The 144,179-nt window shown below is 38.0% G+C and overlaps 3 protein-coding genes across 11 annotated transcripts; 1 reads left to right on the top strand and 2 right to left on the bottom strand.

Annotated features, from left to right (window-relative positions):
- Positions 1 to 56,565: 56,565 nt before the first annotated feature.
- Positions 56,566 to 85,468, bottom strand: LOC124158139. 2 transcript variants are annotated; one of them, XM_046533334.1, is made up of 14 exons: positions 85,266 to 85,468; positions 84,767 to 84,952; positions 84,528 to 84,673; positions 81,175 to 81,511; positions 79,965 to 80,320; positions 77,628 to 78,076; positions 72,505 to 72,619; positions 71,664 to 71,847; positions 66,469 to 66,604; positions 66,176 to 66,296; positions 65,824 to 66,076; positions 61,336 to 61,491; positions 58,966 to 59,447; positions 56,566 to 58,197 (listed from the first exon to the last, which is right to left on the bottom strand). In XM_046533334.1, exons 1-14 carry the CDS (start codon positions 85,318 to 85,320, stop codon positions 57,487 to 57,489), a joined length of 3,687 nt encoding a protein of 1,228 aa, XP_046389290.1. In that variant the 5' UTR covers positions 85,321 to 85,468; the 3' UTR covers positions 56,566 to 57,486. The 2 variants fall into 2 exon arrangements, with proteins under 2 accessions (XP_046389290.1, XP_046389282.1); XM_046533326.1 differs by having other exon boundaries at positions 84,528 to 84,952.
- Positions 85,469 to 85,562: 94 nt separating this feature from the next.
- On the top strand, positions 85,563 to 104,246 carry LOC124158099 (solute carrier family 52, riboflavin transporter, member 3-A-like). 7 transcript variants are annotated; one of them, XM_046533296.1, is made up of 5 exons: positions 85,563 to 85,766; positions 87,268 to 87,297; positions 90,172 to 90,996; positions 92,331 to 92,739; positions 103,617 to 104,246. In XM_046533296.1, exons 3-5 carry the CDS (start codon positions 90,224 to 90,226, stop codon positions 103,845 to 103,847), a joined length of 1,413 nt encoding a protein of 470 aa, XP_046389252.1. In that variant the 5' UTR covers positions 85,563 to 85,766; positions 87,268 to 87,297; positions 90,172 to 90,223; the 3' UTR covers positions 103,848 to 104,246. The 7 variants fall into 7 exon arrangements, with proteins under 7 accessions (XP_046389252.1, XP_046389248.1, XP_046389268.1 ...); XM_046533318.1 differs by lacking the exon at positions 85,563 to 85,766 and adding an exon at positions 86,257 to 86,462 and having other exon boundaries at positions 92,331 to 92,725; XM_046533283.1 differs by lacking the exon at positions 85,563 to 85,766 and adding an exon at positions 86,257 to 86,462.
- Positions 104,247 to 105,652: 1,406 nt separating this feature from the next.
- On the bottom strand, positions 105,653 to 143,384 carry LOC124158085 (putative phosphoenolpyruvate synthase). 2 transcript variants are annotated; one of them, XM_046533275.1, is made up of 29 exons: positions 143,312 to 143,384; positions 141,357 to 141,538; positions 138,924 to 139,084; positions 135,959 to 136,103; positions 134,458 to 134,608; positions 134,301 to 134,369; positions 134,095 to 134,205; positions 130,635 to 130,880; positions 129,076 to 129,200; positions 128,830 to 128,986; positions 127,253 to 127,472; positions 125,898 to 126,046; positions 125,269 to 125,535; positions 124,782 to 124,932; positions 122,277 to 122,394; positions 122,028 to 122,182; positions 121,807 to 121,934; positions 118,151 to 118,313; positions 117,018 to 117,185; positions 116,771 to 116,905; positions 114,102 to 114,186; positions 113,882 to 113,970; positions 113,641 to 113,796; positions 113,379 to 113,545; positions 112,491 to 112,727; positions 110,156 to 110,246; positions 107,943 to 108,156; positions 107,621 to 107,695; positions 105,653 to 105,774 (listed from the first exon to the last, which is right to left on the bottom strand). In XM_046533275.1, the coding sequence occupies exons 2-29, from the start codon at positions 141,514 to 141,516 to the stop codon at positions 105,716 to 105,718; spliced, it is 4,152 nt and encodes a 1,383-aa protein (XP_046389231.1). In that variant the 5' UTR covers positions 141,517 to 141,538; positions 143,312 to 143,384; the 3' UTR covers positions 105,653 to 105,715. The 2 variants fall into 2 exon arrangements, with proteins under 2 accessions (XP_046389231.1, XP_046389226.1); XM_046533270.1 differs by lacking the exon at positions 143,312 to 143,384 and adding an exon at positions 142,704 to 143,267.
- Positions 143,385 to 144,179: the final 795 nt, after the last annotated feature.

Below are 144,179 nucleotides of genomic sequence, written 5' to 3'. Positions count from 1 at the left end.
CTGTAAAGGGCGTCTCGTGCGTGATCATAGAATTGAAACCCTGTAACAAGTTTCGGGAGGGATAGCGAGCGAGCTCATTTTACGAGCGGATAGAGATGTTTTTGCAACAGCAGAGAGAAAAACAAATAAAAAGACATAATTCAAGGCTATTTGATCCATTTTATCAAATGCAGAGGCATATTATAAAATTAAACTATTAATAATGACACATATAAATTGAGAATTAATTGAGAAACGATAGAACCCGCCCAATATCAATAAATGGACCTCAAGCTTGACATAATGGCACATCACAAATTAAATACCTCATAGCATTACCGAAATATGAGTTTAAATATGTTGAGTATACCGTTCAAACTGTTCATAGGGAGAATTTCTTCGAGTCACAATTGCATAATGGTATAGATGTATATGGGTTTAATATTTTCATTTTATATGGGTGAACTTATGTAGAGTATGAAAACGATTATTACAAAAAAAATCACTGCGTAGTAGTCTTAATAGTATTGAAAAACCGATATGAGTCATAGAAGAAATACAAAAAACAGCTGGAATTTTCTAAAAACACCGGTCAAATCATAATTATTATGCTTCAAGGTTATTAATTATTATGCTATTAGTTCATACTGCGTGTGTGGCGTATATTAGAAAGGCTAAGAGGATCTAATGGAACATCAGATATCATGTCGGAGACACAGGAAAAGGCGAAGAAGTGGTTTCAGAAACGATCTCCTATGAACGGTCTCCTGTAGTGGTACAGTTAACTCAAGAGAATAAGTTACAGCTTGAAGAGTATGGATTGTACTAAAAAGACCAACTAACATGGAGGATGTAATGCCACAGGGAGAAAGGAAATGAAATTAGAACACTTCATTGATGGAGCATCATCTTGGTAGTCCCTCTCCATATGGCATTCAATCAGCATCGAGAGTGTACTTACTGATGCGACCCGAAAGTTGATATCGATAGGTGAGGGTAGAGCTCATCCCATACTAAGCACATGCACAGGCACATTCTCACATTTAAAGTAGGAGGGCCAGCACCTTTCCATGTGCTCTTTCACCTCGAGGATTTTGACTTATGAGCGACTGAAGAATTCACCCGGGATTAGAATCCTAGGCCCTTCAGTTGACTTTCAAGCATTGTGCCCACAAGACTAACGCTATCAATTTTTAAAAATGTTTCACAATATCAACACACAAATCCGTATGCTCATTACTTCCAAAAACTTCTCCAAAAACAATATATCTTTTTTTCCCTGAGCTTTGGTAGAGGATTTCATAAAGCCAGCGTCATCGAAAATAATAAAAGCCAAAATGATTGTGACTTCCCACTGAAAGTTAACATTATTTCCATTATAAGATTTTAGAGTCTCCGAAAAAATCCCTGCATGGAAAATTTATAAAACGAAGAGCATGTTCCTCTTATTCTTTTAGACTGGTCTTCAGTGCCAAAGTCTCCAAAGAGTAACCACATGATGAGCAAGAATTCTAAAACAAAGACCGCGTTTCATTTATTCCCATTAAGTGTTAACAGACCAACTGTCGTATAGAATACCGAGCATGGTAATGAATCCTCACTTTTAATGCATTGAATGTAACATATCAAATCCTGTGGTGCGAAACACAATGCATTGAATCGATTCTAATTACCACAGTTGGCTAAAAAACGAAAGAACGACCCTATGTCTCAATTTCGGGGTAATTTGTTCCCCTTGGTGTTCTCACTAATCCTGTACACAACGAAATATATTCATGGAAACTCTTGAAGGACACAGCACAGCGGAAGTCGGAAAGACACATAGGTACCACCTGCCTTGCTGCGAGAAGGAGTAAGGGGAATGAAAAAAAAAATTATCCCTCCCCCCTCGCCCGACTCCATTTAACAACCTCCCGAGCCGCAAATGGAGAAACAAGGATCCCATTTCCCGAAACAACAAGGACAACATCTACAAAACTAACGCAGAGTGAGAGAAATGGGAGGGGGTGAAGCCGAATGGAAAAAAAATCGGACGCAGCAGAGGGACGCCGCCCTTTTTCAAATGTCCCGAACAACAAGCGCCCCTCGGTCCTACCGCCGCCGACAATCCCCCACTGCCAGTCGCGTTGTTCGCGGGAAGCGCGCAAAAGGCTCGCCCGCCAGTCTCTACCATCGAGCAGTTGTAATATTCGTAGGAAGGCGCGGATCTTGAACAAAAGCCCCTACATGGGCACCAATGGTCACTCCACGAGAATTCAACAAGCAACACAACCAGAGCCTCTCCCTTTTTCTTTCAGATTTTTGCTAATTTAGGTACCCTTACATTTATTGAAACTTGCAGAGTATCTGCACTATTGCATTCCATTTTTCGGGTGTACGTCTGCGTGCTTAGTATTTAATTCGACGTTTCGTTCCTCCCGCTGAGAACGTCGTCAGGAGACTCCGTCGTGTTAAATATTAAGCACGCAGACGTACACCCAAAAAATGGAATGTAATAGTACACCAAATCGCTGCGGAAACCTTAAAACCAAAATTTGCATGGTACCTCTTCCCTGGATTCAGCCGCTACTATGGAGAACACGTGAGCGATAAGAAAGTTACGGGACGCCAAAGTCAAAAACTTGAGGGAAAATTGAGCACTCTACCTCATGATTAATCACCATAACTGTATTTTCAATATAGATACAGCATTTTAACATATATATATATATATAAATGTATATTTGAAAAATGATCAAGTAGGGGTATACATTTTCATGCAACGTGGTCTGTTTGTATGAAATTTCAAATCAATGGTCACTGACTTTTAAGTTTGACAGGGAATATCTCAAATTCCATCAACTTTGTCAGTATTTTTGGGAAATAGTGTCTCCATCATATTGCTATTAGCACTGAAAATATGAGTAAAGCAAATCAGTGGCACCACGATCAAAATAATTAACACCTATATTTCAGCACCGTCGAAATTCGTGAAGCAGAACCAGCATTTACTGACGTTCTGTTGAGGACAGTTGAAGAACGAGAGGATGTGGTTGCTTGACAAATATTTATGCTTCTGTCTTACGTGTCTTCACGTCTACTCTCGAGCTGGTAAGTGTGTAACATGTTGATGGATTCAATCTATTCAATAAAAACGTAACTTTAACCTAGTACAGGTCAAAGTAGGGTTTTCATCATAGATACAGTGTTTTATAAAAATCTTGCATATTTTTTTAGGGTCTGGGGGGGCGTGCCCCCGTTTGATTTTCCGAAAATTGCAGAGCCATTGCCAGCATAAGCCGAAACCAACTTCACTCCACGCGATCACGTAGTGTAATGAGGAATATTTTGTAAGTTGGTCGGATCGGGTGGATTGTTTTGGACGTCTGTGGAGCTGACCCCGACAGCGATGGTTCGGTTGACAGAGTTCGGTCGTGTCGGATGATCGGGTCGGAACGTGTGTAGCACCTTTTACTCAAATTTACCCTGTGGTTGCTTTATGTGTTGCTACGTGACGGCTGGAAGGCTGGCTATAAACACTAGGAGTGGCTCACATCAATGTTCCCATCGTGCAGCAAGTGCTGTTGAGAAACACAAGCGACATTAATGAGATATACTGACATTTTATTATTCATAAATTAAAATCTGTTCAAGGGCGTACCCAGGATCAAAACTAGGTGGGGCAAGCTATGGTTGTTCAGGTTTTAGGTAAGATTTAAGCATGGAAAAGGTAAATGAAATCAACATTTTAAGGAAACTGTAACAGCTTTTATTAGTTTTTCAAATTATTTGCTTGAAAAAGTATTATTTTCCTTAAAGACATTTGCGATTTTTGCCTCTAGGGGGGGGGGGCAGCTGCCCCCTCCTGTCCCTCGCTGGGTACGCCCATGAATCTGTGCCTTCAATAAATCTCGTAGTAACTATAGAATATGCCGGATCCATAATTAGGACAAGGAGGGTCTAGGAAGGGGCTAAGGGGTAACTTCCCGGTAGTAATGGGATTTAAAACAAAATTACCATTGTATCTAGTGTAAATTGGATCTCACTCTCTGGACCATCACTGACTATAGAGAACATGTGAGCATTAACACTACGTATGTGTTTCGTTTTTCACAACACCATTTGTGGCATTAAGAGTTGTCTTCACTTTGCCGCCAATCAACAAAGAAATAACATGATGATATTGTACCTAGAGCAGCGAAAGCCATCAGAATCTATATATTTCTGTTTTTTTCTTGCCATCACGAGACAAAATGCACTGTTGTGTTGGTCTCGTTTTAGATGGTGTAATTCTCCCACTACTGATATTAGAATTATTAGATTCTACAACTTGATGGCCTCCACTTCAATGTCCAGACGGCGCGGGTATTCATCCCTCACGAGTCCTCCGTCTCTTATTGTGACTCCCGCCGTCCGAATTCACATCCAAACAGCTAGAGCGACACCCTCCTCACCGGTGGCAGCCAAAGGTGACAAAAACAAGTGACGCACGCGTCCGTCCTCCCCGCGGATTCCCCAGCTTCGAAACCCCGCTGAGTTGCCCCCCTTTCGCTCCACCCCTCTACACTGAAAAACCACCCCGATTCAGTCAACTAGGCCCGAACTCACACCATGGACACCAACACCCACCCACCGCCGCCGACACAACACACACTCACTCGCCCCAAACACATGAACAATGAACTTTCTCGGCCGATTCCCCTCGTGGACACATACTTCTCCCCACCTACACCCATCCCTCCGCAGCCGACGCCGCGGCGCGCCGCTGTGGGGTGCGGCCGAGTGCCGACGAATCGTGGCCAAGGGATGAATTTGAATGCAGGCGCCGGAGCGTGGATCGGTGCGCGGGAGGAGAGAATGTTGGCGGCGGGGGTGGGGGAGAGAATTAACTAACGCACGGCGAATATGCGGGAGCTGGTGGGTGGGCCCAGCCATTCTCCACCTGCTGCGTACCCAAACTGATTGATGTCCAAAACCTCTCCTCTCGGAAAACCTATGAATCACATTCGCTCCATTAAAAGAAACATCATGCGGATCCGCCAAAATACGATGAATACCGAAACTGTTGGCAGCAGGAAGAGGCATGTCGAACGGTGTTAAAATTGGAGAACATCACTACCAATTTCCCCAAAGATATTACAAGTTACATTTATCAGGGTCGAAGAGAAGCATTCGGATCGTATAAAGTCAAGACTTGATCATAAATGACGATTGTTATTAACGACTATCCAAATTGATTAACTGATAATAATGGCACCATAACGTCAATCGGACACCAATGGTAAGTACTCAGAAAATCTATTTCTTCATTCGATGCAGAAACATTGCATAAATCATTGTTTTTATCAACGTATTTAACTGCCTTGATAAGAAATTTTGCTGGAAGGAAAATACATATGAGTATTATTTGAAAAAATGTAAGTTTAACTTGCCAGTCAACTACAGCCATGTCCACCCCGTTGAAGGCATGTAAGTCACACATCCTCAGCACATTACGTCGCAGGAGATATTTATCCATAAAGCAAAATTTAAGCACAAAGCAAAAAGTATCGGTACTTTCTTCTTTAGGCATTCCTGGCCGTCCGGAGTTACTTCGATCAGCAGCCACGTACAAAATGAGTAGTGAAGAATAATTCCGCCCCAGTATTAAGAATCGCTGAGACATCGTAGCACAGTACGAACCGCGGTCTGAGTCTAGTTTCCTTCGGCCGCTTTCTTGAATCTTGGCGTTGGTTGAATTCAGCGTGGTTGAATGCCCAATAGAAGTATTCCTGCTGATTATCGCTTCGTATTGACAGTAGGAATAGGAATTTTAACATGAAAAGTCGTTTCTCGTGAATGTAGATACTTATCCATTTACAATTTTTCCTTATGTCGGATAAGTCCGCGGTTGCTATTGATGTGGTCTCGGGTTCGAGTCCCCCTTCCCTGGGTCTTTCACCGTTCAAGGAATCGTGGCATGAGTTATAATGTTTTGGTCCCATGAAAATCTGATCACAGGATACACAAATTGGGTTTCTACGGGCAACAGAGGCATGCGAAAGTAGCCAACAGAATCATCCCGAAAGCAAAAAACCATATTGCAATTATGCATTAATATCGGCAAAAATCAGCACAGCTTCTACAGATGAAACGGAGCACTCAGATATATGAATAATGTAGGTGCTAAGGGGGATTTTTTTCATTCGACTGATTACATATATTCCTCATTCTTCATTCCCATTTTTGGAGAACCTAGGTTCACCGAATAGTAGTGGATTTAGAAGCAATATTACTTCATAATATAATGGAAATAAGCTAAACAGCAAAAGAAGATAAAGGTGATGACCAAAAATTAAGATTCTAAATCAACCCCAGGCGAAACTCTCGCCTTGACACGACTAAGTGAGCGCGTGTACCAGGTGGCACGCCTTCTCATCCCTGCTGGTCACTCGCCGACAGGAAAGCCTTGGAAAAGTTATACAGACGTATTATCCCGTGCTCTTTCAGGCATAGTAGTGACACACGCCCGTACCTATTGTCACCAGGTGTTGGAAGTACACGGCAGTTTGGAATTGGATGCCACTTACATAAAAGTAGAGATAGGTCCATTTCCCGCGAACATTGGCCGTATTTAGCATACCTGTTCAAACTCTCACTTCCACTTCCTTTAAGCGCCTATTCCTCTTCCTTGTCTGACACTCTCTTCCTCCTTCACATCCGTGGCCAGACCCTCCTCCACTGCCATTGGCGCTGAGACAATTTGTCTTGTATACACAAGGCCTCACTCTCCACCTGCACCTCCACATCCCCCCTAATTTAAATCTCATTCCTTAACACTCCAACCCTCCACTCGCCCACTACTCCTTTTTTCACAGCTCACCGTCCCACCTATCCTCAAGTCTTTCACACCTTCCCGTCCGATGTTTAAACTGTTCCCACTATTGCGTTCACTAGGAAAAAATGATAGCGTGAACTTCATAAAATGCAATATGCATGAAACTTTTAACATAATAACTACAGTGCCAAATTTTTTTAGCTCTGGCAGGTTATTTCCTTATGCGTGGTTAAAATTTTTTGGATTATTCACCTGACGATGTAGAATGATTGAATTTACATTCGAAGTTACTCGCCGCTATTTGGTCGCAGGATCTGTGAACTACCCTGAGAGATAATGATTAGGAAATGTCACACTCCATACGATTTATTCGTTAAAGGGACAATTATTACATAAAGTAATCAAAAGTAGACCAGATAATAATAATCAATAGTCAGCCTCAACCATATGATTTTCTTTTACGTTAAAAGAGACCGTCAGAAGTGTACTTGGTCAGGTTAGCGGCTTAATGACGTAAAAATCCAATGATTATAAATACCATAAAGCGTCAAATTTAGTTTTCCTACCCTTAAACTAAGACAGCGTTAAACCGGAATTAAGAACTTTGGGAAGTCCCATACCTCCGGATAAGAGTATACGCTTACGCCCCCTAACCACCAACATGTGAGGTAGTGAATCATTTCAAGTACCTAAACCAGCGCTTAAAAAGAAGTTTCACTGCACCATCACAGCTATTCATTCACGCATTTAGAAATAAAATTAATGTTCTCTTCTATGAAATTAAAAATAAAATATAATGCTGAGTTATTTTAATAATGACTCAATTTTAATTATTATAATATATGGAATAATATCCCAATGGAATATTCTCAACTGCCGAGAGTGAAATCATTTCTTTATCACTGGAAATTTTTCTCTTTATTTTCCACACTCCTGGCTCCCATTGCATTTCGTCCAACCACCTAATCCAGTTTCCTTTTTTTCCTCTTCTCGCAAGTAAACCTCCTTCCCCTCTTTCCCAACCCATTAGCTATCTTCCCCTCGCACATCCGGCCCACCTTCGTAAATCCCTTCATTCCTTTCGTATCTCCATTTGTCTTCACTCCCCTAAGTGTTGCAGCTGTTCTCCGAAATCCATTCAAATTACTATTCAAAGCAAAATGTCTACATTTTCTTACGATAAGAGAAAATATGATGTATTTACTAAAACCAGGTTTCAGCGCCCTGGAAGTCCTTACCTTGATGGTATCCATTTTAACTCAATTTGAAGACAGTTAAAACAAAATTAAAATAAGCTATCGCACTATTTTCCCAACCATATAAAAATACATGAGGTGTCCCACATCGTAATTCGGGTGGAATATGTTCATAATTGAATTGAAAACCTTTAGTAAAAGGTTAAAAACAGGAAATTTGATACAGTAAGATTTCCTAATGACATTTCCAAAGACAGAAACTGAGTATTGCATTGCTCGCAACGCCCTTTGCAAACACTTTCCATCGAATACTTTGGATACCACAGTTGCTAACGTCACATCACCTAACTCAATTTCTATAATCAATATCAAATTCCAATTAATGTCCTCCGGGTTGGCAGTTCGATCATATTGCATTTGGTGAACAATGAAATTTATGTAAAGTAAGGTAAAATCAAAACGGGGACATTAAGCGTTATTTTCATTTATTTTTTTCACTTCTTAAAATCGATCCCATCGTATCATATGAACGAGGGCGAAACCAGTCAGGATCCTATAAAACATATTTTACATAGATTTTTAGCAAAAATATGAATTTTGTAAAATCCGAATGATGGCAACATATTCGAACGAGAAATTTACTTAAGTGACTTAATATCCCCATGAAAACCTTTTTAAAAATCTAAAAAATAACCAATAGAAAGCATAAATTATAAAAACTTATGGGAAAGTGCGAACCTGAAGGGCAATATTAATCTCAAGCAATAATAAGCAATGTCTCCAAAGTTAATTACATCGGTAAAATGGTATACCATTTAGCACAAGTGTTAAGGAACTCAAGGTTTCCTTAATGAATGAGAAATAAAATTGATAGGGTACCAAATATTTACTTAAAAATGGCAATTAAACATTTCTTACCATTCATATTTTTCAAAGAAAATATAGAAGGAAGATTCGACGTTTGAATAATTAGAAATATTTTCTCACAAAAATCTTCACTTTTATACCCTTCAGTGAAATATTGCTACTAATTCCTCAACCGCTCCACTCCTCTTAACCTTCCTGATCCCCTTCTTCCGACTCTACCATAACCTAAACCCCCGCTAATTACTTTCCCTTGATCGCAAGGACAAGTTATATTAGTGCATTCCGTCACTCCTTCCATCGACGGATTTTTTTAATTCTCCTGAAACAGCAACATGCACAGCAACATTGACGATTGTTCAAAACTATTTTTCGTTAACTCATATTGCGAATTTACAATTGTGATTGATATCCTGTAACAAATTGGCTAAATCTGAGAAGCAGCTTATTCAAAGGAGATGACACAAATAGTTTTGAGTCAACAACGAAAGAAAATATCAAGACTTCACGAGCGAAAATATTATGGGACCGGGAATCGAATGACCTATCGATTTTTTCCCAAAGAATCCGCAGACCACTGCGATATCTGCATTTTTAATGGTAATTTGTGAATATTCAAATTAAAATTTGCCACTGTAACGACAATTCCAAATTTTGGATAGCGCACATTAGTCCCTAAAGCCTAGGTTTCATGGATCCATTTTCGGTCTTGGTAAACTTTTTCTCTTGGCAACGCATGCGATTGAAAGTCTGAATAGATTTGTCTCTCATTTCCTCACTGATCAGCAATACTAAGACTGGTTTGACGCAGCTCTCCACACAATTTTCCCATCAGCTGATCTTTTCACACCTACGTATTTCGTCTTTTTCACATCTTTCTTTACCTGTTCCCGGTCGTTTTTCGAGGTTTTCCTTTTCCGTTTTTGCCATCTTCTCGACCCTCGACGATTGTCTTCATCAGACCATCATGTCTCTAGACAAGGCCGATTCGGTTTTTCCTTCTTCTTATGAATATTTTTTAGAGTTTTCTCTACTGGTATGGTATGCTATGGTATTTTGAGGAGGCGACCGACAGCTAAGATCATTTGCGCAATTAGGGAGGAGTAATGAAGAAGGGGAAAGCAGTCAAACTAGCTCCGCAGTAATCAAAAGTTATTATTCAATTTATTGGCAATAAAATCGCAAATTTAAATGAAGTACATGGTATAATACGACATCATCGGAACCACCCAATCACACTCATCAAATGATCTCAGATTTTCCCATTCGATGATACATCATCGATCAATCAACGCTCAGAAGCCGTTAATCGCTCTTTCCAATGATGACTCGGAGCTCAAGTCTCGAGATACCTATCGAAATAAAACGTTGGCCACCTCGATATCCCCGTTCCTGTAGGAACTAATGACCCCTACTTCACCCCTATCCCGACTGTTCATCCCCTAAAAAGGTCACGCGCTTTGGAATTGATGATTTTCTTACCCGAATCCCGAGTGGCCACGCTAATTCTCCGTTCAAAATTTCTTCGGCCGCTCCTTTACACCTCACGTTTATCTCGAAATCCTCCTTACTCCAACGTTCGCACCCTCCCCCGCTCACACCTCCTCCTTCCCCCCTTCTATTCCGTTCCCCCTCACTCTCCTCTCCCAAACTTCCTACTGTCGTCTAAAACCTTCATGTTTATTCACGAGGTGGACGGCGGAACCACAACGGTGGTTAGCGTGTGAATGTATCGTGAAAAACTGCCTCCCCCTCCCTCCCTTTACGCCCCAACACCCTCCCCCCCACCTCCCCAATCACTCTCTCCCGTCGCCAGCCCCCCCTTCTCTCTCCAACACCCACCATTGTACCGTTCTGGAATTAGCATCTCATTCCCACGAACAATTGAAGTGGGTGACTTGAATGATCGACAAAAAAAAACACTCCAGAAAATTAAGTCCTTCTCCCCCCCACCCCCACACACCCCCAACTCACACTCGCTGGAACTCACTCTATTTTCATTTCTCACCCTGTACACGCCGATAGGAACACAGGAAAAACTTTGCCCAATTAAAAATAAGAGTAATGTACCTGATGTTTTGTTGCACAGTAAAAAGGTATCCTTAAAAGCGTCGCTGTTATTTGTTCATCTGGTCAGGGAGATGATGAGATATCCAACCCGCTACTTTTGCTTAGCTCGTTCTTGACAAGGTCACTCTTTTTAGCACCTACATTGACTTCATTCAAGTTTCCCTCCACATTCTTCATCACAAGCTTACATTGCACTACAACATATATTGGGACCGTGGCGGTCTTGTGATAAGGAGCATGTTTGAGCGAAAGAAACTTCATTTTTATTTATTTCCATCTTCCCCGTAAACAGCTTTACAACGGATGATTATCAAAGGACGTCACAAACATCCATGCCCTGTGCAATGACCACCTACCCAGGCGGGAATCGAACCCACGACCTTCGGTTTGGCAGGCGAGAATTTTTACCCCACCGCCACCGAGGTCGGATACCGTGCTCAAGCCCTCGGTGAAGCTATTTTTCCTCTTCGAAGAATATTTCCCATTTAAAAAAACTGGGCTATCTAACTTGATTGCATAAAATTCACGCATCTGTGGCTAATTTTGTGATGAGCTGTACCCTCATTAATGTAGGCCAACCTGACAACATTGGGCTTTGCAAGGGAGCTTTATGACACATGGAACTCATCAATGGTCGGAACTTTCCAGATTACTATTATGAATGGTTTGATCCCAATGCCCGTAGTCCCTAAATACCTTCACAATTCCCTTCACATGCCCGTGTTCGATCCCCACTCCATCCCTTCCTATTCTACCACCATCTCCTTCCCCCCTTTTCCCTGTGAATTCAAATATTTCATTAAAAAAATAATTGGATACATTTAGTCGTAATGACCATGATGAGAATGGTGTAAACCCTATCGAAAACGGTTGACATCAAAATTATTGCGTAGAAAATTGACAAACTTTTCTTGTTTAACATCAGAATTCCACCCGGTTATCCCAAACATAACTCTTCACCAATCACGGAGCCGAAGCAGTTAGAATGTGAGTGAATAAGAGCAATTGAATTCGTGAATTCCAAAACAACACGAGTCCATATAGATAAATTTCGAAACAAAGCACTCATCCTGCTTAATTATAAAGCTACCGAAGCCTTAACTTTGACAACTCCCGATGAATATACGTGTTACACCGTTAAATATCCATTTGTTGAGAAAAAAAATCGAGGCAGCAGCAATATTATCCCTAGATAACAAAATAAAAACTGTCCATCCAAAATTCCTGAGTTGCAGCTTGTGCGGTTATGGAATACGTACCTTCAATTCTAACAGTATCTTGTATTATTACCATTTACTCGTGTCTCCAACTCTCCTAATCCTCACCCTCTCATTCGGCAATCGGTGTACAGTGGACACACGGCGCAGCGGTGCTAAAGCGAAGATCCTTCCCGCCCAGCTCCCCCACTCTCCCTCTCAACGCCAGCCTCGCGTGAAGGAAATAGAGAAGTACGCTCCAGCAAATGAAAATAGGAAAGCGGGGCTCCGAGATGACAAAAAAATTCCAGCAGGCTTATTTACATTTTAATGCCATTTTGATTGCCTTGAAAAAAACAACGAGCAAGGTGGCAGAGGGACGCGCACAATTTCGAGCCCTATTCCGAAAAGCACAAACGGTTGAAACGGCATATGCTCTGTCCGTTGAAAAGTATGAACTTCTTCATTGTTAAAAGTGCAGCGGAACGAAAGGGCACAATCGCTTAATATTTTAAGGGAGAGACTCGTAATAATAATTGGCCACTCTCTATTTTGCCAAATACTACTCTTATCTCCTAAAAAAAGTTCTAGTAATTTTCAAGAACCACAACTTTTTATTCCCATAGAAACTAATAGCTCACAAAGGGGAAAATATGATTACCTTACTAACACATAATCTCCATGTAAAATTGAGCGCTGATAATAAGTAAATCTGGAAGCTTAATTATTAAAGCTACACAGAGTGAATCCCAAAACGATAAAGGAAAAGAGAGGCGCTATCAAACCATTAAGAAGAAACCTATAAATTCGTCATGTCATGTCAGATGATAGTCTGATCAACGCAATCGTAGATAGATGATAAGACGGCAAAATGGGAAAAATAAGGACTAAAATGAAATTAGCTTTGCAGATGATTAAGGACGTGGTAGGGAAAAGTAAAGTGTAAAAGTATTAGCTAATAAAAGAATGGAATGGAAATCAGCATCAAAACAATCTTGCGAGTGCTGATGGAGACTTAAAACTGCAGTATCTCATGAACACCTATTCGTCTAAACACGTACTAGAAGATGTCTGTTAGTTCTTCTCATTCTTCGAGTGGAAGGCTTGTCTCCATTCTTGAGAGGTAATATTTTATTTGCCCACTCAATGTGTTATATTATTCAAACAAGCTGAGAGAAACAATGTCATTAATTGCAATTTACTACAAATTAATATGAAATTTAAACTTATTTCCAAGAATTTTGAAAAGAAAAATGTTAAGGACTGCTTATCTTCTTACAGTTATTAATACCATAATTATTGATAAATTATATTTTTAAACTATGAATTAAGACATGTGTAAGAAATATGGCTACTTCTAACAATTACTATCTTTTGTGCCCTCCGAGTAGGACAAAAAAATCTTAGGTGTATTCGTGTTGTATTATAGGTAACACTGGTTTTTGCCACCCCGAATTTTTTCCCCAAGAGGTTAAAACTTTCAATTAATAAGAAAATAATGAGAAAAAATGACAAGTTATGTTTCTATTATCAATGAATATAAAAAATAATAAGGGATTCATTTTCACAAATTGACTAAAAGTCAATATAGTATGAAATCTATCGAAACGTTGTCGCAACGTTGCACATTAACCAAAACCTGGGGTGAAAGTAACTTCATAATTTTTCCGATATTTTGAAGTAAAATCAGATAAGTCGGTAGCTAAAATGCATGAAGTAATAGTTTTTTAAGCTTACCACGTATTATCAAACTGAATACCAATGAAAGTATTATAGAAATATTTATTCCAGATAAAAAATATCGCTAAATGAAACAAAATTACTATCGACGGAATCAGCGGATGATCACTCTTCCCAGTCACGGAAAGGTTAGAGTGGGAGTTAAATCACGTGGCTTTGGAGTTTTACAATTTTAGCCGCGTGTTCAGATGTCAATAATCACTCTCCTCTTCCTCTTCTAGAGGTTCGTAAATTAAATGCTCTCTCAAATTATTCCAACGTTCGAGATCTTTCCTGAAGTTCACGAAAACTAAACGACACCACACACTAAAGCTCAACAGCTAGAGAGAGAAAAAATCAATACCTGGTGTTGTGGTTAATTATTATAAACTTTTCAAAATATTGTGACAATTTTCTAGCAGTGTTAACTCCGGAGAGAAAGAAAAATTGTCATTGTCACAAAACAATATTTTTTCCTATTTTTGAATCAAAGCATTGTTAAAATTCTGAAAATTAGCTTTGAACAAATTTAACGAAAATATAAATACACAATGTTTAAATATGAATAACGTGGCAAGATTATATACCGATTTTTCTATTTTCTACAATATAAAAAAATATATATCATTTAAAAATGTCACATCTATAATTAATAGAAACATCTCTGAGATTCTTGTTAAATTCTCGATTTATAAATGCAGCTCTTTTTATGCAAGGATAATTTTCTTCCATACAATTATTCCACAATTTTTCTTTAACATAACTCGAAAGCTCTAAAATAACTATCACGCAATATCCAATGACTGAATTAAGGCCTTCAAAAAATCGTCACATGGAGAGTAATTAAACTGCCAAAACAAAAAACATCGGAGAAAGTTGTGAAAACTCCAGACTACGAAAAAGAAAATGAGAACAAAGGAATTCAATGAAAATTCTTTTCATACCGAAAAAATCAATTATCTCATGAATGCTTGCAGTAAGATCTTGATGCCGAAGTAGCACCGCGTACCCCATTAAAAAAAACAGATACAAAGGAACGGAAAGAGTGCGGGCCTAATTGAAGAAAGAGCGAACATTGCCCGCAAAAATGGGATTCACGAGAGGAATCATTGGCGAAGAGGTGAAAATGTATGCAGAGCTGCGGAGAGGGAAAAACGAGGGCGAGAATGATCTTGCAGCTCGCGGCTCCCCAATTACGAAGACGGGAGACTGCCGTGCGCTTTTTATTCGCGAAAGACTGAAAACCCTTGAAATTTCCATCTGAAAGGAGGGAAGAAGAGGTCCCTGGTCTCCAAATGGGGAAATGAGGGAAGAGGTGCGAGGGAAGGAGAGTGTGGGCAAGGATTTAAATTGTAAACAAAACTTTAATGTCCGACGAGTCCGGGAGCTTGTTAAAGGCTCAACTCCGTTAATTCCCCATTGTTTCCTTTCTCGTCCACCGGTGGCGTGGGGATGCTCCCATTTTAACGGTCAAGAGATGTTCCGTCCGAGTGCCTAACCTCTCAAACACGGGGCGAGACACCGAAGCTCACCACGATTCCCTGACGAGAAATGCAATCCGGATTTACTCAACAGGAGAATGAGCCGAAATTTTTAATTTGCGAGGAAAGCAGATTCAGGGAAGAGGTAAGCATACATTATTCATTTCCAATTATAAATTTGGGTAAAAATGCTGAGAATGGTTTTTCTGGGCTTTAAAATTGTTAGTTTCTTAGCGTGAACTCATATTCCCGCACTGGTTATAGCGCAAATAAATAATGAGACTTCAACTCAGATCAATTGACACTTCATTTAAAGAACATCACATAAGAAGGTATTGTAACCGAGACTACATAAATAAATTTGCTTGGTCGCCAACCTACAAGGACAAAATATCAGCGATAAAGAAGTAAACATAGAACAAAACTGAAAATAAAATTAACAACAGAAATTGACACAGTTAACGACAGTTCGCGAGGTGAATGACGTACATGATGTGGAGAATAGATGGCGGTGTGGTTATATCATCATAGTCAAGTCCTTTCATCAATTTACACGGAAATTATAAATCCTTTTCTCCAAACACGGCGTACCGCGACTACTTTTGACGTATGATTGAAAATTGGCCATAATCTCATAGTCGTCAAGTGTTCTTCCAATCTAAACACAGTGATCTCTCACCCTTATTTTACAATGAGTAACACATTATTCTTCACGCAAACAATTCCATAAAATCAATGGTTCCATCGGAATCTCTCATTCACAAAACCTGCATCCCTACTTGGCCTTGCCATATTTGAAACTTAATCATTTTGAATGAAAACTCTATAAAAAATGAAATAAATATTTTCCATTTTTAAATTATCAAAAGCATGAAAATAGAATTTGAGAGTTCCTCGGAATTCTTTATCATGTAAGGCATCCAAAAAATGTCGCAGCAGTAAGGAAACCGTCAACACTTTTCGATATTAAACATTTTAGCTGTCCTTTTACGGCCTAAAAGATAAGCAATAACACAAGGGAAAGTTATTTGGTAAATTGAAAACGAAATTTAACAGGTTCACAAGTCCAAGTTGCAAAAATTAGCCAGAATTCCTAAGCATTAAGCATTTTACCCTGACGGATTTTCCCATAATGCATAGAGTAGGGTTGCTCGCGGCATTACTCCTCCGACATAGATAATCCAACTCCTCAATAAATCGATTAAGAGATGGTAATCAGTGGTGGGTTGAATGAGAAAAGTTTATTTTAGTGTATTTCATATGGTAAGATGTTTTCACGGTTGCATTTTCCAACTGATTCTGTAGTATTCATACATTCCCAAAAAAATACTCGTCCTCTCTAAAATCTGCCCTCAGCTCGCTCTCCATCGAAGGTCTCTTTTCAAATCGTCAACTTTAATTCTACTGCACGCGAAGAGTCAATTCATTTTTACTTACCTAGGAATTTTATTCCTTTCTCAATCCTTTTACCAACTTCACTCCATATTTATCATTTTCCCCTTGTTAATGCATCGGAGGCGGATCCAAGATTCTTTTCTGGGGGGTGGGGTGTCACGGGTATGACAGGCCTTCTCATATTTGAGATTAAAAACAAAGTACAACAATTACTGTAAAAACTATTCTCTTTATTTTGATATGAAAGTTATTAATATCAAATTAAAAGATTGAGGCTCCGCAATACATAAACGAACGTAATGATAACCGTATTAAAAATATTGTCTATTTTTTAAGCGTCTGGGGGGGGGGAGCACGTACCCCCGTCTCCCCCAAAATCCGCCTATGAATGCTTTCCTAGAGTGAAAAATATACGATAGGTGTGGTAAAAAAGAAAAACATTCACTCAGGTATTCTAAGGGGCCTGTTTTCAGTAATTCAGCTAGGATGAAGAAAAAGTACTTTAGCTTCCTTACTTATTTGGTGTGATGATCCTTTATTTCGCAATATTTGAGCATTCTATCAATACAGCTCAGATAATTGCGTAGCTTTAGTGAGCCATTTACGAGACATACTTCAATCTGTTTGAATTTATATTGTACATTAGGTTAGAATTAACTCTTTAAAATCAACAGATTTTCTCAGTATCTGAATGGCTGACATGATTTAACAGCTGAGAAAATATGAACTAAGCCTTTTTTGCTACCATTACATTTTTTCCGAGGAATTGAAATGCTTTTTTAAATTAACGGAATGAGGGAAGCTTTCCATCTCCCCTTTTGCTTAAATATCCATGTGCTAACCTATCCTTAAATTCTTTACATCATTACAATGGCAAGAGAATTTTAGTCAAGATTTCGTGTTGCACTTCATGATTTTACTATGCTTTTAGACTTCAAACAACACGAAGGTCATTTTCGCACTGAATAACTCGTTTTTCATCAAAGTTGTTTGCTTACCGTTGTCATACCTTTTCATCGAGAACAAGACTCCGGACAATTCATAACATTTCCCTTAGTTCCATCGTCCTTTCAAGTGATTCCGATTCCGGGGAAAAGTAATTACTCCGGTAAAAGAGCTGAGTACTTAAGTGAAGAAGGTATCTGTTAAAAAAAACACGAGAGAGGAGCTTAAAAGTGTTCTAGTATTCTTTTAGCACTAATATCTCTTAAAATTGCTGCTATACTTATTTGTACGTCTAATAATATTAAAAACTTCTTCCAAAAAATCTATTATATTCAATTTAATGTGTTCCGTTACCATCCTTCGCTTGTGCAGAAAACAAAGAAAACTAACGCCAAAGAAATTCTCCTTTTAATAAAAAAAAAATTGAGGCTAAGGATACTTGCAGTACAATAACTTTTTTTTAAACTTCTTTTTTTGGGTAAATTTCTACGCATTATTATCACTTTTACCAACGTTTTTTCATTCGTGCTAGAGGCTTAAATATTCTAACCCAGGGAAAATGACAAGAATATTATTGCTTTTTAATCGTCCGGAAATTACTAAAATGCTGTATGATAGCGTTTACCGATCATAAACGACTTCCCACTTATTATTTACTCTGGAGTGACAATAAACGAGAAATCACACAAATCAAGAAAAGCTGAATGATGTGCAATCTATTATATCCGCAAATGCGGATATAAAATCCGTTATGCCGCAACACCTCTCAATCTCCTATGTATTTCTCAATCAATGTAATAATAAACACCTTGCATAGAGTTCTTTCCAAAGATTTAGTTAAATGCGGACCTCTGGCTCTCTCTTTTCAATGACAATTACTTTTATTTTCTATATTTCAATTATAATTCTCCGTATTTCCCCCTTGAGTGGTCACTTTACTTTCTTAGACATCTAATTATCAGCATTTTATCTCTGTGTATATAAAATCATCTTTGTATTAGACCACAGGATGTAACAACTGTCGGTAGTAAACAACACTCAATTAGCAGGTGAAATCTGAAGGGACTACATATAAAATAACGAAAACATTATTTCACACTCGTAAACTGTTCGGGATCCTCACATCATGTTCTAACCAAGCCAATTTTAAAAAAATTCATCGAATCCTATTTCATCAAACGATACTCTAAATATGAGCTAATCTCCCTGACTTGGTAGATATCTATGTGGAGACACCAAACAAGTATTTGAGAGAAGGGAGAAAAACCAGGCTGCGGATTTTGCCGGGAATTTAGACCGTAAAGGAGTGCACGGCTTAACTTCTCATTCGACGGATAGAGCACTGCAACCGAATTAACTCTCTCGCAGAATGCAAGAAGAGATTTTGATTCCTCTCAAATTTCTCAATTATCTCCTGAGTTGAAGCTCAGGCAAAAGGAATGGGATGCAAACAATCCAGCCTCTCCACCAAACCGATACTCCACGCATTTTTCTCTCAGCCCTATCTCATGAAAAAATCAAAGACTTCCACACTTTTTAACCTTATAAACATGTAAGCTAACGAATTAAGCTTCCCTTTTCCTATTATAAAAGAATTTTGCCGGGCACATGGGGATTGATCAATATGCTGCCAACATATATGCAGCTCCAGTCAACGAATCCCCATGCATGCACTTTCCTCTCCTCTCCGCTCGCCTAAATGGCGCGCGAGTGCAGGTGGAGCAGCAAGGAGAGAGGAGGAAGATGGAAAGAGGGATGCAGAAAAAGGGCAAAAGGACAATGCAGCGGAGAGAGGAGGGGAGGAGCGGTAACACGGGTGTATGGTGTTTTCCGGCGTGCTTCCATTCGCTGCTGCGTCGGGAATCGTAATGGCCATGTCCGATGAGGCAGCCAATCCCGTGCAATCCTCCTCATCTCCATCGCAATTCCTCTTTCTCCCCGTGTCCCTCCTCCTCCTCCTCCCCCTCCCTCCCACGCCTCCAATCCCCCTCCCCTCCGTCCTTCTCCACTATCCCGAGAACATCCAGCCTTCCCCGCGAATACCCTTACATGAAATCACTTTACCCATTTTCGCTCCCCTCTACCGCTGACGACAAGTATTGGCAATTACCCCGCTCTCAGCACGAAAAGTTCCGCGTACCACCGCCTTCGTTCCTCGCCTAGAGAGAGAATGTCACTCCTTTTGTTTTCCTCCGTCCGACCAGTAAGCTCTTTGCGCTCATCAAGGTCAGCCCTCTCCCCGCGAACGACCGGCTCTGGAATCTCATCACTACTCCCCCACACATGGTCCTTGCCGCCTCGGCTATTCTCTCGTCTGATTCCTATCGCTCCAATAAAACTTATGCAGTCTGCAAACAGAGTTGAGTTATTCTTAGCACGCCTTCTCTGGTATATGCTAAATCAATCCTTCTGTATTTGTATATCCATCATAATGAGGATTCAATTCACATATGTTCACCAAGCTAACTCAATTCAAGCATATGTAAACCAAGGTAGGGCAAAGTTCTTTGGCACTTACACGGGCGATATTCAAAATTTCACCACGATATCCATTCATTAAATTATTTCTTTATTTTCGGCTTCAATCACAACGAAGTATTTCAGCTATTCTAAGCAATTCCAAGTACAAAAAAGCAAATCTGAGAGTAATATAACACGACGCGTGTTCATTACATTTATGATAGATATTACCTCATAGTAAACCATCTTCTACTCCTTTGAACTTCGAAAATTAAATGTAGATATTACATTTTCAATGTAATCTTCATGCACCTCACTATGACACTCATCTATGAAACACAACCTTCAGCCTAATAATTTATTGATAGGTTTCAATGCACTTATTAACCAGTTTATAATGTAATCAAAGATATTGTAATTCGTCACGATTTTGTGGAATATGCAAACCCAAGGGCATATAAGCAAATTTAAAGATCATGGCAAATATTATTAGTCATTAAAATGCATATCTCAAGCGTCAAATTACATGAGATACCTATCAGCAATACAAATTTCACTTGCAAAACATTCATAAATAAGGAGTGTAGTAGTAATATAGAATTAAAGCATTAAATCTGCAACAAAGCCAAATCTGTAAGGCAGGGATCAGTAACCCGCACCTTACTCCCATTATAGTTATATTCCCAGTATTACACATTTATTAATTGGGCATAATTTTATAAATTTAGATAATGGGACCGTTTGTACTCGATATTCATATTCTCGAGCTTACATCCTCGGTATTTATACTCGAGCTTACATCCTCTGTAGGCACAGAATATGGGATAAGAATACGTGGGACAGAAAATGGTAAAGATCGGAGGAATTACTGAGCATATGGTAAGCAGAATAGCCAAAATATCGTCTATGTCCTATAAATGTTTCCAACAAATCGGGATAGGAAATGTTTAATCTCAGAGGGAATACTAATACACGTTTCCATTATTAGCAATTTTGCTCTTCAGAAAGATAATATTAGACTAAATATGAGTAAAACACAGATTATATTCATAAGTAAGAAATATTTGGCCAGCTATTCAAAACCAGTCATTGCCATATCCATCGGAATCTCATCAAATCTGGAAACTATATTCATTTACACTATACAGAAAATCTAATTCATTTTGATTCTCTCACCTGATTGACTTTTAGAAAACCTATTCTGGAGACGATCTGCCATTCAACACTGTGATATTTTTCTACTGTGGTCACCCCTCTCTTTTACGATGGCTATACAAGCGCATGTCGGAGGAACCCAATCCTCGTTCCCTGGATGTCATTTTCATGCATCCGCCATCCCTTTGATTCGCGCGGAGGAGGAAAATGATTGGCTGCTTCCGATCGGCTTCGCAATCGACCGTTTGCATTGCCCAATAGCTAATGAAGACGAACGGCGGAATTTGTCTCCTCCAGCCCGCCCCTTACTCCCTCCTTCCTTCTCCCACCCCCCTGCGGCCCCCATATCCTTTCCCATGGTCATTCATCGCAGCCGTCATTAGGCATTCGTCTCGCCGATTCACGCCCCTCTCCTCCCCTCCGCAATGACTCCCGCACGTACGCCTGACTATCCTCCCCGGAGGGTGGCATTCAGGCGTTGAAGTCTCCACGACAGTCGCCCGCCCCGCCACGCAACGCATGCCTCGGCTCCGTTTCTTGGAACCTCGGGGCCTCCTCATCGGACACGGAGATCGACCCGTCAATACGCCATTGCTTCCTGTCTCCCACGGCGCAGCCTCCACATCCGTCCATCCCCTCACGGCGTCCCACCCAAACGCCCAATGTCGCCTTTCATATTCCGAATCTCCCAAACATATTCCGGCCGCTGAGATATTTTTCCACGGAAATCCTTCTCCTCGAAGAAAGGCAGGGGAACGTAATGAGAATTTGAAAGCAAGGGGAAGGATTCCAAGAGGGCGGTGTGGCGTCCCCTCACGAACGGAGGCAGAATTCATCGAATCCGTATTGGATAACCTCACTCGGGTTTCATATGTCCACGAGAATGGAAAATGCTCACAGTGTATCGGGTGGAGAAAAATGTTGTCAAGAAATTTTTACCCTTCATAGCTGATAACAGTAGGAACCAAAATAACTAATGATTTTTAGGTCGAAAACGCACCATTTTTAAATTAAAGAAACCAAATGCTCCGATTGGCTGCGAGTTTGCCCTGTTTCATCGGCTGCTCAGGTTAACTCACGCCTTCGAATGCTTTGTCTGCATTTGCCTTTGCCTTTGTTCAGAGGATTTGGCAATAAATTTGGGTTCCTCGTGGCATCAACTATCCAGAGTTAAAATTTCGTGTCTAAATTTTTCTACGCCCTGTATATCTACATCTACATAATACCCCGCAAGCCGCCTAAAAGGCGTGTGGCAGGATGTGTTAGGACACCAGCCGTTTACAGCTATTAAAAAAAAAAAAAGAAGTGCTCTAACGAGGTTGGGACAAGCGTTTATTAAAGTCCTTTATTGTTCGGGGGAAAAACGAATTCTTATATCTATCCGTTCGGCTAAAAATCTCTCTTAATTTATCGCTTCTGTCGGACCTGGAAATATAGTGTGGCTCTAAGATTATATTCTCTGTGTCGCTCTTAAATATATCCATTCTTAATTGTTCAAGCAATCTAAGCCTAGCGCGCAGCCTCCGAGCCTCCAACGGCTCCCAGCCTAATTCGCTTAACATCTGGGTAACACTGTCTGTACACCCGTAGCGGTTTTTGACGAAACGCGCAGCCTTCCTTTGTATCTTATTCAGCTCGCGGATTAAGTCTTTCTGCACTGGATCCCATACACTCGCTGCATATTCAAGGTGCGGTCGGACGAGAGCGAAATAGCACCTTTCTTTTACTTTCTCATCCGAAAATCTTCCCACAATACGCTTGACGAATCCTAATTTCTTCAGGGCTATGCCGCAAATATTCTTTATATGAGTTCCCCACGTGAGGTTCGAGGTTATCGTAACTCCCAGGTACTTCACTTCGTCTGTTGCCTTTATGTCAATGCCATCCACTGTATAAACATTGTTAGTGTTGGACGAATTCCGCAAAAAATGTACCGCCATGCATTTGCTCAGATTAAGTTCGAGTCCCCACTCTTGACTCCACAAATGAACGTTGTTTAAGTCCGATGATAGATTTCCATAGTCAGAGTGATCACTAATTTCGCGATAGATGACAGCGTCGTCAGCAAATAAACGTATTTTACTGCTAATGCGGGAGCACAGATCGTTAATGTATATAATGAACAACAGGGGGCCGATTACGCTTCCTTGTGGAACACCTGATGTAACTTTTACAACATCAGAGCTAATTCCGTCAAGAACTACTTTTTGTTTACGATCTCTGAGGAAGTCGCGTATCCAGTTTACAACTGTTTCGTTTAATCCGCATGACTGTAATTTGTATGAAAGTTTGTTGTGAGGTACAGTGTCGAAAGCTTTCTTAAAATCTAGAAATAGTGCGTCAACTTGTCTTTTCGATTCACCAGATTTTATAACGTCGTGAAGAAAGAGCGCGAGCTGTGTTTCGCAGGATCTATTTTTTCGGAATCCGTGCTGACAGTCATGGAGGAAGTTACGTCTGTCCAAGAAAGTCATGATATTACTAACAACGATATGTTCAAGTATCTTGCCTATAATTGATGTTAGGGAAATTGGACGGTAGTTGCCTGGGTCATTTCTGTTTCCGTATATATGCAAGAGCGCAGCACAGTACCAAAGGTGGCAGCACAGTACCAAAAACAGAAGCCATTATTGAAACCCCAGCATCAGTTTTACAATGAAAAATTAAATTCGGCAATTCAAATGATTGAAATTAGATTTGCTCAAATTTTGAATGTTTTCCTTTCTCGAGAGCATTGAATTTAATAAAATTTCAAATCAAAATGAATCGTCATACACTGCCAATCAGGCCCATCACGTAATCCCTGATTTTGCCATTTCATACCATGCGCGGTATCCGAAAATAGCTCTTGTATTCTTTTTTACTCTGAAAGAAAATATAATGTTCCTATGAAAAATTTTCGTAGCAAACAGGAGATAAAACTTCTACGATTTATGACCCAAATCCGCGATAGAGCATAGAATATTCAGAGCACTGAGATACTTTTCAACGGAAGACTTGCTTAAATAGGAAAAGGAGCACAATAGGAATATGAAGTAAAGTAAGGAAGAAAAGGAAAATTTATCACAGCCCGGCTAACCTTCTAGGAAATATAGGTAAAAAAATATATAAAATGCTGACACATGGTCTTCAACTTTAGTTGAATTGTATTGGAGTGCTAAGATTTTTTCGCACATTTCAATGAGAAAACGCAATCCCATTATCTTAAAGAGTAGAAAAGTATTTGAAATGGGGTGGCTCAGAGAGACGGTGAAAATCAGAGGGATGCAAAGAAGAGTTACGGAGAATTGCGACAAATAATGGGAGAAAAGAGAAGTCTGACGAAAGCTTTTAGAGGAAAACGGAGCAACTCTGCCAGCCACATCATAATGACATGAATGTCTAATTAATAATAACTGTGGAAGAAGCGAATGGCAAGAATAGTAATGGAAGTCCTAAGAATCCAATATGTGGAATAGGTTAAGAACAATGTGAAAGACAATACCAAATACATGTAAAGGAAAAGAATAGCTATTACGAGAACTGAGTGGAGAACCTTTTCAAATCATTCACAGGATAGTAGAGTTATTGACCAATAATGATGAGACTACTTGATCGAAGTTCTGTCGCAGTGATAGTTTTTTCATATGAAACGTGCTTAGATATCATGACATCAAGGAGCACTCCCAAAATAAAGGGTATGAGCCAAACCCACCTCCCAAATTTTCTTGCGCGATTGAAAATCTATTTTAGGGCCATTAACATTATTAACTCAAAAATACCGAACGAAAATCATAGACTATAAAAATACTTAAAGTAAATTAATTGATATCACACGATTTACTCAAAATGCGTTTATATGAAAAGTTATAACGCAAGAGAAACCATATTGCCACACGGCCTTACAGTTAATGCTCAAATGACTCCAAAAGCGTACATAGAAATAATTCACAAATGAAAATAACTACATGAATCAAATGAATAAAATAAGATGTGCCAGTGCATGAAAGGTAAAAATTAAGTGAATGGCTTATTTATACCCCTGTTCATAATCGCAGCATTCACTGACCTAATTATTAAAGTTCCAATATTAGGTATTATATTTTGCATTAGTATTTTCGTACCTTTCAAGGCATAAACGTTTTCGTTATTTATATCCAGTGGCGTAACAATTCCATGAATGGGAAATATAGGAGATGATATCCACAAATTAGTAGAAATTTATTTGTGGATAGCATATTTTTACCCCTATTGATAACCGCAGCATTCATTGACCTAATCATAAAATTGCCAATAATAGGTATGTATTATATTTTGCATTAGTACTTTCGTATCATTCAAGGTATGAATTTTTCCGTTGCGTCCATCCATGAATTGGAAATATAGGAGATGATTTCGACAAATGGCAGAGTCATGTATATTTTTAATTTATCCTGAAGTCGAACAAAAGGGCCTGGATAGGCTCTCGGACAATTTTTAATTCGTTTATTAAAACAGAAATTTGTGAACAATTTTTCATCAAAATAGATATCGCAATGAAATCCACATATTTAACTCTAACAATTGCAACTGAGTAATATTTTTAACAGTTCGCAGAAATGGCGGAAATGAAATCACACACAGAAGCTGCCCCCTATTGAGTAATTTATTCACGTTTCGGGTTTCGCTGTAGAGCGGAAACCCACACTCTGGAGTAGGATCAATTTTAAATCCGCATTAAAAGTATCCAAGCCAATATCTACATTTCGAGACAAACTTTGTCAAGGATCTTGCGCACACGCCGTAGCTCATGAAAATGGAGGTAAGGTATCCTGAATTCAAATTCAATGCGCTTTTATAGGGGCATTAGGTTTTAAACGAGAGATTGTTGATTGAAACGTTGCTAAGAATCGTTACTGCTTATCCTGCGCGTGCAAAGTATTATTCAGCTTGGCAGCATCGGCATCCGCGTGCACAACTTCAAGGGCGTTGACGGCCATCGGGTGTCCTTGCATGGAAACCAATGCTAACAGAGTTTCCCCCTACCCTCCCACCGTCCCCGCCAGACCCCCAGTCTGTCTCACAAAGTCCCCTCGCATGGAGCAGAGGGGAGGAATATAAAAAGAAAACGCTTGCCATTTTTCACAAGATAATTTTACTGCCTACCAGTTTTGATACAGTACCAACAGTGTTTGTGGGCTGCTCTCAGGGCACAGTGGAGCCAAAGGCTATGAGTAGGAGCTTAATCTGAATTGATTGACACCGTAAGTTTTTTAGTATTAATTTGGCAGTTATTTCTTTCCATGTGCGCAAATTCCACCAGATCAATCCTGAAACCACTTTCTCTAAGTGGCAGTAGCGGATAAAGAAAAAACTCGTGGGGGACGAACGCAAAAGATACCTTGAGTTACCTTCACTTTTATCCTAATAAAAATAATCAAGTTTGATTTAAATTCTAATTAAATATAATCAAATTTTTAATTAAATTTATTACACACATATACAAGACAATTCCATGTCATCATATAAATGCCATCTTATTTTATAATTGTGGTTCTGAAATGTTCTACAATAGCAGTACGGGCGGGCCCTCAAGGGGGTGCGCGCGCCCCCCATCTGTAAACGCCACTGCTAAGTGGTATACCTGAGCGCCTTTACACCTATGACTAGGCGGCGCCTATCCGCCGACGCCGTGCCTGCCCGAAAGAAGATCACATATATCCCTATATGTGTTTAGTATTCAGATGCATACTACTACTTGATCTTTCTTTTCTACTTCTTTATTCTTCAAGCTCAATTTTTAGTCTCCAGGAGCCTCTATTGGCGCCGTAAAGACCATCGGCAAAAATTACCTCCGCACGCCGCTGCCATCGATTTCTACAGCCGAAGCCTAGGAGAAAAGACTCGTGGCCATTATTAGAGTTAGAGAGAACCAATGACAGGAGAAAGGGGCGGAAAAGAAAGGAAAAGACTAGATAAAGAAGTCGTGGGGTGGAGCAGACCAAACATTAGTAATATTCAGATAGTTCTTCCCTGTGTTCAAACAAAAGAGGGCAGTGATATAACCACAAATCACGTGTTGGCTAAAAATCCGATAGCATTTAAAACATTAGCAATAATGTATTTCCACGTCTGTCAGAAAGTAGAGAGATACTTTGCCGAACGGAGAGATACGAGAATAAGTTTTCCCGCGTACCTGAGAAAAAATTTTACTTTGAAAATGGCCTCATGTGCCGAAACCTGGGTCGGTGGAAATAAATAAGGGTGGAAATAGACAAGTGCATTCATTATGCTCAAGAGAAAAAAACTTGTCTAAAATTACCCTAAAAACAATCAAATCACTAAAATGCACACCTTCCTCTCTTCCACGCTAACGAATGGCGACCTAGCACACCTGGCCACACGCCTACTGGAAGGGCAGTTTGTAGATATAGAAGAGATGGACGGCTGCGACTCGTCCGCGTCAGAATTCGGTGAAGCCATGGATGGCTTTGCCGGGAGCAGAATGACAATCGCCACCTAGAGACAGCGAACACAATCACGCGCTCAAAGAGGAAAGTGCCGATGACGGCACTTGGTCGCCTCAACACTCCTTCCCATCGCCCCACCTCGACCAGATCCCTCGTTGAGACGCGAACTATCTCCAGAGATAATCGAACCAGGCCGTCTTTTTCTCTGACGCCCTCCATCGCTTATGCGCGGACCTCGTGCCTCGATTCTCGGATGGAAGAGATCTCGCAAGCAAGGAGAAGAGGTGGGTATTTTGGGCGATGCTTATACTAAGCTCCACTCAGTATTCGCCTCGAGGATCACCCTCGTCAGGATGAGGGTAAGGTTCTTCTATATTCGATTTGGGAAAGAAAGTGATTCGATGGATCGATACGAAAACAGCACAAATAGAAGTCAGGTGCACATTTGTTCAAAATTTGAGCCTCGCGTTCGTGGAAAGGCAGAGAAAGCTAGTCATTCAGCCCAATTTTTAAACATCGATGACCAATCATTTCAATATAAGAAAGATAAGTAGTCTTTTATTTCCGGGGTACAGGTAAATAAAGATGTGAAAGAGAAGAAATACGTAGGCGTGAAAAGATTAGCTGATGGGACAATTGAGTGGATAGCTGCGTCAAACCAAACTTAGGATTGTTGGCCAGTGGTGATGATGATGATGAAAAAGATAAGCAGATAAGTAGTCTTATTTTTCCGGGGTAGATGGCCATTTATTAAAAGCTTTTACTGTCATCAAACTGATATCATCATCATCATCACTGGTCAACAATCCTGAAATTGGTTTCATGCAGCTTTCCACTCAATTCTCCAATCAGCTAATCAATCAATTTCACGCCTACGTTTTTATTTTCTTTCACATCTTTCTTTGCCTATTCTATATATTTTGTCAGAGGTCTTTTTTGCCGTTCTTGCCATCCACTTGTACCTCGACGATTGTCTTCATCAGACCATCATGTCTCAAGATGTGGCCTATAAGGTTGTTCCGTATTCTTGTTAAGGTTTCCATGAGGCTCCTCTTCTCTCTCCTACTCCTATTAGGACTTCCCCATTACTAACTCGATCGATCCATTTGATCCTCATCATTCTTTTGAGGCACCACATTTCGAAGGGCTCAATCCTTGCTTTCTCCGCTGTTATCATTGTCCATGCCACTCTTCTGAGTAGGAGCATATTCCAAATGTAGTTATAAATTGTTTCTTTACTTCCATATTTATTTTTCCCTCTGTAAACAGGTCTCTCTTTTGGTGGAATGCTATCTTAGCTTTTGTAATTCTGCTGAAAATGTCTTTCTGGCTCCTCCCGTCGCCAGTTATCCTGCTTCCAAAATAACAGAATTAATCCACCTCTACCAGCTTTTGCTTCCCTATTTTAATCTTAGTCTTGACTTCTTTTCTTATGCTCCTTAATAAAATCTTGGTTTTCTTTCTGTTTATTTTTAGCTGATATTTACCCATTATCATACCTATATTAACCAAAATATTTTTCAACTCCTTCTCTGTTTCTACTATGACGGCTATGTCATCGGCAAATCTTAACACGCTAATTTTTTCTCCATTGATATTCACTCCCAATTTCATTAGTGGATTTCTCTATGTATACGTTGAAAATAACGGGTGAAGAAGCACAGTCTTGTCTCACTCCTTTCCTAATTCTTGCTTCTTCACAGCTTGGCCCTGATTTTATCACCGCTACTTGGTTTTTGTAAGAACTATGGATAATTCTTCTTTCAATGTAAAGAACTCAAATTTCTTTTAGGATTCCAAACATTGTGTTCTAATCCACGTTGTCAAATGTCTTCTCCAATACCACGAACGCTATGAACGTAGGCTTCTTCTTTTCCATTCTCATTTCTATAGGCAGCTTAGGATCAGTTTGCAATAAAATCAAGATAACAGATTCATGTAAAAATGAAACCCACAATCGACTATCGGTGAAAAATGTATTAATATTCGAAAATGTCCTTGTGTTTAAGTTTAAAATGAGCTAAAAAATAAATATTTAACTTATTTTAGTACGTTTATAAGTGCACTAATGTTTCAGTAAGAGACTTGTGCACTAATGTATTTCCAAATGTGGAACCCGCCCGGGTCAGAAAACTTCCAATAAGCCAGGGACCGAATGAGGCGTAATAGTGGATGATACTGACTAAAGATACTACGGGAAAAATTCTATCAAATGTATGGAGTAATTTGGCGTAATAAAGATTAATTACCATATTTGAACGCTTCTTTTCTGCAGGAAAAGTGAAAAGCTCATTTTAGTCCCACAGACAGCAACGCAGGACTGAGTTCTAAAATGTCACCTGAACAAAAGTAATTTTAAAAATACAAACGTTAGTCCCCCTAATATATATGGATATGCAAATATGTATGGATAATGCTTTAGGTAAATTACTACAGACTGCCTATCGATGATATTTGTATCAGTTTCCCTCCAATTGACAAAAAGTACAAAATCTAAAAAAAATAAGCATTCATTTTTTTTTCCTATAATAATTTTTCCCAATAATGCCTAAACCAGAATCACAAAAATTTGCTCCAAAACCCCGAAAGGATTCAGCTCTCAATGCATCTTCTTACCAATGAAGTTTTGGAAGCTTTCGAGGTCACGTTGCAATATCCGTAACTACGTACCCGTAAGCACCACAGGCCCTCAGCCAACACAAAACACAAGCCACTAATATACACGCTGGTTGATACCTAGCCTGGATTTCCCTAGCTAAAATGTTTGCGCTTGATACACATTAGCATTCAGTTTAAAGCTTAAGTCGATTGAAGTTATATAGACGGAAATCAGTCAATGGTGTACTCTAATTTCCTCGTTTAAAAAATCTAAACAATTTAATTTCAATAACAGCGCTTCGAAGGATATTTTGCATTTTCACACTGGCCGAATTATTGCTGCAGATATTTTACGAGAGCCTTAAATTCGATGATACTTTTTCAAAATACCTGAATCGATCTACAAATGCTTACTCTGCGAATCTATATTAACGATGGAGTTTTATGAAAATCGAGATGTACAATTCATCGAAATCATCATAAGTAAGTGTAATGTTCTCATCAATCTCTCTCTACTCTTTATGTCTAGTTTACAAATGCGTTGATCATCATATAACAGCCAGTTATTGATGCATGACGCCATATACCAGGAACAAAATAATCGTAAAAGATTATAAGATAAACCAAAGCATACTTTATTCCCTACATAATATTCCCTATTTCTAAATACTTATTAGGAATCGCAAATTCTTCAATTGTGCGAGCGATTCGCTCAACGTTAACAGGAACTCCATGAAAACAGACGCGCCATACGGTGCATAAATTATACGGTAAAAACCAGTAAAATTGATGAGAAGACCGGCCCAACCCCTTTCAACTTTTCGTAACCAAATTGGTGATAATGCGCTCGCTGGCCACCGCCGAAACAGAGAGCGGAAAAGAGCCGTTGGTGGAACAGGAAGAGGAGGAAATGGAAGGAGGGGGCGGGGCCGGGGAAACGCAACGACTCCCGTGTTAATGAAAACGCCGATCAGAGGGACGCGTGCTGGAGACAGGGTGAGGGGGAGAGAGGAGGAATCCGCGGGCGATGGAGGACCCGCCATCCAGCGCCGCTGTGCCCACATACCGCGAGAGAGAGGAGGAGGAAAGGGGGTTGCATGCATTGAAATCGGGGGTGAGGGGATTCGGGGAAGGAAGGGCAGTGCGTCGGGGAGGGCGGGGAGGAAACAAACGACTGTGGCGGCATATGCGCGTATCTGCCGTCCGCATCTGCGGCCCCGGGAGATCTCGACGTCGCGATAGTCTCGCGGGGAGCCCCGTGGACGCAGGAGTGGACTTTTTGAATGCCGTGACAGATGTGCTGCGAGTCCGGACGAGCGAGCGAGCGTTCGTGAGCGACTTCCTGCACGAACGGGCCATCGACGGGCGGGGCCGCCGCTTCTGTCGCGGCTGTCGAGAGGGCGGGAAGCGGGCGGGTGGATTGAGGAGGGCGGGCTCGGGGGAAGACAGGTAATGTGCGGGGGGGGGGGGGGGCCGCGCGCAAAGGAGGGAAAAATCAAAGGGAAATCAAGCGGTAGGAGTAATGACGGTACACTCGGGTTCGCCGCATGGGTCCATGTCCCTGCGCCAAACGGTCACGTGATCTGGCGGTGACTCATTTGTAAGGAAGTATGTACAAGATCGGGACGCCTTTCCTCCATCTCTCTCTCTTTTTCCCTTTCTGCGACCGCCGCCGAACTTCCCTACTCGTTTGCCGGGAGGGACAGGCGGCGTCGCTGCTGAGGCGGGAAGGGGAGCTTTGTTCGAGGAATGCCAGCGTAGACGACGTAATTAATTCGTGGCCGTGAGACGGAAGGGGGAAGGGAGTAAGGACGAGGAGATGATGGAGAGATATCGCGGAGACGAGTCTTTATTCCGTTGCGTAACACCCTGGAGAAGCATTGTCTGCGAGCGTGTCGTAATTCCGGTCGTAATTTGTCGAGCAACTATATATTGTCCCTCGAGACTGAATGCAAGTTTGATGTGCAAAATCGTGGGCATTCTGCGAGCATATATCAAATTATTTTCCGTCGTCTTTGGTCGTGTCTTGAGTGCAGTTAGGCTAAAACGATCAACCCCTAAGGCGAGAATTATTTAAATGTCTAAATTTCTTCATTTAGCCATTTCATTTAAAAAAAGGTGTCCCGATATTCAATTTCCATTAAAGGAAGATATCAGGTCAATTGTTGCTGCGGCTTACATGCCAAAAGTATTGTCGATAATATTCGGTGAATCTATAGAAAGGAATAGAGTGAATACTGTACTCACTCTGTGATGAAATTTATTTGCCCCACACTCACCTACGTGTGAGATTTTTCCAAATAGAAGTCAGGAGCTTCATTATAGTGACCGTAGCATTCCAATACTTATGAAAAAAATATTTTATTCGCAAAATTTAGATTATACTAATTTATCTTTCTAAAAATACAAAAACTGTTTTCTATTTTCGTTCATCCACTCTGGTTCAATTTTTTTCGTAGCGGTGAGGTATCCTCTTGGTTACTCAATCATTCTTGTCCTTGAATAATTATTTAGAGTACTTTACAGCAGAAAAGGACGACAGGTTGACATTAAACCGAATGAAAAATAATATCAAAACCAATTACACAATCGTAGGTGAACCAAAACGCATGTACAATTTTGAGGCATTTTCGTAACTTTTGGAACAACGTTCGTTTGATAATTCATAAAAATTAAATCGATCAAACCAATGAGCATATCTGACTAGCAGAGAAAGTAAAATATTGCTGTATTAACCGAATCTATAGTTCCTTTTAATTTTTCTATACTTCGGAATTCTTGGATGAAAATATTTACGCTTTTACTCCTCTCTCATTTTCTCTCAGTCAACTATTATTAATTCACGATTCACCACCGCATACAAAGAAAAATATGAATTTGAAGGGCAGAATAAATACATTGATGCATAAAAAGATGCATTTTTTATTAGAAATATCTGAATAACAGTGCAACTCTCGCTTAAAATATGAGACGACAGTGCAATAATCTGATTACATTCTTAGCATTCAATTAAAAATAAATTCTTATTTCAATAATTACATTCCTTCACTCACTAGACAGCATGTTGAAAACGGGTCAATAATAATGGTTTCTATTCGTACGAGGTCTCCAATTTTAGCTTCTATAATTCATTGACTCTACTGAATAGCGATGCAATCAAAATGCTCATGGAGAATACGATAGGGCTTAAACTATTGGTTCGTCGTTCATCAGTCAATGTTATCGAAATCCAAAGCCATGCTCGTGCCTTGGAATCTAAAGTATCTCTTTTCAAACTCCTTGAGGAATGCTGTTTCCATAGAGACGATTAGTGTTTGCTCTCCTCATAAAACCGCAATGGCTCTCACCTGGCACTTCTTCCTGCTTATGTATTTTAATATCAAAGCCTTTTCTACATTTAGATGACTTATCTCAAGAAAATATTGCATTACCTATGAAATAGAAGTTCACATAAAAAACGAAATTTGGAGTTAAAATACGTTTTCCTGACAAACAACTCCTCTTACGAGACTATCCTTATAAATTGCCTTCTGTAAGGAAATCCCGAGAAAAAGACCATCTCTCTCAATCTCTCCACGACACTTTTCAGTGTTTCCGTCCGTAGCGTAAAACAAGTCGATTCAACCCATACTTTGGCGCTAATGGCATAAATGAAAAACGTGTGGTCGTGCTAAAGCTTTATTTTGCGTCCCATTAGCCCGCCGCGTTTTCTTTATGGCTCAACGCGCGATTTCACTCCCTAATCCTTCCCATAGGTGAGATCGTTTGCGGAATGATTCGATTTAAATTCCGAGTCACACGCGGAGAGCCATTGAGGGGAGAGTTTACTGCGCGAAAGCAAGCAGTTGGATGCTGCCGAGGAGCTCGAAGTCATTTTACGGCCACGGCTCCGGCTGATCGAATTGCTGATCACCTTAATTTTTACATTTACGACGCTCATGAGTTTAAAATTTGTCGTGAATGCCTAGAAATCGAGATTAAGTAAAAATATTGCATTCTATTTTTCGCCATGCTTTTGACTCATCCGAGTTACCGAAAACATGCAAAGTACGGGAGGGTGGGGTAAGATAACGAGCCTAAGAATCAGATTGTTTCCCGAAGTTTATTAAGATGTTTCAATGAAATTGAAAGGACAATTCTTTCAACCTTTATATTTAACAAAAAAATTGATACCTCGTATTCCCCTCTAGAATTATGAGAAATATTTCACCAAAATAAAAGAGCAAAATTCGTCATCTCACCCCACCTGAGGGGTAAGACGACGAAATACGACTATTTTAGGAAACGTTTAAAATAAATTATCGCTATCCAATAATTCCTTGCTCTGAGAACTGCGAAAATTTACAATCGCACGGGAAGAAAACGCATCTTGCTCGCTCCTGCTCGCAAAACAATCTGGCCCGCCATTAATTGCGATAAACTTCGTTACTATTCGCCTGAGTACCAGTAATAACTAGGACTCATGCTGCTAACTATGAATGCGTAAGAGAAAAACCGAGTTCGTCATCTTACCCGACTTTCCCATATTTCGGAACACTAGAATAGATTTAACAAAGTCTTTGAATAGATTTAACAAAATGTCTTTAAAATCTTAGCAATCACAATAAAATAAAGCAAAACTAAAATGACTAATATCAATTGTTTGCGGTAGCTTGGTAAAATAATGTTTCAATTTTAAGGAAATCTGGAGAAGCTATAATGTTGAATGTGTGAATGGAAAAATTTTCAAGTAAGACGCATGCATCATACATGTTCATAATTTAATTAATATTCGTTAAGGAGGCCAGTTCCGAAAGTACTGAATAAACGTTTAAAAGGAGCCATGGATTAAGCATGGCACAATTCTTATTTCACATGAACATTTAAAAGTTAAGGGTCGGGATTAATTTACCGTGATGTACAATAAGGCAAGTTTTTATGTTGACTTTATCATAATGAATCTCATCAGATTTGAAAAATTGACATTGATATTATAATCTGTGTACGGCTTCCTCATCTAAAATACACAGTGAACCCATCAAACTCTCACAAAAAGGTCGCTTCCAGGAAGCCATTTCTTTCAGTTTGCTAATGGAAAAATCCGAGAGGAGCATGTTCTCTTTGCCCTGCCGCATGGGAACAAAGTTGGAATAAACGAAAAGAGGGCGTGTCGCGACAAAACTAAGATGAGAAATCGAGAGCAAACGGTAATTGAAAAATCTCCGAGACGACCTAAAACATTCCTCATCCTCCAATGCCCTTCCTGAACCCTCCCGCCCCCCCTCTCCCTTACCACCACCACCCCACCCAGAGCTCTATGCGGCGAGGAATAACCATCCCAGCTCCGTCTCGGGGCACATTTGAATATAAATGGAACTCGATTGTCGCTGGCCGCACTGTCGTGAGAGCAGCCATTGAAACCGTAACTCTGTGTCCTTTTGTCGGCCAGATAAGATCGAGGAAAAAAAATGAATAGACTTTTAAAGGACTCGGGTCTTCATCTCAACCACACCATCTCCTTCATTCCGATGCCATATTTTCCGCCTCCTCCTCCCATCCTCCTACAACCATTCTCATACCGGCACCCACCCACGCCTGCCCCCATCGGCTCGCCTTAATTCCGAGACGCGGCCTCCGGAGACGTGGATAAAGAGGCGGGACAGAGAAAACAGCCCGACGCTACCGGTTGACAAATTGGAGATTTTGGGCGTACTCTCTCTCTCTTTCGCAGGAGGTGTGGAAGATGAAACTTCCCTCGCTCTCGGCCCCCGAGGGCCCCCACCACCACCGCCGCCGACGACGACGAGATCCGTCTCCGGCGAGGACCTCCCGCTCGGCGTCTTTTCCATTCGCGCCAAGTCCTCCCGGGGGAGCGTATTATGTCACCCATCCCTCCCGAGAAGCCGACGTCGCTGGAAAGATTTGAGAAGGGCTAACGTAGCACGGGAGCCATTTCGGATTTGATTATCGCCACCGTTTGGTTTAAACATCAAGATCCGGTTGCCGAAAATATATTTTCAGACTCGTTGGGGGGAGGAAAGAGATTAAAAAAGTTGCAACTTTTTTGTGTGCGTGACTTTTGCTTGCAGTTTTACAGAGGGGAAATATGAGCTGGGGCGTTAAATGAGCTCACATCATACGATCATTCCGAGCCATTTGGCACTCATGGCATTTATAAATTAAGTAAAGCAAATGCATAATGCTTTTTTTTGCTTATATTCGAGACTTTCGAATGGTCAAGTGGCTCTTCTCCTGATTTTAATCCCAGAAACATTTAGAAAGAATGAAAGAGAAAAAATGGCAACAAATGAAACCACGTTAAATTAATATGGCATTATATTTAAAGGCTACTAGTGCACTGCACCTATCTACTGACATCATTTTCATAGGAGTTCACCGCGTAGTCAAAGGACGCGTTGAATATCGTAAAAAACAGAATTTTTTCCGGGACCAGGCATGAGTAAGTTCATGGCTTACTAGTATTGGTAGTGGCCAGGCCAAGAGGAATCCACTTGACATGAACTTTTCTAGTTAATAGACAAGGGGATGGCGGCGTAACTGGAGATAATGTTTGTTTTTTCAGGACTAGACCGAGCCAAATCACTTACTCCCTCGGGAGCTATTGGTCACAAAATTTTGCGACCTGTCTGTACAACTCAACTCCCTACAGGTTTCTTACATCGTGCCTGACTGGTTAGCTGTCTTCCCATAATCCTTTAGCGGTCTTTCGTTGGAAATAAACTAGTAGTAATTTGGTTTTGCTTGCATGTGCACGTGAATATAATCCTCTTTTCAACTTTCTTCCCTTCTAGTCCACGTGAGCAGAGTAGCATGCTGAAGGGAAATTGACCAAACAATAAATTGCTATCGATGAAACAGTGAGATATCCATGAAGTCTTGATCAACAGTTATTTTAAAGGAATATATGATAAGTAAAAATAGAGGTAGGAACATCTTTGAAATGCAAGTGACAAGAACAAGAGTTGATTTTATTTGTATTTCCCATATCATCATTATTACAATATTTCCTATAGTGGTAAGAGCAAGACTTATCTCGGCATTTTGGAGTATTTTAAGGCTCCCTTAAGCATCCCGCGATATCATCAAAGTCCTTGTACCAGAATGAAAGGAACGCCTTTCTATTTTCACTCATTGATACAACTCAAATAGGTACAAAATATTTATTTTTCTCGATCCTTATTCCTGGCCAGGTTTTTCTTTGGTAGCGTGACAATGGCTACGAGTAGATAAGAGACCATTAGAATATTTTCTCAGCCAACATCTCTCTATCGACGAAGGCTACATTTATATTCATCCATCATTCGTCGCAAACGACCGATTTTCTCTTCGATTGCACGCCAACTGTCAAATTTCTGGGCGTTCCCTTTGCTGGAAAATATCTATGAATCGGCGCTAAATATTTTTCCCTTCTACCCTTTCGTGGCCATTTTTTTTATTTCACCCCAAAACCCTAAGCCCTTGCTTTGATTTCCTTTAGCCTTCCCTCGTCAATATTCGTTCCTCTCTCTCTCTCTATCCCACAGCCCCCATCGATTGGGTCAAATATCTCCATATCTTACGATTTTTTTAACTGCGACATTTCTTGCCTAAAGTGGACCGGAGACCCCCCCTGTCGTGGCCCATATAATCTCCGACCCACAGCAGTTGACAGCCCTTCGTGACTGCCTCTCCAAAGTCAGACGCATTACAAATGCACGCATTTAAAAAGTCTCCGTATCATGCAAGAGTTTTCGCGTTTGCTATCACGAGATGGATTATCACAGCACTAAGCCATCACGAAACTAATCCTTCGTGTAATCAGCAAGAGATTAATACTTTTGGCGTTCAAACAATCTATGAGGAAAAAGCATTGGCCAGACTTCAACATATGCTGCCACGATTAATAAGAAGGATGATTCAAATTAATGAAAAAATCTCCTTAACCTCAACATCGATATATTATCAGTGGACGCTTTGATCTTTATGTTTGTGCATGTAATATCCAAAACATGAATTTGAGGAGACAGAAGAAACCAAATCTAAGAAATATCAAATGAGACCATCCACAAATAAATGTAATACGAAAAATATGGTGAGAACAACCAATAATTATTTTAGCAATACTTGAACACATCCACCAAATTGTAACTCCATCGAAGGGGAATGCACTTGGTAGCAGGAATTTACATTCATGATGCGAGATGTCTGCAATGGAATATATTAGCAACAATAATATCAATCTTCCGGGATTGATTGGCAAATGAATTTTATGCTTTTGATCGCTAATTGATTATGATTAAAATTCGAAATACCATTGCAAATCAGTAGGAGAACCATTGTGAATGTTGCTGCAGTCAAGGTGAACCACGAACGAGAGACGGAATATTCTTCCATGATGAAGTACACCGCCATGTAAGGAGTTAAGCTAGTTGCTTTCGAGGGTCGCGAAGAATTCTACTTCAATCTTAACTTTCATTGAACCTTATATCACTGCCAATAACAATCTAAAATATATATTTTCTTAATTTCACTCATCATTGTATTTCAACGGCCATAGCCCGCAGGTACCAGTTTCCCTACCGCTGAATACGTGCTATTGTTAATTTAGAATATTTGAGATAAATACCATCTCAAGGCACCATAGAAATACATATTTATATTCTTCAAAAATTAGACACTCAATGTAATTTTTTACAATGAACTGCAGCGTTTACAGTTTTATTCAAAGCAAATGAAATTATTAAAATTAAAAAATTAAAAACTAATAGGTGGGTTTCCCTCCCGCTCATAATTAACAGACTCGTTTACTTCTTTTATTATTAAAGTATTAAGGGGAAGCTCTTTATGTCTCACCGAGACAGTTGACAACATTAACACTATGGATCCGAACTAATATTCTAGACTAAATAATAATCCATTAAACATAGATTATTTCAAAATTAATGTTTTATAGTGAGTTCATTTGGGTAATTTATTTATAACCTGAATTTTTCTTTATTTGAGATACGCATTTCTCAGTTACCATTTTTAATGACTTGTTATCGGTAAATATCGGGTTAACTAAAGTGAAATACAAGGGTCTCATAACAAACATTGGACAAATATAGGTCCTTCATGTATCGCTAATAAAATAGAACCGCGTATGTAATCTTATTTTTCAATTCTTGACCTCCAATTTCTAGATCTGGTTACTTCTATCGCCAAGCAAAAATTCATTGACCATGAAAAGGCGCACTCAAATGCGATTAAGAGCAGTTTCTTGGGTACATAATAATTTTCCTTATCTCTAAGTGGTCACGTTAATCATCTCGAGGTCTGCAATCACTCCTCCCAAGGCCTATCCCACCGTCCCCTTCTCCACACCCGCCGCAGCTATCCACCTTTTCTGCCGCGGCCACATCACAGTCGGTAGAAGCTCTCGTCGCCTACTACACACGACTTAATTCACGAGAGCAGCCGAAAGGAAAAATACGTAGGAAAGGTTTTACCAATCTATTGCGAATTAGATAACACTGCGGATGAATTCGATTCAACGGGATTGATTTTTTATTCAATACTTTACCTCCGATTCTTAGGCTCTTCCTCACAAATATTCATTGACCATGAAATCCTGGCTGGGTTTGGCAAAGGTGAATTGTGTCCCAAAAAATGAAGAAATAACAGCACGAATCAAAACTGAAAATAAACTTCAAAAAAGTGCCCCAAACATTTCAGTTTTTACCAATATTTTTAATATGAAGTTTCATAAAGTGATTTTTAGCAACACAGCCATTGAAACCATGGAAATTATCTGCAAGGATTTTAATTCTTCTATTTGTGGCTGCAGGTGAAAAATGCCTTGCTTTGGGTTTTTTTATCTCATCTGATAAGATAAGTAATAATTTGGGCCAAAAAATTGATTATGACACCTCCCACTTTCCACAACTCATCCCCGTTTATTCCCATTCTAAATTGTTGAGGCATTACATATGAAAATGTTACTGTGAAGACGAAAGTTAATGTGAGAAAATTTAATGTTTGGTATTAAGTCCGGAAGAGATTATCAATTTAGTTTAACTGCATTTATTGACGTATAGGGATGCGTTTATGCGATACAAGTATGGCTTTCAACAGTTGTGACCGTTTGGAAACATAAAAAGCATAGAATAAAAAACGCTATTTTTGAATACATTCGCATAAAAAGGTAAAAACTTTAAAGGCATGCATTCAATCAGGCCATGAAACTATTTGATTGTATTCATATCACGTTCGTTTTGAAGATAAGATATAGCCTAATGATCCTGCGCCAATCAAATTCAATTCACCATATTCTATTCGCATTTAACTTTCAAATCGATTGGCGTGAAAGATTAGATAATGTATAATTCAACTACATACTGACAGTGTGCAGGTAAAAGATCTAGGATTTTAAACCTGTTATCAATAGGACGCTCATGGTCATAAGTCCCTTCAGTAGACGCAGAGTGAGATGGATTGTTTCAAAGAGATTTTTACTTGTAGTATCTATTGTTTTTTCATATTTTCATGAAAACTTGAGTTTAAATGAAACAATGGCACATATAAATGTCTTTGATATCAGCCGTGTAACTAAAATAATTTGTTAATGCATCGTGATGAAAAAAATGACGCACCATATACTGTTATGAACGAATCTCATGGGGGTGCTTATGTTATACCGCAAGTAAAAGAAGCCTGGAACTTATTTATATAGCATTCAATCTTAATTTCCTGAATGCCTAATATTCTCAGTGAAATAGTGAACATCTCGCGAGGTATTTCGCAATTTCATGTATAACTCAGTTTTATCGTTCTTCGTTGTCGTCGCCACCCGAATTGGAAAGCTAAAATAGTCGTCAGACATCGTTCTATAGAATTTATGTCTAATTATTTATAAAATATCACCCTTTTGCTCTTTGAATATGCAATGCATATATAATTACAGATTCAGTGGAATTTTCTAGAAGATGATGAATCCATTGGCTATGTACCTCAAGCTTTATATAAACGCAAATTGTCTCTGCTGGGAACTATTTATGCTTTCTTCAAATATATTTCGTGTTTTTTGTCGCACTTGTTGCACAATGACGCTATTTAGGCATAAGATGTTTGTACATTTTTCAATCTGTGCAATGTCCGCAAAAAATCGTTGAAGATAAAATATACATTCGTTAGAGTTGTTGCGATGATATCCATTCTATCGGAAGTTGGTTCATTAATTTTTACGGCATTAAAAACAATAAAATCCATGTGCAAGGTATATTAACGCCAAACCCATTATATAAATTTTGATTTTAATATAAGTGCAACTACAGTAGATAAAGCGTAAAAGTTACTTTATATAATCTCTAAATCGAATAGAAGTCCCATTCCAGAGACCGATTTCTGCAGTAATGTAAATCGGGATATAAAAGCAGTCATGTATTGAATATAAAAAAGCTGCCATATGTGTTTCGTAATGAGTTCTTCCGGTACCCCACCCCCTTTGTCTAACCGGCATCGAAGGTCTTCACCGACATGCTGACTTTTCAACGGCCAAATGGTCTAACTATGCAATCGTACTTTAGTATCTAAATCCAAGGAGAATCAGTATTTTCTTAGCAATGAAAAAAGGTCACCATGACTTCATTTCAGAACTGACTTTTTTCTGTCCAGCCAGCAACTCACACAAGTTACTACAGGAATTTTATAGTGCCTTAAATTTCTAAAATGCATATTTGATATCAATAAAATATTTTATATACCATCCGATGAGGAAAGAAGAGATTTTTCTAAATAAATATACATCCTGATTTAAAGTAATCACAGTGATTTACATAACACCGTGAATTTCTTTGTAAAATTGATGTAGATATTAAGTACTTATCTCCAAATTTAGATACAATTTTTTTCTACAAAACAATTTATTACCTATCCATGTGACTAAGAAACAAAACTCCATCATAAGCAATGAAATAAATTGATCACTTTTCTATTCCATTTTGTTTAACTGGTACAACTCGATCGTGACATTCTCTTTTTATTTACTCTTAAATTTATTTCCTCCAGAAAATCACGGCAGTTTTGAAACCGGACGAAGTGTAGTGTAATAGAATAAGATATCTACTTTTTTTATCAACCGTTCGCAAATTCCACAAATTCAGCTAGCATGATATGAATAAATCCATCATACTCCCTACCTACCTATGTAACTGGAGACAGTTCATCTAGTTTTTAGGAAAATTCTGGAAGAATATTTAGAAAATTTATAAAAAAATATCGTAAAATCATGCATTCTGTTATCTTTGGCACATCTAGAATAAATGTAAATGTTATCTAAAGACGTTCAAAACATAGTTTTGAAAATTATTGGCGATTTTTTTTCGCTAATGAGGAACTCTAAGCTCGAATTTCTGAGATGAACATGGCAAGAAGATAGCATTGCACAAGACAAGAAAAAATCGAGAATGCCTAACGACGCTGAATAAAAAGGAGGGGCTTTGATAAGATTGCAATTCCCTAAGCAACATTTCACAGGTATTGAAGTTGTCAGATTAGAGAATAGAAGTCCATGAAGATCGATACTAAGAAATCGTGGGAATGTTGGCGGAGGTGAAGAGAAGTAAAATGTATTCTTTTGGAATTTTTTGTGCAGAGTTAGATCAATAGGGGGCGTAGGGGACTATAGACCCCCCCATCCAATTAGTTCGATATATACACTAGGTAAATTCGAAAATTTCGGAGGATAACACTTCGCACAAAAATATTTATTTATAAGCCTAAGCTGTTTTTGAGCATTTAAAATACTGAATTTCCAATATTTACAAACTCCCCTTCGACTGGGATAATTTTCCCCAGATTCCCCTTAGTCCATAAATAGATCCGCTACTGGTTTTGTACGAGTAAAACGGCTGATTTTGCATATATATCCTGCCCAGCGCAAACCGAGCTATATACTCGAACCCCTCCCCAGGCCTACTCATATACTCGAGAGCATTGGCCCTCTCTCTTCAGTCTCATTCCATTCGCCCTCCTTCCCCAAATATCCCCCCCCCCCACCTCTTTGCTCGTTCCCATCTCTTCCAATGTCCCCCCACCCCCATATGCGTCGTCTTAATAACAACATATCTTCCCACTTTTTAATTTTCTTTCGGATCGGCCGCCTCTCCCGCCCCGTACTTCCACAGCACCTCAATCCATGACTATTCCAGCTAACAAGACTCCTCCTCTCCCAAACGATGTATTAATGAGTTCAAAGCAGTAATTAATCCCATGGACTTTCATCAGTATCCAGATTGGCTGGTTATTTGGAGGAGGCGATCGACATCTTGGGTCAATTGTGCAGTTAACGATAGCAGGATCTACGTCGTGACGGTTGATTACAGCTTAGTGTCCTTCCCATCCGACGAACAGAGCACAGTACTGGAAGTTCCCCTAACACCTAAAGTCGTAGGTGGGGTTTTAGATTCCAAGAGAAACTTCGCCACCCACAGAATTTTGCCCGTTCAACCGATCAATATCTTATTTAATTTGGGCACTTAAATTTTCCATGTTCATATTTTATAGTTAATTGTAGCAAAAACAAAGCCATAGCAGAAAATTCACCTTTAAATGAGTAGAAAGCATTGAGAAACATTTGAATTCTCACTTCTGAGAGCTATAAAATGTTATCTTTTGATATTCTATATAGTCACAGCATAAAAAAATTATTAACAAAATATTTAGGCAAATGAAATAAATAAAGTGCTATGATAAGGTGAAATGAAAATTAATTATATTTCTTTTTATTTTTCCAAATATATATCATCATACCTTCTCCTCTTGGTATTGCCACCCCACGATCGTAATTTTATTTAATACAAGCATTAAAATATGTATACAATATTTTAAATTATTTAAATGATAATTAATAAAATCAGCATGCCCTAATGCTCTGAAGGATATGAGGTACGAAAGCTGATTGCAGCCTCAACATCGGTGCAAATAATAAATCAAATGTTAGAGCCGCAAAAGTTCTGAACTCTAAAACTATTCCATTGAAATGAAATTCTCCGTAAAAAATACCGAGTTTTTTTCACTCAACGAGACTCAGACTCTTCAAAACACTCTTAACAGTTGAAACAATACATCAAATGTTTTGGTAGGCCATCATGGTTTCTTACATGTGTGTACTTACTTTTATTTTCCCAACTAATGTTGAAGTATGATGCTGTGGAAAATTGAGAGATATGTCTACGAAATGTGTTGGTGAGCACATTCTGGACCTCAAACTAAAAAGATGACTCAAAATCCAAATGCGGTACCCCGGAGTTCGCATTTAAACGATCCCTATACTTTACTCGGCATGAGTTCTTTACCTCGTTATATCGCCCTCGTCACCACCTCCCTCTTCATCAAATTTCTCATCTCTTCCCTTCCATCCTCTGTTTTTCTTCTGAATTAAGGCCTCTTCCCACCACCCATCCCAGCACAACGCCCCTCGGGTCCCGCCGCGCTCACCCACGAACCCAAGAAATCCACCAAGTGCCCCAGGACATCGCCCGCCCATTCACCTCCTCTCTCGCCGGGAACGCGAAAGATGGATAGGTGGTAATAACCCCTTTTGAGAGGAACCCGTTTAACCCCATGAACCCTCGCCGAGTGCGCGGGGGGAGTTGCCACGCCCCCTGTCCGACTCTCTCGCGGCTATCCTCTTCCCTTTCCCCAGGGTCCCCTACCAGCCGCAACCCCACTCCCCCCACACCACGCCAATGCTCTCTCCCAGCCTCCGGGTCCTCCGCACCGCTCGCCGCCTACCCCTCCCCTTTCCACCCAGTTTCCTCGCCCCGCTCTCGGCGAGCAATCTTCCCCATTCCGCCCCCACGCCACCCGCTCAGCGATCCTCCCTCGCCCCTTTCCGCCCGTTGAAATCTCTGTTCCGAGTGTTGAAGTCTCCCTTGACCGTGCGCGAGGAAAAAATCTCTTCTCATCTTCACTGAGTGATGTGAAGAGGGAGGGGAGCATTATGGGGTATTAGTGCGCCGGCATAGCAGGCAGGAGTCGCGCTCAAGCCCTGAGAGTGATAGACTGACTTGTACGCTGCTTGGGCGGAGTGAAAAATCATTCATGTCAGCTGAAGTGGGCCTTTCACTCGAAATTGCTCGTCATCCGGAGGTTAATTTGAGAGCCGCGTTGACGGGTATAAACAATTTTCGGCTACTGTGCGGTGGATTTCCGTTTGACTTATGGCAACGTGAAAAAATAGCGTTCATCCATCAAATTCCCGAGAGTCAATTACAGTACGAGTCAGAAGCCACAAGATTACAGACAGCAGTCCGTATTAAGTCCCGAATGAAAACCAAACAGCTATATATCTATAGAAAACTTTGAGGAGCTAAACGCCATCATAAAATTCCGAAATTGTATTAAAAATGGTACAGAAAATATATATATTAATATTTCTAAAGTTTAGAGAAGAGGAATATCAAAGTGAATACTGGAAAATAAACCCGTATAGCAATATTAATTAACCAAATAATTATTTAAATGAAGCATTTTAACCTTCAATCAGATATGGTCCAATATCAAAAGAGAATGAAGAAGTGCACAATAGTGGGGCAAATGCACCTCGAGTTCTTAAGTCACGTCAACAGCATGAAATTCTAACCAGAAATATTACGTGTATCCTAATTTTTATAACAAGTGAATATTTACTGGAAAATGGAATCGACCAAATACTAAAAAAAGAATTTTAAGATAATTTAGGCGAATTGAAAGACTAGCAAAAAATGTATCGCTGCATCTAAAGACACGAGGACACATACTTAAAGGAAGCGACATGGAATCGTCGAAAATATGTGGCTATAAACGACCTTATTGCATTAATTACATGAAAATTTATTAAAATTTAAAAATTCCCGAAAGATATCTGAAATGCGGTCAACTACTCAGTTAATAGAATTTTGAGTGACAACTCATAACGTGTTTTGCTAATTAATAATTAGATAATATTTATGTAAATCTAATTGTTAATGAAATATTAAAATGGAATGAATAAGACAAGATTGATGCGCCTTTCAAATAGTGAATAAATAAATATATCTTTCATACTCTACCATGAACAGGAAAATGGGTATATGACGAACCATCATATGGTATCTATAAAAGGCGAAAAACTTAATGATGGCCCCATTCTTAATGCAAATGACAGTATTACTTGACTTAGAAAGATAATAGCTATTTTTACTGCGCTTTGCCCTCGCAATAGCAGCCAGTGATTTGGTATAATAAGCAGGTGAAACTGTGACCAAAGTATGATAAGAGGGAATAAAGGTTCAAACTACATCAGTAAAAATTTCAAATATTCACTCATTAAAAGGCTCACTAGAGCAAAAAAGGATAAAAAAAGAACTATAAAGCAATTTCAAAGTAACACTTGGAAATAATCCTTGTAATAAAATTATTAAAAAAGGAAAAAATTATAAACCATTATTTGTAGCAGCCTCATAGTCCCAAGGAAATATAAGAATAAGGTTATGAACGTTCCGCTGATAACGGTAAGCAAGAGAGAAGACCATGTGAACAGATGATTCATTATGACCCAAATCGTGACATCGTGACTCGACATCATGTTCGCAGAGGTTCAATCGAATTCAAAAGTATTGCAACGAATTAAGCGGCGCCACTTTCGCCGCAGTTCGGAAATGAAGTTTCGGTATTTTCAACAGTACCAGTATGAGGGAAATTTGAACAACACTCCCACAGTATTATTATTACTACGTTGCTAAAGGGAAATTAATACGGGATATGTGCAATCTTTAATACGACATGAATCTTCATTTCATATCCCATCATACACCATAACCATACTCCACCTCATGCTAGATAATAAATCCACCTCCAGAACCTCAATTTACTTTCTCTCCTAAGTTGGCCGATCCTTCGAAGTATATTTTCTTTCAATTTACTGCAATGATTATTATTAATATTAATTAAAGCTCGCTGACGACAACATTTCTACACTATTTACCCATTCCGAAACCTTCGCACGAAATCAATGTGAAAAAAGATTTGGATCGCGCACATGGTATGTATTGGCTGTACAGTATCTATATCAATACGCTGAATGGCTAAAATTCTTATGCTTTTAAAATAACATTCACTGAACTCTTAGAAAATATCGACAAGATATGTTATTATGACTTCTTTCCGGAATATATCAAACGAGCGGACTGCAAGAAAGAGATCTACCCAATTCAGCCCGACGGCACTTCATCCCTCCGACCCAAACAATTTTCGAAAGCTCTTTAAATCTGCCATACTCCTCCTCTTCCTACACATTTACTCTTACTGCCCGTCACTATCGGCCCCGATATGGCTCCGACCTATCCCCTGGGGATCGCCAGCCCGCATAAAAAGGCATCCAAAGATTTATTACCAGTTACGCCTCCCGAGCGAAGCTCGACCGCCCCACCCTCCCAATATTCCCATCCCCTCCACGCTCCAACGTTTCCTCAGGCCAATCCATCCACATCGATACCAAACAACTCAGTTTCTCGCAATTCGACTACCTAATCTACCAAGTACAGTTTTTAAAGCAACAAAAATTAGGCAATAAAATTTTTTATTCGTTTGAGATCAAATATTATCAATAACGAAGACTAGCCAACAAATATCTATGAATGTAATTTTTGCGTGTAAAATAAAATTTTGGAATCATGTAGGATTGCAAAGTGACAGGACCTTCAACAGTACCGCTCATTGTAATTCAGCTGTCAGGTAGGGTGACTGTTCCATTAGAAAAAATTAATCATTTATTATATGATGTCACCAAAAACACATGTGAAGCATTTAGAAATAGCCTTATTGCAGATCAACAGAAGAATGGATGGATCAAATTTTTCGCGGGTGAAGCAAAGCGGTTTCGATCCTCTTGGCAATATTCTGGGGTTCACAAGGCTGATACGAATTTATCTCCAAATTATAGTCAACTATAGGGAAGTATAGAGCTTTTGTTCCTAATATATTACACACTAGCCATTTAATAATTTACTGAGCCGCTACCTCCAGCAAAAACAGCGTTCAGTCGAAGCGGCTAATCAATGAAACAAGATACCTTTTACTGGTGTCCTCTATTCAGTTTACATTTTCTGCACATTTAGTACAAAACATAATGAATGATATATTTCAACTTTTACTCGCAATTTTATTCATTTACTCTACCCTGACTACCTCCATCTTTTACTCTGCATGTCCAAGGTTCCGTTTTCAAAATAAAAGTTGGATCAGTTCCTTCTTACATCCAAGGCGATGGAAAAAGTGTCAATTTAAAAACCTAGTTAATCAAACTGAGAAAGTAACCTCAGCGTCACTCATTCTGAAACTTGATTGAGTCTACATCATGAATATGAAAATGGCAAAATTGGCATCACGAAAATAAAAAATAATGCTCACCGTTCTTGGTTTAACACCGAGGATTAGATAGAGGTTAACAAACAGTTAAAATCCAAATCTGGAGCAACAAAAATAACACGCAAATCGTTTTTAAGATAGTCACGGCAAAATAGTCCTATAAACTCCACGAACAATATACCTCTACACTTAGCTAAAGAAACTTTTCAGACGCAATTCGAAGAACGTGCTAAATATCCATAGTTAAATTCTGTAGAGCAGGGCCAACATGCTTTTAGTGGAATACCATTCAAAAATTTAATTAATACGAATAAAGACTTCAGGCTTGGTAAAAACATGAGTATGGTGTGGAATAACTGACCGAGACAAATCATCATTTGTTACGGGCTTGAAAGAGTTTCCTCCAAAGGTATGGACTATCTGCGGCCGATTATGGGATGAGGGAAGGGAAATATCTCGAAAACAAGCGTTGAGGATGAGGATGATGGGTGGGAGGTGTAGGCGTGGGGGTGAGGGCCAGGATCTCAGCGTCGTGACCAGGGAAATTTCTCTCCCTTTAGCTTGTAACGTCGCACGTACGTTGTATCACGCCCGTGGCCGATTGATTAGACACCTCTGACGACGCCTGCTGTTTCACGAGAAAACGCGTTTGCGGCCGTCTCAAAATAAAGAAAATGAGACACCAATCCGATAACATGCGTGGGAAAATTTCCGTCAATTCGTATTATTTCGTACTTAAAGTGGGCAGTTAAGAATGAATAGACATCATCAAAGGATAGTCAAATAGTATTATCGCTCACTCAGTGATTCGAACCGTGCGTTACTTAGGGAAGACGAGGTTAAATCTCATCCCGGACTAAGCCTAACCTTAATTTCCCACATATCAATGGTAGGGGCCCAGTTCCTTTACGAGAAGTGTGGATTAGGGTGTCTGAAGGCTTCACCTGGGGTTTGAACCGGGGACTCCTCAATCAACAGCCACGAGCTCTACCCACTTGGCTACCACACTCCACACAGATTTATAGTCTATAGTCGCAACAGGAACTAGATCAATTGGCCTTTAAAAAGTCAGCCAATGCGGTAAGAAATACAAGGCACTGTAAAATTCCTGTGGTAACCTTCGGTTATGTGAGTTGCCGGCTTGACAGAAAAAAAGTCAGTTCTGAAATGAATTCTTTGTGACTTTTTTTTATTGCTGAGAAAAATCTTATTCTCCTCGGAGTTAGGTACTATAGTGCCACCGCGGACTTGGATCATTTGGCCGCTGGAAAGTCACCATGTCAGTGAAGATCTTATTGTTAGATGCCAGTTAGATAAAGTGGGATGAGGGACCGCTTACGGAACACACACGGCGGCTTCTGTTTCCATCAACTGATTGGGTCAACATCGATAAGTTTTGATCGATTTATTGAGAATACGAGAATATTTCGTTAAAATAGTTTGTTGATAAATTCTTTCAATTTCAGATAAAATACACTTTGCATACTTCTGCTTCTTTTACAATCCCATTATCAACTACTTCAGAATTTGACCTCTATAATAGGATTTCTATTTGCTTTGCAACTTATGTAAATTATTTTTTTCGATTTTTCTACTGTGCTTACTCTTACATTAAAATTCATATTCATGAGTTTAGCTTTAATATTCCTTTTTTATTCAAGGATTTTCTTCTTTATATCGCCGAAAGTATTAATCTACCCATTTCCAATAAAATAAATGTCATCACAAGAACTCTCATGGATTGATATTTTACCTTAATTGGTTTTTGCGAGCATCCCACAAAATTGGAATGCACAAAAAATCCATACATTTTATGCCTACTTAGCGTCAATGAGCAACAAGTGCGGCAAAACACGAGAAATATATTTGAAGAAAGCGGAAATAGTTCTTCCCAGTTAGTGGCGCAACGAGGGGGGTTTTGGGGGATAAATCCCCCCCCCCCCCCCAGAGCTCAGAGAAATTTTTAAATATAATTCATTTTACTTAATGGATTAGTATTACTTATATAATAGTGTTAGGATTAATCAAATATCCCACAGAAAGCCGTAAAACTCGTAATTTTGAACCATTAATCTTGAAAAAATTTCTGGAGGAGAGCCCCCGCAACTCTCACTCACCCTGGCGGGTATGCAATACCCCCATACCCTAAAGTATTAGTTGCGCCTAAAACCCCCCCTAGCCTTAAGTTTTGGCTGCGCCCCTGTTCCCAGTGGCAGTTTACATTGATATAAAGCATGAGCTACATAGTCAATGGATTCATCAACTTCTAGAAAACTTCAGTGAATTTGTAACTCTACGTAAATTTCATTTTATAAAGGATGAGTAACATTACACCTTCTATGATAAATGACCTCTAGTCAGAATCCATTGGTTTCCACAGCAGCGAAAGACTCAGATGATTGCTATTATTTGAAGATGCTAATTGCGTGCTTCCCGTATGACGATTATGCATTATACAGTGTTAATTATGCTTAAGTGCGTGTCTTAATTTTTTGTTGATTGTGATTTATTTTGCAGCTGAATTTTTTTTGTTAAACATCATGGACGGGCGATTGGGGTTCAAAGTGGCCAAAAAGTCTATTGGCTACGTGGACAGTGGAAAGATAAAGAGGCCAAGGATAATAGGGTAAATATTAAAAGAAATGGAGGAGCGAAGGAGCGACTCATTTTTAAACTTTATTTGGTCCAGACTCAACTAAGTGAGGGTAGTGGATAGAGAATCTGGGTAGGCAAGCATTGGCTGAGGAGTGAGGCAAGGCTGTTCACTGTCACCTGTTGCTTTTCAACATGTACTCTGAGAAGATTGTAAGGGAGGCCCTAGATGATCTGCAAACTGGTGTAAAAGTGAGGAATGATTTTTAAATCAGTGAGGTTCGTAGATGATTAGCCACTCAGTGAGAGGGCTGTAGGTGCTAGTGAATGCGTTAGACAAGCGTTGTGGGGAGTACCTATGGCATGAGGATTATAATCACAAGAAGACTAAGGTGATGCGGATTTGCAAAGCATAGCATGCTACAAATGTGAGACGTAAGATAAAAGTAGGTGGGCAAAAACTTGAGGGAGTAGAGAAATTCAACTATATGAGCAGTACATTAGAGGAAAACAGATGCAGCAGTAAGAACATCAGGAAGAGAATTGCGTTTTCAAAGGAGACACTCATGAACAGGAAGAGATAATGAGAGGATTGTCATGTAAGAGTTTTAAGAAGAAAGTTTGAGAAGAGTATGATCTGGAGAGGAGCACTTTACGGTGTGGAAACATGTTCACTTAGGAAGGAAGATGAAAGAAGACTGGAAGCGTTCAAGGTGTGGGTCTGGAGAAGAATGGAGATGGTTAAATGGACAAAGAGGAGAAGGAACGACAAAGTGCTGGACGTAGTGGGTGAGGAGAGACAGCTTCTATAGGAGATACGGAGGAGACAGAAGCCCTCGTACATATCCGCCACTGCTTCTATCTCCTCACCCCCTTGCGGGACCGCCCACACTGCCTAACATTGTAGAACCACCATTGTAACTTTTTATATCATAAGATGGTATTGCCTTGTATGTGCGTATTATCAGTTTAAATAAAACTTTCTTAAACTTTGCATGTGATTTAATTATTTGTCATTATTACAAAAGTAAGGGTAGCTCAAGATATCTTTTGCGTCCCCCCACCCCCTTGATTTTGTTCTGTATCCGCTACTGGACAGAAGGCACCTATTGATGGAGCTCTTGCTGAGTGGGTATGGGATGTTGAAAAAGGTGCAGGAGGGTAGAATGTTGGGAAACCGTGGGAGAGGGAGGAAGAGATTATGATTTTTAGGTAGAATGAGGATTAGAATAAGGCTGATAAAAAATGAAAAGGATACAGTACGAGAAGATCAACGTTTTCTTATCACGGTGAAAAAAATTAAGATACTAGGTGTGGCACATTACCTTTTTGGTCGAAGAATTATATCTTACAATGAGTAATTGGGAATTCATTTTATAATGTCTCTCACTCATTTTTATTACCTTAGAAAAATTATAGCCACGGGGTCGTTCATTCAGGACAAAAATCGCAATTAATGGAGAGAATTTGGTAAATGGAAAGGACAAGAAAATCTCTCAGCCCTATTTCCAAACAGAGTCTTTAATACATTTTGGGAGCTTTTCTCACGATATATCTGAAACCTACTCTAAAGGCGAGCTCATCGTCATTGCGATCGGTTGTCACTTAAAAATTCCGTATCGGAAATCCTAGAGGGATGACCTTCGACGATGACCGTAATCACCTGCACTCTCACTATCACTGGAACCCGTGGTGAAAATATCATCCCAATCCAATTTCTATTTTGTTTTAACTGGGGAAAGAGCAACATAGAACTGCACATTCTTTGGGAAACTTTGGGTTTGACTTTCCCTCAAACACCCCATTTCCCCTGTGGTGCACATCAGTCCTATCTTTATACGATGGCCTGACAACCTTTAAATGGATCCTTGGTTTATCCTGACAACCAACTAAATGGAAATTGCTGATCCACACGTCTTCCTCTATCTCCACAGTTTCCAAATCAAGGGCCGCGGAACCTTTTTCTGAAAAGCAAGCAACGGCGTAGAATAAAATCAAAGAATGCTGCGATTCATTTTTTGTGACCACCTCTGGATTCCATTCTTTTTCCTTTTACAACTTCTTTTATCTTTCGGGGTAAACTATGGGACAAGATAATGTTTAAATATTTTCTTTAATTTATAACAAAATATAAGTTCTAAAAATACCCAAAAGCCATTTTATTAATCCGCTCTGATGAGCGTAAATTAATGTGGAAGATGAATGCTGTAGACGTAGTAGTTTTCCTTAGGTTGAGTTGCAAAGTTCATGAAGTTGACAAAACGGCTAATTTTTCGGTGCGCGGAGTCATTTATTGCACTGGCCGTGTCTACATTTTGAATTTTTTTGTAATAAAATAAATCAGAATTTAGGATAAAATTTCCTTTAAAATGACGTATAGTTCATTATTATAGCATGCAGTGAAGCCAGGATATAAATTTGCAAAGTATAGCGGCACATCATTTTGACGCCGACAGTAGAAGAAAACGCTGTCTTCTTGGCTGGCACTCGAATGCATGAGGATCAACGTTGCTCTATATTTTCATATCGAACTATCGAAAAATCTCAGTTTCAAGTTATTCAGTCGATGAAATATGGAAATATTATTTATATTAAAGTTATCTTCGCTCACATAGCACACGGGTTTATGATTCCGTTTATTATACTCTTATTTTTCCGTAAAGCTCATCCCGACAGACGGCATGCATCGAGGCTTTTCTTCTAATTTCCTCCGTGGTAATGCTATGATTTCTGGGGTGTTATTGCACAGAGGAACAATGCACCACTTGTAATTTTTCCTTATTTCAGCCATGTTCTCCTTTAAACGCAACGTGGCTCTTCCAAACCTGCAGTTACTGGGCTTGGATCTTGGACTCCTACTGAACTATGACGTCACGGCCTAAGATTAGTGGGGGCGGTATTTTTTAGCCCGCGAAACTCGGGAGACTTTTGGGACTGAATTTTAAGCGGAAAAAAGTATATTGCGGTTCTAAGTGTTTACTGTAGTATATAGGCATACTGTTTATAAAAAGTATGCAATTTCCCTATTGAGGAAACAAAGCTGGGTTCTTACAGGATAAAAAACTATAAAATCTGTTATTATGCCATTTTCTTTTCTTTTCATTTCCGTAATCTTGACGCATATCTTCGATGAATTCTTACCACGCATTTGCAAAATGGCGGACCCTGTTTTTCGACAAAAGTTTACATTAGGTAGTAAGAGTTTCACTTGGATTTTCGGCAAAGTCGGCAGAAATGTCAAACCCGCTGGGAAACCCAAGTGGCCTTTCAAGATGGGAAATATAGGTTGCTACGAAAAAAATCTCCCTTTTACAGTCACTCTGTCATTTGTATAAAATGAAAGGATGAAAGCACATAAAAATGTTGCCGCCAATTTTTCACGACCTCATGACGTCATTAAACTTCCAGCTCGTTCAGGGAGAACCACCAGCTATAACAACCACTCATTGGTTAAAGGAGTCACCAACGAACCGCGTTAAAAAGTTCGTGAGACGGAGTACTTGAAGAAAAGCTGTAAAATGCTCTGCAGGAGTTCTTGACGCCATTAAATTATCTGCGATAGGGTTGGGACCAGAAATTTTTGCCGCGAGAAACGTGGGTCTCTTTACTTTCAAACTCTATCGCAATAGGCTGCACAAAAAAAATGGTGACCGACCCATTTGTGTAATCCGACTCCTTTAGTGTAATCCCTGTTAACCGTTTTACCCATTCCACGAAGTACACTTATTGCCTGGAAAATATTATTCGCTAATTCTAATCCTAGGGGATGATGTTGGGTATACATGTTTTTCTTACGTGTGGAAAAAACAGCAAGGTATTTCATGAATTTTATTGAGTCGCCACTAAGTTTGGTATTTGAGTGTTTAATTCTTTGATCTCTGAAGGAGCCCTCGCTCAGGTGATATTTTAGAGGGGGCACAGGAGGCACGACCCCCCCTAATTTTATCAAAATATTTGGATTTTTATTCGTTTAATATTTTTTTTAATGCTTGTAAAGAAGTAAATGGAATGTATAAGCAAATACATAGCTACAAGTCCCGAACGTGAGATAAGTTTGAGTTGTATTTATCGTAGAGCATATCACTCTCTACTGTAAAAACGCCCCTCTTAAAACGCTCATGGGGGCATTCCAAAACTTTATAGGATACGGTGCAGAAAGACTTAATCCATGAACTGAATAAAATACAAAAATCAGCATGGTTCGTCAAAAATTACTACGGGGGTACCCTGTACCCCTAACTCCAATAGTCCTCACCATCCTTCCACCTCGCTCAGTGTAGTCCTAAGGTATACCTTCCTTTCTCCATTTCCTTTTTTATATTTTTTAGCTTAGTGGCCCTCATTATTGCCATGACAATCCACGTCCCCACATCATTGCTGCCTTCTTCATGGTCTTATTTTCTTCTTCCATGGATACTGCTGCTGATGACGATGATGATAGTGTATTTGCAAGGATTTCACATCATATGGACCTCAAGTACCTTGCCAACCTCACTGCCACTAACAACATATGCCCTTAACCCATTCGTGCCGAACATCGGCAGTAGCTGACAAGCATTTTCATATGCAGGAGATCTAACATCAGGTCTAGCTGGCATGGATTTTTCAACGCAAACGAATGGATGACGGCTAGGACCAAAGCATGGGAAGTGAGGAGACCGCTGAGGTATCAATGCTTGGAAGTATTCATGCCCTACCTGAGACCCAGCTTAGCGAGGCCTTAGTGCCACCCCTCAGCAATTGGGCCCAACCATTCTACTCATCTATGATCCTCCTCACAGCAGGAATCTGTTGTGATGTTGATACATTGTTAATGCTTATTGCAAAGAAAAACTTTGCTGCATGCTCCAATTTTTTATAATTTGAAATGAGTTCTTTGTTTTTATATGTGCATACATATTTTTCAAACGAAATTTTAGGCTTACTATAAATGGACTTCTGGTGTTAAAGTCTTGTGATAACTAACTTCATGATTATCAACCCTAGAAATCCATTTAAAATTCTCCAATGCTTAAAAATATCAGTATTTTTAAGTAAGTGTAAATTATTGAAAATCAAAAGAAATGCTTGTTTAAAAATACAAAGCTAGTGCAATAAGGTAACCTTGCACTCATGCTAAGAAAGGGTCGAGTCCAGAGATAATATCCGGGTGCCCCATTGCTTAATGCTCCAGCCTTGCATTAGAGTTAAAATGGAGTTACAAGATTTCAGAGAGAAAAAACGGCTTTATTATAAAATGAAGAAGCACAGACAACCGAGCCAAAATTAAATTTGGATCCCAATCACATTTAATAAATAATGAAGGTACTGAATAACATTAGATTTTGGAGAGAAAAAAAATTGGTAGAAATTTTATATGATATTTAATGCAGGCATCTAGAGAATACTTGGTTAAGTACCATTACACCTACCATCAATGAGAGTCTCACAGCATATTGATTGCTAGCTGATGATAATTCTATAGGAAGTTATTTAATGGTTAACAATTACAGGTATCTTAGTGGCAAACATTACATTCAGGTAGTAGATTATTCTCAATATTCACATGGTGAGAGCAATGGCAAGATATTCTGCAAAAAAAAAATTAAGTACCAAAACTCAGTTATATAAGTACCACAGAGCATATGCTTTTGGGTCTCTTGAATTTATCAATGGTATAAAATCTTGAGGCCCAGCCCCAATATAATTTTCTCTAATTAAAAATATAACATCAATTTATGCTAAATGAATTCTATTTGCAGTTCTAATCATAAAACGGACATTTAAAATAAAGTATAAAAATGAATATATTATTATTACATTTAGAAGTTTAATTGACTTTAAAACAATGCTTTATAATTCCTCGAACAGAAGTCAAGGTCTTACCAAATAAGGATATGCTAAGAGCTGAGAGAAATAGAGGTACCAGGCAATGGAAAATACTTTCCAAGACAGAGATTGACACACTGACAGCAAACCTATGTAAAGATTTTACATGTATGCCATGACAATATATTTGCTTGGCGCAGTTGACACATGAAGCAATATGAATGAATATTGAAGTGTTCAGGTATTTACAAATAATATTTGCTTCCTATGAATTACATAATTGCAACTACCGAGTGGACTGAAAACCTAGCAAGTACAGTTATTCAAATAATTTTCTTCGAATAACGTTAAGTTAATGTCATCAACAAAGCATGGAAACAAAATCTGTTGATCCTCCTTGATAGGCATTGTTTGAATAACATTCATCACCAAAGAAAATACAAAAATTGCTAGGAAATCTCATGACTCTGAAAGAATTTCTTCAATTGTTTTGTCATCTTGCAATGGAGACCCTCCAAGAGCAGGCTCATTCTCGAGAAACTCTCTGAGCTCAGACTCCAAATCTGGGACTTCAACCTCTTCCACCACACCACCAGCCTCCACTACAACAACCGACATTCCAGCACTAGAATTTCCACCACGGCCACCGACTCCAGAGTTTCTGACCAGTGAGCTACTCGGTGTAGTCAAATGACTACTTACTGTAACAGTATTTGGTAATCTGCTATCTACTGATCCTGGAAGCAGTCCAATTCTTTCATTCACCAGGCTACCTTGAGCACCACTATTACCACTAAGACTACCACTATCCACCTCAACTTTACAAATATTAGACTTGCTCTCTGACACACCGAGCATTGCTCCAATACCTGTGCAGGGTGAATTACCCAACACTGGAATAGAACTCAATACATTATCTTCATTGCCCCCAATTATGCATTCAGAGGGCATACGGCCACCACCAACAACAACATTCTGTTTTGTAATTATCTCAGCTTCTTTGGCAAAGAGATTACTGTCTTTGCTGGGAGTGCATTTCTCAGAGCCAGTTCTCTCAGGTGGACATGCCTTAACATCATTCAATAAGATGTTCTTTGGCTCTGCAGAGCTGACATTGACAGCAGACTTGGTCGATATTTCAGGATCAGCATCACCATCTTCATTAACCTCCTGCATAAAAAGACAATAAAGTTATTATTAAGCATTTAAATGAGAAAGAAATTATTACGCATTTCAAAGTCACCATTCATTTGTCAATGGCTTACTGCACTACTAGGAGCAGAGTCTGGAATGTGGTTTCTGCCTTCACATAGTGATTTGATAAACTTAACAATCCCAGATCCATGATCAAGATGCAACATATCGTGAAACATGATGCCACAGATGTGTGATTGTTGGAAAAGAGGGCCAATAATTGTTTAACAACATTTGATTTGCAAAATTATATAAAAATATGCATGTTGAGGCAAATGCAGTATTATTCCTTTTGAGGAATAGCACAGGTAAGAAAGAATACATAGTGAGTAAAGGTGGAGGGGCTTTATCCTTCACCTTTGGATGCAACGAGCATCCGCTATAGCGAGCGATTTTTCAGAGATTTTGAGTACTTGTTACACTGAGTTTTCCCAATGAATCACAAAAATAAAAAATTTTAAATTATATGGTACCTTCAATAGTCAAACAAGGGACTAAATTTGTCAACCTTGAATGAATTGGGGGATTAATATGATCAATGCAAGAATATCAATTCTTTCACCACCACCCATTGATATTAAAACAGGAAAAACACCATACACACACAGCACATACAAATGAATACAACAAAGATGCTTCTCAACAACTGCAACTTTTACTCTCACTTAATGAATTTAAAATGAAGTTATAACTAAGCCACATGCACTGAATGAAAACATAAAATTAGATAACATAAAGAAGTACCTTTTTCAATACCATTCCCTTCTCTTCAATTGTAACGTCATTGTCATCCATAGATTCCTCCTGTTTTATGGAGACACCTGCTTCATCTCCTAAGGGCTCTTTCACAATACCATCCTGTATCTTAGATCTCATACCACTACTGTCACCAGAAGTACTTTCACCAGAAACCCCACGATCACTTGACTTGATAATAGGTTGCTCCAAAGTGCCAGACACGTTTCCATCAGATGGCAAGCTTCCACCGGATACTGATGAAGTGCTATTTTTAGGATGTTCAGCCCTTGGCAAAGATTCATCCCCTTCTTCATCTTCATCTACTACTTCTTCACATATATTTGCAGACGAGTTTGCCACAGTTGCAAGCTTACCACTACGAATAGCAGGAGAAATTCCCATTGCTTTTCGAATGACAGGGAGAGGTGCAATGGCTTCAGGATTCACCTTTTTAGCCATATCCGTTAAATTTTCTGTAATCTTCTCAGCTAAAAAGCAAACAAAATTATTATTAAACAAAGCAAGAGTAATAGTTAACTTGCTTAATCAATGTGCTTGATATCAAAGGAGTAAGACATAAACAGTGTTAGAACCTTGCACAGGATAAAATTATCAGTAGGGAATTTTGTGAAATTGGTGTTTTTTGCAAATTTTCTCACAAGTGTATTACATTTATTGTTTTGATGTTTACAACCTAAATTAGTTTAACTTTGCCATTTGAACATTTATTAAATTTGATGGTTTTTAGAGTTTAACTTGACATTTTATACAAAATTTCTTGTTTTTAAAATGCATGATACATATTATTTTAGATTTATTTTGTAGGTTAAGATACGTGATGTAAGTCCTTGTCCCATATGGCGACAAAGTGCTCGTTAATTGCTAGATCATTTTTGTGGCAGGATAATGGACATATAATTTTTGCCACCCTGTAAAAATATGACTTTTGTCTTCAGAATTTCATTCAAAGAGCAAATTTTGACTAATATGTCATAATAACTATTTGTGCAAGCAAGAATATTTATGACATGGTAAACCATGGAATTCACTCACTAATTTTGAGGTTATGCATTGCTGTATTTATGAATTCGTTTGAAAGACCTCGGAGCAATGGATTTCACGTGATGGTTGGAGTATTGCTGACATGGTAGGAAGGTAAATATAATGGCTAATATGTATTTCCATATGACACAAATCACAATTTTTCACAAATGAAATCGATACCTCCACTGCATAAACGCTCAACAATCGCCCACCAAATCAAATCCGCTCATCTATTACTATAAGGGCTATCTAGATGAGCGGATTTGATTTGGTAGGCGATTGTTGAGCGTTTATGCAGTGGAGGTATCGAAATACAAGAAAAAATTACTCAGGCAACTTGGTATTATCATTTTTCGTACAGTGCAACATTGCAAAAACCCATTTACATATTGTCATTTCTCCCTTCCTCCTCATACAATGCCACAAAATGCTAATCAAGAGAAAGATTATTGATCCCCACATCTTGAAGTATGTAGAATTGAAATGTGAGCTGGACACCATCACAATTTTGGCAATGGAGAAAGCCAAGAGGCAGTTTCAGCTTTAAAGTATGGGCCTCTCTAGGGTTAGAATGGTGATGGCAGCATTATTTAATTGGTAGTATATTAAATTCTTTTCACATAAAACAGATAAAAGGTGAACAATTATAAATCATAGCGGATTCCATACAACAGCCAACCTACACCTAGGAATTAGTGAAGAAAACCACTAGGAAAACAAAACACATTTCCCCTGCATATTCCTGGAGAATAGGCCAGAGAACCATCACCTATTATGCAGAGCACAGGGGATAAGGTCACCCAAAGAGAAGTAAAAAGGAGACTATAAAAGAGGGCAAGCTTATTTCTGACGATTCACGTATATATACAGTGACTGGGTAGCAATTGCAGTTCTGGCATCAAGATCTTTAGGTAGTCCAAATTAGAGGGATAAGACCGAGTAATTGTTGAAGAGTCCATTGCACACATTATGGGTAACTCAAAAACCAGACAAAATTCTTGGGACTGCAAATACTAAAAGTCATACGAAAGGTGTCCCAGAAGAGTGGGTGATGGGATGGGAAATGGCTGACCTCTGCAAAAGGGAAAGCAAAATTCTTAGGGTGGTTTTTGAAAGATTAATATGTAACTGCATAAATTGTATAAGATTAAAATAAATATATTATAGGAAAATGAAGAACAGGAAGGTAAGTCATTTCTCAACCTGATGCTGCTTCCGTCTTCCACAGCTCCTATCTCAAATATGCATGTGTCCTCCAAAGCAAGGATGATTTTAATCACAGGTATGCATTAATAAAACGTTAAACTAAAAGCATCCAAGTAAAAAACTTACCTAATTGCACTTCCATATCTGATGGCTTAGGCACCAGGGCCAAATGGGCAGGTGGAGGCTGACTCAACCTCTCCCTTTGAACTTGCTCCAACTTTCCAATAAGATCTCCAGTTTGATCCAATCCTCTCTGAAGAGCTTCATTCTTGAAGTCATTTTCTGCAATACACCAAAAAATCCCAATTCAATACTTCATACTTACACTGTTAAGATGTTTATATTGATTTAAAATTGGAAATAAATAAATTGTGCATGAATAAACAATTCTTGTACATATTATGCCTAGCAAAAAGTTCTACCTTTAAAAGAAGCCATAAATAATATCTCAATGACAATTTGGTAGGTGAATGCAAGGAATTATACCATTCAAGGCACGTCTTTTTGGCAAAAATGTATATAAAAGACACAAAATTTTCACTTTGCAAAACAGATTTGGGATATTTAGTTAGAGGTGATCATAGACTTGTGCAAAAATGTTATCAAAATCTGACACTCTTTCACAAGGGACATAGGATTGTTCCACTGAGGTGGAATGACCTACATATACAGTGAATCCTCGATTTTACATTCCCCCATTATACATTTTCCCTGATTTTGCACAGTTTTTATCAGGTCCCAAACAATACCGCCTTAAGAAAATGATACTCTATTTTACAATATTCTCAATTTTGCACTTTTTGTAAGTGGTCCATTCAAAAGTGTAAAATAGAGGTTTCACTGTATGTAATTTGATAATCAGGCTTTCATCAGTGCTCTAGGAACTATCATCTGAAAAGTTATGCCACGGTTCGAGCAGTGCCACTTTTGCTCCCTTGTCCATTTCTGGCAACTACTAACCAATTATCTGGGCATGAATCTTCATACTTCATTTCAGCTCCAGAGTAACTCTTAGCGAACCGACCATCATGTAAGGGGGCAAACCGTTTTGAGAACCAAAAAGAAATTGCAAGCTGTTACTGTAGCTAACCAAATTTGTATTTATTTTTAAGACACACATGGTTTCAAGAGACGTAAATTTTTTCAACTAAACTAACTGAGGATTGTGTTAGCAAAGGAGGCATTTATAACAGGATAGAGGTGATGAAATGGGTGTTCTATGAAAGAGTAAAGAAAATACTAATTAAAGATTTGGAGTGGAGTGTTTAATTGGATCGCAAATGTGGATGCTGAGGGAAGAAGATGAGAATGGACTTCAATCCCTTTCATTCTAGCAATAAACCCTATTCTCTTCCTCCTCTAATTTTTCTTTAAAGTCCTTTTCAACTGTTATTCCCCGCTTTTATTTCCAGGACAGTTTTTGAGGAAAATATTTTTCGCACAATTTAAGTGGCTTCCTTTAAGATAGTGCATAGATTTGAAAAGAGACATAATACAGTAAACTCTTGATTTTACGAAGCAGGATTTTACGAAGTTTTCGATTATACGAAGTGATATTGCGGTCCCGGTGAAAAGCCTATGCTAAATACATGGCGCTATTCGATTATACGAAGTTTCGATTATACGAAATTTTTTGAATTTACGATCCTCGGCTCGGTCCCTAGGAGCAAATGGCATTCGTTTATACGAACTACGGCGAAAAATTTGTCAACAAAACTAGTTACGCCGGCGTAAGTAGCTAAAAAATCAGCGCTTCCAACTGTGGTCCATCAAAAGTGCGAAATCGTAAATGATAATGCAACTTTGGAGAGAAATGGGTCGCCAAAAACCTCACTGTGGGAATTTAGGGGGAGTAGGAGTTAAGTTAAAATATCGCGGCTGGCATTATGCCCCTATTTACGTGCCTGTTCGTAAAAATAGCATCGACAATAATTCGTGGTTTAACATGTCAGGAAGGTCGCGCGGAGTATTTCGTACACCCCTAATTAACCCTTTGCACTGCTGTGAACGTACTTCGAAGACTACTTGACTACTTTTCGCCGAAGCACTTCGAAGGGTCCCTAATCCGGGACCCTTTCCTCGACGAGCTCACCCTCTCTGGCCCCTGAAACTGGGCTATTTTTTAATGCATTACTTGACGCAACCCTGGGTTTCAAAGGGCAAAGGTGCCATGGGGGGAAAAAGAGTAAAGTGCGTGTTACTGTGGGGCTGTGCGTCAACCAAACGGGCACGGACCAAATAAGCCCGTTGTCATTGGGAAATTTGAAAGGCCACGGTGCTTAAAACATGTAAAATTGGAAGCCCTCCCCGTTTTTTACCATGCAAATAAAAACAGCTGGATGACCCGAGAAATTTTCCAGCAAACGGTTATATGTCTTCAGAGAAAAATTGCTGGAGAGAACAGCAAAATTGTTTTAATAATGGATAATGCCACCGTTCATAAATACGTGGAAGATCTAAAATTGGCTAATGTTCGAGTCCTCTTTTTACCCCCGAACTCGACTAGCAAGTCCCAGCCCTTGGACCAAGGCATTATCCAGAATTTTAAAGTCCTATACCGGAAGAAGCTTGAGCGGTATTACTTGCGATGGATCGGTATGTATACATTCATCTATTTTGCTCATGTGCGTTTGGATATCGATTTAGATATTTTTATTCATGATTATCATTCTTTCAAATCTATTTGCTACTTTTATAAATGGGAACAGAAATTAATAACATCCCAAAATGGACGTTGATACATGCAATCCGCGCCATAATATCTTTTCGTGTATATTTTGGCCTTTGTGAATGAACAATTTAAATATCTTAAGTACTGGGCTCTATTTACCGCCAATTTATATTTCAGGCTTCTCGTAATGAAGACGCACTTCCAAGTCTAACCATGAACTTTCTTCTCACGCGCTTCCCCGTTCTCCCATGCTGGGGTTCTGTCTTTCCAAAGCCGTCCCTTCCCTCCTGCCGCCTTTGGCTGATCTTGCTGACACCCACCTTACGCATCCCAAACCCCTCCTTCCCCAGCATTTCCCATTCACTCCCTCCCTAAGGAGACTGAGCTTGTGTGCGTCGCAAAAAAATACGGCCCCCAAAAGTAGACTGAGGCAGAGCTGAAGGCCATTTCCCCACCCTTCTTTGTCCTGCCCCCTTCACCAGTCCTTGTGCTGACCACACTTCTTCCCTCAGGCAATCCCCATCCCAATCTTATTCACCCCACCCACTGGGAACGTTCCCCGATTGTGGAGAAGGGCATGGTTCATCTTTACCTGCAACGGGGGGAAGTTATTAACCGGAGAGAGGCGGAAGAAGTATCTTCCACTATCGGGAAAATGGTGCCGCGCTTATAATTGTCTCTCTTCTTCTCAGCTGACTTTTCAATTGAAATTAATTTCTTTGCTCTTTCCACACTATATTTATTTACGATTATGGCGCGACTATTTTTTAGTGCTAAAACTAAGAAAATCTTTTCTCTATGTCAATGATCCTTTGCCTAACTTTCAATACGGCGGAGAAAGGAACACGAAAACTAAATGAGGTGACGGTACAGGTTTTTGCGTGTCATTTTTTGGGAATTCACGCTAGCGAACCAATACTTAACCACGTTGAGAAATGATAAAACGTCTCTTGTAGGAAAACAATCAATGTGGATAATAACGTTTCTATCAATATTTCTCTGATACTGTAAAATGTTTCTCCTGTCGTTTTCCGGTTGGAACCTTGCTCCTGTCGGCATAAAAGGAGAGAAACATACTATATGAACAGGTCACCTCACACCCGGTATGAAGAATACAGTCCTGATGAAGAATTAAGTCTTTTATGGCAACGTCTGCGAAGATGATGGAACACAGTAGTCGGACGGAGAACTCAAAAGGAATTTACTTCAAATATTCACCAGAAGATAATCACATCCTACGTTATTTATGATCGTAATTGAATCTCAGTGAAAATAGAGCACATTCTGCTGAAAATACGAAGTAACTCGAAATATTAACTTACGAAGGTTATTTTGGAAACGGGCTAAGACCCTTGTTTTTCTTTTTTTTCTCGTCACTGAGCGATAGAGGGCGACGTAAATGGCGGTTAGGCCGGCTGCCGCTAAAATTCCGTGGGTGTCAGAAACAAATCTTTTGCATACTTAATAGTAGCTATTGGCTCCTAACCACAAATTTATTACTGTTAATTCTTATAATAAACATTGCAATTCATTATTTGATTACGTTTTCTAAACTGGTCGGGAATTTCTTTAGCGATCGTTGATGTTGAAGTATGAACAAGAAATGGGAATTTTATGGTGGTATAATTATTTAACGATTTTTCACATCATAAATCGATAGCAAAAAGCCTTTTCTATGAATTATACCGAAAATAACCACCGAAAACATTTAAATAAGACCACTAAAGACAAAAAACGGCGGAAGAAACAAAAGCGAACATTTTTTTCGTGACTTATGAAAAAGGTTTGAATTTACGAAACTCGATTTTACGAAGTGCCAATTTTCCGGTCTCACTGACTTCGTAAAATCAAGAGTTTACTGTAGATACAAAAACATGATCATTTACAAGTAACAATTTCTACAATTATTTCACCCACGATGAAACAGTCTTCCTCATACTTACCAACATTATCCAGAAAAGAAACATCTATTCCAACATCTGACAATGTTTTTAGAGCTTCAAAATCTATTTTAACATCAAATGGATCGCCTTGATTAGCAGCAGCAGTTGTTGATTCTGAAGAGTTACTTCGAGGACCACTCGGTTTTGGGGAAAGGTTCTCTGTAGATTGACTATTAATATTGCTTTTTTCAACCTCCTGCAGATAGCGTTTATACCGCCCACCTTCATCATCTGGACCTCCTTCACCCCTGACCTGGAATAAGGATTGTAACATGATTCATAAGAATGAAAACAATACACCAGGTTACCAATGCCAATTTTCACTTATAATTATTAATAGCAGTGGGCATACTTTTCTTCTATGTTCCTCCAGTGTTCTCATAGTTCTTCTATGCTCACCCCCGGTTACAATATCCAAAAGATTGTCCACCATTTTAAGAGCGTAATCACAGTCTTTGGCAAAATCCAAAATGCTATAGAAAATAAGAATTAATGATCATGAACACAAAATAAGTAAGATCACCACGATATGTAAGACATCATACACTTCAATCCAATACATATCATTCATCAAGGATATGTTTAAAAAGCAAAGTATTACTTTCCAAAATAGTTTTTCGACTTGAAGAGGTAGTATAACAATACCTTTCTGCATATTGAACAGCTGTTTCATCTCCATAGGTTGAATAAACCAAATCCGACTCTTCCTTGGTTAAGTTAGCAAAGGTAGAATCATATGAGGGAGCATACGACCCAAAAGAACCATAGTACAGTGGCTTGACTGCAAAGATAAAACATGCCAAATTTATAAAAACTTTTAGACCTTAATATTGCCAATACAATTTATGAAATAGGAAAAATTTTCTAAACAGATCGATCAAGGCATTTGCAATTACATCATAAAAATATTTATTATTGATCGGTGAACCTTTCGACTAAGTTCTGTGTCTTAGTAAAATTAGTTATTCATAGTGCTCATTTGAAATTATTACAGTAGACTCTCGCTATTACAAAGTTCATGGGACTGACAAACTGGAGGTTTGTAATAAAGAAGTTCCTATGAATGTTTCTTATAGTAATCATCAAAAAAAAAACTGTGTATAATATTCGCGATTAAATTACGTGCAAATATATAAAAACAAGAATATTTGTTTCAGTCTCTCAATAGAAGAGTGCCGCATAACACATTCGAGCGTTGATATCTTACTGAATACAGTAAGTCCTCGATATAAGAACTAGATGCATTCCGAGACCTTGTTCGTAAGTTGATAAACATGCAGTCCGAATGCCAAGAGTTGTGCGATGGCAGGCAGAAGGGTCTAGTTCGGGGTAGGGTGCAAGGTTGCCAGGTAAGAAAGGCAAATGCCCAAGTCACTTGTAAACAAAAGGGTTCCGTGAAGAGAGGAGCCGGAAGGGATGACAAGCATGAAGGACCCAAAGGAAGAATCCCTTGTTTTAGTGATTCAAAGAAAGGGCCTGTTTTGGTGGTTCAGGCTTATTTTGGTGCTCCATACCCATGTGACAGCATTGCATGACTATGCGAGGGTGTGGGATGCATTTTGGGGACAGCGATTGGCTGCAAATCATGCTGGCGCAGGGTTTTCCGCCCCTCCCTTTATGCTATCATCGGATAGCTCTCGCCGGCCAGACTGCATGCAAGGCATCGAAGAGTGCAGTTATCCTGCGGAATTCAAGCCTGCATCACAATTGTGACGAACTGATCTAGCTGGGTGTGTGACACAGCCGAAGCCGAAAAAAATCGCTCTCCGCATAGGGAAGAATGGGCAAAATGCTGAACAATTCCTAACTTCACACCAGATTCAATGATACTTTGTTCAGATTATAACCAAAGTGCGAGTTCCTCTATGCCACACTGCGTCACATCGGCCAAATCGAATGGTGCCAAATTCAAGGACCCAAAAATAACCGGATGACATTTTTTTTAAATTCAGAATTTATATTTTTGTGTTACAAAAGTTAGCCACTTTCAAAGTACTCCCCATAAACATTGATACATTCGTTCATATGTTTTTTTCCTCAATGCAAACACCTTTGGTACTTGTCCTTTCTGATGCCTTGCAGCACCACCTTCGATTCTTTTTTCACCTCCAGAATGCCATCCAATCGTTTCCCTTTCATCACCCTTTACATCCGGGGAAACAAATAAACTCACAGGGTGAGAGATTTGGTGAGTAGGATGAGTGAGGAAGGAGTGTCATACATTTTTTCCAAAAACTCAAGTCGCATCAAGCAGCAATACGTGCCACTTTTTGATCAGGAGTCAACAAGCAGGGGAAGAATTTTGCCTCGATTCATCTCATTTGCAAATCTTCAGCTAAAATGCACAGTGCAGAACTCCAGGAACGGCCAGATTGTTCAATGAGTTCACCACCAGTATGTTTCTTACCCTCGTCCAAAAGGGCACAAATTTAAACACATTTTCATCAGTTCTAGACCTGGACGGGCAGCCCAGGCACTGAATGAATTCGATCAACATGTTGCCACATATCTGCAGACACATCAACCACGTCTGACACACTTTTACTGAGTAGAATACAAAATTCAACGCTGCACTCTGCTCTCAAATATCAGCCATTTCCAAAATCAATGAAGTCAAAACACTCTTTGAACTAAAATGTCACAGGGGCTCGTTACAGCAGTCTACAGACACACCGCCACTGACTCAGAAAGGGTGCATTAACACAGTGCATTGATAAAATTCAAATATATGAGTACACATACCATCATATTTTGTTTTCAGAGTGTTAAAATGTTTTCAAGTAATTTTATGTTTCTCAGGGGCAATTATGGTTGCTCCAGTAATCTGGTTTCTTATTGGATTGATCCAGCCACCCAAAATTCAGCATGAAATATCTCATGAAAATAAAAAGATGTTAAGACCCTTTCAATAGAAGGATTATAGCAGTAACATCTGCTTGTATAGCAGCGAGGCTTGGACGTTGACAGCAGCAGAGAAGTCAAGAGTGGAAGCTTTCAAAATGTGGTGCTATCATAGAATGATGAAGATACATGCAAGTAATGAGGAAGTGTTAAGAAGAGAGTGAGAAAACAGAAGTCTCCCAAAAACCTTAAGCAGAAGATGGGACAACTTAGCTGGCCACATTATAAAACATGATGGCCAGATGAAAACAATCGTCGAAGGACAGGTTGAAGGGAAGAAGTGCAAGAGACAGCCTTGAATGAGTTACATAGAACAGTCTATAAAGGATCTAAAATAGAAGAAATACATTGCTATGAACTTATAAATTCCTTGAAAACGTTTTAACTAGAGATGTGCGAATAGTATCCGCGAATAGTCGAATACCTCGAATAATAGAAAGTATTCGATATTCGAGATCTCGAATAGTTATGCCAAAGGTACCGTCTCGAATACCTCGAATACTTTGAATTTCGCGTCATACACTGTCGCTCGCACGTTGTTGGTAGTTGACTCGGAAAAATGAGGAGAACTCTAGTCGTTTAGTGCATGCAGCACCGTTTTAGGCAAGCTGACGAACTACATCAAATTCGCGGGTTAGAGCGGTGAAAAGAGTTCGACGTGGGGAACCGTAATTGATTGGGTGAAAAAATCCGAAAATCCCAGGTGTCCCCCATCAGGAGTACCTCAGTGCCGTGGGATAGCAACATTGGCGCATTTCCCACGATCCGCTATCCCCTCCATTCAGCATTCACCCCACCCCATCTGAAGATTTCCTCTTCTCCCAAATCAATCAAAAGGTCCCAGCTCGTGCAGGGATCGTGTTACGAAGACCTTAGCTTCGAAAAAATATCAAGTTACCGGAAAATAATAAAATCGCGTTTCACCCTTACCTCTTTCTCCCCCACAGACCACTTTCCCGCGTCCATCTTTTGATAAAAATAAGACGAGGTGTTTACCATGTGTCCTTCTTGGCTAATAATGACAGGCACTTATTTTGAATCTTCCCCAGGAGAAGAAACTACCATAGGGAGGAACTCAGTGCCGTGGGATAGTGACATTGACACATATCCCACGATCTGCTATCCCCCTCCATTCAGCATTCGCCTCAACCACTCTGACGATTTCCTCTTCTCCGAAATCAAACAATAGATCCCAGCTCGCGCAGGGATCGTATTACGAAGACCTTAGCTTCGAAAGAAATATTAAGTTACACAAGAACAATAAAACGTGTCTCACTCCCCCCTCCCCCCCTCTACTCACCCACTGGCCTTTTTCTGCTTACCTGCTTCGAAGTTCCCCATTTCTGGAGGTCAAATGCTGCATGAGTCATCTACTAGCCCAAAAGTTGTCTAACAATGACTTTCGGCTATTGATATTACACTTTTATTGGATTGAAATATTAGTAATATGCGCGTAATTTAAGAAAGAATAAGACCAAACACGACATATTTATGTCTTTATTTAAGCATTTTACGCAGGAGAATATGCCGGAAAGACGAAGAAATACGACGGAGGCTTAGCATTTTGGCGTAATGCTCAAATAGGGTGCTTCCCTATTATTTTTTTAATTGCCTGAATCGAAATATTAATACTCCTGGAGTACGTATTTAACGCTTTTAGATTTTTATAAGACGATATCTATTTTTCGCGATTAAATTAAAAGTGAATATTTTCAAGCGCGCGAAAACGCGACGGGTAAGTATGAATGCCGGGAAAAACTCCGCGTGACTTCGTTCTGCTTCTCTTTGCCGCAAGTGAGGTGACCTTGGGGCGAGGCTCTGAGCACTAATACGACGCAGGATGCTAGCAGGTAGCCGAGTATAGGGGTGCCGACTTACGAAAAATATTGGGGGGGCCGAATCGGGGACCCTGCCTCGGTAAATTTTATAAGTAGTGAGTTTAAAGTTTATTAAGCATTTTTGAAGAGTCATATGATCAACATTAGAACCCTGTTCACTCGAATCTCGATATCTTGACACTTTGGGGAAAATTGAAAAGCCACATTTTTTCCTCACATCTGTAACGAATTTTTGGGGGGACTTGAGCCCCCTCAGGCCCCATGGAGTCGGCGCTACTGGCCCATGCTAGCTGGTAGCGCTTGGCTTAAATAAGGATTATTAATACCTTATCAAACGAAGACAACTTTCCGACCTTAGCCAGTTTTAATAAGTGATTATTAAGACATGTTTCCCTGAGCTCTGTGCCTCATGCATGCATTGGTAACCTCAGACAATGTAAAACTCCTATCCTTTCATGTAGAAACTAGGTTCCTGTTACGTCACGTGGAGTGGCATCGCATGGGCGCCAATCTGACCTTTTTCAAATGAGGATAAAATTGACCATTGCCATTGGTTTAAACCGGTATTTCTTGAACCAAATAATTTGTATATTATGAATACACCAATAGTAGGTAAAGAATCACAATTAATGCCTTTCGTTTTCTTTAATGAAAGAAACTACCCTATTGAAAACATAAAATTAAAATATTCCATTAATCAGCTAAATTCCTGTTTGAATCCTTTAAAGGCAATCACAATTACTCGCCAAAATCTTGGGTTTCCTGCTGCATAGGCGACCTAGTCAAACATTCTCACATTCATCGTTTAGTATTTGAGGTATTCAAAATTCGAGGTATTCGAATATTCGAGCAAAAATTAGATATTCGAATTCGAGAAATCTACTATTCGACCCATCCCTAGTTTTAACACTCTGAATAAAAATAAGATGGTATGTGTACTCATATATGTACATATTTGAATCTTATCGATGCACGGTGTTAACCTTGCTAAGACTAGTGGATAGAAGAGAGGAATGAAGAGCAGCACCAAACCAATCTTATGATTATAGACTAATGATGATGATGATGATGATGATGATGAGCAGAAAGGCTTTACATTACCTGTTTTGGCAGCGTTCCTTCTATCCTCACGAAAACCCTGAAGTTGGCCAGTGCCATGAGTCAGTTTTCCAACAAGGGATCCTAAAGATACTGGCTTCTCGTTTGTCCCAGGAGCAACTCCATCGCCCGGAATTAAAATTGCTAATGAGGTGGTTCCATCCCTTCTCTGTCGTAAAAATCCCATCTAATCAATAAAATAAAGATATGCAAATTAGCCAAAAATATGTATGAAGAACAAAAGTTAATCCACTAGTGAATGCTAAACTACAACTAGATTTCCTAACAGGACACAAAAGTTCTTACTCTCTGACAGTCAGCTTCAATACCTCCAATGCTACGTGACCACCATATCAAATCAATGCAGATAACAAACCAGTTCCGAAAAAAATAAAAACTAGCTTTAACCTGAACTAAATCTCAAAAACTCATTACGCTAATTTAAAAATGTAAATACTAAACACCACAAATATAATTTTCACACCTGTTGAAGCATGCCTGGCCCATGGACACTGAGATACAAATTTACTTTTAATAATGTAACAAATAGCATCTATACATAAAATCAGACCGAATACCAAAACTTTTTTAAGATAATGTGGAATTAAAAGAGGTAGTATAATATAAAATATAGCAACCAGCAGCACACTCATTATCATGCATTGTCGTAATTAGCCACATCAAAAAATATAATTTCTTATTTACCACTCTTGAGACAACTTATTCACAGAAAGTGATGACCTTTTCTGCATACAACATGTTTCAAATATCCTTCATATTATCACTTTAATCAAAAACAGCATGATTACAGCTAATCTCAGAGATTAGTACAAAGAAATATTACCTTAGCTCCAGCACGCTTCAAAGAAAGCTTATGAGCAGCATTAGCAGCAGCTCTTTTAGCTTGAGCAATTATATCTTCAGGAGACATGTCATCACTTATAGCCTCAAGTTTGCTCCTGTAAATAATATAAATGAAAGTTCATAAGCACATACCATTATACTAAAATGCTATATTAGATTACTAAGTCCTGGCTAATACCGTTACATATAGTCTTGGCAATTCTCAGCATGCACCATAATTTAAAACTCATTTTAAGAGTGCTGAACACAATCCTTCAAAGCTCAATACACATCAATACCACCCTTCATTCAGAGTACAATAAAGCAATCCTGAATTTTTGGAAGGGTAATTCCTTAATTCTCCAAATATAGTCCTAACCCTAATTTTTTAGGCGTGATTTTGGGAAAAAATTTCTTTGGTGCAAAGAAAGCCTTTGTGCTTTAGGTTCATCACATGTTCAGTGCTCTTGGTGTACAACTAAATAAATACATTACCCTACTAGACAAAAGCACCTTATGAATCAACTGATATTTGAAACTGCAACCTCATACATAAAATGAATTTGCAATCAAGTAATTCTCAGCACTTATTGAGCTCGTAAAATCCTGATAATGGCCTTATCTATGCATATTTTTGAAACAGGATTAGAAAAGTACATTTTTCTGCTAGCTTCATATTATCACAGAATTGATATGCTTGAAACCAAACACAAGAATTGATTTTCTGTCACAGTAACACTTGTCAACTCCATACTTTTATCATAGAATATAGGCCCAGGGAACGCTGGTCAATCCAGTAATTTCATATCATCTTTAATGTGTGCGATTGAAGAAAGTGGCTTTAATGAGGAACTTGCATGGGTCGTAGATTGCTCTAAAAACTATTTTGAATAAGTCAAATGGATACATTAGCTCGCAAAAATACCTTCAGTTTCTCCATTCAACATCAAAAGAAATAAAAAAATTGCATTTAAAATCGAGAAAAATTTCTCTGAGCCGACCACTGCGCGAAGACACCCGAGCGTTGCCGAGGCCAGGCGTGACGTCATAGGTGCCTAAACAACCGTAGGGAGTAGGGAAATACGCTGAGCGCATGGTGTAAAATTTGTTTTGAGGGAGTATTTAGCCGCTCATCGTCACTTTATTTTGTTCTGTTATTCTTGGGCAAGTATTCCTATTGCTATTGTGCCTAGATTATTACTTGGGATATTAATAATGCGGCATCGGGATGATGAAGTACAAGCGTTTCACTTCGTGTGTTTTGGTTATCAGAAAAATGGATGATAACGTTGCCACTCGTTCGAATAGTACACCTGAAATTCATCTACGTCTACATAATACCCCGCAAGCCGCCTAAAAGGCGTGTGGCATGGGGTGTTAGGACACCAGCCTTTTTTTAGAACACCAAAAATTGATGCCACGACCCTCATGGAATTTGTTAAGACAAATTATTGCTATACGTCGGCGGCAAATCGAGTTGTAAAAGAAACTTGTAATACTGGAGGATAACGATCGTAAGCTGTGCTGTTGACATTAGAGTAAGCTGTGCTGTTGAATTTGGCAACGCCGGATTAACGGAGAAGGTAGTCCTATCCGTCCTACGGTACGAATTCACAGCAAAACAGTCTGCACACAATCCACATGTGAGATCGCGAATCGGTTCCGCTGCCAACACACACACAAGCTACAACCTATTTCAATAATATAGGTAAATCCATAAACAATATACTAGCATATACCATAATAATATAGTGGGAAATAGGCAAATACTCTAATCAAAAACTGGATGTCACTATCACATTCTTATATTCATCACGTACAACTTACAATAACAGAACTCGTTATGATGAAAACAACTATTTATTCACTGATTTAAACCCTTAAATTATCCCACACAAGTGACACAGGTGACATTTCTCACTACTATTCGTTGAAATAATGGAATAACAAACTTCACACACAGTTTTTATTTCAATAGCGTGATCGTGAAATGTCATATCTACGGTGAACAACGGAGATTAGCACGCCACTGACAATTTTTACACTACTGTTAGACATTTATCGATAGCGTAGTAGCACTTTTTACAATTCAATCACGATGGAACACTGATAACTCATGGCCGATATTTTTCAACCTTGTCAAACTTTGTGCATTACAACCACTGGCACTGTGATTATTAGCAGTAGCTTAACGGGAGATGTCACGTTGAAAATAACACTATTTTGGCACAAAAATGTTCCTAGATGTCTCCAATCAGCGAGCAAAAGTTGCATTGACTGGAATTCACCCCATAATACAAGCACAGACAGTCCTAAACGACAAATTCTCCGGTACCTACGAATAAACGGACGAAGTTATTGTATATAAAAGCTAAGCGGACATTAGTAAACATCAAAATCGTTCTAATTATATACTTAAATGAATGATATGCCGTCGATAACATCAACTTACAATTAACGTATCCCCTTTCCAATGGCCGTGGCTCAGACTCCTACAACGATGTTATTTAGGTATTATCAAATTTTTGGTTTAACTGCTCCAGTTTTATATTTTATGCCCTTACTCAGATATTAATATTATAAATAATGCAAAATACGAGGGCTTCCAAGCCTCTATCGTCGGATATTTATCTTTAAATATAAAATAATCAACACGTCTAACAAACGAAGCTCTCACAACTGCTGGCAACTATTACAAACAATCACAACAATAGCTTCGCGTGATGTTTAGGCACCTTTGACGTCATCGAGGCTTCGTCGGCAGTGGCTTGGGGGGTGAGGGAGTTTTTCCCGCGCTTTAAAATTCGTAATATTTATCATTAAATATCTCGCGAAGGAAAACTCAGATTTACATGCGGTTTTCTTTGTTGTATTCAGAAAATAATTTTCTGTCCGCCTATGAAATAAAAAAAATTCATGCAAGTTCCCCATTGCCATTTTGTAAGTGCTAGTACATATTCACCATGATTTTTGACATGATGCACGTACTCCTTGCATTGAGAAATGCACTTGGATGCATCATGGTTGTAGAAGGAGAGATGTGGCAGGAATGTAAGAATGTCAATGGCTGATAATAATAAAACAACTTTTGAATTCTGAGGTTTAAACATTCAGAAGATACTAGGAAACAACTTGCGGATTGCTTCATGACAAGTAATTGAGCATACTACAGAGGAAAGAGCTACTATTTAAAACGTATTAACCAAATAGTTTTACCTGTAATTTCTTCAGATGGTAATGGGACCGAGATACATCACCGTACCGAGGGGGAATACATGCTAAGGAGGAACCTACTAAAGTTCCACCATATTTTAACAGCTAGCAGAAGATTTTCTATAGTACTGAAATGAATTTTCAAATAAAATAAAACCACTGCCATGAGTACTCTCAGCAAAACCAGGCTTGAGCTTGCATTATTTTATTGCGTTCACTTTTTATTTTTAACAAATATATTAGGAATTGGCAAGATCAGTTTCTATTTCTACCAGTTCTCTAGATCAGAATTAAAACCAGAGTCATAAAGAATTCCCACCAAAATTATTGGATCAAAAACCAGTTTGAAACCTCCTCAAACATAAGCTGAGGAATTGCTAAAAAGCCTTTGGAGCATTTAACTTTTGGCTTTAAAGAATTTAATAGATTAAAAAGTTTTTGTGTGCATCCAGCTACGTATGCTGTGTCTGTCATTTCACATGTGTGGCACTGAAGGAGCTGTGACAAAGGCTGTGTTATGAGAGGCCAAAATAGAGACTCATTCTTCAGTTATGACGTCTGAAACGGAATGAAGATCAAGTGTATATATTTTGGTCATCGGGACTGAAGAGGTAAGGAACATGTAAACCATTAAAAAAAAAATCAAAAGCCATTGCCACTGATTAATTCTCAGCCAGAAGTAGAAAATGCCATCTCACTGCACAAAGTCAAGCAAGTACAGGCGGTCCTCGACTTTCGTACACTCGACTTTCGTACAATTTGCACTTTCGTACGTTCAAAATTGACACCTTTTACTTGACTTTCGTATGCTAAATTCGGACTTTCGGACGTTGGTCTGTAATTTTTTTTTAATTCCCGCGATGTTTATTGCGCATCCCAATATTCAATTGTTTCAAATGGCAGTATATGCGAACAATACGAACGTATATAATGAAGGGAATTGTTAGTAGTTGACTCTAATCTAGGTGATTTATTTGGGAGAGAGACTGCCTGCTATAGGCTCCTTTATCAAAAGAAGAAAGCCTTCATTGAAGATATTTTTCAAAAGAAGTTGACTAGACATCATCAAATAGCTTTCAATAAAACTAGTAAGATCTTCTTTCTAATTGTGGTTTTTCGTTTGAGTGCTGTTTAATTCATGTGAACACCTTCAGCAACGATATTGCACGAAATATCACACGAATTCCGTTTGTCTTTTGTCTTTTTTTTAAAAACGTGCGAAATATATGCGATCACGAATGTCACCTGCCAAATGTCGAATTTTGGTGTAAAAATTAAAAGGTATCCAGAGTGCGGGTTCAACAACTACATTTTGTTATGCTTCTTGATATGTCTTTTTATTTATAGTGGACATAATAAGTGGAATGTCAACATAAACGCCAAGAGGAATTTTCACTCAATAGCCAACGGAGTTCTTGTTTTTTAAACTTTTATTTGCATTTTCTGCGTATTTATGAAAGAAATTAGATGATTTGAGGAGTTTTATGAACATATTATTAAAATTAAGTCAATTGAAATGAATTCCGTGAAAAAAAAGGTTTTAGTACGTATATTCCGCTCTTCTGGAACGTAACCCCTAATTAGTATGGAAGTCAATGGTTCGACTTTCGTACATTCGACTTTCGTACAAGTTTTAGGGAACGCATTATGTACGAAAGTCGGGGACCGCCTGTAGCATACAAAAGAGAATAAAATCTTGTGATAAACACTGCAATTGTTGCAATGACTTTTTTTCACATCAAATATGCCAATTTCACATTTGCAATAGCCCAAAATAAATATTAAATATTAGAACCGATATCAACATGTATTCATATATATCACATTCACAGATTGAATTATTCAACATGTCGAACATCAACTTGCATCATAACCAGATTCAGTCCACAAAAGATAAAAGAATTAACTCACCCAGGCTTCGGCTTCATGTTCTTTCTCTTAGCTTCTCTACGAGCCATGTCATCACCATCTTCAAATTCATCATCTCCTTCTTCAGTTCCTCCAACCCCAACTTCTGCTTCATTAGAAACACCTCCTTCTACCACACCTTCCATTGAAACTTCATCCTCTCCTTCTTGCTTAATGATTACTGCATCACCAGATCCCGAAATTTGTGAAGACGCTGAGAGAGTAGCAGGTGGCTGCTGGGGAGGCTGAGGAGGTGGAGGGAGATTGAGCTCAAAGCCCAATTCTCTCCTCGTAAGACGAGCTAATGATGGTAAAACAGGTGCAAGGGGCCGTATTTTCTCTGGTGTCATTGTGCGAAGACCCACATGAAGTAGTCTCTTTGCAGCCTTGTAGTATATAGTATCTGGGTGGTTGTAAACCATTGCATTGTTGCACATTAACTTGAAATCTTCCTATGAGAGATCAAAATCAAATGGCATTAATAACATCAAGTATCAGTTACAGGTATGATATATCAATTGATTTTCAGTGGATTGGATCAAGTAATGGTCATAAACATCTAAATGAGATCAAAGGGCCATTCCATTGAAATTCACGAAAAGCATAGGGTCAACATCAGGGATATTTCTCAAAAACTATACGTAGCACACAGATTTCATGTTTTAGAAATTTGCCACTTTTAATTTTCTGAGTTAATTTTTCAATATGTTACAGCCACTAATTAACAAAAAAACACCAAAAGGCCACTCTGGCAACCTGGTGGAAAAGTAAATTTTCAAATGTCAGTAATCTGGACAATAATAAGACTAGGATGTTGAGAATTTCTAAATTCTAGAGTGATTCATACTATCATTACTCATTAGCAAGAAAATTTGTTATCTCTAGTTAACAAGAAGAATAATATTAATTTTCACAACAGTTTAAAATTACAAAATACCGTGATCCACCACACTTGAACTCATCTATAGGAAAACAGAATGAGTCCAGACGAGAGTAAAAAGGGGAGATTTTCCACCACAGCTTAAGAGTGTGGCCAACAACCTGTGCAAGATGGTCTGCCCATGGGCACATTCATAGGGAGCGAGTGTTGAGAGTGCTTCCATAGTAGCTATGGAATTTCCCCCGGAGTGCAACTGATATACGTAACAACTCAGTGGGAACACTCCATCATTTCTATCTTTTAAGAGCAATCTTTTAAGCCGCTACTTGCCTAGGCACTTGTTGATTGGCAGAAGTTCAAGTAATGACCAAAGGAGGCCAATGGCATTTTGCTAAACGATTCAAAAGCTACACCTACACTCACACAAATTTTCCCAATCAGGGAGGCTGAGAATATGCTACATAGCAGTCCATTCCCATGAATTCAACCACTCCATTCACCACACTCAGTTTGAGTGCTTTGTCATTTTCCAGGATGGTCTTATTCACATTTTGTTGCTCATGAACTTCTCGTTCTATGTTTTTCATCATAATGCTATTGATACTCGGCTAAGAGAGTATACTGGCAGAGCTCTGGCTGGTTATTGTTTCACACAAACAAATGTACTAACGCAACCAATCACCTCTACTCGCCCACGACACCTAATTTAGTGCTGCCACCTGGATTACCTTCCCGATGCCATTAATAATCCAAATTCATATATATTGCAAACACTAAATGTAACCTTACATGCGCCCAACATTTTTCATTTTGGTCGTAATGATTGTCATAAAGTATGTCACCATTTGAGTAACAATTCATATCGAGATTCAGACATGGACAGAGAAATTTATTTTCTTCTTTTTAGTTGGCGAGAAAAACGTTTTTAAATTTTTTTAATTTATAATATTATTTCAGAGTGGTCTTTTTGACAGTTACAAGCCAGCGAACTGATTGCAGATTGCCACGGGCTAAAAATTAGTTCTATTTTAATGAGAAATTTGATAATTCTTACGTAAAATTAGAAGTTCAAAGTGGTTTCTTTGATTCCTTAAATTCTATAGCTGATCCACAGGTTGAATACACATAGATTGTGCTTATTGATAACTTAACAATGTTTTCTACTGAAATTAAAGAAAGACAGAGAGAGAAAGAATGAGCTAAAAGTTACTGAATTTAATCAGATTTAAAGAGGCAAATTGCAGGCTTTAACATGAATGACACCTTCCTGAAAGGGAATAAGGCTCGCAATAATGAATTTGCTACTTTTCAGGTCCTTCGAATTTTGTTACATTGTGGTTATACTGTATGTGTAAATTAAATAGAACAACCAATTAAGAAACCTAGCCCATATATATAAGTTAATACTTAGAGAATGCATGGCCAATATGGCCTCTTCAAAATGATAATAAATTACTAACCACATACTCTCCTAATGTTGCATACTGTCCTTCATCTATCTTTTGCTTCATTGTACTGAAGTCCATTGGCCTTCTTATGATCCTCGAATACCCAGGAGCTATGCTATCAGTCACTGGCCATGCAAAAAAATGATGTGGATCTCGTCGCTCCAATGCTCTCAGGAGATGCTCCAACAAACGCTGCAATGGACCACGCTCCTGCTGCCTCTGACGCAATACACAAGATCTTGGTTCTCTAGATCCACCTCCACCTGATCCAGGGCTTTGAAGTCCTGCATTTGATAAACTGGAGTTAGCAGCTAAAGAACTTGTCATCTGAGATGTAGGCTGTCCTTGGTTGCTGCCAGCATTGGATCCTTGAAAAAATAAATAATAACCATATGCTTGAGAAAAGTTATCCTTAAAACAATTCCTTGAACTAATAACCTCCCAAATAAATATCAAATAACACTTCTTAAGGTAACCTAAATAAGGAGATAAGAGAAAGTTTTGAAAAATCCATTATTTCAGCCATTATAATCACCACAGCTCTTTAAAATTCACACACAGATTAGGTCTTTAAGTGGTAGTGGATGAACTTTCTGGTGAGATAGAATTTCCAAATTTTCCAAGTCTTCTTAAAATCGATAACAATTGAAATGTACCTAAGCAACATTTATGGCATTTTTCAATACAACAAAGGAGTGAATTTAATACTTATTAATATTTAAACCATAAATTATGTAAAACCTCCTACAAAAATACAAAACACTTTCCAATCATCTGCCTATTTCTCAAGCTATTCAAAATGAAAAATTGACAGCAGTAACACTCTTGCAAATATGTTAATGACATCTCAAACTCAGGCTGAGCTTGTCACTGCCTAAAGCATTGGGCTTCAAATGATTCTTTGTTGAGCAAATCCTTCACTCAAAAAATTTTCACCCTCAAACAAAATAGAACTCTAATGTCATCACCCACTCATGAAAAGAGGGCAACCACTTACGAGCACTATATTTTTAACTTAATGAATTAAGAGAATGACTGACTAAGGAAGATATTTTCATCTTTTCAACCAAATTGCATCTACTCACAGTGCAATCCTTTTTTATCACCCCTCTTTCATTGAGAGTATCACATACTCTGTTCTTACATATAAAATATAAAAAGGGGATATTAATCCATTCAGTAAATGCCATAGAAACAGCTAATCTTAAACAGAAGATAATACCTTCTATATTAGCTGTAGCTAGGTTAGGAGGCATTGAGTCACCAAATTGTCCTTGGGATGTTGGTTGAAGACAAGGCCTTTTGGCAGGTGGGGGCAAGTGCTGGGATGATGCTGAGTTAACAGAAGCTATAGAAGCTCCAGCCATGAGTCCACTTGAAGGTGCTGTCCCTCCAAAGTTTCCTCCTGTAGCTCCAATCTCAGGAGCAACTCGCTGATTTCCTCCTTCATGGACGCTCACAGATATATCTACACCCTCCCTCCTCCTATGCCCACCTGCCAAACCATTTTCTGCATCATCTTCTTGACTTGATCCGCCCCTCAAGTGCTTTCGTTTTTCCTGTAAGGTAAACAAGCATTTTGCATTCTAAATCATGCTTGCTAATGCTGATAAAAAATCATACACAAAGTAAATATTCTCATTAACTATTTTTAAGAGCAAAATTAACTTAAAACTAAATAAAAATCTCATCTGATTATTTGATTTTACCTGTGTTATAATTCTATCCACATTTAAATAAGCACTTTGTAGCCAATGAGAGGACAGAACACAAGGATGAGAGGAGAAGATTACAACAGCCAAGAGTGGAATATTAGACAACATATGCATCTTACTAGATGGCTAGGAGAGGTATTGAGGAGGAGGAGGGGAAGTGATGGAAAAGGCTCCGTCACCCAAAATCCCAAGCACACAGGAGAGATGGTCTTTCAAGATAACCCTCACAACTACAATTCAAACTGAAGCTTTCTCGCAAAAGTGTAGGTTGAGTAGATAAGCAATTCTCGTATTCCATTATTCTAAAACACAAGCCTAACAAAATAATGAAAATGCTCTCTTCCATCATCTGAGTGGTCGATGGTATCCTGTTGCTAAAATATTAAAAAAATATTTGTAATCTTTCTTCTTCACCCTTTCCTGCCTGTGCCTACAATTGGAACACATTTTCCGTGCTACGAGTAGCATGAGAATATTTTAAACCTCTCTGTAAGGAGCTCTTTTTTGCATTTAAGTTATCCTGGTATTTTCGTCCCTCAGATTTGGGACCCAGCTCCATGGGGTGCACTTCCCATACCCCAGCCAGTGGACTACACCCTCTAACCCTATCATAGCACAAATCCACAGTCAACTTATTTGGTTACCGGTGGTTTTTTCAACCAAACATTTTATTTGATTTTCAATAATTTACTCTTCTAAAAGAATTACTAACATTTTTTTAAGAATTGTGGAATTTTAAACAATTTCTAGCATTAATAACAACAAAGTTCGTAAATAAAACGTAATAAGGCTATAAGTCTCGAATTCCGTTATTTTTAACAATAAAATTTCGTTTAAAAATTGCTTACGCACAGAACAAAACAAAGAATTCATTTCAAAGAATAAAAAATTGTAGTGTGCAACAAAATATCATTGAAAAAACTATTGACAATATAACCACTTTGCAACGGATTTGTGGTGAGGATGATCATAAATGAGTGGGAGGGTCGGGCTTTATTGCATGGGGAGTGGCCCTAAGGACTCGCTAAGCTGGGTCCCAGGCCGGGCCTGAATGCATCAGACAATAGGGTAGTTTCCTTGATCAAAGGAAACGAAAGGCAATGATGCGATTCGTTACCCACCATTTGTGCATTCATAATGTAAAAATTATTTGGTTTTAGAAATCCCATTTTAGACGAATGTTAATGGTCAATTTTATCCTCATTTGAAAAAGGCCATTTTGGCACCCATGCGATGTCACTCCACGTGATGTCACAGGGACCTAGATGCTATACGAGTAGTCAGGAGTTTTACATCGCCTGAGATTACCAATGCATGCATGAGACACTGAGCTCAGGGAAATATCTCTTAATAATCACCAATTAAAACTGCCTACGGACGGAAAGTTTCCTTCATTTGATAAGGTATTAATTATCCTTATTTAAGCCAAGCGCTACCTGCTAGCTGGGTAGTCTGCAGCACATAGCAGCCTGCATGTATAGGTGCTTATAGCCTCACACCAAGGTGGCCTCACACGGCGGCAGCCAGAACCAGAATGATGTCACACCGGGCTTTTCCCAGAATTCACACAAAGCCATTGCATTTTCACATGCTTGAAATTTTTCACTTTTCATATAATGGCAAAAAATAGATATCGTCATTTAAAAATCTAAAAGCGTGAAATCCGTACTCCAGGAGTAACAATCTTCCGATTTAGGCAATAAAAAATTATAGGAAACCACCCTATTGCTATTTCAGCAGTCACTTCTCTTCCCTCGCATCAGCTAGAGCCAACGTCCGCTCGTTTGCATTGAAAAATCCATGACAGCTATACCCGACGTCAGGTGTCATGGGTTTGAAAATTCGCGTAGGCTCCACCTGACGTGCGGCGCGAAAGGGTTAAGTTAGAAAATCTGACTGAAAATAAAACTAATAAATATTTAATACAAATAGGTGAGTAATATTATTTTTGCTTCCTTATCAGCTCAAATAGTCCACAGGTAACAGAAGCATGGGGCTCCAGTAGTAGTAGCAGTGCTGGCAGCAGTCAATGGGTGCACAACTATCATAAACAGAAAATTAATAGAGTGATTTTTTTGCCTAGGGTATACACTCTAAATAACTTCATTATTGATTACATTATTGCACGTACAGCAGCAAAAGTAACTTCAATTGGATTTAATAATTCATCAAGTGCATGGTTGCCCAAATAAATGTCCGAAGTGCCAGAGGGGCAGCCCTGGCCTTGCATCGAAACTGATTTAAAATATGTATTTTGATTTGAATGTATTATCAAATTACATAATATTTTCCAAAAGTATTTTTGTTTAAAAATACAAAATACGTTAAAATTCCATTTTTGAATAATTATATAAATTACAAAGGTATTGAAAATACATAATTAAATTACATGAATTTAAAATACTTTCAACCTCTGGGTATAATAAAGACAGATTCCATAAAGTACAAAATGCAAGACGGATAAGCATACTTAAGTAAACAAAGCCTAAATAGGTTTCCACTGTTTTGCTTTTTCTTGAGTTTGCACAGGTCTTTCTGAGCTGAAAATCATATAGCCCTGAGCACTGAAATTTAACACCAGTCAATAAATATGAAAACCAACCACGAGTACGAAATTTCATGAAATTTCGAGCTGGTGGGTAACATGCCGTGGTAAGGTTGATATGCAATGACCCAGAAGGAAGTTAGATTGCAAAAGAAAATCGTGACTGGAACGATGATACATCATTAAGAATATAACATAGAAGAAATCATCGCTTTTCGACACCGAAGAAAACACATTTCCACTAAAAGTAAATGCCTTGGTATGAATGCATTGAAGACACTGCGTTAAGGATGACTGATAGAAGAAATAACTCACTTTGTGATGTCGTTTATGCCTTTTTTCGTGTTTGTCTCTCTCCCTCTTCTTCTTCTTTTTCTTAGTTCTGCGATGTCTTTCGTCGCTCCCTCCCATCGCTGTTCCGCTAGTCAGGACTCTCCGATTGCCTTCCGAGCTACCAAGACCTACGGGGCCGGAAGAGGGCAAGGATATCCTAGAATTTTCTTCAGACCCCTCTCTACAAGTACCAGTTCCCTCCTCAAACACCCGTCTCTGACCTTCAATTCTCCCAACAATTGCGTCCTTATCCACTTCTTCCTCGTCTTCAACAAAAGAAGTAGTAGCTACACTATAATTGGACACCGGTGGGCCAGGCGAATCGCTGTGCTCCGGAGTTGAAGAGCTACCGACTTTGAGAATCAATTTCAGAGCCGGAGGTTTCTCAACAGATCCCAAATGTTTATCTGTAACAAAAGTTTTCAGGAAAAAGCATTTCAATTAAGATCTCAGAATAATTATCATGAATTGAGGTATGCGTCACAAATAATTCGTTCATTACATTTAATTTTAAACGCTGAAGCCCATTCGAACGGCAAAATATAAACTTCCAGAATTCTCTGGGTAAAAAGCTATCTAAATATTTTCCGTTTAAAAAAACCCTACCAAAAGCATTTCTCTCAAGTAATCCAGACGATAGGTGCATCATAAAATAACATAAAAATGACGATAAATGTATAAAATAATAAAATTCCCCGGAGAATGACAAATTTAACTTACCTTCATACCTATCCCTCTTCTCAGACTTGTGTTTCTTGTGCTTTTTGCTACCCATTAAAAAAAATAACTGAAAATGCTTACAAAAATAAAGTTTTGTGTGTTTTCAAATGATTCTGATTATTGATTAACTTTTAATCAAGTAAATGCCGACGAATGACAACGAGACTGACGGGACGCCATACCAACTTCATTTTTTGAATTCTAGAGAGCTCTGATGGCAAATATTTTACTTGCGCATTGTCGCAGTCAATTGGTAAATCTATGCATGAAGAGATGAAGACAAGAGTGGACAAGAGCAGACAAGAGTTTATATCGTTTATATTACTAGTGTGGAGTATTTATGCATGAAAAGATGAAGATGAAGCGCATGAAGATTGATGAAGATGCATACATGCAAAGTAGTTGATGAGCAGGGAACGTTGTGAACGAAGATAAATCATGGATGTTTGAAAATTATTGAAGACATGCAGAATATAATCCTGTCAGCTGTTGTCTGATATCGTTAGTATTTCATTTGAAACAGTGAAGGAACACGTATCTTATGAAATTAAATCGATGTACACACAGCGGATCAATTGAAACGGAAATATTTTTAAATTGTGGCATCTTCGTTATTTATTTTCTGCTTTTATTTGTAGCTAAATTTTAGTTACACGATTGTAAAGCTTTTAGTATTTTGCATCGGAATGCGTCAGCGCCTTCATTTTTATCAGGTTCATCCTTAAGAACCGTTGGCGACCGTCGTCATAAACTATCTTTCGCTATGTCAGCAACTTCGTTTCACACAAATATGGTGTTGGACCCGTATCACGGACTTGTGATCTGGTATAATCGAATTTTATGATTAACGATGAATTCATGTAAAAAAAAAAACTCTTGGAATTATTTTGTGTTGTTAAGTTTCTGTATTTTATATCATTCGTACTAACTGCTACGCTTACGTACTTCCATAAGATTTGAATGCACATTCAGCGATAATCAAAAGGTACTTGGCAACGTAGCACAACGAAGGTTTATTTATTGGTTTATGTATTTGGTCGATGTACTGTTAAAGACGTGTGCCTGATAGGAAAGTCTGAAGGTTGAAGTGCTTTAAGTATCTAATCCTCAAGAGTGAAACTTTAATAATCTGATTGTCGACGGCTAGCCGTTATCACAGCGTAGGACGTGAGTGTGACTCACCTCGGAAATGTTGTGGTATGTACTTGATGAGATTCCATAATTTTATTTCATTCAACGCCTAAGAATCCTATCCTATAAACTTCCTTTGCGTTAAACTCGAAGACTCTTGACATTTGCATTCCAAGTTTCTTTCATATTCCTTTCCACTTACTTAATGTCATGTTATTTGCCGATGTAAATTTATGTGATTCAAACGTCGCACCACCTTTCGCAAGTTGACTAGCCGTTGTTAAATCAATTTCTTTCTATTAGATCCGTGTTAAGAATTACCCATTGAATTTGCTTAAGGATTTTGAATATTGGGAACATACCATTCCCGATTTTTTTATCAGAGAGAGATTGGAGGTTTTGTCGGGGATGTTGATGTTTTTTACCTTAACATTTTAAAATTATAAAGTGGCGGGAACAAGTTACACTGGCCATTTCAGAGTTGTCTAGTAGGAGTGGAAATTAGAAATCTGCCATGGGATTTTTTAAATGATCCTCTGTAAATATTCCCATAAGCGCTTCTACTCCTCTTTTTACAGTAATTTATTCATCTACACAGTCCTAATCTATTCCTCACCACAAATCCTATTATTGATGGCCCTTCCTTATATACTAATTTCTTATTTTAGTCTGTGTGATTAAATGCCAGTAAAAATTTAATGAAGGAGCTAATGATTTTAGGTTAGTGTGCACTAAATTATTTTTTATGCCTTGTATGACTGAAAATGCAAATTACACATATGTATATATTGGTGGATGTAAACTAAGAAAATGTATGGACTGTCCACTCTGTTATTCCTTTTTTCTTCTTTTATTCTTTATTGCTTCCTAGGCACTGCTCTATCGCTGGAAATGCTACAAGGTGATATTGAAGTTGAGGCTTGTAAATCACTGCTGGCTCCCTCGCTGAGCATGGGACCTGCAAAGATGCCCTACAGAGAATTTTCTTAGTGTTGGCAAATCCTTTCTCCTACACAAAATATCTTCACCTTCCCCATATCAATGGGCCAAACAATCTGCATCCAGTTATGAACCCATGATAATAGTGGCACAGCGAGGGAGGGGGGTTTTGGGGATAAACCCCTCCCCCCCAGAACTCAGAGAAATTCTAAAATTTAATCCATCTAATTACTTAGTAGGATAAATATTACTTGCAGAATAGTGTAAGGATTAATAAAGTATCCCTCAGAAAGCCATAAAGCTCACAATTTTGAACCATTTATCTTAATAAATTTCTTAGGGGGGGCGACCGCACCTCCCATATTCCATAACCCCCAGAATTAGTTACTCCTAAACCCTTAGTCTGAGTTGAGCTCTTATCTCTTCTATGCAAACCAACTTTCAATTAGTTTGAAACAATGGAGAAATGACTATACTATTGTATTACAATTCTCTTTCGAAGCCTAGAAGTTCTGAGATTGTAACTAAAATTATGCATCCATCTTTTGAGAAAAAAATCACTGGGAATATAAAAAATGTACTGGCCATGTAGGAGGCAAGGCAGTCTACTTCAGCTAATTTTGGATCCCCAGCAGCTCATAAGCATCATGTGGGAGCCATGTAATATGTATGATTGATCGCTAATTTATTTGATGGACCCATTGTTGCAGCAATATGTTAATGCCTTTGGCATTTACATATTTGACCCACTACGTTCAAATTTCATCTTGATTTTCTCCCTTTAGACTGAATATGGGCCTAAATGAAGTTTAATTTTTTCATGTGTGAGGGAAAGATAAAGGTTAAGTTAGGAACCCATGGGCTTACATAGGGATCAACTGTTTCGTCCGAAAATTTATTATGGTAGAAAGTAAGTTGGTTATATCCGTTGTTAGCTACAAACTAAATGTGTAAATGTACGAGATCATGAATTAATATTGGTAATTTTACTAAATGTGAAGATAGCATTACTGTATCTGGTATCTTTTCTGAATACACATACCTCGATTGATGTATCTTTTACCTAGTGAAAATCTCTATAGGATTTTGTTTTCTTATAGTAATTTGACAATGGGAAGCATTAGGAAAATTTTATGTTCCTATAGGAAACTTTTGTGTTCCCATAGGAAACTTTTATATTCCTATAGGAAAATTCCAATTTCCTATGTTAGGGTCATTCCATTTCAAATCAACCAGGCCCTTACACCCACCAACTCGGATTTTCATGAAACTTGCCATTGTCATACATTCTGGTATGATTAGAGACTCTGTTCAAATTTAGCCTCCAATTGTTAATGAAATATGAGTAATTGAAATTTGGGTGTGACCCCTAAATTGCTGCAACGTGCAACGCATGGTGATTTTAAACTGTGCCATTTCCATGTGCCTTGGAAAAGATGCCATTTTTTCCCGTGACCATGAATGAGTACTTTTTTTCCTATAAGGAATGCTGGACTCGTGATTTTTTTTCATCAGGACCTTTGCTCATGCATTAATGATTACTTTAAGCTGAACCATGATTTGTTTTCGTATGGCCTTTCTCTGTGAATGCTGACAATGAAAAATGGTACAAGCGAGATTTTTTTGTAAACTTCATTTTTTTGCAGCTGAATTACTTCATGCAGTGAATATTTAATGATAATCGTGGGATCATTATGGACTACTTAGCTTTAGAAAAAAAATCATGCCTTTTCATCTCACAGGAATGGAATTATGGACGAAAATAAAAATCGCCGTGCGTTGCACGTTGCAGCACTTTAGGGGTCACGCCCAAATTTCAATTACTCATATTTCATTAACAATTAACAATTGGTGGCTAAATTTGAACACAGTCTCTAATTATACCAGCATGTATGACCATGGCAAGTTTCATGAAAATCCGAGTCTGTGGGTGTCATTTGGTCAATATATTGGTTGATTTGACATGGAATATAGTAAACATTTTTGCTCATTTGGTTTGTGCTATTCTCATCCCAGTAACAGGTATGTAAATAAATGTGATCTATGTATCATTGACGTATTGGAATGAATTATGCACGTAATTAGATATTCAAAGACTATGAATTCTCCTTCATGGTGTGAATTAATGACAAAACATATTCTTAACAATTCTTATGAAGTAGGTGTTGCTTTATAGAAGATTGGTGGGTGCATAGTTTCGTAGCTTACTGCTCCATTTTTTCCATGGAATGGCATAGGGCATTTCATGTTGCTTGTGTAGTAGTCCACCGCTTTTCACGGCCCAACACTAGCTATTCGCATGGAGAGTTAGCGAATGAGAATCTTAGATGGCTAAGCCAAGGCTTCCGACTGAGAGAATGGCCGTATGAACTGCCATATGTTGATCATTGTCCGAAATTTCAGAATATTTGTTCTTGGCAGGTAGTGACAAGGGCAAACCCAGGATCAAAAGAAGAGGGGGGGCAAGCGGAGGTCATTCAGGTTGTAACACAGAAAAGGTTATGGAAACCTAAATTTAAAAAAAATTACCTCAGCGCTTTATTAGATTTTGTAATTATTTGCTTAGAAAAATATTTTTATTTTTATTACATGTTTTATTCTAATACATATCACTTTTCTTGAATGTAAAGAAAGATTTTCAAAACTTTCTTTGAAATAAATTTAATTTTGCTTCTATGGGGGGGGGGGGCAGCTGCCCTCTCCTGCCACCCACTGGGTACCCCCATGGATAGTGATCTCAATGTATGTGGCAGCCAGTAATGTTCCCCTAATGAACGCCACTAATGAGTCTTCCTAGATGGTAATTGGAATATCTAATAAAATTTTCTTTACACAGGTACTAAATACTGGTAATGTGAAGCAAAGAAGAAGAAGAAAAAGCCGTGGCCATGGATATGAAATCTTTCTCTCCTTCATGCAAAGATAGAAGTATTTTAGTGGATGTGTTATCTTTGGTGTTTGGTCTTGGTGCATGGGTGTCTGTTACCGGATTTTGGGTTGAATTACCCATCTTGATTGAGAATTTACCCGAAGGGTGGCGAGTCAGCTCGCAGCTCTCTGTGGCCATACAGTCAGCCAACATAGGTCCCTTTCTTTGGGCAGCGTTGCCATTGCTAAAAAGAGGGCAGCATGCTGGAGGATTCAGCATTAAAACCAGACAATATTTTACGTATGCACTGCTATTAATGGGTGTAATTGCAAACATCCTCTTGGCATTTAAATGGGATTCATCTGTAATGATTGGTGGAAATCTCCACTCAGTGCCTTTGATTATACTCATGTTTGCAGTTGGTTTAATTGGATGTACATCTCCTGTGCTCTTTATGCCACAAATGGCATTATTTCCTCAGGTTCATCTGATATCATACCTAGTAGGAGAAGGGCTTGGAGGATTTGTTCCCAGTATTATTGCTTTGATTCAAGGAATTAAAAATGGAGACTCTCAGCCTCGTTTTAGTGCAATGGTGTATTTCCTTATTATATCTTCTCTAATGCTGCTCTCTACTATCTCTTTCTTTCTTCTTAATAATCTTACTGCTGCAAAGAAAGTAATGATCAATTCAAATGTAACAAACTCAGAAGTTGTTAAAAATACGGATATTAACCATGTTGGAGGAATTGAAGATCCTACTTCATTGGAACCACGGAGAGTTGAATGCATGTAAGTATAAATAGCATAAATAATTGCATCGGGTTAAAAATAATTGGGTTAATAAGATAAGCAAATTAATTCTTTTTCAAATTGAAACTTGAAGTTGTACATGGTGGAAGGGGAAGTTTTATTATCAATAACAGGTACTTTGTTACTTCCCCAATATATTAAAAAATTTCAACAAGTTTTGGCTGTTACACCATTATCAAGTACAGAAAATATCAATGTGAAAATAAGTAATAGGGACCTAGGGTAGTGACCTCAGCTAGGTGTGAGTCCCTAGTGGCGGTGCTTCAAACTAGAAGCTCCGCTGCATGAGGAGCTTCTGTCGAGCAGCATTTCTAGCATTGATAGGTGTCCACATAGCGGAGTTTGAGCAAATGATGAGAAAGAAGGGAAGGACTAACAAAGAATCTATTGTCCAGCCTAGTATTGTCCTTCTCTCCCCATTGCTTCTTTAATAAGGGACTACCAGTGACTGTCTTTTTTTGATAAAGCCAAATTCCCAATTTTCTGCCTTTCATAGCATAATTATGTACCAAATAAACCATTTCAGATATTTTAAAAGGTTGAAAATATTTTTTTCTGTCTTTAAATGAAAAAATCTGGAATTCAAATTGAATTTTTCTATTTTGTGAAGAGGAGTGTCCGTAGTCTTGCTACAAGTTTTCTGCACACACAGATTTTTTAAGCAAGATCAGCCATTTGCATTCATTTATTGCAATCTCCTAAGCTGCTGAAGGAAGTTTTCTTGGAAAATAATCATTATTGTTCTAATCAAACGAAAATGAATTTTATCAGTTGTGAGGCTCTTCTTCAAATTCTACTTTTATCCTTTAATTTTCCCTGCTCTTAAAATTTTTAATCCATGACTATACACGTGTAAATAATAATAATTTACTTTTTCCAAGGAGAGTAATAAATAATAGAAGTTCCCAATTATCAAGGTGAAATATTATGTACAAAGTAGGGCCTTCCATCATGCCTCATCAGCCTAATTATTCAAGATGGACCTCTGTTGTGGGAGGAGCAAGTACCAACACTCGCGAGTGGGTAACACTCTGAGGAATGTTTGTAGGGAGATTTTCAAAGGAGGCTTCCTGGAACCCTGAAGAGAACAAATATCCTTGTGTGTGGCATTTGCTGACTTGAAGGACATCCCGTACCAGTCAAAATGAAATAAAATGTTCTTGCAACTTAAATGAATATGAATGACCAACAATGGCACGGTCACAGTCCTATAATTCAGTATTTTTTATAAGCAGTTTTTAAAATTTTCATTTTTCCTTGACAGTGGTGTACTCTTTAACTTTAATGAAGCTTTTCTTTGATCATATTTTCAGAGAAAGCAGTCCTGAAAGAGGAGACATGATTCCATCCCAGATTAAAGAAAAGAATGAAGTTGACCTTATCATTCCTGAAAGTAATAACGCACAACTGAAGAAGAAAGCTATTAAAATATTACTTATTCAGGGATGGATTTGTTTCTTCTCCAGTGGGTTTTTACCAGGAGTTTCCACCTATGCTAGTCTTCCACATGGCAATGAAGCTTTTCATCTCTCATCAACATTGGGTGCAGCAGTCGTTCCAATTGGCACATCAATTGCATTTCTTAACAAGCAACATCCAAAATTGACCTTAGTCGGGGCTGTTGCTGCAATTGCTTCCATCTTATCAGTGTACACGATATTAAGTGCAGCATACTCCCCGAATCCTCCATTAGTGGGCACAGAAATTGGTAAAGTGTTAATAGTGAGTACTATATAAACTTTTAAGGAATAATTTTCATTCCAACTGTAATTTATTGCAGAGTATACAACCCAATAATTTAGAATTCTTCACTGTCACCACATTTTTGACGGCAGAGTATAAGCTAACATATCACTATTTTTTTCACTCACAAGTTAAATTACATTATTATTTAAATTACAATAAAAGTGACTGAACATATCCCAAGACATGATCTGCTGCCATTGGAATGTCTTGACCTCGTCAATAGACATGGCACTATTAATGTCTTAACCTCCGATCAGTCAAGCTGCTGCACTATGAGCACCGATAGATACATTTTTTTTTATTTTTTAGTCATTATAATGCTCATATCTTGCTTTATGGCTAAAATTTATATGTTAATAGGCATTACCTGATTTGAAAATGTGTAATTATTTACCAAATTATCACTAGTGCACCAGCCCAACTCGCAAAGTTGCGACTGCTCGAGAGTCGAGAGAATTTTACCATGATTTTTATGGAAAAAGGTGAATTCAGTACTATGCACCCTATTGTAAAAAGGGTATAGTTTCCAATAGGTGTTACATTGGTGTTGGCTAAATTTTTCACCATAGCACCATTCCGATTCTTTGAAAAACCTCAAATTACAAGGATTCTCTCATGTAAATACCCGTAAAAACCGATTAGGTCAAAATTTTATTTTTATTGTTTTTGATGTCATAAATGCATATTTTCAGTATTGTATTATTGTACTGTAGTATGAAAAACGTTATCAAGACGTAACTTTGGAGCTGTAAAGTATTTGTAGGTACTCCCCATACATTTGTTCTTCCAGTTACCCATGAACCCCATGCATGATGTCAATCCATATCATAGATGTAAGTACATATTCAGCTAGACTGAACTTTGTGGTATAAGTTGTTTATAATGCCAAAGGTCATCTCAGAATCTACCTTTAAGTTTTGATGCACATACAGGTTACTAATTTCAAATATCACCGTGGCTCATTAGTAACAGGTCTAAATTTTCAGAGGTTAAATTTTGCTTCCATGAAATACAAAATAGATATATGAAGTACATTAACTCAAAACTTTCATGCAGTAGTTTGCATTATATCTATAAAGGAGTCTTATATTCTAATAAGGCATAATTACGAAGGAGTTGAGGATGCATAGCCCCCCAAAACAAGGAAAGGAAAGAAAAAATCATATATCGTTGCCTGAATTAGTTTAATGAAACATACATGAGGGCAGTAGCGCAGCGAGGGGGGGGTTTTGGGGGATAAACCCCCCCCCCCCCCAGAGCTTAGAGAAATTTAAATAAAGATTAAGATTAGATAAAGTTTAATCCACTTTACTTAATTTGATTGATGTTACTAATAGAATAGTGTAAGGATTAATAAAATATCCCTCAGAAAGCCGTAAAACTCACCATTTTCAACCATTTATCTTAAAATTCTGCAATTTATTAATCGCACACCTACCGCTTATCCTGCTGGGTATACCATACCCCCACACATCCCGGTATTAGCAACCCCGCGCCCCCCCCCCCCCCCCAGTCTTAATTCCTAGCTGCGCCTCTGCATGTGGGCTTTAGATGAAGGTGCTGCACTCAATCATACATTTTACTAGCAGGCCACCCGGCATTGCTTGTGAAGGACAGTACCTAACTTGGATCTTGGAATTCATGGTTACGTAGCAGGATTTTTAGATGAAGGAAACAAAGCATATATGGTGACCGTTGAATCTCTAGTATCCCAGGTCGACTCAAAATCGATGTAAGGTGGTGAGTGCAGTGGCTTAGCCAGGGGGGATTCTGGGGGTCTGGACCTCCCCCCTAAATGTAAAAACACAATTATTTTCCTTCATAAAAGAAAACAGAATATCGAAAAATTATGAATTTACAAAATATTTCTTTGACAAATGAAGTTTTTTCGATTATGAAATGTGTTCAAATTAGTTTAAAACCCATTTCTTAGTACCCCGTTTTTAAAAAACTTTCCCCCGTGGTTTTGGACATCCCCTGAATGAAATTCCTGTCTACGTCACTGGGTGAGCGGAAGATACTGAACATCAAATGGAAAAAAAACTATTTCCTTACACTGCAAATGGAATCAGCTTATACCCAGCTCCAAGCCGTTGATCGTTATGCATTCCCTACATGGGTAGACCAAAAAGTCGCGTGAAAGTATACCTCAACAAAAAGGTTTGCACCGAGAGGATCAATATTTGAGTGTAGCATCTTTTGAGTTATGTTTTCCCTTTGAAAGTGTCAAGAGGAGTGCCTACCCGGAATGATGTCTAACCACAGAACGTCACTTATTGTTAGTTTCACTGTCAATTTTAGTGATCTCTCTCTGTTTGAAATTTTATCATCAGATTTAAACAACGTTCATTTATGGAGCAAAGAGTGGAGATTCGAACTTAATCTCGGCAAATGCCCAGCGGTACATTTTTGCGGAGTCGTCCAACTATAACCATGTTTATGCTGTGGATAGTATTGGCATAAAGGCAACAGACGAAGTGAAGTACATGGGAGTTACGATAACTTTGAAATTCTCATGGGGAACACATGTAAGGAATATTTTCGGCATAGCCCTGAAGAATTTAGGATGCATCAAGCATATTGTGGGAAGATTTGAGTGGTAGAAGAAAGTAAAAGAAAGGTGCTCTTTTGCCGTCCGACCACACCTTGAATATGCAGCAAGCTTTGTGGAATCGGGGCAGAGAGACTTAATCCACAAACTGAATATAATTCAAAAGAAAGTTGCGCAATTCGTCAAATACTGCTACGGGCGAACAGACAGCATTACCCAGATGTTAAGCCAATTAGGCAAGGAGCCGCTAGACTCGGAGGCTGCACCCTAGGCTTAGATTGCTTGGACAATCGAGAATAGATATCTTTAGGTGCAACACAGAGAACATCATCTTAGATCCCCACAATACTTCCAGGTCTGATAGAAGTGATAAATTAACCTTTTCGCTTCGAATGACGAAAATATGCGGCAGGATGTTTCTTTACCCGGGAGACGAAAGCCGCAAATTTTCATCAGAGATTTTTCTACCCAGGCGAATAAATGGCAACAATATATATATGTTTCCTTGCTCCCCCCTTTTATGACATTCGAGGGTTCACGAAGTCTTAGTTTCAGGACCCAAAAAAGCAGGACTTATGCCATACCCTCGATATCTGGGAGCAGGTACCCGGACCCTTCGTCTTATATTACCCCTCTTTGTGGTAAGGGACTGCGGTCATTCAACTGTTCATTCAGTCAGTTTTCAAAATAAATATTTGTTCATTTCAAAAAATTCAAACTAATAATTGAATTCTTTGTCTTTTGAGTAGTGTTTACAATTTTTAAACGAAATTATATGATAAATATTAACTTATATCTCGATTTCAGTGTAAACATCCACATGGAAATTGTTGCTGCATTAAATGCATTAATATTGACGATAGAGCTTCGTTCAAAATTTAAAAATTCTCGGAATAAAACAAGGAATTCAATTTGAAGTCAGCAATTTACGTGCAACCAACAGTTATCGATATAATTAATTCATTTAAACAAAGCATGATTGACCGTGAACCAATGCCACTGGCAGGGTTATAAACCCTGAAAGGAGGGAGCCCAACTACCCTCGGAGTCTGAGATATTGCAGAGTCCACGCTAGAATGGGTCAAAAAAGGTTGGTGCTGAGATTGTGTGATTATCCACAACACCCTTCTTAATGAACGTTTTGCAAAAATGCTCCGGGACGGAAAAGTCTCTTTGGGCTCAGTCCAGTAGTAGTGCTAAGGAGAGAACTTTATTACTGTCTTGAAAGAGTTAAGAGAGAGATTTTGCTGAATTGATAAATATGGGAATTTGCATTCCCCCAGAACCGTAAAGGACTTTAATAAATGCTAGTTGTTATTTTTTTTGACCATTTGCTTTTAATATAAATAGGCACCTGGTGTCCAAATTCCCCTTGCCACACACCTTTTTAGGCAGTTTACGGGGTAGTATGTAGATGTAGCAGTTATATGACGTGACTTAACAAACTGTAATGAGAAAACAACACGAAGGACATGTCAGAAGAAACGGAAAGTAGCACTATGGGCTTTGGGAGCATGAATACATTTACAAATTAACTTTGGTCACAATCCATGCAGCTGTAAAAAAAACGCATAGCAGACCGACAAACAGACATCCTCTTTTATAACTATATAAATTATACATTGTAGCATATAATTAAATATTTTAAAAATTCATGTGGCATACTTGTTTAAAATTTGTTAACCTAACATAAAATGATCTTGGTCCCCTTTTATCAATCCATAATCTTAAGCTGTTAACAAGCACATTTGCTGTTGTACATAGTTAGAAGGCTGAGGTAGAAGGAAACCTGAATGGCCTAAATTATCCACTGAATTTTATGAAGTGTCCTATTCAGTTGAAAAATTAATTTGGCATTTTCCGAACATAAATGGTTGCGTGAGGTGTCTCTAACACCCCAAAAGATTTCCTTCAATTCCTTTAAAACAGTATATATTATTTCAACTCGCGGCTGAGCTTAAAGCCACAGAGTGCGTCCACCGGGTTGCGGATGGTGGGTCGACCTTTAGATATAGAGGTTAGCTGCGAGATAAGCGAGTTCTCTCGTCGAATAAGCAGTCGTGGACAAAAAGCGGCGGTATTCTGAGGGGGTATTGGGCTACCCTTGGGTAAGGTAGGCCATTTAAAAGATACCAAAACCTGTGAAGATACCGTGACTTGGCGACTGGGGGCCGCCAATAATTATGCCTCTCATCACCCGGGGGAGAGGGCAGCAGCTCTTCTTCACATGTGCGAAGGTGGAGACCATACTGGTCGGTACAGCGACACACATTCCACTACGGGCGTGGTAACATTTACTTTAACGGCTGTAGTACTGCGATGTGGAAGGCAAGGGGAAACCACCACATTATCATCCCGAGGAGTCACAGCTACTCCACTCAATTTATATAATGACATGATGGAATTCTCTCGGGTAAAATATTCCGGAGGTAAACTAGTCCCCCATTCGGATCTCCGGGCGGGGACTACTCGAGAGGGTACATCGGTCAAACGAGATAGAATGTTACGGATAGGAACATGGAACGTCAGATCACTTCGTACCTGCGGTAAGCTAGAGAACTTGAAGGTGGAGATGCGAAGAATGAACCTCGATGTATTAGGCATCAGCGAAATGAAGTGGCCCCAGGAAGGAGACTTTTGGAGTGGAAGCTACAGAATGATACACACGGGATCGCTAAATGGTAATGCTGGAGTAGGCATAATGCTTAGAAAGAGCGCCGGGATGCGTGTTAAAAGCTACCTGCAGTTTAATGAAAGGATAGTAATGGTGAAGATAGATACTAAACCCGTAGCTACTGTAGTGGTACAGGCTTACATGCCTACGTCAGATTATGAAGACGAAGAAGTAGAAGATGTCTACCAAGATATAGCGGAAGTTATCAAGCAGGTAAGAGGGGAAGAAAATCTTATTATTTTAGGGGACTGGAACGCTGTCGTCGGCGAAGGTCAAGACGGAATAATAACTGGGAAATATGGGTTAGGTAACCGAAATGAAAGAGGAGAAAGGCTACTTGAATTCTGCACGGAGCACAGGCTAGTGGTTGCCAACACTTTATTCAAAAATCCCCTGCGAAGAAGATACACGTGGAAGATGCCAGGAGACCGTAGAAGATTCCAAATCGACTACATTCTAGTGAAACAAAGATTCAGGAACCAGGTGAAGGACTGCAAAAGCTATCCAGGGGCAGATATCGATAGTGACCATAACCTAGTTATGATGAAATGCCACCTTAAATTTAAAAAGTTGAAGAAAGCCGTGAAAAACATATGGCAGGTTGAAAAATTGAGGGAGGTTCAGCATCAACTGGCTTTTAAAGAGGCTGTAGAAAATAAAATAGGGGAGGATCCGACCAACAAACCAATGGAAGAGAGTTGGAAAACCATTAGAAGTGGTCTGCAGGCGGCAGCTGAGGAAGTTCTTGGTAAAAGAAGAGTCGTTATGAAAAAACCATGGATCACGCAGGAAGTATTAGATCTCATTGAAGAAAGAAGAAAATACAAGGCTGCGAAAACAGAGGAAGGACAGAATCGTTACAAGAGGATAAGGAACGAAATATGTCGTAAAGCGCGGAAGGCTAGAGAAACGTGGATGAAAAGCATTTGCGAAGACGTGCAAAACAATCTTAAACATGGAAAAGTAGAGGCCGCTTATAGGATAGTGAGGAACCACTTTAAGGAAAGGGGCGTAAGATGTAATACCCTTAGGGACAAAAACGGAGAGCTATTGATTGAAAACGAAGAAAAAGGGAAGAGATGGAAGGAATATCTGGAAGATTTGTACAAAGGAAGTCGCCTCAGAACGAATGCTATCGAAAACGAGAGGGAAGTGGATGCCGATGACATGGGTGCCCCAATTTTAAGATCGGAATTTGATGCGGCTGTAAGAGACCTCAGGATAAATAAAGCGTCTGGCATTGATGACATTCCTGCAGAACTAATCAAAAATTCAGGAGAGAGGACGTTGAGCCAGCTATACAAAATCATTAGTGAAATGTATACGACAGGTGAGATACCAAAGGATTTCGAGAGGAACATTATAATCCCTATTCCTAAGAAGAAACGAGCGGAGAAGTGCGAAGATTTTAGGACCATAAGCCTTACTACACATGCATCAAAGATACTGACAAGGATCATCTATAGAAGAATAGAACGAAAAGCAGAAGAGTACTTGGATGAGGACCAATTTGGATTCAGGAAAAACAAAGGCACAAGGGAAGCAATATTGGCCCTAAGACTGCTCATAGAAAAGAGAATGGAAAAGAACAAGCCAACATTCGTTGCGTTTGTGGACTTAGAGAAAGCATTTGATAACTTGGATTGGAGCACAATGCTTGGAATCCTAAAGGAAATTGGGGTTCTTTATAATGACAGAAGAATCATCCACAGTTTATACAAAAACCAAATAGCCGTGATAAAATCAGGGCCCAGCTGTGAAGAAGCAAGAATTAAGAAAGGAGTGCGACAAGGCTGTACATTGTCACCCGTAATTTTCAACGTTTACATTGAAAAAGCCATTAAGGAAATCAAAGAAAAGGCATTGGGAGTGAATATCCATGGAGAAAAAATAAGCATGCTAAGATTTGCCGATGACATAGCCGTTATAGCAGAAACAGAGAAGGATTTGAAAAATATTCTGGTTAATATGGGTAGGGTAATGAGTAGATATCAACTGAAAATAAGCACGAAGAAAACCAAGATCTTAGTATGCAGCAGAAGAGAAGAAGTCAAGACCAACATTAAAATAGGGAGGCAAAAACTGATAGAAGTGGATGAATTCTGTTATTTGGGAAGCAAGATAACTAGTGACGGGAGAAGCAAGAAAGAAATTATCAGCAGAATAGCCCAGGCGAAGAGAGCATTCCACCAAAAGAGAGACCTGCTTACAGCGGGAAACTTAAATATGGATGTAAAGAAACAATTTATAAGAACCTACATCTGGAGTATGCTCCTATACGGAAGTGAGGCATGGACAATGACCGCAGCGGAGAAAGCAAGGATAGAGGCCTTTGAAATGTGGTGCTACAGAAGAATGATGAAAATCAAATGGATCGACCGAGTTAGTAACGAGGAAGTCCTAAGAAGGGTAGGAGAGAAGAGAAGCCTCATGAAAACCTTAATAAGAAGACGGAACAACCTTATAGGCCACATCTTGAGACATGATGGCCTGATGAAGACAATCGTCGAAGGACAGACGGAAGGCAAGAATGGAAAAGGAAGACCTCGAACAAAATATATGGAACAAGTAAAGAGAGATGTGAAAGAGAAGAAATACGTAGGAGTGAAAAGATTAGCTGATAGGAGAACTGAGTGGAGAGCTGCATCAAACCAATCCTAGGATTGTTGACCAGTGATGATGATGATGATGATATTATTTCAAAAGTTTACATCTCGAGGTATCCTTAGTTTATTTAGGCATTGCTATTCTCAGTATTTTAAACCATTAATTTAAATTTAATTTTTTTAAGAAAATATTTTTGAATGCCCTGATTTCCAGTAGGCAGTTCATGTTCCTCCGGAAAAATTTTTTATGCTCCAGTCAAAGAGCACAGTTGAAATATTGAGATAAATATGCATGGCATATGCTTTTATATCATATTTTCAACGTCGACTTCTATTTGCCTCACGTAAATACTAATAAGTGCACTAAAATAATCTACTTACCGATATTGAATGTATTCCTGAGGCAAAATGTACGATGAAATTACGATTTCTTATAACTATTGAATTACTCCTTTCACAAATGATGTACAGCATTGGAAAGGAAAACTATTAAATTTTGCAGTCCCCAACAAATTTCAATATAAATGTTGTAAACTATTTATTTGCCTCTAATCACTGCAAAGTTTCAGCAAATGTGTACCACACATTAATTTCTTACACACTTCACAGTATGTTTTTGTTTTTATATCTTTACCTGTTGGAAAAAAAACATATCTTCCAACTTTTTCCTTGTTTTTCTCCTCATCCTCTTCTCTGGCTCATTTTATCATATAGATATAGATATCATTTAGATCCATCTCACCTTCGTATTCCTCTATTTATTCAAGTTTCTGGAGATCGTGTTCATTGTCGATCTAATTTTACTGCATGGGAAAGTTAAGGATTGAGTTATCTCACAAAGAAAACTTCTTTGCAATTTTGATTGTGAATTGGAATACCTAAGTATAACGAATGCATTGATGTCAGCAGTGTTTGGCAAATGAAATAAAATGGCCATGGACCATCTCCTGATGTTTCTGTTTGTATGATAGGTGCTGCCTATTTTGTCTACTGTGCTAACACCTCCTTTAGTGCAGTTATATAAGGTCAATATTTATGGCTTTCTTTTATTTTCTGTTCGTCTTGGATTCGTTGTAGAAATAACTGTGTGGATTGTTGGCGAAAGAATTACCATATTCCTCCGAATATAGTGCCCCTCTGAATATAGTCCCCCCCCCCCCCCCTAATTTTGAGGCTTGAGTTTTGGGAAAAAATTTTTAAAAATGGGTTTGAATATATTCCCCCCTTAACTTTTATCACGGGCATTTTTGGAAAAAAAGGGGGGACTGTATTCAGACAAATACGGTACATCTTTGGTTGCTACCCTGAGTAGGTACATCTCTAAGTTCAAATACAATCGAATTTGTCAATACAAAAATTTTGATGCTATATTTTGCGGGGTTGGAAGGTAAATATTGCCTATGTGAACATCTTCTTTGAAAAGGAACCAATTGCTCATCATCTTTTTCTCATGGCCCAACTCTATAATGTTGCCGTGTATTACGAGCAAACATCTCAAATACATCTCTACTTGGTGCTAATTTGTCACTTTTCATTTTCTCTTCTCTAGTAGTCATGCTGTCAAAATGAAGAGATAAAGGGAAAAGAGAAATACATATGTTGTGGCTCATGGAGGAATAGCATATTTCCACTCCTAATCCACTGCGGTTCCACAAATCTAAAAAATTCTGTAACTCAGTTTTATTTGCCCCGGCTAAAAGTAAAATACCAATCAGTAATTCTAACTCTTCCCTGTATGTTTCACTATCTCTTTTACGAAAATAATTTTCAGTGACTTTCTCTACCTGAATATTAGTGCGATTTACAATTTTCTCACCTTTCGTTCAATGAACATCATACGAAAACCAACTATTCGTGTTTTGAATCCAATTTTTTTGCTAATAAGCCCACTCCTCTCAGTAGCAATGCTACACTTTTATGTTCTTATGTTTGGTCTTGATCTCTGCGTATCCCACATTGTAACTCCATACTTCCCAACATACACAAGGTCCCATCCCTTTTACAAAAGTTCATCATCTCTGCACTGTTGTTCAGTGTGTCATTCGCAGCTATATGACACCCATCTTCTTTTTCATCAGAATTTTCGTCAGAATCGATCTTCTTCCCTCAAAGATTCATTCAAAAGGCAAAGTACCTTGGCTCTTTCTTCTACACTAGAGGTAGCTGATGTCTAGTATGAATTGAAAACGATGAATGTAAGTATTATAAGGCCAATCTTCAATGGTAAATTCACAGAAAAACATAAATAATGATTTTCATGAATGAGTACTGCACTAACGTAATTGAACGAAGTCTTCAAAAAATCACTTCTAAAACTTCGCATTTTCTACAAAGGTTGACATCAGAAACAAATATGTAATTCCTCCTCCAATTTTTCAATCAAAAGTCAAAGTATACCAGCTTTTTCCTTTTTTGAGAAAGACTGCAAAAATCCATAGTGTACTGAATGAACATGCTGTAAGTATTACAAGATCGATTTTTCGTGGCTCACTTTGAGAAAAAATCACTGTAACATTATTAGAAATTACTAACTTTCTATTTGTTCACATGAATTTAGGCAAAAAAATCTACCAATATGTAAATATTTATTAATTTAATCGTAAAAAGACAACTTTCATAGTCAGTTTCAGAAAGAGTAGCAATCAAATCTGATGAAAATGGCTGAAAAACATTTAAGGCGACTAAAAATATTAGGCGGCAAACCGTAACGAGAATGGTGGCGACGGGGTGTCTAGCGCACCCCACTTTGCAGAGCTTTGACAAAAGTAATTTTTCTTAAAAACTTGCATTGACTTTATAATCATATTTTACAGGTATCCTCAGAAAGCTTAAAAAATCAGCTAGAGGAGGTTACAGATCATTGCATTCACAATTGCAAGAAAAAATTGCTCTTATATAAGGCTGCAGTGTCTGGGACACCCCACGCGACCACTGCCGGGTTAAGAGATAGATAATCACACAATTTTCTTTCTCAGTGTTGATGCTCTTATGCATATTTGAAGGCAAATTCATTACTCTCCAGGTTGTGATCCTGGTATTGTACGCTGGTTTGAGTGCATATGTAAAAGTGAATTCAGCCCGGATATGTCGGCATATTGAAGGCTCTCTACTAAGGAACAGTATTCACAGTGAGGAAGGGAATGGAAGAGGACCATTGTTTTGGTGTGGAGCAGTAAGCCAGGCAGCTGCGGCAGCTGGATCATTGTTAGACTTAACCTTAGTGACAATTTTGGGACTATTCAAATCCTTATAACTAATTCAGCTGTATGGAACAAACTATCTTTTAAAGATTTGATCTCTTGGAGTTTGTATTTATGCATGTTTTTGTATTGTTGCATGCTCTTACGTATGCAAATATTAATTTTTTACTTGTTTTATTACTGAATGGACATTTTTCTGCATGAAAGTTGTAGTAATTCTTGAAAATATTTTTTTAATGCCGCATTAATATAAGTATAGTGCTTTCATTCCCTTATTACACCCCAGATTCTATGGTTGGTTTTGACTCACAAAAGCATGTGCTACATTTACATTTAACTGCCAATTTTCTGGGCTAATGGTGGAAGAGGTGGCACAAATAATTGGAAAACACATACATAATCATTCAGTATCAATAACTCATTATTTACATAAATAAAGCAATGTAATATTATTTGTGCACATTGTCTGATATTTTAGATTGCTTCAAGGACTCATTGAAAGCTTTCCTCACCCAACCATGGATCTTTTTATGTCACTTGTATTCCCACTGCTCTGTGTACCCCAGCGAACTGTCTACATAGGCAAGTGCCTGGCTGATCGCAAATGACTCATTCAGTCTCTACACCCTTCGTCTTCCTTTCTTCCGCTACCCCCTCTGCCCTGACCTTGACTGACCACGGCGTAAACATGCCTGAGTGTGACAAATTCTCCAATTCCCTTGGGCTCTATTCAACCTCATGCAAGGCTGCTGCATTAATTGTGATATGATAAATATGAACATTATAAGATTGTAGATAACATTTTCGTAATTTATGATTGGTTATTGTAGAAATCTTCCTCTGTCTATCAAGATTTTTTCAGCTATTCATCGTTTTCATCTATACCAGAGAAGATGTCCAATCAAACATGAAACATTCCCTTGTCAGCAATTAAAGAAAATAATTACATTTCATGAAGGGAATTCTAATGGAAATACGAACCCTTGTGTATCTTTGCAATAAAATATGATAATCCTGGTATTTTTGAGTCCAGTTTTATTTTTCATAAAGATCACCAAAAACATCTAAGGATGGTGAAACTCATGCTCAAATAATCTGCATCAATAACTTTTTTTACAGGAGTAATCGGGAGTTTACTGTATTATATGTAGTGGTTCAAATACTATGGAAACTGAATCTTCAAATCCCTGAACTATATGTACTTATTACATGTGTATAGGTGTATAGTCTTAATGTACGTATTACATCTGGAAGTCCCCAGTTTACAGATAAAATAGGTTCCTGAAAATTGTTAATGAGTTAGATTTGTATACACAACTCAGAATCTAATGAATAGTGTGTAGTTGCTGAATCTACATCATTCTCAGCTATCTTTCCTGTATTGTAGTGTAATGCATATATGTATTGACCTTCTTTTAAATGACTTAACTAACTGCCACTTCTAATTAAAGTTACATGACTGCTATAACTTTCCTTATAATTTATGAAGCTATGGCAGAATTAATTGTAACCATGAGTATGAATGTGGAGCCTTGTTCATCACTTTGAAACTGAAGTATGCATACTATCCATACATCCCTAGGGACTTAGGTCAATGGTGAAAAGATATGGACCTATGACTGTAACAACCACTTGTAAAAAACCAGCAAATATTTCAATGAACACATAGCAAAGACTCAGAAGTAAGAAAGTCAGAGAAACCAACATCAAAATAACCATCTGGCTTCTCCATTACAATTTTCAAAGGACTAACACTTAAGTCTGAGCTCCTCCTCTTTCATATGTATACATTGCTTTTTGATCTACGTACGTTACAGAATGTTAAAGGATATCTTGCAATTTAAATCAAAATTAGATATGAATGGAAAACTAATGATTTATTTCATAACACATGACATTCTCATTTCATACATTAGAAGGGCTATTCTCCATCAACCTTATAGAGGATTCCAGTAGAAGCATCCAAGGTGACTTTATCACCTGAAATTAAAATTAAAAACCTATGAGAACTTATTTTTATTGTTTCCTATGATTGGAGAATGATTTAATCAGCATAGTAAATGAAAGCCAGAAACAATGATGAGTGATGGAGAGTAATGCAGTAAAAGTACTTCCATTGAACTACCAGAAACAATTACTTTTTTAGTAACATTTACTTGCAATTGTTATAATTTTAAAGATAGTAATATTGGAAATAGCATCTTTAGTTATATTTTTTACAAGGTCGTATTTTTAAAATATCCAAGGCTGGAGGAAAACAGGTAGAGAAGAAGGTTTTTCACGACTGCAGCCAAGCTGCTACCTCAGTGAAAAACTAAAAAGAAAACCCATAACCAAATGAAAATAATAAAGTGACTGAATGAACTATAATGGAGTTGCTTTTCCAGTTAAATAGCTGGGCAGCTCACTGTGCCCAGAGTTGTGTTTAAGGGGAGGGGCTTGAGGGGTAAAAGCGGAATCTTAGGCAACAATCCCGAGCCGGAGATTAGCAACCAGTATATAAGGGCCATGCCTATACCACTAATGTAATTAGCACTTAATCAAATATTAAAAACATATATTCTCTGAGGAAAGTATTCTAGTGTAAATGTTTAATAATGTAAATGTGTGTAAAATAAAGTACTCTAATATACAGGGTGTGTCCTGAAAGTAGTAGGACTGATTTTTTCCCACACACGCGGACGGTCGGGCACGAGTTTTCTGGGTTGCAGGTGGTGGAAGGGACTCTAATAAAGCGCTGCAAATGCGCGGCAGTCGGCTCTGAGCTCTTGCAGAGTGTGAATCGTATTTCTTCCAGACCTCTGTCAAGTGACCTCGTCACGGTGCGTCATGGAACGTTTAGTGGAGCAGCATTACGCAGTGAAATTCTGCGTTAAACTCAAGAAATGCGGCAAGGAGACCCATGAACTCATCAAGGCAGCTTACGGGGATAGTGCCATGAGCAGATCAACCGCTCAATGTTTGAATACGACCCAGAAAGGAAGCGGCAAAGTGCAGAATGGCACACAGCGACATCGCCGAAACCCAAAAAAGCTCGCATGTCCAAATCGAAGCAAAAATCTATGCTCATGTGCTTCTTCGATTCGAAAGGTGTCATCCACAGTGATTTTGTGCCACCAGGGCAAACCGCTAATGCAGCTTTTTACGTGCAAGTACTGGAAAGACTGCGAAAATGCATCTTCCGCGTCTGACCAGCCATCGCCGCTTCGTGGATCCTTCATCATGACAATACGCCGGCCCACACCGTGTTCATTGTCGTTGACTACCTGGCGAAACACGGCGTGGCAACCCACCCTACAGCCCGGATATCGCCCCCCCGGACTTCTTTCTCTTGCCCAAGCTCAAGACCCCCTGAAAGAGCATCACCACGGGTCGGTGGAAGTTCTCCAAAAGGCCGTGATGCGTGCTCTAAAGGACATCCCGGAGTCAGCCTTCCAGGAAGCGTATGCTGCGTGGAAAACTCGCTGGCAGCGTTGTGTAGATGCCCAAGGGGGCTACTTTGAAGATTTTTGAAGCGATGTACCTATATGAGACATACATTTTTTGTTCTCGACTCAGTCCTACTACTTTCAGGACACACCCTGTATGATAGTAATTTACCAGAATTTCAACCTTGTTTGTCTTTCTAAAATAGCAATTCTACAATATACTGCAGTATTTTTATATTAAATGTGACAAAATTATATGCATGAGCTAGCTCTGAGCCCTGACTGTGGTGAAGCAAAACTCCTCACAACAAAGGCCCCAAAATCCTTCGAATAAATAAATCTATCGGTTCCTTTTACAATACTTTCTATCACTGTTTGCATGACTGAATGAGTATTACCTGTTTTGAAAATTTGTGTGGCTGATGAGGCTCCAACGATGCATGGAAGTCCATATTCTCTAGCAACAACTGCTCCTTAAATATTTAATAAATAAGTTACAATTTGAAACAATACAAAAAATTACATTCTGCTTTAAATCTATGGTTTAATCCATGAATACCATGAAGCTGAATTTGAGAGGCAGCAAAAGTCACCTCCACATGCACAGTGCCCAATAAAATATCCTGCATAAGGGTTACGCCTGACTCTAATATTTTCAATTTATCTCATTGATCTATAATTTTTAAGTTTTATTCTAATGCACAAAATCCCTTTACTCACCATGGGAAATGAGGCCACCCATTTCAGTAACAATCCCAGACAAAAATGGGAAGTAAGGTGTCCATCCAATATCTGTGCTCTTAGTAATCAATATATCTTCTGGCTGTATATTGTTAGCTTCATCCAAGGAGCCAATCACACATGCCCGGCCTGTTACTACTCCAATACTAGCCGAGACACCACTAACTTTGATATCACCAGGAGCAACTAATTTCTGAAAATAAAAAAGTAGGTAATTACAATTTTTGTAGATAATTTGTCTATATCCTTTATTGTACAGCATACAGACATAATAAACCCGTGAATGATGAAAAATACTGGTCATATTCCAGCTTTCAATAAATCTAAAGCCATAAAATGATGAGAGCCCACATTTCTCCTAAATTCTTATATAAAAAGCAACATGGTGAGCCAATGACCACCATCCGGCTCCCAATATGTACCTATGTATTTCTAAAACCGTTACTCACAGTAAATATAAATACATAGTATGAATCCAAGGGTATAGTCACCAGTATTACTTCATTCATCCTAGTTTCCCCTTTAAAAGATGCTGAAGTGTGCTGGGTTTCCTCTATGAGTTTCAATGAGATCTGTTCTGACTAATCATATCTATAAAAAAATTTTATGGGTTTCAAGAGTGCTTAAGAGTGGAAATTCCCTCTATAAATTTAGTCTCAATTATGAATGATAAAGTAGCACACTTATTGAGGCTGTGCGAGTTCACTATCTCTGATGTAGAAGTTATAGCATACTCTATTTCTTATATTGGGGTTTTAGATAAGTCTACATTTATACTAGATTTTTTGGGTTTTCAACTCTATAGTTGTACCCAGTGGCGGCTGGTGGTAATTTATCTAGGGTGTGCATTAGAGCAGATATAGGATGATTTAATTATATTAGGTTAATCCTAATCCATGAGCGTCATATTTCGTCGTAATAGAATACATAGCAAGCAAAACATATCACTGGTACACTCTACCCTTAAAATTTCATGAACAGAAATAATATTAGCATGTATGAAAATAATTATTCTCAACACACCTTTACAAGTGACGGTAGTTGAAATTCATTCTCTTTTCCTTACACCCTATGAGGAAGTAGTGTAGAAAACAGCTATACAGATGGCTCTGTAGACGGACTAGGATCCTGGGCGCAGGTATACACTATAGTGTAGATGGCGGCTACACCACTACACTACCTGCTAGTCAGTCACCAAAAACATGCGCGTGCGCATTCGCATGGTTTTGAGTCTGCTCCCATCGCCCCTTTGAACAGCACATACCCCCCTGCTTACCTCGTCCCGCCAGAGCTCCCTCAAGCGATCGCACAGACCGAAAATGCGCCCGGCATGATGCCACGGGATCGCACACTTGTAGAGCGGTGAATTCGAAAAGGAGATAGCTGTAGCGTTCGGAGGCTCATGTTTCTTGCATATGCAGACAGTACTTTTATCCTTCGCATTGCAAAGGAATAGTTTTCTTTTATAATTTATTCATCTTTGGGTGTGCACTTGCTAACATGTGTATACGCACGCGCCGCCACTGGTTGTACCCCTTAGAGATTGCTTGTAAGTGGCAAGGCACTCACTGTAGATATCCCACTGTAATTTCACCCTGAAGCTGTTCTGTAGATATTTTGTGAAGGAGGAGTTTCCAGCAATTTCCCTCAGAACTATTCCCTAGCTTTTCTACTCAGTTCACCGGCATTTATACCCTCTTGGAAACCATTTTGTAGTATTCTGGGGATGGCTTTTTAACCATACATTCCATCTTGAATCAGTTTAAGGGCATTATCTCACACAAATCCAACTAAACTCAAATTGAGCTCACCCACTATCCCACCTCCTCATGTATACCAATAAATAGCTACATAATAAAATATGCATCACATTATAAAGAAAAGGGCAAAAATGTAATTATTTATGATTCCCAATTGAGCTAGGTATAAATGAAACTGTAATATGCATTATTCATTTCAGTTCAACAGTAATTACATAACAGGCAAAATATAATTAGAAACCAATAATTAATATGAGCTGGCAACCAATAATTATTTATTAATTACAGAGTTAATATTTACTTGCAAACAGCAATTTGTTACTAATCTTCATGACTGTTAAGACGGTATTTATGTCCACTCTTCATACTGGAAAGATGATATTAGCAAAATTTTCTCCTTGATATACTTATATTACGAATAATAGCACTAACCTCAGCATCATTAGCAACAGCTACACCAAAGAAGGTTTCAGGAAGTTGAATTTTATCCCATTTTGACCGCAATTTTCTTCGTCTCCAAGCTCTGAAATAGAACCAGAGTAATGCATGTAATTTTCATTTTCAAATTAACCGAATAGCACTGAGTAGTTGTCTTGTTAACATTATTAAATGCTAAAAAGAAAGTCTTTCATTTTTGAGAAAATTCCTAAAAAGTCACCCATATACATTTTTTTTCACCCCATTCAAAAGTCAAAGGTACTATTTGCTGTTATTTTTTTATGCAATCAAGATGATTACTTTTTTAACATTGACACCCATGACATCATCTATATATTTTTGCCAGCCTCAGTGGTGGCAGGGTAAAGCCCTTGCCTGCCAAACAAGAGGTCGCGGGTTCAAGTCCCGCCTGGGTAAGTTTCCCCTATCCTATCCAGGGCATGGCTGTTCATTGCGTGCAATTGTTGAATTTGTTGAATACCCCAGTATAAAGTGGCCAATGAGAGCTGTATTTGGTGATTTGGGAAAAAAATAAAATATCTTGTACTTGACAACAAACAAAGAGCTTTTACCTGTTATTTCAAACAAATCAACTGAAGCTTTGAGTTTTTGTTTTTGGTTTTGTACATAAACCCATAAAAATCCACCGCCTAATTAATTAATAACTACAATTTATTGGCTCAGACATAGCAAAAACAGAACAGAAGCTTGTGGGTGTATTTGTGTCCAGTCAGTCAATCACTTTTTTCCGTACTGCATATGGCTTTCAAGCCTGCTATGGAAGACTATGCTGTAGCAAACAGAAATTTTTTTAGTTTGTGCTCTGACTATGAGTGAAGTTAGTAAGATAGCAATCACAAACACATGTAAAATGTGTTGCTAATTCATTGCCACACACAGAGGTTGCATTGTGCAGGGAATTACGAGATTTATACCTTCAGACCCACCAAAAAAACTTTTCAATGCAAGGAGGTCTAGGAAAAGGATTCAGCTCCCTACCCTGTATGCATGGAAATCACACACCTGGGCTTAGTCTGAGTTGAGCTCTGCCCTCAACTATGTATACAAGACTATGCATTGAAAAACTGAGTAAGTTTACTCGCTGAGTAATTGAAGTTAAAATTATTGTTCTCATAGCCAAGTTCATTTCATTGGAGGAAAAGTACAAGCAGATGGACTTACACAAGATATTTCTTGATACACAAGATATACCTAATATCCAGAGGAAAAGAACTAACCCTAAGAAGCTCTTGAGCATAGCTCAGGCAATGATGGACTTCTAATAAATAAGTTTCCACTCACAGCTAGGAATACAAGCATAGAAGTAAGCAATCAGAACTAACATATAGACCTCATTCCTTTGTAGCGGTGAGGCATGGATGATGACAGAATCATTGAGAAGTCTAACATGTATGCATTCAAAACTAAGTGCTACTGAAGAAAGTGATAATGAAATTAGTAAACCACGTGAATGAAGAGGCAGAGCTTAGAAGAGATGTGGAAAAGTCTCTGATAAGCCTAAGGAGAATTACTGTGTAGGAATATGTATATATGTAATTCTTTCTTTTTAAAAATGTTTCTAACGTTCGCGTATCCTCTCTGTGTATAATTGTTATCTGACTAAAGGAAGTATGGGGCCTAATACGAATGGCTCACCGCATGCGGTGAGACTCCGCCTGCAGTGTCATACCACCCGGAAGCACGTTCACCGCCCCCGAGCGATTACGAGTGGCCACCGGTTGGTGTCACACCACGGCTTGGGGATCGGTGTGATAGGCTACGCCATTTTCGGGTTGAAGGAGCTCAGAATTTTTCATACAAATGTCACTTCCGCCGCATCGCTCCTCTCTGACCCCCAGAGAAGTTCTCTCTGCCTGGCAGTGACTCTCCGACTGTCCCATTCGTAATCGCAAGGGACGGTGTGACACCGTGTACCAAACGAAAACTCCGCCCGGCGGTGGTGCACCACCCTTTCGTTTGTAATAGGCCCCTATGACTTCTTATTTCTCAAAATCTTGGTACCTTTGTAAAATAACACACTGTTATCAGCCATACCTTGAGACATGATGGTTGAATACCGACCAACATTGATGAAAACATGGATGAAAGGAACAGCTTAATTAGGCCCTTTCAAGAAAAAAATTACTTAGGACCGGTGGTCAAAGCACATGATGAAAAAGTATATAGGTTTCTGAATTATTTCAACCATTATTCCAAAAATATAACTAGGAAAACTGAGAGTTGAAATACAAATTCTTTACAGAAAACTGATATCCAATACTTGAGAAAGCCAATAAAAGTGAATCTAATGCTAAGTTGGCAAACTTACTTGACAATAAGAGCTGTTTTTAAGGCATCGTCATCACCAAGAAGAGAGCTCAGCTCATAGTGAGTAAAGTAAAACACAAGCTCTTCATCAGGAATAAGACCTTCCATCCGAGCTAAAAAGCCTAAATGCCTATAGGCCATTCTAAATGCATGGATAGTTCTCACTAAAGCACACTTTGTCTCTTCTCTGCGGGCAACAGACCTGCGGCACCACGGCACGACTCTTTTTATTAATAATCTGAAAATCAACAAAAAATTTAGATAAAAGCAATTTTATTTGTTTTTTCAAACTAATATACACTCCACAGAGGCATTAAATGATTCTCCTTTGCAGTCAATGAGAAGGCATAATGGCATATTATACCATCCTAGAGAAACCAATATGATGGGTTTGAAAGAATAATGTTTATTTTTTAAATTGATGGCATTACATATTTTTCTTTGAAATGAAATATCAAAAAATCATTATGGAAATTGCATCAATAATGGCTGAACGTTGTACTTGAAATATTTCCCCGTAGACATATAGAGCGATGAAATATATAGAGCAATCGTGCCACTGGACTGAAGATGGTTTGGTTATGTAAACATGAGATTTCACAAAAGAAAAAGGAGAAAAATTATTGAAAAAACATAATTTATCCCTCAGTTAATAATATATTCCACTATCAGATAAGGAAAGGGGCTGGTCTGTACCACAATAAGATGCAATTTTACATATTTTTGCAGTGGTAGCTAAAAATTCACTTTTCAAAATTGGTTTAAGTCGTGTAATTTTTTTATATTCTTAAAATGAGGACTTATTACAGTGCAAACAATATTTCTCCTTCAAACAATATTAACATTATCCTGAAGTCAAATAAAAAGGTGGGCCAAGTGATATACTTACTTAGATATAGTTTTCAATGGAGTTTGGAGCTTTTTTATTGTACTCCCAATTCCTTCTATTGCAGCCTTATGTCTCTCCTGACCAATCCCAGCAGCCCTTACCATTGTTTGCAGAGTATTCATTAAGCAATCAGGCTTCATACCCCAAGTGAGTGAACCCAAATCAAACTGCAATCACAAGAAATGCCATATTACACTATCTATGCTGCTCTTTGAGCTGATTCATAGCAAATACATAAATATGTGTATAGAAAATGGATTACTTCTCTAAGACATCTATGGCCATGCTTGTCAAGAAATTCCTTAAATGATGATGCTGCCTCTCCAGGATATTTAGCAAACCAATCAGCAGCTTCAGAAGAGGAAGAGGAGCAAAATTCATCAGCACCGTCTGACTTAGAGATTTTTGATGCCAACTGCTAAAAATTAAAAGGTTAAGAACTTGAAGATTTGGTTACTACCCAGAGAAAAAGACATATTTGATGTGTTTCTTCAAGAACATACTTGCAAATCCTGAGGAATTTCAGCAGAAATTACGTTTGAACATGATGATAATAAGAGGGATATATCAGCAAAGTGATGATCCTTCAATTCTAGAAGAAAATGGAACCAGTGAGGGAATCACCATTTTTCCAACTAACACAGATATCAGAAAATTAACAGTCAAGCATATCTAAATAATATGCATTTTGTTTAAACACAGCTTCTCCTATTCCAAACATACCTTTATTTTTTCCAATGAGAAGACTCACCAATATTACTTGTGAAAACACACCAATTACTGAAGCATTGTTGTGATCTAAAGCAGCCTGGAAAAATAAATCAAAGCAGGATCTTCAATTACAATGATTATCAAAAGACATTATCTTAGACATCCAAATAATAAAGGTGCCCATTGCTCAGCAAACCATTTTTCCAGTTATTTAAAAAATATTAAATTCCTGAATACGCTCATGTTTGTGCTTACAAATTGATTAAAATCAATGGTGGCAATATTAATTAGCATTCCATTTTTCCATAAAATTTTCCCAGAAGAGCTGCATAACATAAAGTGTGTTCCTCAATAGGATGGATTTGACACAGAAGAAGTCATAGAACTTGGATAGTTCAAATAAAAGACAAGCAATTAACATAATGACGGTTATCAGTGGGAAAGCTAAATGAATCTATAAGGGAATATTCTAGCTCCTTGCCCATCATGGGTATCGGATTGGTGTGGTGGCTAGAGTGTTGGCTTCCCACCCGGCGGGCTTGGGTTCAAATCCCGGCAGTGGCAGAGAATTTTCAGAGACTGCCCGATCCCTGCTTGAATGTTGTGTGGAGGACATTTCAAGCGCAACACTCCGTCCGTCGGATGGGACGTTAAGCCGTGGTCCCGTTGGCGCCTTTCGTTAAGAGTAGGCTAACGCCGACGCCGGGTTTCTCTCCACCCTTCCTTCCACACCCTTCCCTCATGGCGCAAATGACCTCAGCTGTCGGTCGCCTCCTCCAAATACCTACCTACCTTGCCCATCATTACTAATCCATATAGGCAGTATGTATTTGATGAGGACATGATTAAAATAATATCCCTACAGTATGATGATATGCTATTAATTCTTTAATCGTGTTCACAATCAGCCTTTGTTTTATTAGTCATTACATAAGCCATTATTTCCCCCCCCCCCCCCTCTGGATCATTCAGAGAGACTCAGAAGCATTCTGGAGACTACTTTTCTAAGTGCACAATAAACATGTTGAGTCGCATATAACCCCATAGTGGCAGGGGCGGATCCAGGATTTTTTTCTGGGAGGGGCACAAGCAAGGCCGTATCCAGGATTTTGTTCTGGGTGGGGCACAACGATACCTCGTAATACAAAATGAACGCAATCATAATGGGACCTTATTAAAAATCTTGCATATTTTTGAGGGTCTGGGGGGGGCACGTGCCCCCGTGCCCCCCCCCTGGATCCGCCTAAGGGCAGTGGGGTTCGGGCATACGTCATCTGGTCATAGGAGAGTCTACTGGTTGCCAAATGCCCAAGCTTTCCTAACTCCTCAACCCAATGCATATGTGTGGATGGGTGAAATGACCCTATTTGCCGAGCTTCTTCAGAAACATAAATGGGATGATATAGCTTTTATGAGAAAAAATTTTACATAAATAATTAGGATATTTTGTCTTTCTAATTAGCCTCAAGTTTCGCCACTGATTACCATATCTGTGAAAAAGGTTGGACCAGCTCACTGATGCAAAGTCTAAAATTAAACATCTCATTAAAGCCAAAGTATATAATCCCACATGGTACGGCCAAGGCTGCATTGAATAATCCTCTGAAAGTAAGTACAATGATATTTAACAGTAAAACCAAACTAAAATATAGACATTAACAGAAAAGTTAATACATAACACAAGTTAAAGTGTGATAATTACCACACAAAAAACAAATTCAGCAAACAGGGGTGAAATGTAGAATGAAAATAGAAGATCGTAAATTATTTTTATACATTGTGGTGAGCTACTACAATTAAAGTAAGTTTTGTATTAAAAAATTATTTTTTTTATTTCAAAACAAAGATTTTATGTAAAATTTGTGACCCATTCAAACTGGACTTCTCCAATCAGTTTAAAACGGTAAATTACCAGCCTCAAATTCAATTTTGCAATGACCTTATGGTTCCATCTCATTCTTTTCTTCTACATTTTGACTTAACACCAGGTTCCATGTGAATTCAATATGCCGCACAACCCGAACCTCTCCCTTTTTGGCACATTCAATTACCCTTGTAATCAATAAAAAATTTCAAGATTATGAAAAATAAATGTTTCAAAGGAATAATAAGGGTATTCTGTCTCTCCGGTTACCCTTATACTTTGCTGCTGAGGAAAGGTTAGAGAGATTTTCAGAGGCTTAAGCCTCTGAAATATAATTATAACAACCAATAAAAAAATTCATGACACCAATTTTGCAATTATTGAATTGTTTATATTTGAAGGTACATTACCCAAATACAAGTAACCATAACTCTATCTGCTTCATAAGTTGTAACATTAAAAAGTAATTTTTAAGAATGGAATGACTGGAACTTTAAATTGATATGACAAATGACCAGTTTGTATTAATCATCAAATTAAAGGTCATTCACTTAAAAATTTGTCTTTTAGTACCTCAAAACTCTCCCTGCTCAATAAAAAACATATTTTATTCCTTCAGTGTACTGCCACCTATATCCTCTGAAAATATCAGAGGGCAAATATATTAACACAAATGGAGGAAATTACTGAATGTGATTATGAGACAATGAATTTTCTTACACCTTAAGCTTAAAGTTTTTATTAATCAACTGTGTGTTAGTACTTCCAATTCATACCAACAACATAACAAAAATACCAAGGGTATTTCTCTACTTACATCTAGTATCATGTACAAATTTGCTGAAATTTCCTCATATAGATCCCTTGCTGATTTGAATTTCTTCGGTTTGAGGTCAATTTTTTGTGATCTCAAGGTTGCTCTTTTGGTAGTAGACTCTGCTCTAAATGAACGCTGAAATTTACATTTTCAAAACTCTAAAATACAAATTATTTACAGCAATGTTGAATTCAATGAACTATGAATAATTTTATCATTTACTAATTCTCAGTCAAATCATACATACCAATATAAGCCTTAATAGCAAACTGAATCTCTCCAGATTGCTTATCATTCCATGCCTCTCAATTCCCAAACGAAGAAGTTCTGGATGAACACATGGGCTTCCGAAGACAGCCATATGCACTACCTGGCTACCTAGAGACACTTTTGGCTCATTGGTTCTAAAGAAGGTCTGGAAAAAAATGAGACAACTGTATTCAACCACGCAAAATATTCTACAATAAAATCAATATTTACATAATTATCCATAATTTATACTTTCAATGTAAAGCAAAAAATATTTTTGTTGAAAAGGGAGGAATTTATGAAACAGTCATCATTCAACACAAAAAAGTTGACGCTCCCCTTTAGTTATCAAAGGGAGATCAATTGTTTGAGTGAGAAAGCACAAACATTAAATATTAACAAGAAATATTTACTGGAATTTTTAGTTCAAATTTATTTTTGACAAAATGTTCGCTATAATAATCCATTCTTGCTTATATGAATGAGTGCATTATATTGAGTGTTGTTGCCATTGTTTCATTGCCTGAAAGTAATTATTGCTTGGCTAATTATTATTCACTCAGTATTCTTAATGTCCAGGAAGTATGAGATGTGATGGTGGTTCCTGCAATATAAGCAGAGCAACCAGCATTTTAAATTCTTCTTGGTAATTTGATTCAAGAGTATTTCGTTAATAATAATACTGAGCCATTGTAATATTTTTTCGTAACAGAGGAGCAAGCTATAATTCAAGCAAGAGTGCAATTACCAACGAGAAAGTTTATCCTGTGAAATCCACATATTGATGTATTCAGTATGCGCCTTATAAATACGAATACTTAGGCAACAAAATATGGTACAGATCCAGTGAAGTAGAGTACTGTAGATATAAATGATGCCTAAAGATCATTGGGCCATAAAAAAATATATACTTCAAATGATGCGCCAGATGCTTATTCAACATATAACATTTATCATTTTTAACTCTCTAATTCTACCCTCCACCACTACCCTTTCACATCCTGTCACTGAAAACATACACATATATGTACTAAAATCATTTGCATTAACTCTATAGAAACACTTATGGCAACCTCCATCATGCCCTACATAATCACTAATACAGTATATTGAACAAAGAACATGACTTACATTAATAACATTCATCGCCAATTGATGATGAGTAATAACTGCATTTCTCAAAAAATGAGGTACGGACAGCTTCATTTGATTAGGACTCTGATGGATCATCACATCCAATGCTTTTGCCATTACGGAACTAGTCAAAGGAGTCATTGCTCCAGGTAAAACCTCACTGTAAAAAAGCAATAATAAATACAATTAGCTCTTTAACCAAAAATTAACATTTTCCAAAATTTGTGGAAAGCTTATTAGGAAAAGAAAGTCCAATTTCTTGTTTTGAACAAAAACCATGCCATTTAAAATTTGTTATCCTTATTCACCAGAAAAAAAATTGATACAATGAGGGAAAAAATCCCACAAAAATTCCATTTCCCAAACCAACACTATGGGCCGTATTCTTAGTCAACCCTACATATGCATCCCTACATAACAAAAGGCCCCTACATGCATTTCTAAGTCGACCCTACATAAGTGGTGGGGGGTGTTTCTGTCATCAAGTTCTTTGAGATGACGTAGATGATGGCGGAGCGCCGATATTCCACTCTGGTGGCGTAATGGGAACTAACTATGAAACTAAGAGAAGACGTCCAATCAGGCGTATTGTTAGGGCAAGCGGGCGACGTAACTGCGATATATTGTATAGAAAACCTCTTTTGTTTTGAATTTTCCAGAGCCCCAATAGCCCAACGGCCAACCGAACATAGAGGCGCTGGTGTAGCCTGTGTTTCTGAGCAGTCTGCTGGGCAGTAATGAACTGGGGGCTGCCATATTGAATCCCTCCCTAAACAAAGGTGGTATTGAGGCTTATTGATAGTTATTAGTGTTAACTGCAGACTTTTGTACTGCTTCAGTGTTTCTTCGGATGTTGGAATGTGCTCGATGAAGGATATGAGTCTCAATGATCTTGGTTATTGCTAAATTGCATGGGTATGAAAATCATTTGGTGGTAAAAATGTGAATAATTCTTTGTTTCCTTTATTATTCCATTTTGATTTCAACCTGTGATTAACTAACCTTTTCTCATGTTTTCAAGATTTCATGGTGTCTTGTATTCCTTATATTGCAGTATGTTTTTCATTGTATTTGCGGTTTTTTTAGTGTTAAAACTACACACTGAATCACTACTTCTGTGCTTTGGTTTGTTTAATGCTAATCATTTTGTTGGTTATATGTATTTAATTTGCTATTTCAACTCTGTCCTTTCAACAGTTAAATTGTCATCAATTGAGCATAATTCACCAAGTATTTCTACGATGTTTACATTTCTTAAAACTTTCTCTTTCATTTTGCAGTAAGAACTTAATTTCTATGACAATGGTATAAATATTTATCACTTTTCTCTTTGCCTACTTTTGGAATACTTTCTTTCGCATAAGTGATGGACATTAACTTCTAAGAACCTTTCATTTTAAGACTCCGCTGCCAAGATATGTTATCTTAATGGGTACTCATCATGAACTACTTCCTACGAAATAATGTCCTTCTCCTTTCATAATTAAATAATTATCTTTCATGAAATGATATCCAAACTTGCATGCTTATTTCTGGTGAAGTGCTTTTATGGTCTATAGTTTCAGGATTAGCATCATTTTCCCTGTCCCAGAGCTGTTGCAAGATACATCTACCTCAAGAAAAATTGGTCCACCCTCTTTGTCTTAATGCGTGGAGTGTTTACTTAAGTAATGGAATCTGTCTCCTATTATGCAAAGGTTGCTCATCTCTCATTGCAATTTACTGTTGTCACTGATATTTGTTGCTTGTGCATCTCATGTGCTTGTAGAATTGTTAACTTCCACAGATTTCATATCTAGTATGTCATATTTAAATTGTTATTGTTGTATTTCTTTTCCAGTTATTGTATCAATAAATACCAATGTCCACTGAAGTAAGTTTCCGAGATCATTATTCTTAACAACCACCAGATCGCCAGTTGATTTGGTACATTAATCTTGTATTATGGTTACTGTTTTAGTAACCTGGGGAAGTTATTCAGGAAGATTTTCCTACATTCATTGCTTTTAAGTTTCTCACAATTGCAGTAGCATTATTAAGCCTGAATAGCACGCCCTATCGTGACACGTAAAAAAGTTTGAAACACGCTCCGAGATGTGCGTTCAAACTTCGCTGCAGCCTTGGGTCACATAGATGGCACTGATGTATCAAAACTTATACGCATTATCCTTATGGGTATGTCACCCCCTTGTTTAGGGCAACGGCTCAAGGTAAATAAACAATCGGTGTCGTCCACCAGGTCATGTCGGTACCTTAATTATCGCTACAAATACTCTCATATCGAGCCATAAGTAGAAACTTATTGTCTATAAATTACTTCAAAAGCGGTCTGTACAAGATAGTAATAAGTACGGAGCAAATAAAATCATTGACGTGGGAACTTATGTTGCATCATCAAGGTTTGTCATTTGCTTGCACCTTCCGTAGTTAAGTTTATTATGTGGCAAATAGTGGCATGAAAATATGTTTTCTATGGTTATACGTAAGCGAAGTATTGGTTTCCCAAAAGTATGCCAAGAGTCAAACGTGAAAAATATTATTATATATTCTTAGAAACAAGGTGCATGTATACCACTATATTCTTGTTGTTAGTTCAGTCAATTTTATAATTTATTTAACTTGGTGGCTATAAAGTGATAGTATTATTACCTTTACGCTGTGTTACTGTACATTTTTAAATGATTTGTGTGAGCTTGTCTCCCTTAATATCCATTGTAACGTAGTTTCTTCAATAGAAGTGATCAGCAGACGATATTTGGCCACCGTGCTTTTGTAGGGTGTAGGGCTGGTTCGGGTACCCTACATCAAGTAGGGCCCGTTTAGTTCCAAAAACGGCCATATATAGGGCTTGATGTGGTGTATGTAGGGCGAGATCTGTTTAAGTAGGGGCTGATGACGTGTCCAGGGTCGGTTGGCCCTAAAGGGTCGACTAAGAATATGGCCCTAACATTGTTCAGCCTCATAATCGGTGAAGGACAATCTTATCAGTAGTAAAAATATTTGATGATATAAACATATATATATTATAATTAAATGGAACAAACTATGATGTATTTTAAGTGAAAATAATGCTTTCAAGTTTATTTTTATCTCCAGTGTCCGTTGAATTCCTTTAAAAACTAATAGAAATTTGTTTTACAATTGCTTAGACTTCATAAAAAAATACACATTTTCCATTAATTTTGAATGATATGCTGCGTCTGAATAAAGATACATTTTTTTCCTAACTTAGCATGCATTTAACCATACATATATGCAATACCACAAAAGTATAGGGTGACAGAAAAATAAGGGAGCAAGACTATTTTGAAATAACCATGATTAGCCCTTTTTTGGAAAATTAGAATGTATACATGATTATTTAAATCTGATTTGAATACTTCTCTTTATTTTAAAAAAGTTCACTTATCTCAACTTTCCGCATTAACGCAACTTGGAATTAAAAATTTGAATGTATTTGAACCTGCCAAGCCAGGACTACAAATTGCAATGATAATAGACTTTAGAATAATTTGAAATGTAGGTGTTATTGAAAGAGAAACTCACTTAGCAAGAATTGGCCAAGTAATGGCCTCACCCATTTCTGTGAATAATGCAGCCTAATGGGGCCTAAAAATGGTTGTCACCGGGAGACACATAAATTATATACTAACCCTGTATTGGCTCGAGTTGTAACTTCTGAGTCTGTGACTACAGATGAGTCTAATTCATGAAGAAGTTCAAATTCACTCCAGCTTTCCAAAGCAGTAATTGGCCTAGCTTGCAAGATAAAAATATGATCCTAAAAATAAAAAATAAAAATGGAGTTAAAAAAATTTATTATTTTTATCTTTCATTCTCCCACCAAAATGAAGTAAGTCATCGACCTTTTTACCTTCACAATAGCCCACTCAATATCCCTGGGAGAGCTAAATATGGCTTCAAGTTGAATACCAATCTTTCCTAAGCGTAGAGCCTGCTCATAGGAGATGGAAAGTTTCTGCTGAAGATCACTACTAACCATGTCTTCCTTTGTTCCAGAAGATGCTCCTGTTCCAAGTAAAATTATCAATGAGTATATGAGCATGGGTGAAATACATTTTGTAAAAACATTTGTGAAATAGGTATGAATGCATCAAGTCACCATCTACTGAAACTTGGATAGATTTCCTTCCTATTTTGCTTTCCAGCAAGCTCAGGCTGTCATCATAGTTCCTCTTTAATGTCACCATATCTGGTTCAGCCATGGCAGCAACAACACTCTGAATTTATTAAAAAATTTCAAATGAGCGTTGGAACATGTCACAGATTTCACATGTTTCCATTCCATTTTTACCTAGATGGTCCCCTAATTAGAACCAGGACCCCCAATTGATTTAAAATATTTATCTTTTTCTGTAAATTCAGTGGGAATTCATAAATGGAAGATATTCAAATTTTTAAAACTTCTTTAACAGCATTGATATTAAAATTCACAAGCGATAATAATGAATGTGTAAAAGGTTTTACATTTAAAATTTCCAACTTTTGAACTTCTATGATTTTTTAAATTTTACCTTGCAAATTTTAAAAGATCAGGGTTTTGCAAATGAGAAAGTTCAAAAATGTCAGGGGGTTTTCAAAAAAATAAAATAATTTATTGTAACATCACATAACATACTGTTCAAACAAACTCAATTGTGGTGGAGATTCTAGTTCAAAGTGCTACCAGGCTCTACCACATAGCTGAGGTCGCTATCCTAGATCCCTGTCAAGACACTCAGGGCAGGAAAGGCCTATCTCCAGAAAAGCACTACAGGCGACTTCCTTCCACGTAAGGCAACCTTCAAAATGTTTTGAGACTAACTCTGACTCTTGTGAGGCTGTATCTCTCAGCAATGAATAAATGTGGTCTGCCTTTACTTGAATTGCCCGATTTATTATTTTGAGCGAGGTTTAACTACTGAATAGAATGAAATGTATGTAGAATTTTGAAGGGACAACCAGAATATGGTTACTTTGAAGGTCAAATGTGTCATTGAAACAAGGAATATAAACTAACTTGAAAACAGTGAATATAATTACTTCAGAATTTTTCATACCATATTACCTAAAATCATTTGAGCAATAACAATATCAACTGTACAAAAAGTTGAGGAGGTAATATCACAGGTGAGTATCTGAGAAACAAAATATGTACATCTAACTTAGTAAATGGCTGCCTTTATTCCAGGATAGTTTTTTTAAGGATTGGCCCTTGTTTCTGATTAAATTTTTATGTTGGGCAACCATGCTTACAACATCACGCTTTGGAAGAAATTGAAGCTTCAAAGATTAAAGACTTGTTGCTAATATGGATAGTTTTTCTGCTGTCTTTCCTATATAACGATAGTTACTTTTGCACAAGCTCATAAGATAAAGAAGCAAGTAAAATTTCATAATGACTAATTTTTCCACTCTTTTTCACCTCAAATGGATATTGTAAGCTTGATGGAATATCTTGCACCCTGAATCTCGGTTCCCCAACTTACACGTTGACGACGGGTGTTGCATACCTCCCAGGATATGACCATGGTAATTGGGTCTTAACTTTATTTACTCTAATACATATATAATAATGGAGTCATACATTTTATTGCCTGGGATTGGATTTTTATGTAGTGTAGAAGTATCTTTAAAGTTGAAAATCCCCAGCATGGTCACGGATTTAGATTATTAGATCCATATAAACCACCAGCCTTGTGAGTTGCAATATCAATTGACAGAGAAATAAAACTTTTACAGGCTATCTACATGAAACTCCAGTTGAAAAGTGTATTTCAATTAAACATTTGTGCTTAGTAAAACAAAATATATTTAAAAACCTGCCAATAAAATAATAATTTTGAAATACCCTATGGGTCATCCCAACTCAATTCAATAAACAAAATTGACCTTAGCAGCCAAATCCAGAGTCCTACTACACTAGCCTAGGTTAGGTGGTTTACTTTAGCCTTCAAAAATGCTAGAGGAAATGAAAACCCTAATTGATCGTGAATGAGGACAGCTTGAATGCTGTAAGCTTAGATAAAAAAAACGGATGGATGTTTGTATAAACATACAGCATTCCCAAAAAGTCTTATTCATAAAACTTAAAGCCATTTACATTACACGATAAATGGCTTGAACACACCAATATAAAACCACTTTATCAGAATTGAAATAGGAAAGAAATATTATAAAAGAAGACAAAAACATATATGCCTTAAAAAAGAGCACTAGAGGCCCAAAAAAAAGAGTAACTATGGAATACTTAGACAGCAAAAAATGGAAAAAAGGAGGTGACTTAAAGGCACAGTCATGACTGAGGTCTAGCGGAGGGAGTTTATGGGATACACAGAAAGGAGACAGCAATGGCTTAGTGAGGGAAAACCACATAAATTGATGGGCCCTGCACTGCATATGCATAAAGGATAATACAGGTGATTAAGTAACGTCAACAACTGAATTCGAGATGGAAAATATAGCAGATAGAGTCTGCAAATTGCACAAATTCACAACCCTATAAACCACCCACCATTGAATGCAAACAATCATGCTTCCATTACGTTATAATTCATTCACCAAAGCTACTACATAAAACAAAATTTAAAATTATGCAGGAAGGGCACATCTACACAAAAATACCTACCTCACCAAGACCATAATTAGCTGTAATTACTATCTGAGATGGGTTTCCTGAGTATGGGTGATGTGTGAACAAAACACCAGCTGATTCGGATGGTACCATCTTTTGAACAACCACAGCAATTTGAGAACCACTAATGACATTTCCGTATTGCCTGAAACATTAAAGATGTCTTCCAAATACAAATTTTGGTCTAAATTTAGCATCCAACAAAAAATCAAATTACAACTAAATTATTTTCCTAAAAGTTATTTCACTTAGAATTATATGTTTGCAGGCTCTTTCAGTAATTTTTAACTTGCATCCAATTTCTCCAATCATAAAAACAAGAGCAAGTTTTACATTTAACTAAAAAACTAAAAATTTCCCTCAAATAGATAAACATAACATGCTTCATAGTGTCAACAAAAATAAAATCATAATGGTATTACAATAAAAAGTATTCCATTCCTTAATTAACAGACATGAAATGATGAATGTAGTCACTTACCTTCTATACAGTACTGACTGATATGTATATAGAGAGCTCCAGCAAGTTCTCACAGCATTTAGTGTGTTCTCAATACCACTACAACCTAAAACTGTGGAATTTTGGCCAGCAGCAGAAACAAGTTCAGAATCTTCCCCAACAGCAGAAGATCTGACAGCAAAACCAAAATCTTCCAGATCACCATCTACTTTCATTGACTTCAATCCTTTTTCCAGAGCATCAATAACACTGACACAGACTGGAGTGGATTTGATAGCAGAGACAACCCTTTAAAAAATTTCACCTTTGATAATCTTCAAAACAATAACACATGTGTACTGAAAATGATTCACAGTAAGTTAAGTAAAATGCAAAGTATATGTAATCAAAGCTGAAGTAAGTCAAGCTATGTAATTTATATTAGTACTTAAAAGATATTTTAATATGTTTATCATTCACTAAGCCTACCATTCTTCTATACTTTTAAAAAAAATTTTAGTTCAGCCACAGAATATGAATATGCATTATGACAATAATGCCATATCTTTCAATCGATTCACTTAGTAAAATTGTTCAAAAATGTACATATATAATCCAATACATATACCTATATTAACATATGATATCAAATCATTACTCAGAAAAATCACCTCTCACAACTTTTCTGGAGTTCTCTATCCCCTTCACCAGTAAGTGCAACATCAAGAGTTTTGGATATTGCCTCCCACAGCACATCATTAGATTTTATTTGCTCTTGAAATGCAAAAGTGGTGAGACAGAAACCATCAGGAATCTGAAACTGTATAAAAATACATTACAATACAAAATGTCAGTAGATGTTTCCCCACACTTATATAGAGCTCAACCTCCTACAAGAAACACATCCATGAAATCAACAAAACAAATAATTATGATATCCATACGTAAGGAATATGTAAAGCACTACAGTAGACCACTGCTTTAAAATGGGTTTGACTAGTGATTAATTTCGCATATGATCTGAGCAAATTTGGCGAGTGCTTTGTAAAATTTCAAGCTCTGGTCAATTTGTTTTCATTCACAAGATGTGTCATCAACTAAGAAGTCCTGAGCCTCATAAATGAAACACTTTTTCTACTATAGCAAAATTGACATGCACTGATGCTCTTCAAACTGATTCATCATCCAGAAATAATGCCAATTCAGCATACAATAGCCTGTAACGTTTTGATTATCACACCTTAAAACACAAGTGTCACTGACACAAAATTAAAACACTTATATAAGCTTCCACGGCAAAACTCTAGGCAGCGAAGACAAACCTGCACATCACAACTTTTACAACCATACTTACCTTCGCCGTCCACAACAATCTCCGTCCACCATCACTTGCCTCATTGTTCCTCTCCCACCAATTGTCAAATCAACACTCAAAATAACATATTACTCAAAATTAATTGTTATAAGCCATTAACCATTGATCCTCTGGAACAGATTAAATGGAAAACCAAAGGTCTATTGTGAATGGAAATATGTTTTGTTTCAATGGTACCAACCACTTAGGTTCATTTGACCTCTGATTATGCCTTGTAATCAGCATTTATACTTCTCATAACTTGATTTAAAAATGTATTTATTTGAATACACTTTACATTATGTATATAACCACAAATACTTTGATGGCAGTGAAATTGGCAGAATAGAAGATCAGTTTTTCAAAATTTGAGAGAGACAATGAAATCGATGTAGAAAATTTTTATGAAACGTACCACCTTTTTATCACATCATAGTATCCAAATACATTTTTATGTACTGAATGGGCGATGAAACATGGATAAGAGACTGGGTTGTCAATTATTCATTCTATGAGCCTATTGATGAAACTTATTGGAACCCAGAACACCCATTTCCAGTCAGGTATGCTACTGGTTACATAACTTGCTTTGTGGTGTAATAGGTAACATACCTAAACAAAACTATTTTGCAACCTTTAATTATACCCAAAATGCTATCAATAGATACTCACTGATGTATCAAGAGTAGATGTTAAAACAGCCAATGAAGCCCCCTTACCACCGACAACTTTTGAGTTCTGGCAGATAGGATCAGTGAAATGTAAAGTCAAAGGCTTCGTCTCTTCGAGCTGCACTTTTTCTTCATTGGTTAACACATCTCCTACATGCTTGATAAAATGTTTGGAGATACTTTGTGAAGGATGAGAGGAAAGAGGACAATGACCATCATACCTGAAAGTAAATATACTGAGTTTAAAGAAATGTTCTACGCAATGAATTGATTTTTTCCAAGCCAAGTAGAAAATAACCATTCAGGTCATATGTCGTCAACTAGGGTGACTTTGTCTACCTTTGGACGACCTCGTCCCACCATTCAGCGAAAAGTATAAATATGGTTCCATCTCTACAATGAGGTTACTTGTTGAGATAATTATCATATATGCCAAGTTTTAGGGATTTAAATCACAAAAAAACTTTGTATTTGTCTATGTATCAGCCCATGATATTTTCCTCTCAAAAATTAAAGCAATTATAAGAATGCATGAAGGCACAATATTTTTTGGGTGACTTTGATTCAATTTTTTTTAATGATATGTTTGTTTCCAGTCAAAGTGAATTTGTATTACATTTGATTGAAAATATACTACTAATGGTTATTTAGGTAGGTAATTATTTGAAATGAATGACTAGTTTTCCGACCTCTCATCATGCCCAGTAATTTTTCAATAATAAAAATGGGATAATTTTGGCCTACTACTTTTTCCACCCTTAAATTAAAGTTCATACCATGAGAAAAAGTCACCCCATGATGAGATGGGATTATCCTACTTTTTAAAAGAATACACAAGGCTTCATATAATTAATAAAAAGTTTATAAGTGACCAACAGTTTTGTTCTACATCTCTTCCACAGAGCAAATATATATTTAATATAAGAGAGACTTTAGGGCTTGTTTGAGCATAATTTTGCTACAACATCCAAAAATGTAGACTTAAGTCACCCTAGTTGATGCTACAATGAATTTTCCTTTCTTTAAGCTTTTGCAATGTGGACAGGCACATGGTGAGGGTGGTTGGGTGGAGTTTAGGGAGTTAGACTAAGGGTCGGTGAATTTTACATTTTGAATATTTGTGACTGCTTGAGAGAGGCAGAGCAGCAGTGTGTGATGAGGAGGAGATATAGTGATACATAATCAAAACAACTTGAAAATTACAACGCAGCCTTTAAATGGGAATAGGAGAAAACTAAGAGAATCTCCACAAATTGTAATGGCAATTCTTAAACCGGTGAAACCTTTCATTAACAAAAATAGTCTTATTCATAATGACAAGAATGATTGACTGAATGCAATTAAAATTAACAGAGAGGGATCAGTTGTACATCACACACTCACAACAAGCAGCTGGTATATATCACAAGATATGAGATTATGCAAAGTTGAGGGCCAAAAGTACAATTCTGCCCCATTAGCATATTTTTTTTTTTAAATTATGCCTTAATTCAGAACAAAATAAAAATAGATAATAGCCAATTGTGTATGTACCTACATTTTAGCCATACTTCCAACACATTTCACTATAAATCTTACCGATAAGTAAATTCAGAAATCCCCACTCCACCATCTACATCTAACCCAAAATCAAAAATAGCTAGGCATGTTTTATATTTCCATGGTCTTCCAGTGTACAAAACTGCATCTCCAAATTGAAGAATCCTTATGTCAGCAGTGTAGTTCCGGTTGTTGGCTAGAATAAAGATTCCTTTCAGCTGTAAGCATCATACGTACAAACTACTTGTGCCTCAAGGAAGAAAATAAAATACGCAGAAAACTCACCCGAAAAACGAATCACAGAATTATCAGGAATCAGTCCAAAATGAGCTAATTGTGGAAGAGAAATGTCACATGATGTGATTGACGACATTATACCTGCTGGATCACGGAAATGGCCAAAGCGAGTGCTGAAAATGATTAATTCCAGGTTGAATATTTCTGGAAGACTTATATAAATAAATCCAAATAAACTTAAAATATTCATTTAATTCAAGGGTGAAAATCAGTCCTCTTTAGGGTATGGGGGAGTAAGAACCCTTCAAGCACATGGATATTAGCAGGTACGACAATTTTCATATTTTTGAAAAAATAAAGTCTCGAATACTACTTCTTATCTCTCTTGCTTATAATTATTGCGGATCAATGACTTTTGGCTCATTTTAAAGATAAGCTTTTGTTTAGGACATTCAAAATCAGTTAAATTCATCACATGCAATTCTCCATTTACTTTAATGTTTAAACAACAGTTAAATGATTTTCCTCAAATACTCAACCTTGGAATCACCTAAAACTTCATTTTTTTCATTATTTATATGTATTCATCAAACAGTTCCCTGAATAAAATTGAGTGACAACTAATTAATGCAATATGAAAACATATTTATGCATTTATATTTTTCTCTCCTGAGGAACGTTGAATTTCCCATTGAAAATACACATAGCACGTTCATAATTGAGATAATTGAAATATGAGCTATAAATAGGAACCCAGAAAATTGATGCGTATCAATTACAAGGAAAGTGTTGTGAAGTCAAAAACCCAACAGTGCAACAATTGCAAATTTTTATCCCCTCGCTGATTGATATAGTGATGTATTTCTCAATTTAAAATGAAAATTGTATAAAAATATCAATTATGAATACAAAAAAGACCTTATTCTGTCTTATCTCCATTTGTGGTCAACAAAATGCATGGAAATACGCTCAAAAGTACAAGTCATTACAAAGGTTACTCAATAGATGCTTTCTGTGTAGTGCTATTTGGGTTGCCTATAGAAAATTCCCAAGTACTCAGGATGTTTTGGAAGAGTAATTTGTATGACACCTGAAAAGTTTCTATTAGCTATAACAAATGATGAAGTACCAATGCCTCCAATGCTGACTTTTTACATTTCCAAAAAAATGCATATGTATTCAAGTGAGAGCTGAAATGAATACATATTTCATTTTAATGTCAACTCACAAAATTTAGGGAAAATACAATGTAAATAACTGCCATACAAATAATTATTTAAACATAAATTATCTTAAATAACACATTGAGTAACTCAAAAAAGTGTACATTTTATTTCTAAATGTTATCCACGTTTTCCCTGGTCACTGCCATAATATTTGAAAGGTGATAATATATGTAATACTAAATCAAATAACTTTCATACATGTTTTACAAATCCAAAATTTAAAGATGGAAAAAGTTGTTCATATTTATATCTACAAAAAGTGCCCCAAAGACTACAATTATTTGTTCCATAATGTCTGTACATCATGCAACAAGAAATCGATCTTCTTGGTACTGAATGTAGTTAAGAGAATACTATGAATGCAAAAAAATACAAACTTACTGTGTAAGACCACCTTTGCTCATTGAGGATGCACCTATATTGAAGAAACTGCCCTGAGAAGAAACTCCAAAGAACTCTGCTTTGTGTCTTAGCTTTATAGTATACTCATCTCCATTGTCAGAGGGTCCCCATCTCCTTCTCCTTACACCTCGAAGGTGCAATATCACTGGGCTCTCATTAAAGTCCCCTATTTTCCATTCTCCATTTAGTGTGCCCCACTGATCATAGCCTTTTTCTTCATTCAGCCTGAAATGTTTAAATTTAGTTAGAGTATGCACAAAGCATTTTCAACATAGCCATTGACACAGTCTTTGAATGTACTCTTCACTTGTTCAACGTGGGAGTCATGCCTAGTGGAAGAATAGGGTGGTTTCCTATTATTTTTTTATTGCCTAAATCGAAAGATTATTACTCCTGGAGTACGTATTTCACGCTTTTAGATTTTTAAATGACGATATCTATTTTTCGCTATTAAATGAAAAGTGAAAATTTTCAAGCGCGCGAAAACGCGACGCTTAAGTATGAATGTCGGGAAGTCTCTCCGCGTGACGTATTTCTGGTTCCCCCTCCCGCCCTGCGAGGTGACCTTGAGGCGAGGCTTAGCGCTGATACGACGCAGGCTGCTAGCGGCTAGCCTAGTACCCTGCTGGCTGGTAGCTCTTGGCTTAAATAAGGATTATTAATAACTTATCAAACGAGGAAAACTTTCCGACCTTAGCCAGTTTTAATAAGTGATTGTTAAGACATGTTTCCCTGAGCTCTGCGCCTCATGCATGCAATGGTAACCTCAGACGACGTATAACTCCTATCTTCTCGTATAGAAACTAGGTCCCTGTGACGTCACGTGGAGTGGCATGGTATGGGCGCCAATCTGGCCCTTTTCAAATGAGGATAAAAATGGACCATTGCCATTCGTCTAACCCGGTATTTCTAAAACAAAATAATTTGTATATTATGAATACACTATTGGTGGGTAACGAATCGCAATCAATGCCTTTCGTTTTCTTTGATGAAGGAAACCACCCTATTGAGCAAATGAGACTGGTTTGAGTCTCACAAGGGTGAAAGAATTTGAAGGGTTTGAATGGGCACAAAGGAATACTAGTTTCTACGACACTGCTAGCAAGGTCTGTAGCAAAATAAAGCAATTAAGCTCTTAATTAGAGGGGAATAAGTATATTTCCATTCCATGGATACCATCTTGATTTCATGAAGTACATATATAATTGTAAGCTCATGATTCAGTACCCATAGTGATATCTAGAAGAAGAGATTGTCCATCTAAAGTGCAGAGTGCCATTTGGGCCAGGCATGTCATCATTCAGGGTCCTTAAGGGCATGCCAGTTTTTCACTAGCAGATGAAAATTTGTGGACATCTGGAATTTGTTTCCTTGAAGTCCTGCTCACCCTGCATTTCTATTCTTTACAAACCACATCAACACAATGATGAACTTCTGTAAAATTGTTTGTGGAATGTAGGATCCTGAGTCACAATATAGCCTATTCAGATAACTAAAATTCCAAAAGGCCTATTGTTCAATCTCAACTCCAAGAAAATTAATTTCATAACTGCAATTAACATATTTCCTTTGGAGTTGAATCTTCCTTCCCATGTTCAGACAGTGTTGGGACACACTGGTGGATCATGGGTGTAAATCATTCTCTGCTGTGTGACCCACCATTTGGTCATACCTATCTTAACACCCTGATCACTGCCAAGACTGCACTTGGTGGCCTCCGACCACTGACAGAAAGAGCAGGTAGAAGAGAAGTGGAAGTACATCGGGCAGCCATTTTTGGACCCACTGCAGCAGAGAAGTAGTGTACACTAAAAGGCTCTTTACTGTGAGACCCTGACAGTATAGTGCCTCTAGAATATGGAGTGGACCGGATCTTGGCAATGACGATTTCTGATAAAACTATCACAACCTGGGTGTCAGGCTATGGCCAATGCCAGGTGGAGCAACCACGGACATGACACTTGGATGGCACCAATTCAAATTTTTTCCAATTTTAGCAGTCAAACTCCAATTTGAAGACACCTCAACAATGGGGTCAAGTAATGCCAGGGTGACCATAGCTTTCTTATGCATTATTTCCCTGTATTTTCTCTGTTGCGGCGGGTCCAAGTAATCACCTGCCAAACCAAAGGTCATGGGTTCAAGTCCCACCTGGATAAGTAGGTATCATTTATCCAGGACATGGGCATTTGTAAATGTCCTTCTTGTTGATTGTTGATTCCCCATTGCAAAGGTCATAAATGTGCTGTTTACGGGGAGATGAAAATATATTTAAAAAATAAAAAAGTAAATAAAAAGATTTCCTAGGCAGTTTTCTCCATTATCTTCTTCTTCATCCTAGTGTTTGTCCTGTGCTATTGCAGGGTCCGCTGTTCTGCTAACAGGGTTCCCACTCCAACTACATTATAAAATTCACGGTTTTTTCCAGGTTTTCACGGTCTAAATGTCATCAAATTCACGGTTTGTAGATAGGGCATTTTAGGCAGAAATATTGATCACGTTACAATCATCGGCCACACGTTAACTAAAAATGTAACAAACGTGACAGATGCCTTGAATGCAAACGCAGAAATGAAAGTGCTATCTCTCATGACGTCACCCATCGTTAGCAAAATTCATGTCCGGCTAAAAGGATGTGAGTTGGAAAATGGAGAGAGCAGGGTGGCAGGGAAGTGAAGAAGAGCCTGATTTTTTTTGCCAGGATTAACGTCTTCCAATCGCAGGCTTAAGGTCTATGTGCTGTCATGGCACACACTGACCAATTAATAGTTGCGCTTTCGAATACACGTGAGCAGATAAATGCGTGGACTTTGCCTGCACGTGAATGACCCTGAAACGTGATTGAAATATCGTTTTTTTTTTAACCCGTCTATTGTTGTTCTACAATCAAGTTTGAGAGATTTTTAAGGTTTAATGACGAAATTCACGGCTATTTCCAGGTTTTTTCACGGTAGAAGAAATTCACGGCTTATTCACGGTTTTAAGGTTTTCACGGTTGAGTGGGAACCCTGGCTAATTCTTCTCCACTTGGCTCGATACAGGGCCAAGGCGTCTACTGGTGTGGCGTTGACGGTCTTCATGCCTGCCTTAATTCTGTCGAGCCAACACATCTTAGGTCGTCCTCATGGTCGGCGTCCTACAGGGCTCAGCTGCATTGATGTTCTCACCATGGAGTTCTCGTCGCTAAATACCACATGCCCATACCACTGCAGTCGAGCTTCCCGCAACTTGTACGTGCAACTCCCATTCTTTTCCCGATGTCTTCATTCATGATGTGATCAAGGCAGGAGATGCCTGGGATCCATCGCAGCATCCTCATTTCCATGGCATGCATACCCTGTTCTTGTTTTGGTGTGGCTGGTCAACATTACTCGCATAGAATTTAGAATATTACTCAGTGCATAATTCCTTTTTTTTAAAAAGGGTTTTTCATACTTACATAGCCTTTATCCAATCGCCAGACCTCCAAGGCTCTCTTGCAAGAGCCTCACCCACCAAGTTGAGGCTACTATCTCGATGAGCATAAAATGGGGAGCTGCACGCAGTCCAGCTGAAAGAAAAGTCATAAAATGAAAAACACAAATATTTAACCCATGACTCATTCTGATTATTATTATTATCCTGTGGTAAAACAACTATACTTACATAAAATTAAATTTCACATGAACAAGTTCACAGTTATCCATGGGAGTCATTTCTTTCAGACATCCTTTCCTAGAAAAATATTTACATAGAAGATAAAAATATATCAACCTTAATATCACACTAATGTATCTTGTTTTCCAAGAAAATTTACACATACCTCAAGATGCCATTGAATTGGATCCTCCATTTTCGCATGGGTTCAAGAGCTTCGAATTTCAGCCCAGCAGCATTAGAGTAAGATTTCCCAAATGTTGAAGGAGGAGAATAAGATAGAGGACCAGTGCCAGGCAATCCAGAATCAGGATGCACTAAAATGTCAAGTTATAAGTCGGGACGTGCGACTACTCGAAAATTTGAGTCGAACTGAGTAGTTTTGGTAACATGGAATGATTTGGAAGGGGAGTGTGATCACAGGTGTAAACCTGGTATTTCTTTGAACGAAAAATGTGCAGCTGGACCCAGAAAGAGGTAAAGCCTTAATTCTTAGCTCTTCTAAACCTCAATTTAATGTAAGCCAAAGTACGTCGAACACTAAGGGATGTGAAAGCACTCAGGATCTGTAGGCACACCAAAGGGCCTCTTTGATTTAGAACTTCTTCACCTCGTGCACCAACAAAACAACAGCCATGGAAAATTTTTCTTTCAATACATTAAAACTCTCTACCGGCCTAAAACACGTTTGCCCCCACCTTTGCAGAGCAAACATGCTGAATTACAAGCATTTACTCGAAAAAGAAGCTAATAAGAAAAGTGCCATAGCGCCATTGAAAATCAAATCTTCTATGAATCATCATTATCGTAATTTTGTGCAAATGCCTTTACTCTGGGCTCTTCTAAAGAGTTTGGATACATAATTAATTACATTGTCGACAAAGCACTAGAGGTTAATCAATTTCAAATGTTCTACGGGAACTGTGCAAGACGCATTAATTTTCAATCACTTCCTAATTCTGATAAAATTACCTTAATTTCCTCACTATCTTTTCCGTTTACATCAGATCAAGTGCTCAGATGAGGAAATGAACTAAGGGATTAGAAAAATGAGAATATGCCGGTCCATGCATTATCAAATTACCAGGTCCAGAAATTACCATAGTTCATACCAATCCACTTGACTCAACTCAGTGCTCATGAGTAGCTAAAACTCGACTCGAGATCAAAAAGTATTATTCTCAAATCCCCAGTAATAGAAAAATACTTAATTATGCTGACTTCCTTAATTTTTATTGTCTATCAAATTCCTGGCATAACAAAATAATGGTGAAAAAATGACATCAGAAGTTAATTTTGGGCCTGATGAGTAATATCCTCGGCAAATTTGGACAAAATAGTCCTTTTGATAATTAAAAGAAAAAAGCGGGTGAGCATAAAAATAGACATAACAACAGTTAATGAAGTACTTTTTCTGATCAACTGCTAAGATCTTCTACACCTTTATCTGCTAAAACATTTCAAGTTTCTAAACCATTATGTAATAGCTGGTAATGAAAATTTAAAACTTATATGTAGTTGCTATCACCTTAAATCATCAGCATTGATTAATTAATGACCCAATTGGTTAAAAACATTAATTTAGTATGGATATGAAGTACGAATCAACAAAGAATTTCCATCTAATGAATAGGGTACACAATTTAATAGTAGCCATTACATCTTACTTGGAAATTGATAAATTTCATCACAAATGCATGCATGAATCCACACTTCAGGGTGCAAGCGATGTCCCTGTCTCTCTGAGGATATCCTGAGTATTAAGAAGTTTCTCTTGCTATCGATACCAAAAATGAAACTATATTCAGTACCCTGTAAAAGAAAAAGCTATGACATAAAAGCATATAAAATATCCACAATAAATTCTAAAATTTTCAAATAGAAAATTTATGAAAACATAAGCTACCTCATACACAGGAGACAGTAATGACTACAAAAATAAATTTCCCTTGAACATTACAATTATTTTACTGTGTTATTAAAAATGAAGGACTTGGTTTGGAACTCCTCTCAGTTCCATTTGGACACAGAATGTCATAAAACATGAGTTAAATGGCACTCAGAAAAATAGTGTGAATTTGGTTCCACGATATTGAAATACATACTGTATTGAGAAAGGTAAATGAATAAAATAACTACTACATACATATATCAAATAGAGCTTATTCTGATCCTCAATAGAAAATTAGAAATTTCATGGAGTACCTAACATAAAAGAAACCACTGAATCCTTAAACAGGGTATTAATACACACTTGCATTTTCCTACATTATATTCCTACTCAACATACTATAGGAAAGACAAAGAGTTTGAATGATAGTGGTGAATCTGTCAAGGAAGAGAATCAGTCGGGTCATGGTGCAGGAACGCACCAAATCGCTGTTCCGGCACTCGTTAACAAAAGACATGATAGTCAAATAACACTTTCATCAATTTTGTTTCCTCAAAATTTCTAATTTATATATTTGTAACCAAAACAAAAAATTTAGTAATAAAATGTAAATACTTGTAATTAAAAAACACAAAAAGTAATATTTCACTTCTAAAGAAAGTTAAGGAAAGTGTGTTCTAGCACTGCTAATTTTTCCATGACGTCACTGAAAAGAATACTCTAAACCAAGATCAAAAAGAAAACTTCTGAGCAATATTATGATATAATGCTGAATATTCAAGGGCTCATAAGACAAAGACACCTAAACAATGGAAAAAATGCATTGATAATCGCCGAACCCATTAGATACAAGAGCCAAAAAATAGCCAAAAATGTGAAAAATTAGCTAACATTTATGTAGTTTATAACGAATGCATATTTCAATAACTATGCTAATTGATCTATTCTACTAATAATTTTCTTATAAATGAAATGGAGCAATTCGGGGCAAACTTAGAAAAAAAAGGTATTTTTTTTCTCCTAGATTAGGCATCTCATTCAGCTCCTCCTAGATCAGGCATTCCCCCAACTGTACATCCACAAAATTGGGAAGCAATAAGCAAGCTCATGAAGGCAAGTAATTCAGGATTGTGGCACAGCCATGGATGAGTGATTCTTGGATACATGCGGTTAAAGCCACAGATTCTTTTTTAGGCAAGGATGCTCTTGCCATTATCTGTCATTTTTTTCTCAACTTTTCTCTTCCCTCTACAAAACTGAGAATGATTTACACAATCTGGCTGGGAAATACCTCGCGAAATCAGTACATGAATACAACATTCCGTGCTCGGGATAAACTAGACATAGGCTTAGGTATTCACAATATTTTTTTGCACTGGAAATATCACACAGTCATACAAAAGTAATCAGCCAAATGATAATTAGGAACACATATCCAAGACCAAAAATAAAATTGAGGCTATATTTATAACGAGCTACAAATTTACGCTAAGAAAACAAAATGGTTAAATTGCTGATCATCCCTCAAAAAGAGTGTCAGGTATGTTTACAGGCATAGGGTGGTTTCCTATTATTTTTTTATTGCCTAAATCGAAAGATTATTACTCCTGGAGTACGTATTTCACGCTTTTAGATTTTTAAATGACGATATCTATTTTTTGCGATTAAATGAAAAGTGAAAAATTTCAAGCGTGCGAAAACGCGACGCGTAAGTAGGAATGATGGGAAAAAGTCCGTGCGACGCATTTCTGGTTCCCCCTCCCGCCTTGTGAGGTGACCTTGATCGAGGCTCTGAGCGCTGATAGGACGCAGGATGCTAGCGGGTAGCTGAGTACCTTGCTGGCTGGTAGCGCTTGGCTTAAAAAAGGTTTATTAATACCTTATCAAACGAAGAAAACTTTCCGACCTTAGCAGTTTTAATAGGTGATTATTAAGACATGTTTCCCTGAGCTCTGTGCCTCATGCATGCATTGGTAACCTCAGACGATGTATAACTCCTATCCTCTCGTGTAGAAACTAGGTCCCTGTGACGTCACGTGGAGTGGAATCGCATGGGCGCCAATCTGGCCTTTTTCAAATGAGGATAAAATTTGACCCTTGCCATTCGTCTAAACCGGTATTTCAAAAACCAAATAATTTGTGTATTATGAATACACTAATGGTGGGTAACGAATCGCAATCAATGCCTTTCGTTTTCTCTGATGGAGGAAACTACCCTATTATGCAACTCACACACTGAGTGTTTATCATGAAACATATCTACCCACTCAACTTTGTAAATAATGGGATGAGGTAAAAACTAGATAGGTGTAACTTAGTTTATTTTCCAAAATAAAGCCATTCAGTTAATAACTTTACCAATGAGATTACAAATTTGTTGGCTTGACAAAAATGTCTTTCTTATTGCCATTTATTTCTTTCCTACGCCATTTGACCAATAGTTTCCTGTGTGGTTGCTCTCTTTTATAGAATGAGATGCCTCGATATGATAATTTTGTAAATTCATGACTAGTATCAGAAATTTATGGAAATTTCCTACTCATGAAATTCAAGAATTATTCTTTTTTTCAATGTTTTCTAGAGCCCACAGACAGCCTGCTGCTGTAAAGTAATCATTACAGATGATGCTGGCTCAATTGATGGAATTATGAGTCTCCTACAATGACAATCATAATTTTTGGTTGAGCAATTACCAGAAAAATGAAAAAAAATATTTTATACATATTAGAAGCCTCACTTACATATTTGCCATTCAGGTTTAGTGGTTTCTCATACTTCACTTCTTCTGGAGTAGGCAACAAACCATAGACTGAATTTTTAGCCTTTTTTTCTTTCTTTTTGACCCAGTTCATTCTCCATAGACAAATCAAGGCCCACAGTTTCTTTATGTAGAAGCCTCTTCCTTAAAATGAGAACCAAACCACATTTAAAGAGGTGAAATTCACATTAAAGAAAATGTTTCATATTTAGCCCATTGTCTCCTTAAAAATGTAACCAAATTGTATGTGTTTACATGTTGAGTGGGACTGCTCTGGGAATTTATTCATGAGAGAGGAAACTTTTATTGGGGATACAATATCTAAATCAGGAATGAATTAGCAATAGGGGAATCAATAATTAAGAAAAACAGAAACAACGATTGATGAGAGGGATACCTAGCCACTTTGATACAACCCAATACTACAAATGCAAATCAATGAAAGCATCGATGGCAATTGCCAACGATGCTTTCATTGTATCATTAGCTAATAATTTAAATTATTGTGTCCATGACATATTGTGTGTATCATTTGTGCTTCAGATGTCACCAATATGAGAACCAACAAAAGTGTGTATTTCACTGGCAAGCTTTTTACAATTCTTAAACTTGTTCTGTTTTATTGTCAATAAAAGAAATAGTTATGCAAACAAACCAAATAGTATCAGGGGAAGCATCACAGTAATAGAGAATAAAATGCCAAAATCCAGATCATGAAATAACATCTTACTGTGAAATCTTGATAATTTTTATCCTTCATCACCATGGAAATCAAAAATGATTATCTTCAACTTAGACATAATTAATCCATAACTATTTCTCCATTTCTGAACAACAGGTGTATCATAGGCGTAATTTCATAGATAAAATGCTATTTTATACAGTAGTACCCTAGATTCAATGGACTTTGATTACTACAAAACCTTTAAATGTTAACAGCGATCATTCATACTAATGGATTATGTTGCAGTAGTTACTCCAAAATAAAATTATGTAGGGATGTGCGAGTAGTGCTTTTTGATCTTGAGTCGAGTATCGAGTCAAGTTGAAAACTACTCGCGAGTATCGAGTCAAGCCGAGTCGAGTTTGGTCATTTCTGGATCTGGATAAATGACAATGTATACACCAATTTATTTTTTTTAATTTCCCACCATTTTTTCCAATCCCCTTGAGAATTTCCCATCCTGAATGCTTAGGTTGATTTAAATAGGAAAAGATAATGAGCAATACTGATGGTAATTGAGTCAGAATTAGGAGATTAATGAAAATTAATGTGTCTTAAGCAGTTCCATAAGTGCAATTGAAATGAGCTAACCTCTAGTAATATGTTGTCAATTTAATTTATAAATGTATTCAAACTGCTAGAAAGAGCCCTGAATAAAAGCATTTGCACCTATGTAATAAAGATTACATACGTAAATGAACCATGTAATATTTGATCCTTTCAAATTCTCATGCGGAAAAGTCAATTGTTCGACATGATTAGGTAGCAGGTCTTCACGTCTCCATGTTATAGTACAACTGCCTGCGGAAAATTGTCTTTTGCTACTCTTGTGGCTGGGCAAGTACTTTCTTGATAAAATTGCTATATTTGAGAACTCGAGAAATTTTTATTAAAAATTATGTCAACGATTTTTAAGGATCTTGAATCTTCATGGAATTTAATTGGATGATGCAAACGAACTATAGGCCTTAGCTTTAGCCTTATGGACCAAACTTTTTTTCTTAAATTCACACTTTGTTTAATCAACCATAGCAACTCTTGGTTTGTTAGTTCAAGAAGGAAACAAAATGCAGCAAAGGAATACACGAAAATTAATATCAGACCCAAGTAATATTCAAAAAGGCATAGAGATGTCACTATTTGTGTCATCAAACAGGGAAAAACCGGCATTGTCTGCTTTAGTTGAAAAGTTAGATGTTTATTCCTAGAAATGTAAACAATTTTTATGTATTATCCCAGCGTTTAAGTCAAGAATGTAGGGTAGGGTGTAAAAGTATGGCACATTAAAGTATGAAAGATGCAGAGGTTCACTCTGATTATTCTGAATACACCAACAGGTAGGAAGACGGTGGGCCGCCTCGTAAATACCTCGCGGCGACCGCGGCTGACCGAAAGGTTTTTGGTGCCAATGTCGACTACTGACTGCTACATATACAGTAATCTGAAACTTCAAGGCCAAGGCATCAGAACGTCTCATTGACTTTAACAACGATATTACATGGGTTTCATGATAGCACCTCCTGTCAGCAGATTTCTGAACTCACTGGCCTCGACAGCTCTGTAACCGAAACTGCTAGAGTCGACTCAACATTCGTACACTACTCGAAACACTCGAGTCAAGAACCAACTACTCGACTCCTCTCGAATTTTTGAGTACTCCCACATCCCTAATATTATATTTTAAACACATACCTGGCCTACTGTAATATATTTCTTCATCTTTTGGCTTTTCATTAAAAAATCTAACACAGAGCATATATGCAATGACAGGACAAGCAAAGAGGACAACATTTTTAAAAACAGTCGTAATGATCCAATCAACGATGTCACCAAGTGCCTCAGCATAATCCATGGCTCAAAATCACCTGCATCACCTGTAAAATTACACCAAAAACATTTTTTAAATATTTAAATAACCAATAAAAACAATGGGTTATGGTCACTAGTAAAATAAAGAAATCCTCAGTAATGAATTGAAGCCTTCCATAACTTTTAAAGGAACTTCACTTGGCTAAATGGATCATGACTACCTAACAGTATACCATCAACATAATTCACCATCAGGCATGCAAAGACAATTTAAAAACTCATTCATTGCTTTGGTGTCAAAAGAGCTCTTACTGTCAGAAACAATAACCTTCCCATGAATGTGAGCACTGATGAATAGCAGCAAAAATGGGCTGATCAAAATAATTATGACAAAAAATATGAAAAAATTGCAGAGACCCTCAATAATAAGGACAGCAATCACGTAGGTATATTCTTTGAAGAGGTCCTTCGATAAAATGCAATGCCTCCAAATAAAAAAAATAACAAATAGCAGGTTCCCTTTGAATGATACATATAACTTCAACACAGCTTCGAATATCTCAAAATGTGAGCCCCTTTACACGAATCTATTACATTAAAATAATTTTAAGGCACTGGGAACTGTGCTATCCACAAGGTAGTGACTGCAACAACTGGGCACCAAACATTACGGCACTCCATGGCACAGCTATTCCATGAAATCAGAGGTCCACAAATTCACTAACACCAGTCTCTAAGGTTATCACTGGCAAATACTGATTAATTAAAAAAAAATATACTTCTTCCACAGATGAATACTTAGTTAAATAGTTTTTAGTCTCTCAAAATCAAATAAACATTGGATAATAAAAAAGACATTCATTCTGACGTTAATTACTTATTTCATACAAGGGTGCACACATCCCTTATCAACAACCTTACTATGCACAAACTTGGAGCCCTTTGATAAGTCATATATGCCACAAAATTTAAATTTAAATAAAAAATTAAAAAATAAATTAAAATAAATTAACTAGCATTAAAGATGGAAAACTTCTAAGCGAGTGTTCTAGGGAATTTGCTCACACAGAAATACCCATTGGCAAACAATGACATGAATATGTTTACAAAAGAAGATAAGCTTTGGCCAAAAAAGTTTCAAGTTTCACAAAGAACTTTCAAAGACAAAGATAACTAAATATCGTCAATTTAACTTAGGGTTGCTGAAATACTGTTTCATACGGTAGTAACCTAAGGAAAACACAGCTGATTGAGCATAACTCGTGGGTTAACTTTGAATCCAATAGGTATCAGATTGGTTATGGCTCTTCTGCCTCGTAAATACCTCGCGGTGCATTGTGTGTTGCCTAAGTACGTGGAAAACGTGGCAAAAACAAGCAACTACCATAATATTCCGACGCAATTAGAAGTTACCACAAGTGGAGGTATTATTAGATGTCTTAATTGTCCCGTATAAAGGTAATGTAAGGTCCTATAGTAATTCCACGCGATTACTTATAAATTATACACGGTTCACCTGCATACCCTTACATATAGGCAAAACGTCACACATCACAAGGTATTTGAATGAAAAGAGAACCATAGCCTAGCTAATACGAGATAGATTCATGCTGAATACAAATAAAAACAGGTCAAATAAGTTTGCTCGTATCAGCTTTTTTCTTCCTGAGGATATGTGCCAAAATGTTTTTGTTAACGCATTTTCAGTTAGACCGCAAGATAAGTATCAAGTTATCAGGCAGGTAGAATGAGCGATTGTACGTGAAATAGCGCTAGCTATGACTCCATTCCAAAAAATACACGATGGTATAATCATTTGTTAGGAAAAAAACTTGCACCTCAAAAAAAAAAAAAACGCCCGAAGTTTGACCCTCAAAGCCAGTAAAACATGTTTCGCCTCCGAGTCGCAGGCTCAATGACTCAACGCTGCGATGGTATGAGCTTTTTGCCTCTGACAAAGATAAGAGCATGTATGACCTTATCTCTCCTCTCTTATCTTGCGTATGAATGTCACACTCCAGATTTTAATCTTTCACACGATAAAATAGATCAAGTAAATTTATCCGTACCACAAAATACTAATCCCCGCTCTACGGCAGCAAATGTTACCGATAACGGCATTATCCACAGATATATCTAAAAATCACCAGTCTTTTAGCTTAAAATCGGCCGATACTATACGTAAGGTGTTCTACCAGTACAACTGCGAGCGATAAATACAGCAAACTCACGAATGTGCATCGTATTATCAAATTGTAAAGCGACCCTAAATTATAACAAACTGCCAATTCTTCATTCAGCACCTCACGAAGCTGCTTTTTACTACTTACGAAGCGAATTTTTACAGCACGAAGAGAATATTTACATGCCGAAAATTAACCATGCGATTCCTAGAAATTACTCATGCTACAAAGTTCATTCGGAAGCTTCGTGAAGCGCACAGTCGAACGTTCCGTTCACAAATCGTGATCGAACGGCCAGCATGCACGGGCGGTGAATTTCCCACGCCTAAGCTCGCCAGGAGGCCGCTATTTTCGGAGAATGACACTTTCATTGGGCTTGTGGATTCCAAACAAATATTTGCAATTAGATGCTTCGAAAATCGTTTCAAAACCTTCACAAAATATTTCTAGGACAGATAAAATTCTGAAAAAACTATCCCCCATTAGACCTTACATTTGAATTCCGTTCCGAAGCAACATGTTG

Source organism: Ischnura elegans, chromosome 1 (assembly GCF_921293095.1).
Source record: "Ischnura elegans chromosome 1, ioIscEleg1.1, whole genome shotgun sequence".
In the NCBI taxonomy this organism is placed as follows: Eukaryota; Metazoa; Arthropoda; class Insecta; order Odonata; family Coenagrionidae; genus Ischnura; species Ischnura elegans.
This window is presented reverse-complemented; position numbering and strand designations above follow the sequence as displayed.

Coding starts and splice junctions, on each gene's coding strand:
- LOC124158099 (XM_046533292.1), top strand. CDS start 90,224: ATGGATATGAAATCTTTCTCTCCTTCATGCAAAGATAGAAGTATTTTA. Junction 90,997..92,330: donor CCACGGAGAGTTGAATGCAT/GTAAGTATAAAT, acceptor TCATATTTTCAG/AGAAAGCAGTCCTGAAAGAG. Junction 92,740..103,616: donor AAATTGGTAAAGTGTTAATA/GTGAGTACTATA, acceptor ATTACTCTCCAG/GTTGTGATCCTGGTATTGTA.
- LOC124158139 (XM_046533326.1), bottom strand. CDS start 85,320: ATGGGTAGCAAAAAGCACAAGAAACACAAGTCTGAGAAGAGGGATAGG. Junction 66,297..66,468: donor GCTGTTCAATATGCAGAAAG/GTATTGTTATAC, acceptor TATTTTCTATAG/CATTTTGGATTTTGCCAAAG. Junction 58,198..58,965: donor AGGGAATGGTATTGAAAAAG/GTACTTCTTTAT, acceptor CTTTTTATGCAG/GAGGTTAATGAAGATGGTGA.
- LOC124158085 (XM_046533275.1), bottom strand. CDS start 141,516: ATGGATTATGCTGAGGCACTTGGTGACATCGTTGATTGGATCATTACG. Junction 134,609..135,958: donor TGAAATTTATCAATTTCCAA/GTAAGATGTAAT, acceptor TTGACATTTTAG/TGCATCCTGATTCTGGATTG. Junction 124,933..125,268: donor CAGTCAGTACTGTATAGAAG/GTAAGTGACTAC, acceptor TTAATGTTTCAG/GCAATACGGAAATGTCATTA.